Below are 144179 nucleotides of genomic sequence, written 5' to 3'. Positions count from 1 at the left end.
TATGGTGGGGACTCACAGTAATCTTGAAAATGTCACGTGAAAGTATACTATTGGCCTTTGAATGGAAAAGTGAACCAGAATTGACTGTCTGCGTGGAACGGTACAAAAAACAAGGTATTTGCTAAATCCACAATAGAGAGCCATTTACATCCGGTGGAATTTGAGCCAATATAATATAGGGGTTGGGAACATTTGGGGTGTGTGGAACAACAGCGTTCTTGATAAACTGCAGGTCAAGAACAAACCTCCATTCCCCCGATTCACCTGGAATGTTTGCCTTTTTGAACGAAAAAAATGGGTGTTCTCACCAGTGATTATTCACGGGGGATTTTAACTCCAGCCTAGAAGAGAGATTCAAAGACTGGAGTAATTCCTTGCACAGCCTCGGGTTTTAACGGCTCTTTTGCTTTGCAAGGACAATACTCAGACTTCGTGGTTATTCTTAAGGGTTCGTATGAGCCCCACATCGTGTTTGCCTTTTGCCCTAAAATCAGTTGCGACCCCTCTTAATCTTGGGTACGAGACATCTACCATAGGTAAACGCCAGACGACACTCCTGGCGGGGATTACCAGGACTGCCCTGTCTGCCTGAGTTAGCCAATTTAGTTTCTTCCTATACGTCCTTATAACTGCATTGAAGCAGATACCCACACCGACCCTGAAGATACAATCTTTCGTTTTTTGTGCCTGTCGTACCCATGGTCCCAAATTCTGACACCTGTCTCTGGATGCCTTCGCCAATGATCCGTGAGGAAAAGAGCCTGCCACATCAACAAAACAGGGTCTACTTACCGTCACAGATACTTAAAAAGTTTAAAGTGACAGCACATCTGTGATCATTCCAATAAAATTGGCACAATAACAACTGATCTAGTTTAACCAATCTCCTGAACCAATCCTTCTCTTATGATTAGTCAGGACCATCATGGTGTATGTGTGCTGTGCAGTGCAACATTTCTACGGCAAGAAAATCGATGTTAATGGGATTAACATGGCGACTTGTTTCCTGGGTGAGTGAATCGCTTACGGAACCTATCGCTCTCTGACATGCATCAGGGGTCGTGATTCGTATTTTCCAGCCTGCACTGGTAAATCTTCTTTTTGTATTACCTGCAAGCCCGTCGGGGTACTGCGCAAATCCGACCCCAGTCTCACTATGAGATCCCGAGACATCTGATTGAAAGAAAAGAATTCCGATAACAGAAATGTTTCCCCAGTCCTGGTTTCGCACAATAGGGGTGCGGTAAATCTCTCTCGTGTCACGATTCCTGACGCACCCATTAAGTTCAGGAAGCTTCCGTTCATCTTTATTTGCGTCGACTCTCTGAACTGCGTTCATTAATGAACTGAATATGTTGCCCTTGTATCTTCCAAAAAGATAAGAGGTGCACCTTCCACATATAACATAGATGTAAGCATTGACTTATATGCATCATCGTTGTACTGAAAATATAGTTCACGCTTTGCAAACTCAGTGTTCAGTATAGACGTGGGAGGTGTTTCAGTGCCCATAAAGTTAGTAGTAGAGATGAGCATAAGTGAGTATTCGTTGCTAAGCATAAAGCAAAGAGGCTTACCTGTAACTTTGGGGCTGCCCATCTCCACCTCAGCCTTCCTCCATTAGTCACCCTGCTGCCCAGCCTCCAGGGCCGATTGAGGCTGTCTGGGCGTGCACTGCCTCACTCACTGGTCCATTGCTCTGCAAACAAAGCACCCGCCATATTTAACTCTGCCAGCTCTTCTTTTCACGCAGCACCTCCTTCCAACGGCTGGGCGACCATTTGCATCATAGTAAGCTGAGCTTTATGTGTTTGCTGTTCCATGTTTAATGTCCGTTTTTCCTTCTCTTGGGCCAGAAAGTTTTCAGCATGTAGCGTGTTCCATCAAATTCAGGTTTCCCGTGTCCCAGGTAATACATTGTAATGGGCGCCTGATAGCTTTCACATATTCCCTTTAAAGTACAATTCGCTTCTTCTTATGAACACTTCAATGTCAGTGGCCTGAAACATTCGAGTTCCTTTCCAGATAAGGAGTTGTTTTTTTTCTACTTCCTTGGCTGTTGATATGGTAGTTTGCTGGCCTTGTAAGTCTGCTATTAGCTCGGTTTAAATATACATAGATTTTCTTTCTGTCTGCAACACTTGCCCTCTGCAAAGTCAGGCCCTTACTTTTTTGTTTCCCTGTGCTTTTATTGGTTTCAAAAGAAATGTTACTTTTCCATTGCAATGGACATCACATTATTTTCACAGGTCGAGGGCGGAGTGTCTGTACTGCACTGTAACGTTCTATGTTGTAAGATACATGTCCTGCTGGTTTCCGATGTCTCTCCTCACTGTGGAAACTTCCAGGCACATCTTCCAGTGATTTGTCTGCACTTCATTCAATCCAGAAAACTATAGTTCCTGCTGAGAATGTGATCTCTCTGCAATGGAGAGAGGAAAACAGAGTCGGTGACAAAGCTGAGATCACTTACGTTCTGTCCAGAATCAACAAAAGTTACCCCGGTCTTCCAGTGTCCTGTCACTTTAACATTGCATTGTATACCCAAGCCATCATACCAGTCTCTGGTCTGCTGCAGATCTTCAAGGCACAGTGCAAGCTGGAAGATCGGCAACTCATTTTCTCCTGAAAGACCATGCAGATTTCAGGACCCAACATCAATCATTTTGGATCCTATCCGCCCTCTTCCACATTTTTCACCCAGCCACACATCCCATCAGTTCCGAACACGCATCTTTGGACTCGAAGCGTTAACTGTCCTTTCTCATCATAGATGGACAAGAGCTGCTGATTTTGTTCAGACATTTTGGCATTTCTTCAAAGAACATTCCTTTTTCCATTGTAATCACAAGACTGCAGGAACCGTCTGATTGCAGGAGGAGAAGTTCACAGGAGATGAAAATAATGCCAAGGGCTGGACCATTCCCATTATGAAGGTAGATGAGCTAAGCTGGGGCTGTGTAACTAAGCACAGAGAAGGCTGAGTGAGAAACTGATTAACATGCACATATTATGAAGATGATAGATATGTATGACAGGAATAAGGCTTTTCGGGAAGGAATAATAACCAGTGACATAGATGAAAAGCAGGAGAAAAGCGGGAGAGAGGAGATTTTGGAAGAACGCTTTCACCCATAGAATGTTGTTCGTCTGGAATTTCTTATCTGAACGTGTGGTAATGCTAAGTGTTATGAGGATATTTCAGCAGTATGTAGCCGAACAGTTGAAGATTCAGACCACACGTGGATAAGGACCAGATTCTGGAAAGTGTGACGAGTTCAGACAGACGTGAGATGGGCGTCCCGATCGAAATCGTTCTCAGGCAAACTTTAGTGCTGAAAACTGAGTGAGGCCGCGACTCTGTGGTGTAATGGAAAGCGCGTTGAATTTCTACGTCTTTCTTAAGACTGCCATTCAAAAGTTGTGGATGCAAATCTCATCAGAGTCGAGTTTTAGTTTATGGTTTTAAAGGTGTTCAGACCAGACTCGGCTGCTCATCTGCAAACCCTTTAACATCCATGCAGAAACCTACTTGTCTCGAAATGCAGCATTTTCGTCTCAGCGATGAATAACTTCGATGTCTATTTATGGTAGAGATCGATAAATATGTGTTAGCCACTTGGCAACACGATGATATGGATACGCTGGAAAAAGACATAGAACTGCTGTGTGAGCTATGATAGTACAGAATGGCGTGGCGAGGCAGGAGCGGTGTTAAGAATGGCCTACTACTGCTCCTTTCTGCTTGAGTTTTTTTCTGGCCCAGGTTATTAAACAATCACAATGAAAACAATGTGAATCTACAACAATTAATATTTTCTGTCTCAAGTCCACTTCGCTACCCTCCATGCTGGAATAGATAGCTCCTGTTTCATCTTTACGTCAGACAGTGGAGGATTCTCACAAGGTCTCTGTCAGGCTGAACATCTCTTCACATAGGTTTCCACGTGGACACATGGAGCAAGCGATTACATGGGGATTCAGGGACAGATTTCCCTTTTGCTGGGCTAGAATTCTGGCCAAGGTAATGAACATGAATTTCTGACATTTTCAAACTTACTGTGGATTCTTGCGACTTTACTACTTAAACTAAAATTCAATTTGCCCTTGCATAACATGATTAATTTTTCACTATTTATAAAAAAAACCATGCCACGTGCCCTTGGATGTAGTAACGCAGAAGATTGTTGACGTTGTGTACAGTGTGGGTCATTGTGCCATATGAACATTCCAAAGGATGCTGGTGAAGTACCAGTGAATCGAATTCTCTGACGAATTGATACCGATAGAAGGAAAATCCCAGTACAGTGGCTACAGAACATTGCCTGTGATCAACGCAGGAAGTCACGGTAAATTAACACAGAATTCTATTATGCCTATTTTCACCACATTTTACTATGTCATTTTCCAGAACCTGATGCTCCATAATCGATGAACCATCATCAGTATAATCTCCTCTGCGCTGTGTTTCATTTCAGATCTTTAGCAAAAAAGGAGTAATTGGTTTGAGGGTAAGATCGGTAGCCATTGGTCATCAGTGCACGGCTGCTCCAGTGGTGCAATTCGTCAGTTTGATGTAGTTGCACGACAGAATGTAAGTGCATAAGGTTCCAAAGTTGCACATTCGGTTCTCGCCAGGTGTTGGTTTTACTGATAGTGACCAGAGATGATTGCAACTTCAAGCCGAAGAACAGTTCAAACACCGAATATTACACTGCAATAAAGTTCATTTTGGCCCTAGCGTTGCACCGACCTGTGAGACCAATCTGACTACTATTTTACCATCATAATCCGCAAGTTTATACAATGACCATTGCCATGAAAGTTGTTGATTCTACGAGTGTTGAAGGCAAGGCGTTCAGCACCCTTACCACTCACTGATAAAGGAACCAACTCGGTATCTATCACCCTGAATTTACATCGATGTGCCCTTGTGCCAAAATTACCATTTGAAGAAAAATGCCTTCACTGTCCACCTTATGACAACCTCTGATCATCTTCTATGTCTCTCTAAATTCACCCTTCAAACTTCTTGGCGCTATCAAAAACCGTCTCAAGCCCCTCAAAATTTCCTCGTTAGACCATCTGTCCATAGAGGGCAACATCCTTGAAAATGTCCTCTGCACCCTTTCCAATGCTTTCACATCCATCTTATAATGTGGCGACCAGAAATGCACGCAACTCTATGATTGCGGCCACACTAGTTAATTTCTGGAGCTGCAAAGTGATAATTTCACTCTGAAACTGAATCACTCTCCCAAAAAAACTAACACACCGTGCTCCTTGCAAACAAACTTGTCAACGTGGGTGGTAACTTTCCGAGTTTTATATACATGGGCACCGAGATCACTCTGCACATCTACACTTCCAAGAATATTACAATTAGCCAAGAACTCTTTATTCTTGTTGCTCCTTCCGAAGTAAATTATCTCACATTTTTCCACATTAAAATCCATTTGCCACTTCTGAGGTCAGCTCTGCAGATTATCCATGCCTCTCTTTAACCTTCAGCAGATATTGGCACTATTGACAACATCGTTGATCTTAATGTCATCTGCAATTTTACGAATCCATCATTCCATGCCCTAATCCAGGTCATTTATGAAAATGACAAACAACAGCGGACACAAAAAGGAACCTTGTAGTACACCATCAGTTACGGAACTCCAGGATTATCATTTCCCATGAACTGCCACACTCGGTCTTCTTTCAGCGAGCCAATTTCTGATCCAAACCGCTAAACCATCCTCAATCCCATGACTCTGTATTTCATGCAACAGCCGACAGTGCCTTACTGAAAACCACATCCACCACATCAACCTGTTTACTCTCATCCACCTGTTTGCTCACCTTCTCAAAGACCTCAATAAGGTTTGTGAGGAACAACCTCACCGTGTGTGGGTGGCACAGTGGGTAGCACTGCTGCCTCGCAGCGCCAGAGATCCGGGTTCAATTCCCGCCTCAGGCGACTGACTGCGTGGAGTTTGCACATTCTCCCCGTGTCTGCGTGGGTTTCCTCCGGGTGCTCCGGTTTCCTCCCACAAGCCAAAGATGTGCAGGTCAGGTGAATTGGCCATGCTAAATTGCCCATAGTGTTAGGTAAGGGGTAAATGTAGGGGTATGGGTGGTTTGCGCTTCGGCGGGGCGGAGTGGACTTGTTGGACCGAAGGGCCTGTTTCCACACTGTAAAGTAATCTTAAAAAAAAACCCTGCTATTCATAAAATCGTACTTACTATCCCGAATCAACTTCTTCCTTTTTCGATGATCATAAATCCTATCTCTCATAATCTGTTCCAAAAAGTTAGCTGCAAGAAAGCTAAGGATCACTATTCTATAATTACCAGCATTGTCTCTACTCCCCTTCGTGAAGAAGGGGACAATATTTGCTAAACTCAGGTCTTCTAGCACTAATGACATAAACATTGATGAAATAAAGTTTACTGTCAAAAGTTCTGCAATCTCCTCCCACGATTCACAGAGAATCCTCGGATACATCCCATCAAGTCCAGGGGACAAACCTATTTTTAGACTTTCATGAATTGCTAACAACTCCTCTTTATGAATGTTAATTTCGTTTCTTCTAATAGGTTGCATCTCAATAGTCTCTTCGACAACATTGTCTTTTTCATTTTTGATATGATAAAAAAATACATTCAGCGTCTCTGCTGTCCTTGGACTCCGCTGACAACTTCGTAATTCTGTTCTTGACAGGCCATAATCATATGCTAGACATTCTTTTATTCTTGAACTATCAATTGAAAGCTTCAGGATTGTTTCTGCCAGAAAAAGACTTATCATGCCTCCTCTTCGCTCGAAGTAGCTCTCTCTTTAGGCCCTTCCTGGTTAGCTTTTAATTCCCAAGCGTCCTACCTCAGCCTTCATATCTCATGTTTACATACGCCTCCTTCTCCTTCTTCTCAAGAGATTCAACTTCTTCAGTAAACCCAGATCCCTGTGTCGACCTCATATTCCTTGCATGACGCATAAATACTTACCATGGATATGCAGTAGCTTTTCCCTGAACAAGTTCCATATTTCAGGTGTGCACAACCTTGAAGTTACCTTCCATAAGTGGTGTATCTTATCTCTTGCCTAATCGCATCATAATGGCCTTTCTCCCCACGATATCTCATGCTCTGCAATAAATACCTATTCCTATCCATCATTAAATAAACATAACCGAATTGTGGTCACTATGAACAAAGTGCTCACTTACCTCCAAAGGGAACAGCTGGCGGAGTTCATTAACATAAGCAAATCCAATGTGGCTTTGTGTCTTGTTGGCCTGTCGACATGCTGCGTCAGGAAACCCTCCTGCACACATTGGACAAAAACTCTCTCACACACACATTCTCTCTCATACACACATTCTCTCTCACACACACACACACACACATTCTCTCTCTCACACATTCTCTCTCTCACACATTCTCTCTCTCTCTCACACACACACATTCTCTCACTCTCTCACTATGTGTGAGAGAGAAAATGTGTGTGTGTGAGAGAGAATGTGTGTGTGTGTGTGAGAATGTGAGAGAGAGAGAGAGATTGTGTGTGTGAGAGAGAATTTGAGTGTGTGAGAGAGAATACGTGTGTGTGTGAGAGAGAATGCGTGTGTCAGAGAGAATACGTGTGTGAGAGAGAATACGTGTGTGAGAGAAAGAATATGTTTGTGAGAGAGAGAATGTGTGTGTGAGAGAGAATGCGTGTGTACGAGAGACAGAGAATGCGTGTGTGTGAGAGAGAGAATGCGTGTGTGCGAGAGAGTGCGTGTGTACGAGAGAGAGAGAGAGAATGTGTGTGTGAGAGACAGAGAGAATGCGTGTGTGAGAGAGAGTGAGAATGCGTGTGTGTGTGAGAGAGAATGCGTGTGTGTGTGAGAGATAATGCGTGTGTGTGAGAGAGAGAATGTGTGTGTGTGTGAGAGAGAGAATGCGTGTGTGCATGAGAGAGAGAATGCGTGTGTGTGAGAGAGAGAATGCGTGAGTGAGAGAATGGAGAATGCGTTAGTGAGAGTGAGAGAATGTGTGAGTGAGAGAGTGAGAGAATATGTGTGAGAGAGTGAATGTGTGTGAGAAAGAGAATGTGTGAGAGAGAGAATGTGTGTGTGAGAGAGAATGTGTGTGTGTGAGAGAGAAAGTGTGTGTGTGTGAGAGAGAATATGTGTGTGAGAGAGAGAATGTGTGTGTGTGTGAGAGAGAGAATTCGTGTGTGAGAGAGAATGTCTGTGTGCGAGAGTGCGTGCATGAGATAGTGTGCGAGCATGAGAGAGACATTTTGCACATGTGAGTGAGAAAGAGAGTGAGCGTGTGTGAGACATGATGTGCTCATGCATGAGAGTGTGTGAGGGCGAGAAAGAAAGTGTGAAAGTGAGAGAGAGAGGAAGTGTGTGTGTATGTGAAAGAGAGTGAGTGCACAAGTGAGAGAGAGGGCATGTGTGAGAGACTTTGCAAGTGTGTGTGAGAGAGACAGAGTTTTGGAGAGAGAGAGTGAGTGTGTGAAAGTGAGCATATATGAGATGGCGAATGTGAGTGTGTGGGGGTGCGTGTGTCAGAAAGTATGTATGAGAGTGTGTGTAAGAATGTGTGTAACTGAGAGAGTATGTGGAAGCGAGTGTGTGAGAGAAAGAGTGCAGAGAGAGAATGAGTGAATGAAAGTGTGTATGTCAGAGAGACAGAGAGAGAGAGTGTGCGCATGTGTATGTTTGTGTGTGTGTGTGAGAGAGATTATGATAGTGCGTGTGAAAATGTTTGAGTGTGCATTTGTGAGTGACTGCGTGTGCGTGTGCATGTCAGTGTGGATGTCTGCAAGTGTGTGAAAGGACATGTGTGTGAGGGACTGACTGTAGTGTGTGAGGGTGTGTGTGTACACGTGTGAGAGTGTGAGTAAATGAGAGTGAGGGACAGTGTATGGTTTGAGTATCATTACTGGGACAGGGACATAAACACGTGGTTTATACACAGTAACATTATGGTGGGACAGCACTGACACAGAAACTGGGCACTCCGATGGAAGCACACACACGGTCTCTCTCTCACACACACACAGAGGCATGGTCTCTCTCTCACACAGAGGCATGGTCTCTCTCTCTCTCTCTCTCTCTCACACACACACACACACACACTAACACAGAGGCATGGTCTCACTCTCTCTCTCTCACTCTCTCTATCTCTCTCTCTCTCTCTCTCTCTCTCTCACACACACACACAGGCATGGTCTCACTATCTCTCTCACACAGAGACATTTCTGTAATGATACCTGAGCTCAAACCCTCACTGACTCTTCCTCCCCAGACTAAATCTGTGCACAGTGTCCATGCCCTGTGTTGGGGTGTGTCTGTGTGTGTGTATGTCGGTCTGTCCTCTGTATGTGTGTGTGTCTGTCTGTGTCTGTGTCTGTGTGTGTGTCTGTCTGTGTGTGTCTCTATGTGCGTGTGTCTGTGTCTATGTGTGTGTGTCTCTCTGTGTGTATGGGGGGTGGTGAAGGCCGGGGAGCAGTGGGGGTGAAATGTGGGTGTTGAGGGGCAGGCACGTGATTTATGTTTTAAATTCCCAAACTCTGCCAATAATTTTGAGAAAGCGAGAGGAAATAAAAGACTCAAAATCAAGTTAGAAATGGCTGGATGCAGAGCAGGACAGGAAGAGACAGAAAGAGAGAGACACACATACAGGAACAGAAAGAGAGACAGAGAGAGAGGCAGAGACAAAGAGAGGAGAGAGACACAGGGACAGAGAGAGAGAGAGACAAAGAGTGGGACACACACGGACAGAGATAAAGAGAGAGAGACACACACACAGGAACAGAGAGAAAGAGACAGAGAGAGGGACAGAGACAGAGAGAAAGAGAGTGACAGAGAGACACACACACAGAGACAGACAGACGGGGCAGAGACAGAGATTAATTCTAGGAATCACACATACAGCAGGAAAATCCCAAGAAAACTTCAGCAAATATCCCCCTCTCCATTCCCAGCCCTGTGTGTGTGTGTGAGTGTCTCAGGAAGCCTACCGACAGTCAGGCTCTGAGACGCTAGTGTGGGAGTAATCGATAATATTTTCAAACTGCACTGACACAACTAATAAGGCTTCAATAAAAAAAATTGAGTTGTAGCGACTGGGAAAGGTGACACTTTGTTGCCCCCAGAATTAACATCTCAGTGGGCAGCAAGATCCCACAAGGCTCCTGTCCTGGGAATTAACATGTCAATCAGACAGAGCCCTCCCCAGGCAGCAGACTGACAGACGATGCAACGTGTCAGAGAGGGCAGGGGTGGGCTCCACTAACCCCTCACCCAGAATAAATGTGCGCAGGGAATTGATCAGATTCATTCTCCAACCCTGTTCTCTCTCTGTATGGAGAGTGAACAGCCCTCCCTGTCTGGTTGTGACTGTGTGGCAATGTGTGTGTGTGTGTGTGTGTGTGTGTGTGTGTGTGTGTGTGTGTGTGTGTGTGTGTGTGTGTGTGTGTTTAATAATGTTTCCAGCCTCTGGTTAATTGCTTCCTTATGATTTGTTTGTATTTTGATGTTATGAAATGCATTGGGGATGGGGGACGGGAGTGGTGGGATTGTGTTTAAGCTGGGATCTTGCTGTGTAATTTTGCATCACACTGCTCTCGCTCCCCCGGCCCCCCACCAACTCATCTCTTCTTTCTTTTCTCCCGAGGAACTTTTGTTGGGAAAGCAGCAAAGTGAAGATCCAAAATGCCTGGGGGGCCAGGAAAGCCTTGGACAAGAACCACCTCCAGATGGCGGTGAGCTCAGGCCTGAGGCCTGTTGTCCAGGCTGCAGCCCGTGGGGCCCAGGTGAGTGGGGGTCTGTGTCTTCCCCGAGGTTTCATCTCCTCTGGGGTGGGGGGGAGCCTGGTTTGTCGGGGCCTCTGGTTAACTGGGATCTGTCAGATCACGGGTTTGAAGCCTGGGGTTAAAGTAACTGGGGCATTGGTGACACAAACACGTGAACCCTCCCAGGATCTGGGAGACGGGACTCCCTCGGGAGGGAACTCTAACCCAAAATATCTGACCCTCTGGAAAGAATTGTCACACTCTCAGATGAAAGTGGGTCACAGAGAGGGCAGGATGACCGAATTGGACACGGAGAGAAAGAGAGTGAGAGAAAGAAATGGAAAATAGTGAGAGCAAGAGAAACAGGAGAGAGAGAGAGAGAGAGAGAGGCGCAGTGTAAGTTTGCGAAATAGCTGCAATATTGGATTCTGGGGCGACAGGAAATAATTAAACTGGAAATAAAAACCATCAGATTATCGAGCTTCTGCAGCACTGTCACTTGTGGGATCTTGCTGTGCGTCAATTGCCCCAATGCCATCGTTGCAGGCAGTGAGTGGTTTTAATCAGCTAACCCGTCATTTCAAAAACTTTTCAACATGAAACTCAACTCACCACCCGACGTGTTTGTGTTTGGATATTGTTGAGAAATTGTCTGTCTCATTGAGAGGGGAAAAGCTGGGATCTTGCTGTGCTATCTCCCTGTGAAAGATTTTCCTGCTCAGCCTTCCCATTAATGCTGCCTCTTTCCTCCCAAAGGGATCTTCCTGGCCACGTGAGGATTTGAAAAGTGAGTGTTTGGGAGCAGGAAACCTTCAAACAAGAGCTTCCTCCAGAGGGGAAACACAGTCCTGAGGCCTGTTTTGACAGGCTGCAGCCTGTTGGGTCCAGATGAGTTTTGTCTGCGTATTACCCCGAGGTTTAATCTCCTCTCTCTGGGGAGGGTTTTCCTGGGACCTCTGGTTAACCGGATCCTTTCAGATTGCGGTATTGTCGTTTTTGAACAGGTTTGAATCCTGGGGCTAAGGTCACTGGGGCTTTGGGATTTGATACAAATACGTCAACCCTTAACCAGCATCACCCACGATGTGTGTGGGGTTAGATTGCAACTTCTGGGATCTTGCTGTGCGTACATGTTTATTAATGTTTCTAGCCTCTGGTCAACTGCTCTGCGATGATGTCTTTGCATTTCAATGTCGCTGTGATGGTCAGTAATTCATTCATTCTGCAATAATTAAACTGAACCAGTGTCACGTGGGAGATCGTGGAAGGCAGAGAGCTGTGATCTTGCTGTGCTTTTGGTGTCACTGTTGAATTTTATTTCAAATTGATTTGTTTTTACGTTTCAGTGTGTTTCCCCACACCCCCCAACCCTGGGGGTGTGGAGGAGATTGGATCCAGGATCTGAAGCTCGGGACGATGCAGAGACAGAGAGAATTAAATCACTTCTGCTGCGAGGAATCATCAGACACACAGAGAGAGAATAATCAGAAACTGTCCGGTTTCCTTGTCGTTCATTTACATATACACACACACACACATACGGGGTAAAGAATGGTGGGTTTCAGGCTGTCTCTGGGACTTTTAGCACAAGGGTGTGTGTTCTGGTCTGGACTGGGGAGACAAAGGGGTGGGGGGGGAAGATGGAGGAGGAGCTGCTGCACAGTCATCCCACAGATGTCACTGCCTCCCTCTCTCACTCCAGCTCCATGGACAGAGAGAGGGGTGGAGGGAGAATTGGGGTATGGGGGGGGGGGGGGAGTGAGAGCGAGAGACAGACATACAGTGAGTGAGAGAGCAATGACGGTCAAAGTGGAAGGTTCATTGGTTTAAAATGGATTTGAGGGTTGGGGTTAAAGGAACCGGGGCCTTAGGATGGTGACACAAACTGGTTACACCCCCAGGGTCTGGGGGGAAGGACTGCCGGAGGAGGGAATGAATACCTTATCATGAGAAAGTATCTCCAAAGTCCCTTTCTAATGTCAGAGTCACGTGCATAGGCCAGGGGGATAAAATGTGAGAAATCTGAGAGACAGGGAGAAAGATATTCGAGATGGAGACAGCGAGAGAGGGGAACACAGAGGGAGACAGGGGAGGAACAGAGACATCTCGGAGATGGAGAGAGTAAGGTGGGGGGGAGCAGAAAGAGGGAGAGAGAAAGAGATATCTCAGATGGAGAGAGCACAAGACGGAGATCAGAGAGTGCAGGGCACAGAGAAGAAAGGGAGAAATGTTTGGAATTTGTTCAACAGGAGGAGTGCTCCCTCTTGTCCGGGAGACAGAATCAAACCCTTAACCAGCATCAGGGACACACACGATCTGCCCGTGATTACACTACTGCCCGTGAGATCTTGCTGTGTGTGTTTCAAGCAAGCATCTGGTTAAAAGCTCAATGGTGATATTTATGTTTCGATGATGGAGATGATGGTGTTGGACTGGGACAATACTTGGTTATAGTGTAACAGGATTTTCAAAAGCTAGTGTTGTGTGATGTTTACCGTTATATATCGAGAGAGAGAGAATGCTTGTGTGTGTGTGTGAGAGAGAGAGAGAGAGAATGCGCGCGTGTGTGTGAGAGAGATAGAATGCAGCATTAAAAGAGAGGTTTTTTAATCTGTGAATGCGTGGGGGGGGAATGCGTGGGGGACAGAATGCGTGGGGGGGAGAATGCGTATCGGGGAGAATGCGTACGGGGGTAGAATGCGTACGGGGAGAATGCGTAGGGGTGAGAATGCGTAGGAGGGGAGAATGCATGGGGGGGAAATGCGTGGGGGGAGAATGCGTGGGGAAAGAATGCATAGGGGGGAGAATGCATAGCGCGGACAATGCGTAGGGGGGAGAATGCCTGGGGGGGAGAATGCATGGGGGGGGAGAATGCTTGGGGGGAGAATGCATGGGGGGGAGAATGCGTCGGGGGGAGAATGCGTGGGGAGTTAATGCGTAGGGGGAGAATGCGTGGGGGGGAGAATGCGTGGGGGGAGAATGCGTGGGGAGAGATAGACAGAGAGAGACAAAGAGAGGGATAGAGAGAGAGAAAAAAGACAGAGAGAGAGAAAAGACAGAGAGAGAGAAAAGACAGAGAGAGAGAGAAAAGACAGAGAGAGAAAATACAGAGGGAGAAAGAGAAAAGACAGAGACAGAGAGAGAAAGACAGAGAGAGAAAAGACAGAGAGCGAAAAGACAGAGAGAGAGAGAGAAAAGGAGAGAAAAGAGAGAGAGAGAAAAAGAGGACAGCGGGAGAGAGGGAGAGAGAGAAAAAGAGGACAAAGAGAGAGAGAAAGAGGACACAGAGAGAGAATAAATGGAAGAAAGTGAGTTAGAAGGAGAGAACACAAGACAGAAAGGAAGGTGGATGGAGAGACACAGAGACAGAGAGGGAAGGGGGAAAGTGAGGTCGAGAGGAAAGTGAGCCAAGGGGAGACATGGAGAGGGTAAGGACCCCCATACTCACCATCCCCCAGCTGCTCTCGGCTCCATCTCCCCAAGGTCTCTCTCCGTGTCCCATCAGGGACTGAAGCTGGTTCAAGGGTCAACTCTGGGATTGAGATTCAAATACAACGCACACATTCTCTCTCTCTCTCTCTCTGTCACTCACACTCACACAGAGAGACATAGAGACACTAACTCCCCAATACTCACCCCTAGGCACACGACATGTCAAAAGGAATGATGGCTTCCTGAGCCTGGTTTAAATAGCCCCAGGTCTGTCACTCAACCCCATCTCCTCCCAAATCCCAGTTCATCCAGTCAGCTCCCAGCTCCATTACCTGGAACCCACCTCCCCCAGGTATGGAACACACCAACTACCATCTTTGTGAGATTACAGGGGGGTCTGGGAGGAAACAGCAGGTCAATGGCTTAGACCAGAGCTGACCCAGTCTGTTCCTGTATCTGTTCCCCCCTCAAACCAGCCACTCAGCCCAGCCTGGGAATATATACACAGACACAGACACAAAGCTGCAGGTTCAAATCCTAAACAACCCCAGACACACACAACACAAAACCAAACATGTTTCCTCAACAAACTGACACAAGATGTTTGTACAAGTTAACACACATTCTTTGGACAAATTCATCCAACATTTTTGCCTGGCTGAGCACAGGCTAAATGCACAAATTAAGACAAGAGCTTTGTGTAGATTTATACAACAGTTTGGCCCAAATTAACACAAGTTTATTCCACATGTTTACACAGGGTGTTTGCACAGACTGATGCAAATATAATGAACCAGTGAGCCTCTGGGAACTTGCTGAGTTTGAGTTTGATCCGGATGAGAATACATCTTCTCCGGATGAACACATTCCCTTTCCTTTTCTGGGGTAAAGCTTCGGTCCTGTCACATTTGGATGCTCCTGAAAACAAAAATGCTGCCTTACATTAATGTCCAGTTGATGATATCCTCTTTTTAATATGTAATACTCTCCAAAAGCAGTTTGGTTTAGATTGCTACATAATACCTCTTTTCTCCTTGTCATTACAGCGGGCTTTACCAAGATGTAAAATGTTGGGAACTTTATACTGCTTCCTGTCTTCAGTGCATACATTTAATGGAATTTTATTCTGATCTCTGTCCAGAATCTGCCAGACTGCTCCATGGGGAGTTTACAATAGTCTGCCCTCTAGTGGGGTCATAGCACATTGCTGTGATTCTGTCTGACTGCTCCATGGGGAGTTTACAATAGTCTGCCCTCTAGTGGGGTCAGAGCACATTGCTGTGAGTCTGTCTGACTGCCCCATGAGAAGTTTACAATAGTCTGCCCTCTAGTGGGCTCAGACCACATTGCAGTGTGTCTGTTTATCTGCTCCATGGGAAGTTTACAATAATCTGCCCTCTAGTGGGGTCAGAGCACATTGCTATGAGTCTGTCTGACTGCTCCATGGGAAGTTTACAAGAGTCTGCCTCTAGTGGGTTTAGAGCATACTTCAGAATCTTCACTGAAATTCCAGTGAAATTTAAAAAAAATATTCCTTTCTGCTGTTCATTCAATGATTCCTAAACTGCAGTCCCTGTTCCCAGTCCAAACAAATCCATAACAACACTGAAGGGAAACAAGGATGGACATATACACTCCAGGTTATTCTATCTTTCTAACTTTGTACAAAATTTTATTTGATTTGGTTGTACAGTAAAAACATGTCATATCTTTGATTAATCACTTCTTCATGAGATTGAGGAAGGGTTTACATGAAATGTAACTACTCTCTCTGACACACAAGGCAAATGTGCTGTTGTTGATGCTATCAGGGCCCATCGAATTGAGCAAGAGGTATCAAAGGGGCAGATGTTTTGATGCAGAGAGTTGTTGTGGTCTGGGATATAATTCATATCAATTCCTATCCACAACAATATTTATGAAAAAGCATGAACATCTCCAAAACAAAACAGGATTTCAATATAAACATGAGCACTTCCCATCCACAATATTTGTATTTATAAGCAAACAGTTCCCAAACAAAAAAGATTTCTAAATAAACTGAGATAGTTGGATACACAGTAATATTTACATGTAAACAGATCAGCTGCAATGCAAAACAATATTTATGCATAGACAAATAGCTCTAAACAACAATGTATATGGTGTATTGTATGTACTGCATAATACAAAACCTGAAATAGCTCAGTCACTGAATTGTTGATTTGCAGCGTTACCCTCCCCTTCCCTGAGGACCAAGACTTGGGGCTGAGACTGTCTCTCTCCAGCTCAGTTTCTCCAACACAAAGACACACAGCAACATTGGTCACTCTGCGGCTCGGCACACTTTAATGAACATTTTTATTTTTTACAAATGGAAGTGATGGATACAGTCAGTTGGATGGTGCCTTTTCTCTCTGGCTCCTAGGTTGTGAGAAACATTGAAATGTTTCCCTGTAACCCTCCTGTGGGATTAGGATGGACAAACCAGCACTACCCTCAGTCTGTTACCATAGCGATAGGCTGCTCCATCGCTGAAACATTGAACTGAAATGGGAAAATCCCGGATGGATTGATTAATGAGGGAATTTGATGGATGGATGGATTTGGGTGAAGGGATATTTCAGCACATTCTTCAGTTGCTAGCTGAACTTAGTCTGGGTTACGGCATAAATCGCGGTGTTTGTGCAGCAACTGAGGAGCTGCAGCATGAAGCCAATTCCCGCACAAAGGGATGGAGAGACACAGGGTATTCACTTTATACCACATCTGGAACCATATAGAATACAGCATTAACATTGACCATAACAAGATGAATTTGGCCGAGATCACAAACAGTAAAATGATGGATTTTTTTCGGTTTCTCATTTCTGTGTCAGACTGAGCGTCCCCATTGGTGTGAGCACGGAGTCTCCTGCGAGCTCTGCTGGTCACTAAAATGTGTCTGACGGTGAGAACATTGAGCAGCAGAATCAGGAGAAATGGGACACCCGGGGTTAGAATATGGTGGAGGAACTGGATTGTCACCCAGACACTGGACTAACGAACAGCAATTGTTACATAACAAAACCAGGGGTTGCTCACCAGACAATACCGAGCCGTGAGAATAAAATACCAGGAAATATTCTTTAAACAGCTCAGCACAGTCACTGCTCCCAGAACCATAGCCGCCTTTTCTCACTGCAATATTTACTTTTCAGCTTCTGGCAACAAATGGCCACAAACCGATCAAAGGTGAAAGTGACGGTGAACCAGACAGAGCAGTCAGTGGCTGCAGAAAGCAGGACGGCGTGGATATTACACACGGGAACGGAGACCCTCAGGAAATAAAACTGTTCCCGATAAACAATGGGAATGTGTCTCAGTATCAGGTCGAGGATAATGACCAGGAGATCCGGCGCTGCCATGGCCCCCAGGTAACGTCTGACACATGGAGACAATCCACAATCTTTATAAAGCAGGACGTAGATGGTCACTACGTTAACTGTGAGGAAGGAAAACAAACCCATTATCCATCAGCCTGGACGCAAATGGACCCGTTTGATTCGGGACCCAATGAGATTTTCAAATGTGTCCCTGTATTCAGGGATTTATTAAAATAATTGGAGCTGGAAAAACAACTGTAAAGTTCTGAAATACTGACAAAAATATCAGTTGTAGAAAGTCGGGGGCAGAATGCTCCAGGATCTCCTTCAACTGTCCATCACCTTTACCCTCTACCCACCCCCACCAACATGATGTACTGTGCACAGGCTACATATCTGTCCAACAAGGGGAGCTGCACTGACCGCATCATTGCATTATCATTAAACCTCAACCAGATAGTCTGACCAGCACAGCGACCTGAGCAGTGATCACCCGTGAATTCATCTGTAAACCTGGAGCAGTTACCTTCCCGGCATGTAGGACTGTGTACACCACCCCAATGCATTGATTTGTAAACCAGGAGCAGTTACCCTCCCAGCATGTGGGACTGTGTACACCACCCCAGTGAATTGATCTGTAAACCAGGAGCAGTTACCCTTCCCGGCATGTAGGATTGTGTACACCACCCCAGTGCATTGATCTGGAAACCAGGAGCAGTTTACCTTCCTGGCATGTAGGACTGTGTACAGCACCCCAGTGCATTGACCTGTAAACCAGGAACAGTTACCCTCCCAGCATGTTGGATTATGTACACCACCCCAGTGCATTGATCTGTAAATCAGGAGCAGTTACCCTCCCGGCTTGTAGAGCTCTTTACAACAACCCACTGCATTCCTCAGTAACACTGTGTTAGATCCCTGCTCAGAATGGGGAAACTTGCAGCCTATGCTGGAAGTGATAGGATGTACAGCTCCCACCCATTTACAGCTCCGTCTCTCCATTGTACCATGACAAGGATGTGCTGTGGGTGTGAACATCACTGCCAGAGAGTGATGGCGGGGGCACCTGTTTAATTATCACCACATGGGAGGGGTTTGGGAAATAGACAGAGAGGGAGAGACTGAGAGATAGTGTCATGGAAGGATGTGTTCCCAGGTTTCAGAATGCTGAAATGTAGACAGTTCGATAGCATCCTGTAACATGAACCTGTCTTCCCAGGAAAGATGGAAAACGAATATTTGTGTGAGGCCAGATGATCATTTGTTCTGCATCTTTGTTACTGGAATTGCTTTCAACAACATCTATGTCTCATTGGGCAGATTCTAACAATAATTTATCTTTGTTTGATTTTCCTTGACTGTGACAGAGGGATCGTCCGCACGAGGCTGAGCTATTTCCTGGTGCTATCGTATCGGACTCACCTCATTAACTACCCACCCCACCCCATGATGTTTCTCTCATTCAATACCAGCCCGATTCTGCCTCCCATCATGGCGGGTGGTACTCACCATCGCCCGGATGCCCCTGGATATTCCGTGATCCCTGTCACTGGTGCGACCTTTAAAAAGCCAATTGACACACGGTTGTGCTTTCTCAGTTTGGAACTGCCCTGCACAGTTTATCTCGAGCATGGCAGATCATGGGCAATTACACCGCGGTTTGTCGACAGGGGCACGGAAGTGCTGGTGGATAAGCTAGTACAGAATGAGACCATTCACTTTCCAGAGGAGGCCACACCACCAGACCCATCAAGCATGGTCTGAGCTCACCACCTAACTCAGTGCAGTATCTGCAGTCTGAAGAATTGCCCAGCAATACAGGACACGCATCAATAACCTTCCCCGCTCTGTCAGGATAAGGTTCACCGTATTCTCTCTGCTCCCTCACACTCACTAAATATCTGTTATAGCACCGACCCCCGAACCAGGCCCATGCTCCACCACTCTCACTGCTGCATGCAGCACCTTCGCCCCCACTTCCCTCCACTTTACCCCACTTCCCTACACTAATAATGCTGCATGGATACAACACTATGGACTGACTCCCTCCGGACACCTCACCATGACCATGTCCCCCAACTACACCAGCACTAACAGCAGGGACACCCACTCCCACCCTCCCTCCCTCCCTCCCTCCCTTTCTCCCATTCCAGGAGAAACAGCCTGGAATAGGACAGAAAGGGCCAAGCTGGGTGGTGGAGTGCCCGTTATCCGTTCCTTCACCCTCTCCCCCCGCCATGTGGGGAGGACCCTGGAATAAGCCGGAGAGGACCGGGACGCCTCGTGTGGAGATTCCGAAGCATCCACGTCCCACTGACCGAGTAAGGAGCAATGTTCAGTGAACTCACTTTAAACCCACTGGCAGCTCTGTGTCCCGCCATCACAACTTAGAAGCCATGGCCCTGTTGCCATTTCCCTTTTGTGTTGAGCTGGTACAAATGAAATCCCCTCGGTGGGCAGGAGGGTGGGCTCACAACACATCGTCTGCGCCCCCCCCCCCCACCAGGAAGGGAGCACCGAGACTCCTTCCTCCACCTCCTCCTGTAAACAGCTCAGATACTGAAATTAATCTTTGTTAGTTACTGCTCTCCCCACTTGTCATGGCATCTTCAACAATCTGTAATCATATGCACGCAGTGTTCTCTGCTCCTGCACCCCCTTTATAATGGCACAGCCTCTTTTAAACTGTCTTTCATTGTCTTTCCTACCAAAGTCCATCACCTCACACTGCTCTGCATTGTTCCCCATTTGCCATACACCTGAACACTACACCAACGTGTGATTGTACTCTTAGATCCACACTGTCCTCCATAGACTTTACAATTCTTCCAGGTTTGGTGCCATCTACAAACATTGAGATTGTTATAGCGTCACAGTTCCCATGCAACAACTGAAATTCTGCGACAATCACTAGTGTGAGCAAGTGAAATACCGCTATATTCTCACGGACAGAGTCGAATAATGACATGCTGTCAATGGAGCAACAAAAATCCTGAGCCAAACCAGACGGAGTGAATGAAATATTGACATACCATAGAGAAGAGAATTCCAGATTGGCTCCAAGTTTCTGTATTGACATCAGGGTATTAATGTCATGAAGTCGAAAGTGTGTATGTACATTTAAGAGAGAGAGAAAGCTGTTCTGAACTGAGGGCGTCCAAGCACTTGTGATATGAGAGGATGACAGACCCAGAGTGTGAAGGACAACTGAAAATATGTCACATTTGGCTGTGAAATAGATCCCTGAGATGGTTGCTCCTTGGACATCAATTCGAATTTTATGAATCAGTTTAAATTATGCCACAGGATACTAAAACCAAATCAAGTTTGAATGTATTGGTTTTCGGAAGTTGAACCAATGAGATGATCAGACGTTGTGTATATTAAAAATGCAGGCATTTAGAAAATTGCAGACAGAGTAAATGCCATCAACACAGATCCAAGAGATTAGGAAACACTCTCTATCAAAGGTAGCTTTTCATGTGGAACATATTCGAAGCAAAAAGAAAGAAGATGACCCAGGGAGATCTATGGCCACAAGAAGACTCACAAACAACAGCTGCTGTGTGATTTGGAAATTAAATGAGTGCAATTTTAATAAGTGTCTTATTGAAACAATATATCATAATAGAGTTGGAGTGGGGTAATAAGCAGTTAAGAGAAAGGGGGTCTCAGAATTCAGAATGCTTGATGTAAAATGTTCACTTTCAGAGTTAAAAATTGAATTGATGTTATTATATAAACAGTGGAATTTGGGAGTTCTCTTTCACTCATAATCTAACAGCTTACAAGGCAAATTGAGCATTTCTTTATGTTTAGTTTAAGTTACCACATGAGCTTCACGCCGTGTCTCTGTGTGGGGCGGGTCTGGCATTCTCTGTGGTGCTTAGAGTGATGCAATGCAACCCTCTGCTGGCCGCCACACGCCACTGCACAGGCATTGGCAGAGGGTGAAAACCAACAGGGATTCATTCAGAGAGGGGGAGGGAGAGGGCAGCTGCTCACAGCACCATCCAAAATGATGTCTTATCCATGTACTGATCTAAAGTCCTTCAAACATTGTAACTGTCCCTGCTTTCACCACTTGCTCTGGGAGTTCATTCCACACATAAGCCAGATTCTGACTAAAATAATTACCTCTCATGACTTCTGTAAATCTTTTTTCCTCACACCTTAAAATATCCCTCAGTTTTGAATACCCAACTGTAGGGAAAAGACATCAGCTTATCTGAACCCCTCATTATTTTATAAACCTCTGTAAAGTTGCCTCTTAATTTCATACTCTCCATTGAAAAGAGTCCCAGCCTATCCAGCCTCTCCTTATAGCTCACTCCCTCCATTCCCAACAACATCCAGGTTAATGTCTGCTCAACCCTCTCTAGCTTAATAATATCAAGGTCAGTAATATCGAAGTGAATAATCAAGGTATCCTCTATGGGTGGGGAGACCAAAACCAGATGGTACAGGTTTAAGGTGAGGGGGAAACACTTAACAGTGACCTAAGGGGCAGCTTTTTCACCCAGAGGATGGTGTGCCTATGGAATGAGCGGGCAGGATGACCAGACTGGACACAGTATTCCAGAAGGGGTCTCACCAATATCCTGTACAACCACAACATGACGTCCCAATTCCGATACTCAAAGGTCTGACCAATGACGACAAGTGTGTTAAACACCTTCTTAACCACACTATCCATATGATATGCAAATTTTTAAAAATTATACCTGACGGCCTAGGTCTCTGCTTTACAACACTGTCAAAGACCCTGCTTTTATTGTATAGGTCCTGCTCTTGTTTGATATACCAAATCCAATACCTCGCATTAATCCAAACTAAACTCCATCTGCTATCCTTCAGCCCAGTGTGTGATATTACCACCTCCTCACTCTCCCCTTTAAAATTCCCTCCCCCTCTCCAGGAGGCCTGCACACTCCGGCCTTGAGTTTCACAAAGACCCTGAGCTTGGGGTGCCTTGTGTTGTTCGTGGGAGGAGGGACATATTGCAGACTCTGTCAATGGCGAGGAGAGGCTGGACTGTAATCAGCGGCCTGGTGCCATTTCATGGTTTTAGGAAGAGGGCAGATGCACTTTAGAGGTGGGTAATAGTGGTCGGTGTTTTGGGACTAGAAATTATGTTTTTTCGTTGTCTGTGGTGTTTAGTGATAAAAATCTATTCGAGACCCTTCATTGGGCAGACTATGACTGCAGGATTCCTTTCCTTAATATTGTAGATTACAGATAATAGCGATTGAAAACGTTCATAGTTAATTTCGATGGCATAGCACGTGCACTCAATAACCTACAGTTTAGATAAATATCCTGCATTTGTTTAACAATACAAAGTGTTTTGTGTAGTTCAGTAATGGTAACCTGATTATAATAAATCCACACCGAGCTCAAAGCTGGCACTTAACATATGACCCAAGTCTGGGTATGGTAGTGTAGGGGGTAGTGTCCGTGGCTCTGAACGAAAACTCAGGATTTGATTTTAATTCCTGAACTTGCGTGGTAGTATTCCTTGCTCTGGACTAGTAGGATTGGATTCAAGTCCTGCCTGTTGCAGAGATATGTCACAGCATGCCAGAACCGGCTGATGAACAAACACACAGGAGAATAATGTTACAGCTTTATGTGTATTCTCCAGTGATGCTAGTGTCACTACCTCCGAGCACAAAGGTCTCAGTGTAAATCCCACATAAGTGTCTCATGATACATCTGAACAAACTGATTAAACTGGTTGTAGAATTGTGACCTGATGGAGAAAGAAGTGTAAGAATTAAATTTCAGAATTTAGACCCAGGATGACTGAAAGCACAGCTATTCGTGTTGATTGGAGTCACAGCTTGCAGCAGTAGAAGTGTATAAAATCAGAACGGTCATGGATAGGGCGAGTAGTCACGGTTTTCCCCCAGGTTAGGGGCGTTCAAAACTAGAGGTCATTGGATGAAAGTGAGAGGGGAAAGATTTTGAAGAGGCCTAAGAGGAACCTTTTCACGCAGAGGGTGGTGTGCGTATGGAATGAGCTGCCAGAGGAAGTGGTGGAGGCTGGTACAACTGCAGCATGTAAAAAGCATCTGGCTACTGACAGGCCTGCCGAGCTTTACCAGCAATTTCTGTATTTCTTTTAAAAATGCATTCATTTTAACACAGGTATTCGAAATACATTAAATATTTTATTTTTTAATGACGCAGGGGCATATAAACATATTTTCAAATTGACCAAGACCATTTTCTCCTAAGGGTATGGCTCTGTGCGAGATGGCGACAATGATGCATTGACATGGAATAGGAATGTGATGGAGACATAGTTTGGACGTTATACAAGGAGACCTCACATGATCCACTTTGGGAGAGGATGACATTATTGTGTGATTCAACTCAGAGAGGGAGACAATTTAATCTTCCTGAGAAAGACTGGCCTATTACACTCTCTCTCCCTCATTATTCCTCATCACAGCAATGTGTGTGAGCTAAAGAAAAACACCTATACAGTCATCATTAAAGTTCTCATTTTTAAAGAATTCATGCAGTGTGGAAACAGGCCCTTCGGCCCAACAAGTCCATACCAAACTTCGAAACAGTAACCTTGACAGTCACGTTCCCGGAGATTTACTTCTCATTAATGCACCTAACCTAGAAAGCCCTGAATACGACAGACAACTTAGCATGAACAATCCACCTAATGTACACAGTTTGAGATGTGGGAGGGAACTGGAGCACCTATTAGAAGCTCACACAGTCAAAGGAAGAATGTACAAACCCCACACAGATAGTCGCTCGAGGCTGGAATAGAACCCCTGTTCCTACTAGTGTGAGGTAGCAGTGATAACCACTGAGCCACTGTGCTACCTTTTGGGTGATTACTGACCAGAATTCATTGGAAACCTCTCACTGCCTAATGCAAAGGGAATTCAGCCAAATCCAACTGTTGCAGGATGAAATCCCATTGCTAGCAGCGTGTGGGAATAGAATATCTTCAGAAGCCGAATCACATTTTGGACAATCTCTCAATTTTTCCTTTTGTCATAAGTTACACTAATATTTGGACAAAGTTCTTTCAACTTCAAATTGCAGAGATTGTGTGTGTCTGTGTGTGTGTGTCAACATTTTAAACAGGGAAGTGTTGATTATATATTTGCAATACCCCAACAGTTTGCCATTCATTCTTCCATCATAGTTTGAGTAACATTGCTCTGGATCATAAACGTGCTATTTGAGCAGATTAAAGAAACTAGCCTGACTTGTTCCTAAAACTGACCCTGACCCAGTTTGAGACCAACATCATCGGCCATATCATCAACCTAGTTACATTTAACATTTGTTGTCGTTCTGTTCGCCGAGCTGGAATTTTGACTTGCAAACGTTTCGTCCCCTATCTAGGTGACATCATCAGTGCTTGGGAGCCTCCTGTGAAGCACTTCTGTGATGTTTCCTCCGGCATTTATAGTGGCCTGTCTCTGCCGCATCCACTTGTCAGTTTCAGCTCTTCGCTGTAGTGGCCAATATATTGGGTCTAGGTCGATGTGTTTGTTGATAGCGTTTGTGGATGAGTGCCATGCCTCTAGGAATTCCCTGGCTGTTCTCTGTTTGGCTTGCCCTATAATGGTAGTGTTGCCCCAATCGAATTCATGTTGCGTGTCGTCTGCGTGTGTGGCTACTAAGGATAGGTGGTCGTGTCGTTTCGTGGCGAGTTGATGTTCATGGATGCGGATCGTTAGCTGTCTTCCTGTTTGTTCGATGTAGTGTTTTGTGCAGTCCTTGTATGGGATTTTTGTACACTACATTAGTTTTTCTCATGTTGGGAATGGGGTCCTTCGTTCTGGTGAGTTATTGTCTGAGACTGGCTGTTGGTTTGTGTGCTGTTATAAGTCTCGTGGTCGCAGTAGTCTGGCTGTCAGTTCGAAGATGCTCCTGATGTACGGTAGTGTGGGTAGTCCTTTGGGTTGTCTTTCCCTTAGGCATCTGTTGATGAAATTGCGCGGGTATCCGTTTTTGGCGAATACCTTGTTTCGGTGTTCCTCTTCTTCTTTTTGCTGTTCTGGTGTGCTGCAGTGTGTTGTGGCCCTTTTGAATAGTGTCCTGATGCAACGTCGTTTGTGTGTATTGGGGTGGTGGCTTTCATAGTTCAGGACTTGTTCTGTGTGTGTGGCTTTCCTGTATACTTTGGTGTTGAATTTTCCGTTAGGTGTTCTCTGTACCATCACGTCTAGGAATGGGAGTAGATTATCCTTTTCTTCTTCTCTCGTGAATCGGATTCCTGTGAGTGTGGAGTTGATGATCTGGTGTGTTTTCTCTATTTCTGTATTTTTAATGATTACAAATTACCTTTGTAATCATTAAAAATTAGAAAATATATAAAAATACAGAAATAGAGAAAACACACATCAGGAGCACCTCCGAATTGAGAGCCAGACCACTGCGACCACTAGGATTTATAACACTACACAAACCAACAGCCACTCTCAGACAACAACTCACCAGAACGAAGGACCGGATACCCAACATGAGCAAAACTAATGTAGTGTACAAAGTCCCATGCAAGGACTGCACAAAACACTACACAAGACAAACAGGAAGACAGCTAACGATCCGCATCCATGAACATCAACTAGCCACGAAACGACACGAACAGCTATCCTTAGTAGCCACACAAGCATACGACAAGCAACATGAATTCGATTGGGACAACACTACCATTATAGGGCAAGCCAAACAGAGAATAGCCAAGGTATTCCTAGAGGCATGGCACTCATCCACAAACGCTATCAACAAACACATCGACCTAGACCCAATATACTGGCCAATACAGCGAACAGCTGAAACTGACAACCGGAAGCGGCAGAGACAGGCCACTATAAATGCCGGAGGAAACATCACAGAAGCGCTTCACAGGAGGTTCCCAAGAACTGAGAATGTCACCTAGACAGGGGACGAAACGTTTGCAAGACAAATTCCCTGCTCGGCGAACAGAACGACAACAAATTCTAAAGCGTGTGGAAATTGAAAAGTTACCTGGGCTGAATTGGATTTATCCTAGGATTCTCTGGGATTCCAGGAAGGAGATTGCCGAACCCTTGACATTGATTTTTAAATCGTCATTGTCTGCTGGAATACTGCCAGAAGACTGGAGGATAGCAAATGTGGTTCCCCTATTCAAGAAAGGGAAGAGAGACAACTCAGGTATTTATAGACCAGTGAACCTTACTTCAGTTGTTGGTACAGTGTTGCAAAATGTTATAAGAGATAGGATTTATAATCATCTAGAAAAGAATAAGTTGATTAGGGATAGTCAGTAGGGTTTTCTGAAGTGTAGGTCGTGCCTCACAGTTCTTATTGAGTTCTTTCAGAAGGTGACCAAACAGGTCAAACAGAGTAAACCGGTTGATGTGGTGTATATGGATTTCAGCAAGGCATTAGATAAGGTTCCCCACAGTAGGCTATTGTACAAAATGCGGAGGAATGGGATTGTGGGAGATATAGCAGTTTGGATCAGCAATTGGCTTGTTGAAAGAAGACAGAGGGTGGTGGTTTATGGGAGATGTTCATCCTGGAGTCCGGAAACCAGTGGGATACCGCAAGTGTCGGTGTTTGGTCCATTGTTGTTCGTCATTTTTATAAACGATCTGAATGAGGGAGTAGAAGGGTGGCTGAGTAAATTTGCCGACGACACAAAGTTCGGTGAAGTTGTGGATAGTGACGAATGATGTTATAGCTTACAGAGAGATTGGTAAGATTCTTAGTAGTGTAGATGTGCAGATATATCTGGGCGTCGAGGTACAGAGATCCTTGAATGTTGTCTCCCAGGTTGACAGGATTGGTAGGAAGGCATACAGTGTTTTAGCTTTTATTCACAGACGGATCGAGTTCCAGAACCATGACGTTATGCTCCAGTTGGACAAAACTCTTCTATGGCCGCACTTGGAGTATTGTGTCCAGTTCTGGTCATCACATTATAAGAAGGATATGGAAGCTTTGGAAAGGGTGCAGAGGAGATCTACTGGGATGTTTCCTGGTATGGGGGGAAGATCTTACGCGGAAAGGTTGAGGGACCTTTCGTTAGAGAGAAGAAGATTGAGAGGTGTCTTAATAGAGACAGATAAGACAGGGTGGACAGGGAGAGCCTTTTTTCCAAGTATGGTGACGGCGAGCACGAGGGGGCATAGCTTTAAATTGAGGGGTGATAGGTATGGAGCTGAAAATGTGTTGCTGGAAAAGCACAGCAGGTCAGGCAGCATCCAGGGAAAAGGAGAATCGACGTTTCGGGCATAAGCCTTCTTCAGGTGATAGATATAGGCCACATGTCGGAGGGAGTTTCTTTACTCAGAGAGTAGTAAGGATATGGAATGCTTTGCCTGCAATGGTTGTAGATTCGCCAACTTTAAGTACATTGAAGTCGTCATTGGACAAGCATATGGACGTACATGGAATAGTCTAGGTTAGATGGACTTCAGATTGGTATGACAGGTCGACGCAACATCGAGGGCCGAAGGGCCTGTACTGCGCTTTAATGGTCTATGTTCTCTGTTCTGTGGACATTTCGGAGACATTGGTAGAACAGGGACAGAAATGGTTAGTTCAGGGACAGAAATGGTTATTTCAGGTTCCGGGATTTAGAACTTTCAGTAAGAACAGAGAAAATGGTAAGGTGGTATGGGGGGTGGCATTGTTAGTCAAGCACAGTATTACAGTTGTAGAGAACGATTGAGGATTCATCTGCTCAGATAGTCTTCGCTTAGGCGGGAAACAAGAAAGCAGAGGTCACCCCGTGGGAGTTTTCTACAGGCCTCCGAATGGTTACAAAAATGTAGAGGATAGGATAATAAAGATAATCCTCAAAGGGATCGAGAGTGGCAGGGTAGTTGTTATGGGGGACTTTAACTTTCCAAATATTCACTGGCAATACGAAAATTCAAGTGCATTAGATGGGTCAGTTTTTATCCAATGTGTGCATGAGGGTATCCAAACCGTATGTAGACAGTTCAAAAAGGGGCGAGATCATATTAGATTTGGAAATGGATAATGAACCCGGCCATGTGTTGGACTGGATGCGGGCGAGCTCTTTGGTGATAGTTAAATACCGCAGAGCAAGAGTTATAGCTGAAGCAAAGACGATTACAATGTGATTAGGCAGAATTTTTGATGTATAGGATTGGGAAGGAAACTGCAGGGGAGTGGACACATTTCACACATTTCTTCTGTGACACAGCTACTGCGGATCATTAATAGGTATGCACGTGTCAGACAGGGGGGAAGTTGTCGAATACGGGAGCCGTGGTTTACTAAGGAAGAGGAACAAATTGGCTTACGGTCGGACAAGAGGTGATGACTCAGTTAGGGCACTTGAGAGTTACAAGTTACAAGGATATCACTTTCTTTCTGCAATACCTCACATCAGGGATGACCCTCACAATGCCAGGAACCCTCGGATAATCTCATCATACGCCGTGAGAAGAAAGAAAAGAGGCAGCAAGATCATATTAACATCAGGAAAGACCTCAGGAAACATCTCGCTGAATCCACCATATATCTCACGATAGCCCACGTTGCTCAGTTTGCAGAGGATCAGTTTGGCAGGAGCTTCGAAACAGCAGAAGAGACAAATACTAGTGGAAGTTATCTCTCGAAATCAAAACTGCAGGGAAGATTTGTGCATGGCAAAAAGGGAAATTAGGTATTCAAGTAGATGCATTGCTGACTTAACTCAACACGTCTGCAGCGTCTGGAGTACGAAATGAGCAATCACATTTCAAACCTGGAGAATCTTCATCAGAACTGTTTCTTTTTGTTTCAGATCTCCAGCACCTGCAACTCTTTGTTTTCTTTTAGCTCCCTGTTATGACAAAGCAGCAAACTCTCCTGCTAATTAAGCCAAACACACACAAAAGTTCAACTTGCCTCACACTCTGTTAAAGCACGACTGAGAAAGAATTACCCAAGTTCCACTATTTCATAAGGACGATCAATTTCATTCTTTAACTTTGACGTGAACATTAAGCAACTGCCATTTACAACTCCAGGCCTCCTTTCTCTAAACGATTTGATATCTATGTCCCACTCTATGACAATATACTGATACAATAAAGCCCCTATTAAATTTACAGCATCTTAATATTCAAAAACACAGTGACTGTCGTCTCCGTTTATCGATCTTCCTCTGTAGATCTCGGCCTCAGGATTTGGACAAGTTTAGAGAGATACTGATTTGGGGAAAAGATCCCAGAAAATTTAAATACTTGCGGATGAATTTCCTCAGTCAATAAATAAAACATAGATGAGACAAATTGTTTAATTTCGCTTACTTGTTTTTAAAGTAAAGGTTAGAGAAATGGCTCTTAAAATTACTAAAGTGTTTCTGCGGATTGAAGATGATTCCCAAGTTCGCTAAGAACATTTAGATATGAAAGACAGAAAAATAACGAAGAAGGGTAACGAGGAACTTCCACGATCATACTCGATGAAAGATGTGCTTTGATTTTTGGGACTACGCGGATTCTACCGCAAGTTTGTACCAAACCTCAAAAGCTTAAGGGCATCTTTAACAGATGTGCTGAAGAAGAAGATAAGGTTTCAGTGGACTGATCAATGACAGAAGGTATCTGACACTTTAAACGCAGTATTGACCACCGCACTTTATGAAACCCTTCAAAGATGCAATTGATTATCAGGACATAGGAGTTGGAGCTGTACTGAAACAGCAAGATGATGGTGGAATTGAACTGTCAGTTGGTTTATTTTTAAACAAACTCAACATTCAACAGAGGAAATACTCTAAGACCGAAAATAAATTATTGAGTTTGGTACTACCCTTACAACATTGTAATGTCTATGCTCGGAACAGTATGTCTGAGGCTTTTGTGTGGACGGATCAAGAACCTCTTACATTCTTGGAACGATTTAAAGACAAGAATATGCAACTATTTTGTTAGGGTCTTCAGTTACAGACTTTTAATTTACAAATTGCACATGTTGTGGCTCGTCAGAGTGTGATAGCAATTGCGTTATTGTGATTGTAACTGATAAAGTATCACTGCAATCGATCGTTTTGTGTGTGTGTGTGTGTGTGTGTGTGTGTGTGTGTGAACTAGGCTTAATGTCTAATGTATTTCACGGTATAAGCGTTAAGAATTAGATCATATTGAAGCCATATTTTCATTTCTATGGTTCATTACTTTTCTAAAGGAAGAGGTGTTGTGAAGTTGATGGCGTGTACTGTTCCTTTAAGAGAGAATGAGAGCTGGAAGGCACCTGTCATGTGTCAGAGTTAGCTGGAAAATTGAAAGATGCAAAATTTGGCTGTAACCTAGATACCTCACGGTTTGACAGCAGTTCGAATTTAGCTAATCAGTTTAAATTATGCTCCAAGAAATTAAAACCCAACCGAATCCCAATTTTACTGCATTGGTAACATCAAACCAATGTGATGGTTCTTTGTTTTGGAGTATAAAAAACAGGCATTTTGGGTAGTTAGCTAGAAAGAGTAGCAACTGCCATTGAAAGTCGATCATACACAACACTCTGTATTAAAGTTACATTTTCATCTGAAACATCTTTGCGGCAGGAGGCCGATTATGTTCCAGGGAAATCTACAAACAGGAAAAGATCGCCACCAACGATGACAGCCACTGTCTGGTTTTGAAGATTTATTTGCTGTACATTTATTTGGGATTTTATTGGATCAGTCTATTTTTAGACAGTTTGAGGTAGACAACAAATCTTTCAGAGAAAGGAAGCGTAGAGTTGCAAATATTTGTGTTTTAATGTTCAGTTGAGAGTTTAAGGATAAAAATGATATTTATTGTCAAATAGCGAAATTTGTTGAGTACTCTGTCACTTATACTTCAACAGGTTACGAGGCAAGATGAGCTTTTATGCTTGTTTTATTTGGTTACCAGAATGTTCTACCACCATGTAATAAAAATCGACAAGTATTGCGTGGAATGCAGCATTAATCTGGAAGTAGGGGAAGGGGTGCGAGCAGAAGTGCAGGAAATGTGTCAGTTACAGCTGAAGGCTGAATACCCATCAGAGTTTGGGGTAGGATCGAAGGGATGGTGGGTACCGGGAGGGGGATATTTCTCAGGTGTGATTAGGGAGGTCATGTTGCTGGTCACACACTGGAATTCAGCATTTGATGGATTTCAACAGGTTTCAGCATTTCAACAGATATGACGGATCCAGAGAGATTGCGTGTGTTTAGTCTCACTCAGCTGGTCATTTGTTCAAACACAGAGGGAATCCCAGACTGAAAGTTGCAAAGGAGACAAAATTGAAACTGCAGCTCTTCACTGGCATTTTGTCGGAAGCGAGTCGTGAAAATGCACTCATGAGAAGGTCATTTGATAAACAGATGGAAGGCAGGAGGATGGTGTTTAAAATCATGTCAGCCCTAATCAAAAGGCTGAATTGTCTCGCTGACTCGAATGGGTGCATTCACCTCGTGCATCTTATCGACTTAGAGACATTAGAAGACATTTAAGCAAATATTTCAATGGACTGAGAAACCAAAGTCATCAAAAAGCATCTCTGAGAAGATGAACTGCCTCTGGTTCACAAAGACGATCATGAAGTGTATTCAATCACAAATGGAAGCATAAGAAATGGGTGAGGCGACATCTCTGGGTTACAAAGTTATTTTGAAGATGACATATTTGATGTATTGCAGACAAGAGGAGATTTATTTTATGTTCTCGGAGAGTTGCAAATGCTTGGAATGTCCTTGCCCATAGACCAGAGACATTGACTTTTTTTTTAGATTCAGGAAGATACATACATTTTTAACAACAAAGTCAATGGTTATCAGGGAGTGTGTGGGGACGTTGAGCTCAGGACACTGTCTGATCACCTAGAATCATACTGAATGGTCGAGTAGGTGTGAAGAGCTGAAGGCCATTTAATGGACCTTAATTTATCCCTGTACCTGTAAGAAACTGCTTCTCCTCATGGGCCTGTATTCTGACATTGGTTGCTGTTTGGAACAGGTTGGTTCGGTGATGCAGACTTGGGTAGTCTTGACGGACAAAAGAGCCTTTGCCTGTTGCTTTTTACGACGTTGATATATTCTATATCAGACATTCTGCAGGACGTTTTGTAATCGATATTTCTCGGAATATTCTGTTGATGACACTCCCTGAAGCATTCTACACCCGACATTCCATAACTGACATTACCCAGAATGTTTTATACCTAACATTCTCCAGAACATTCTATACCTGACATTCCCGGGAAAATTCTCCACTCGACATTGATCAGAACATTCTATACACGGCACTATCAGGAGCATTCTACACTCAACATTCTCTGGAACATTCGATTCCCCAAATTCTCTGGAAATTTCTATATCCGACATTCTCTGGTGCACTCTATACCCAACATTCTCTGAAACGTTCCTTACCAGTTATTCTCCAGAGCCTTCTATACCTGAAATTCCCCAGAACATTCTACAACTTATCTTTCCTGGAAAGCTCAATTCCCAACATTCTCCATCACTTTCCATACCGGACATTCCCTGAAACTTTCTATACCCGGCATTCTGTGGAACATTTTGGAACCAATATTTTCAGGAACAGTTTGTATCCAAATTCTCAGGTAAAATCAATGTACATAATTCATCAGAACATTTTTTGCATGCCATTCTCCGGCACATTCCGTACTCAAAATTTCCCCGAACATTCAATACCCGACATTCCCCAGAATGCTCATAACTCGACATTCTATGAAACATTCTACCGCAACAATGCCCAGAATATTATGTTACCAACTTTCTCCGGAACATTGTATACCCGGCATTCTTTGGAACATTCGACACCCGAAATTTCAGGAACATTCTATCAACGAAAATCTCTACAACATCCCCGACCTGACATTGCCACGAGCGCTCCCTATCCCTCATTCTCTGTAACGTTCAGACCCAACATTCCCCCGAAATTTCAATACCCAACATCCCAATGGAACGTTCCGTACATGCCATCTTCCAAAAACTTCTCTTCCCTACATTTCTCAAAATGTTCCATGTTCGACATTCTCCAGAACGTTTCACACCCGACATTCGATGTAATATTATATATGTTACATTCCCTGGAACATTCTACCCCTGAAAGTATTGTTAATGACTGGACGTCAGTGAATTGAACAAAAGATAAGACCTCGGGGGAAGAGATCCCTTTCCAGAGAGAAGGAGACACTGTTCTGAAGTCCGCTCAAGCAATTAAAGGGATGAATATGTTTTCCCTGCATATATTTACTTCACGACAGAGATCGACCACAACGTATACGAAAACACAGAAATTTGCAGCCTTCACTTGTCTTCAAGGAACTGGGAGAGTATCCTTCAGGATGGCAATGTTTTCACGCTCCGTATAAGCAACTGGAATGAAGTAACCTGTGTCTGCTATCAAGTCATCGAGAGTGTGAGAATGTTCTGGAAGTCAACTGTTCGTATGGATGTGTCTCTGTGTGTTTGGTGAGGAGGAGGGCTTCTTGTGTCTTGCGACACGTTGTTATCAGTCATTCAGAACTTAGCTTTTTTTTAATGTCAACTCCAATTACAGCGACAATGCTCTGATTATTGTCATGCACTTCAAAATCTCATTGGGTGTCCAGTCAAAGTGGTCACTTTGAATCCAGCCTGATGTACTCTGTGTTTGTTTTTTTGTCCCCCTTGCCGTTAACGTAGTGACGATCTACATCCTGCTTTATAAAGATCGTGGGTTGTCTCCATGTGTCAGACGTTATCTGGTGGCCATGGCAATCGTAGATCTACTGGTCATTACCCTCGACCTGTTACGAAGGCACATTCCCATTGTTTATAAGAAGCAATTCAATTTCCTTCACTACATCCCCGTGTGTAATATCCACGCCGTGTTGCTTTATGAAGCCACTGATTGCTCGGTCTGGTTCACCGTCACTTTCAACTTTGATCAGTTTGTGGCCATTTGTTGTCAGAAGCTGAAAAGTAAATATTGCAGTGAGAAAACGGCGGCTGTGGTTCTGGGAGCAGTGACTGTGCTGAGCTGCTTAAAGAACATTTTCTGGTATTTTATGCTCACCCCTCGATATCGGCTGTGGAACACCCCCTGGTTTTCTCATGGAACACATGCGGTTATGTTCTCCCGTGTATGGATCATAATCGAGTTCCTCCACCACACTCAAAACCCGCTTCTCCCTTTTCTCCTGATCCTGCTGCTCAAGGTTTTCACCATCAGACACATTTTAGTGGCCGGCAGAGCCCGCAAGAGATTCAAGGCTCACATGAATGGGGACGTTCAGACTGATACAAAAACGCAAAACCGAAAAACATCGAGTATTTTACTGTTTGTGATCTCGGCTAATTTAGTTCTCTCATGGTCAGTGATAATGGTGTTTACTATATGGTACAGATTGTGCTTGATTGTAGATCCTCTATGTATCTACATAGTTTTATGCAGGAACTGGGTTTCACGATGCAGCTCCTCAGTTGCTGTACTAACATTGTGATTTATGCCGTGACCCAGACTAAGTTCAGACAGCAGCTGGAGGATGTGCTGAAATATCCCTTAACCAATCAATCACATTCAACCATTAAACAATCCGTCCGGGATTTTCTCATTTAATTTCAATGTTTCAGCATCGTAACAGACTGACGTTAGTGCTGGTTTGTCCAACCACATCCACCTAGGCTTACAGGGACACATTTCAATGTTTCTCACAACTCAGGGACCACTGAGAAAAGGACCCATCCCACTGACTGCACCTACCACTTCAGTTTGTCAACAATAAAAATCTTCATTAAAAAGTGCTGAGTAATACAAATTAATTGCATCGTTGCTTGACTTTGTGTTGAAGAAGCTGACCTGGAGTTAGACACACTCAGCCCCTACACCTGGTATTCAGGGAAAGAAAGGGGATCAGGCATGACCGCAGGAGTTGGGTTAACTTAATCTGGATTAGGGTGGTGCTGGAAATGCACAGCAGTTCAGGCAGCATCCGAGGAGCAGGAAAATCGACGTTTCAGCCAAAAGCCCTTAATCAGGAATAAAGGCAGAGTGCCTGAATGGTGGAGAGATAAATGAGAGGAGGGTGTGGGTGGGGAGAAAGTTTAAGATCATCTGTCCTAGCTCTTATCTATGGGTGCTCCACACTAACCTGGTCTTCGGCAGAATTCATCTATCTACCCTGTTCCACACATCATCACTCAATCGCATCATTCTATTTCACTCTCGCTCATTCATTTCCGTCTTACCCCTCGCCCCAACTCTTGGACTCACCCCTCTTCCTACTCATTTCTCTCCCTCTCTCTCCCTCTCTCTGCACATTCTCTGTTTCTGACCCCCTTTTCCTTTTTATCGATCTCTTCCATCTCTCTCCCACCCCGGGCCTGTCCACCCATCTCCACTTCACTCTCTCTCAATCCCTTTCTCTCTCATTCTCCTGCTGTTTCTGCCTTTCTTCTGCGTTTCTATCTCTCCCCATTTTGCCACTCCTCCCACCCCCACATCTCTCTAAACTCTGCCCATAGCCTCCAGCATCCCAACCATCTCACGTGTCTTTGTCAGAGGATGAAGCAAGAACGAGCAAGAGAGTGTGTGTCAGATCGAAAGGGAGGGAGACAGATTTAGTCAGAGGGAAATTGAGAGGAGGAGAGAGGGAGAGAGAGAAGGGGTGGTAAGTCAGACAGCTGGAGAGAGAGAGAGAGAGAAAGAGAGAAGGAGATGGAGACAGAGAGCGCCAGAGACAGACAAAAGGAGAGGGTGAGAGATGATCAGACAGATGGTGAGAAAGGGAGAGTGTCAAACGGAGGAAAAGAGAGGGTTAGTTTCAGACAGAGGCAGAGGGAGGGAGGGAAAGAAACGAGGAGAGAATTAGACAGAGGGAGGGGTTGAGGGGAGAAGACAGAGAGTCAGGCAGAGGGAAGAGGACGGAGTGAACGAGGTAGGGAGAGATTCGGACAGGAAAATAGGGAATGAGGCAACGAGAAAGTGAAATAAGGAGGGACAGGCAGAGAGAATTGAAGGGGCTGAAGAACCGAAATAGAGAGTTAATAGGCGTGATAGAGAGAGTCAGTGCGAGGGAGGGAGGGTGTTTGTGTGAGACAGAGATGAGCCAGAGACAGTGAGGGGAAGGAATGAGGGAGGGAGACACTTCGAATAAGATTCAGAAATGGTGAGGGAAGGAGCGAGACAGAGTGTCAGACAGAGGGAGAGCTAAAGATGGACTGAGGGTGTGGAGAGAGATAGAGTCAAACAGAGGGAGAGGGAGGGAAGGACTGAAGTAGAGATAGAGTGAACCAGGAAGAGGGAGCGAGAGAGAGTGAGAATGACCGACCGTGGGAGATATTGAATGAGATGGATCGAGAGATAGACAGACCGAGCGAGCATCAGGAAGGGAGCGAAAGAGAGACACCGGCAATGAGAGGGAGAAAACGAACGATCGAGATAGAAGGAATGAGATGGAGACAGACAGGCAGTGGAAGGTATAGAGAGAATAATACTGACCAAAAATTAGAAAACGAGAGTTAGACGACAGAATGTCAGACAAAAGGAAAGGGAGCGATGGACCAAGGCAGACATTTAGACATAGGAACAAGCATAATGGGAGGGAGAGAGAGGCCTTCAGAGGGCAAGAGAGGGAATGAAGGAGTACAAGATAAAGAGTGAGACAGAGGGGAAGAAACAAGTGGAAAGAGTGACAATGAAAATGGGGTAGAGGTAGTGAGGGCGAGGGTTTGGGAGAGTTGGCAGGACAGAAGGAGACAGGTCGAATTCGGCGCCAGGGACTTGGGTTTTACTCCAGCGGCGGGCATCATTTGTGTGGAGATTGCATATTAGATGAGATTACTGACAGTGTGCAAACAGACCCTTCGTCCCAACAAGTCCACACCGACACTCTGAAGAGCAACCCACGTAGACCCATTCCCCTACATTTACCCATTTACCCAACATTACAGGCAATTTAGCGTGGCCAATTCACCGAACATGCATATTTTTTGGACTGTGGGAAGAAACCGGAGCACCCGGAGGAAACCCACACAGCACGGGGAGAATGTGCAATATCCACACAGATAGTTGGCTGTGGCGGAAACTGAACTCGGGTCTCTGGCATTATGAGGCAGCAGTGCTAACCACTGTGCCACCATGCCGCCCACATTCTCCCTGTGTCTGCATAGGATTCGACCGAGTGTACCCATTTCCTCACACAGTCCAAAGTTGTGCAGGTTTGGTGATTGAGTCATACTAAATTGCACATAGCGTTCAATGACGTGTAGGGTAGTGGTAAATGTAGAGAAATAGGGTAGTGGAATGGGTATGGACGGGTTACTCTTCTCAGGGTCGGTTTGTCATAATGGCTGGTTTCCACACTGCAGAGTTTCTGTGTTGGAGGAAGAAACAGACAGGGACAGGGATGAAGGGAGAGACTGGGATTGAGAAAGAAAGAGTGACGGAAGCAGTTCGAATGGGAAGGGAGGGGAACAGAGAGTGGGAAGGGCGGGAAGAGGGAGAAAGTGAAAAGAGAGGGGTGGAGGAGAGTGGGAAGGGGAAGGGGTAGAGAGAGTGAGGAATAGGGACAGGGAGGGGGAAAGGAGGGAGGAGAGAGAGTTGTGAGTTGTGGAGAGAGTGGGATGGGAGGGAGAGAGAAAAAGAGTTACAAGTGAGGAGAAGAGTTGAGACGAGGTAAGAGAGAGAATGGACAGGGAGAGGGATTCAAGAGAGTGGCAATTAAGGGGAGAGAAAGAGACAGTGGAAAAGAGGGAGAGAGGGAGTGTGATGGAGGGGTGGGACTGAGTGAGGGTGGGATCGGAGTTCGGAGACAGCGCGCAGGAAGGGAGTGGGTACAAAGACAATGGGAAGAGATGGGTACAGAGAGAGTGTCATGGTTCTGTTCGCCGAGTTGGGAAGTTGTGTTGCAGACATTTCATCCCCTGACTAAGTGACATCCTCAATGCTTGGGAGCCTTCTGTGAAGCGCTTCTGTGATGTTTCCTCCGCCATTTATCGTGGTTTATCTCTGCCGCTTCCAGTTTACAGTTCCAGCTGTCCTTTGCAGTGGTCGGTTTGCTGCAACAGACTGCTGGAATTGACAACCGGAAGTGGCACAGACAAACCACTATATATGCCGGAGGAAACATCACAGAAGCGCTTCACAGGAGGCTCCCAAGCACTGAGGATGTCACCGAGACAGGGCCGAAATGTCTGCAACACAAATTCCCAGCTCGGCGAACAGAACAACAACAACGAGCACCCCAGTTACAAATATTCTCATAAACTTTGAACAGAGAGAGTGGTAAGGGAGGGAAGGTGAATCAGTGGAAAGGGTAGACGAACAGAGATAATGGGAGAAAGGGGATAGCGCGAATGGGAAGGGAAAGATGAGGGATAGAGTGGGAATGAAGGGAGCGAGACACGGAGTAGGCTGAAGTAGAGAGGAGCAAAGGACGGGGAAGGGTGATCGTGGGGAGTAGGGGAGAGAATGTGACACAATGAGAAAGAGAGAGAGGGAGGGGAGAGTGAGTTCGAAGTGGAGATAGAGAGAGAGTGAGAAGTGAGCACAGAGAGAGAGAGTAGGGGAATGGGACATGGGAATGGCAGTGGGAAGAGAGGAAGGGAGAAAGTGTGACAAGTGAGGGTAAGAGTGAGGGAGGAGGGTGTTCAGAGAGCATGGGAAGTGAGTGGGGAGAACGAAAGGCTGCGAAAGTGGGAGAGAGGGAATGGGAAGTGTGGGGCAAAAGCAAATGGGAAGGGAGTCGGGTATGAGATAGTGGGAAGGGAGAGGGAAGACAGAATGTGGAAAGGAAGGGGAGAGAGTGGAAAGGGAGGTGGAAAAGGAGACGGTACAGAGCGTGTGGGAAGGGAGATGTTATAAATAGAATCGAAAGGGAGGGTAGGAGAGTGAGTGGGAAAGGAGTGAGGAAATGAGAGAGGAAAGGAAGGGAAAAGTGAGAGTGGGAAGTGAGGGGGCAGAGCGACAGTGGAAAGTGAGGTGAAGAGGAAGTGGAAAGTAAGAGCAGAGAGAGATTTGGAAAGGAGATGGGAGAGACGAGGGAGAGAGTGAGAAGGGAGGGGAGACTGGGGAGAGTGAGAAAGGACAGGGGAGAGAGGAGGGAGAGAGTGACAATGGAATGGGAGGGAGAGAGTCAGAAGGGGAGAGAGAGTGTGAAAAATGGAGAGAGTTGGCATAAGATTGAGTGCGGGACAGAGTACGTTGGAGAGAGAAATAGTGGTAGAGCAACAGAGAGAGTGGGAACGAAGCCAGATAGACAGTTGGAAGTGAAGTGGGACAGACGCAGTGGAAACAGAAGGGATGTGATAGAGTGGAAGGAGAAGAGAAGAAAGGGATAAGGACGGAGGAGAGAGAGTGGGAAGGGAGTGAGGAAAGGGAGAGTTGAAACCGAGTGGGGAGAGAGAGAGTAGGTAGGGGAGACAGAGGGGTAAATTGAGAGACGGAGAGTGGAAAGGGAGGGGAAAAAGAGTGAGTGGTGACGGGGAGAGAGATACAGTGTGAAGGGAGGGAGGAATAGGGATGTGGGAAGGGAGGAAGAACGTTGGAAGGGAAGTAGGAGAGGGAGAGTGTGGGAAGAGAGGGAGCAAGAGTAGGAAAGGAACGAGTTAGAGAGTGTGGGAAGGGAGGGAGTGAGGCAGGGTGGGAAGGGAGGGTGAGAGTGGGAAGGGGGTAGACAGAAAGTGCAAATAGGAATAGAGAAAGAGAGTGGGAATGTAGAAATTCAATGGCAAGGTAGTGGGTGAAAGAGCCTGGTGGAGTGAGGGGGTGGAGGATGGAAGGAGAGAGTGTTAACAAGGGAGGGTGAGAGAGAGAGTAAAGGAGGAGAGTCAGCGGAGTTCTGGGGAGAGAGTAAGTGCGAAGTGAGCGAGGCAGTGGGAAGGGTTGAAATGAGAGATAGTGGGAGGGTAGAGAGTTAATGAGAAGGGAGGGAGGAGAGAAAGGGATTGGTGGGAAGACAGTGTGCATTGAACGTGCACATAGAGAATGTAAAGAGAGGGAGGAAAGAGAGTTTGGGAAGGGAGAGGAAGAGAGATGCTAAGAGAAGGGGAGAGACACAGAAAACGGTGATAAGAGAATGAGTGGGAAGGCAGCGAGGGAGTGAGAGAGTAGGTACAGTGGGTGAGAGAGAGCACAAGGGAGTGTGGACGAGAAAGTTGGAAGAGAGGGGATGAGAGAGCGGGAGAGGTGGAGAGGACGTGTGAAGGGAGGGTGAGGGGGGAGTGGTGAACGGGATGATGGAGACAGGGAATAAAGAGAGGGAGAGAGCGGGAAGGCAGGCAGGGATAAGGAGGGAGTGGGAAGGGAATGGCAAAAGAAGGAGTTGGAAGGGAAGTAATGAGTGAGAATAGAAGGAGAGACTGTGGGAATGGAGGGGCAGACAGAGTAGGATCAGAGGAAGAGAGAGGGTGGAATGGGAGTGAGGGAGGGAGAGAGAGAATCGGAATGGAGGGAGAGTGAGTGGGAAGAGCAGAGACACAGCAAAGGGGTAGATAAAGATAATGGGATGGGTAGAGTGAGAATGGCAAGGGAGGGAGAGAGAGTGAGATGTGAAGGAGGGATAGGGAGTGGTAAGGGAGGGGAGATAGACTGATAAGGGAGGGAGAGAGATATGTAAGAGAGGGAGGGTTAGAATGTGGTAAGGGAGGGAGACAGTGGTAAGGGAGACAGGGAGAGTAGTACGGCAGGGAAGAGAGAGAATGTGTGTACGGGCAGTGGTCAGAGAGGGAATGGAAATGGAGGGGTAGAGAGTGATTGTGAAGGGAGAATAGAGAGAATTGGAAGGCAGAGATGAGTGAGTGTGAGAAGCAAGACGGAATAGAGACAGTGGGAACGGAGTGGGTGAGGAAGTTGCATGGAATGGTGGAGAGAAAGTATATTCAGCCGGGGGAAAGAGAGTGTAAAGTGGGTGAGAGTGGAAAGGGCAGAGACAGTGGGAGGGAAGGGGAAGTGAGAGTGTGAATGGAGGAGCGAGGGAGGGCGTGGGGAGTGAATGGTGAAGAGCGAGTGTGGGAAGAGAGGTGTGAGAGAGAGAGATGGAGGAAGAGAGAAAGGAGAGGGAGTGGGAAGGGAGGGAGGAGGGAGAGAGTGGAATGGGGTTGAGATAGCGTGGCAAGTGGGATAGAGTGGAGAGGGTTGAAGAGGGAGAGAGCGAGAAGCAAGATGGAGCAAAGAAGAAAGAACAAAGAAAATGTCCAGCCCAGGAACAGGCCCTTCAACCCGCGGAGCCTGAGCCGATCCAAATATACTGTCTAAACCTGTCGCCCAATTCTTAACATCTTTATACCTCTGCTCCGCACCTTCTCATGCATCTGCCCAGACGCATCTTAAATAAATCTACCGTGCCTGCCTCTACCACCTCTGCTGGCAATGCGTTCCAAATGCCCACCACTGTCTGTGTGAAGTGCTTGCCGCGTGTATCCCCCTTAAACTTTCTACCTCTCACCTTGAAAGCGTGAACACTCGGTACTGAGTCCATCACCCTGGGTAAAAAGCTAGTCTCTCTCCACCCTGTCTATACCCTTCATTATTTTGTAAACCTCAATCAGGTCACCCCAATCGTTTTTTTTCATGTAACCAAACCTAACCTACTCAACCTCCATTCATAGCTTGCACCTTCCATACCAGGTTACATTATCGTAAACCTTCTCTGCACCCTCTCCAAAGCATCCACATCCTTTTGATAATGTGGCGACCAGAAATGGACACAGTATTCTAAATGTGGCCGAACCAACGTCTTGTATAATTTTAAAATGACTTGCCAGCTCTTATACTCAATACACCAACCAATGAAGGGAAGCATAATGTATGCCTTCTTGGTCACTCTATCGACCTTTGCAACAACCTTCAGGGTACAATGGACCTGCACTCCCAGATGCATCAGTTCACATTTGTCTGGATTGAAATCCATCTGCCCAACTCTCCAGTCTATCTATATCCTCCTGTATTCTTTGACAGTCCTTCATGATTATTGCTAATCCACCAATCTTCGTGTCATCTGCAAACTTGTTGATCTTACCAACACTGCCCTCTTGCAGATCATTTATGTTATCACAAACAACAGTGGCCCCGACACTGACCCCTGTGGTACACCACTGGTCACCTTTCTACATTTTGAGAAACACCCTTCAGCTACTGCTTTCTGTCTGCTGTTGTTCTACCAGTTCTTTATCCACCTAGCCAGAACATCCTGCACGCCATGTGACTTCAATTTCTCCATTAGTCTACCATGGAGAACCTCATCAAAACCTTATTGAAGTCCATGTATATGACGCCAACAGCACGTAACGATCTCTAGTAAGTTGGTAAGGCACGAATTCCCCCGCACAAACCCATGTTGCCTATCACTGACAAGCCCACGCTTTTCTGAATATGAATAGACCCCCTCCCTCAGTACCCTCTCCAGTAAATTCCCCACCACCAAAGTCAGACTCACTGGTCTGTAGTTACCTGGAATATCCCGACTACCCTTCTTGTACAGGGGACAACATGAGCAATCCTCCAGTCCACTGGCAACTCACCTGTATTTCAAGATGCCACAAAGATATCTGTTAGGGTCCCAGCTATTTCCTCTCTTGCCTCCCTCAGTAACCTGAGATAGATCCCATCTGGTGGAGGGGATTTGTCCATCGTAATAACCTCGAGCCTGCCCAACACATCTTCCTTACTTATGTAAACGTGAACCAGACTAATCAAAATTCTATTTCCCATTTCAAGATAAACCATGTTTCTCTACTCCGTGAACTGACGCAAAGTAATCATTCAGAATCTCACCAATTCTCTCAAGTTCGATCCACAGACTTCCTTTATTATCCTCTTGTGGACCAATCATTTCCCTTTTAACCTGCTTGCTTCTTATATAAGAAGAAAATGCTTTCAGAGCCTTCTTAATTCTGTTCGATAAAACTATATCATGGCACATTTTAGCCCGCTTGCTTCCTCGTTTAAGACTGGTCCTACTCTTCCGATCGTTGTCTAATGCACGTACTGTTATTAGCTGCCTCGACCTTATGTACGCTTCCCTTTTCCTCTAGGCTAGTCGTACATTTTCTCCTGTTATCCATGGTTCCTATCCTTTGCCTTCAAAGGGAAATGCCGATCCTGCACTATCTTCAACCTATCTTTGAAGCCTCCCACATATTAAATGTGGACTTCCCTTCAAATAGCTATGTCAAATCCACATTTCTGAGCTCCTGCCAGTTTTGATATAACTGGCCTTGGCCCAGTTTAGTACTCTTCCATTCGGACCTCTCTCATCTTTATCAACTAGTATTCGAAAACTTAAAGAATTCTGTTTACTGTTCCCAAAGAAATCTCCTACTGAAACTTCTGCCACCTGTCCTCACTCGTTCCCCAGTACCAGGTCCAATATGGCTCCTTCCCTCGTCGGACTATTGACATACTGCTCTAGAAAACTCTCCTGGACTCTTGTTACAAGTTCTACCCCATCCAGACCTCTGACGCGAAGTGTATCCCAGCCAATGTTAAGAAAATTATAATCTCCCATCACCACAACCCTATCGCCACTACGTCCTTCCATAATCTGTTCACCAGTTTGTCCTTCCACCTCACGCTCGCTTTTGGGAGGCCTGTCATACAATTCCAACAGCGTAAGTGCACCCTGCTTATTTCTCTGCTCCACCCATAATGGATCACTCACCAGGACTTCCATAATGTCCTCATTTAGCACAGTCGTGATATTATCTCTGACCAGCAGTGCAACTCCACGCCCCTTTTTACTTCCCTCCCTGTCCTGTCTGAAGCGTCTATATCTGGAACATTTAGTTGTGAAACATCATGTCCATCCTTGCAACGAAGTCTCTGTGATTGCAATAACGTCATAATCCCAGGCACCAATCAAAACCCTGAGTTCATCTGCCTTACTCCTTGCATTAAATTAGATGCATTTCAAGCCATCAGTTCTTTTGCGTTCATCTGCTCTCTGCCTACTCTTCCTTTTATTAATGCTATCTTCATGGTTCTTGGAGTCTGCAAACTCCACCTCGTTGCCGACTTGTTTTCGCCTCTGGTTCCCAGTCCCCTCCACATTCGTTTAAAACCTCCCCAACAGCAGTAGCAAATACTCCCTCAAAGACATTGGCTACGTTCTGGTTCAGATGTAGACTGTCCTATTTTGTATTAGTCCACCTTCCACAGAACCTGTACAAATGTCCAAAAAATCTGCACCCCTTATTTTGTTTTCATTTCTATGCTGGCTAGCACGTGGCATTGGTAGTAATTCTGAGACCACTACCTTTGAGGTCCTTCTCTTTAACTTCTCTCCCTGAATTTTTCTTTCAGGACTTCGTCTCATTTTCTAATTATATTGTTGATGCATAAATGCACCAAGACAACTGGCTGTTCAGTCTCCCCTTTTAGAATGTTCTGCAGCCAATCAATTACATCCCTGACCTGAACACCTGGGAGGCAACATACTGTCCGGGATTCCCGGTTTCGGCCAGAGAACCACCAACATAGTCCCTTCGATATAGAATCCCCTATGACTATGGCCCTATGAGTCTTTTTCCAGTCCTGCTGAACAGTAGTGCCCGCCACGGTGCCACGATCTTGACAATTGCTGCCGTCTCCTGCTGAGCCAACTCACCCAACAGTCTCCAAAACTTTATAGTTGTTTTGGAGGGAGATGACCACAGGGGACACCTGCACTGCCTTCCTCCTCTTTTTCTGGCATTTGGTCACCCATTCACTGCCTCCCTCAGCAATACTAACCTGCGGTGTAAACGGGCTATCCACGACTTCCTCAGCAAAGCAGATGCTCCACAATGAGTCCATCAGCAGCTCCAGAGGTGTCATGCGGTCTAACAAGAGCTGCAGCTGGATACCCTTCTTGCAAGTGTAAGAGTTAGGAACATCAGACACGTTCCTGAGCTCCCACATCAAGCAAAGGCACATGCCACGGGTCTGAGGTTCCCTGCCATTGTAAGCTTAGCTTTATGTGATAGAGAGGAACAGGAGAGAGAGAGAGAGAGAGAGAGAGAGAGAGAGAGAGAGAGAGAGAGAGAGAGAAAGAGAGAGAGAGAGATGAAAAGGAAGGAGAGAGGTGAGAGAACATAAAATTGAGAACATTACCACAGTACAGGCCCGTTGGCCCTTGGCGTTGCTCTGACCTGTGAAACCAGTCTAAAGCCCAACTTTCCTGCAATATTTGGCATGATCGCTCAATGGTTAACATTGCTGCCTCAAAGCGCGAGGGACCCACGTTTGATTCCAACCTCAGGCGACCATATGTGTGGAATTTGCGCATTCTATGCATGTCTGTGCGAATTTCCTCGCGGTCCTCCGGTTTCCTCCCACAATCTAATGATGTGCAGGTCAATTGCATTGGCCAAGCTGAATTGCCCATAGTATCGGTTGTTAGTCAGGGGTAAGTATAGGGGAATGTGTCTGCGTAGGTTACTCTTCGGAGGGTCAGATGCACCAAAGAGCATGTTTTCACAATTTAGGCATACCATTTCTGGTTGCCTTTTGAAACATGTGTCTATCCAATACCCAGTTGCATACCTTTCATATTGGTGAGTCCACACCTGTTTCAGGCCGGCTGTTCTACGCAGCTACTATTCTCAAAATAAAGAGACTACCTCTGACATCTGTCTAAAATCTATCACCCCTCAAATTTAAAGTTATGTTCCCTCATGACAACCATCACCATCCGAGGATAAAGGTTCTCACTGTCCAACCTATCTCAATCTCTGATTATCTTTATGTCTTAATTTAGTCACCTTTCAACATTCTCTCGAAAGAAAACAACCTCACGTTGTTCAGCCTTTCCTCATAAGACCTGCACTCCATACCACACGACATCCCAGTACATCTTCTCTGAATCTTTTCAAAGTTTTACATCCTTCCTATAATGTGGTGATCAGAACTGCACACAATATTCCAGCCTGGCGGATCAGAGCTTTGCCCAGCTACTGTATGACGTCATGCCTCCAAAAATCCGAATAAAAGGAAACACAACGTCTGGCTTCTGAACAACCCTATCAACCTGGGTGGCAACTTTCAGGGATCAATGTACAGGAACACCGAGATCTCTCTGCTCATCTGCAACGCCAGTGTTCTTATCATTATCACAGCAGCCTTCGTTACTGTTACTCCTTCCAAAGCGAATAAACTCACACTTTTCCGTATTAAACTCCACTTCACTCCTCTCAGCCCAGCTCTTCAGTTCATCTATGTTCCTGTCTAAACTATAACCTCCTAAGGGTCTGCCCACAGCTCTATCCACCTTAGTTTCATTTGCATGATTTTTAACCAATCCTTCTACACCGTCATCAAGGTCATTTGTAAAAATGACAAACAGCATTGGACCCAAAAAGATCCTTGCGGTACACCACTAGTATTTGAATTCCAGGATGAACGTTTTCATCAACCAGCTCCCTCTGTCTGCTTTCAGCCAACCAATTTCTCATTCAACCGCTAAATCACCGTCAGCCCCATGCATCTGTATCTTGTGACATGCAGCACATAGGGAACTGTATCAAGCGCCTTGTTGAAATCCATTTACACCCCAGCAACCGCTTTACCCTCATGCACCTGTTTGGTCAGCTTCTCAACTAACTCAGTAAGATTTGTGAGGCACAACCTACTGATCAGAAAACCATGCTGACAATCCCGATTCAGTTTATTTCTTTCTAGATGATTAAGAATACTATCTCTTACCTTTTCTTTCCAACACTTTACCCACAACCACAGTCAGGCTCACTGATCTATAATTTCCAGGGTAGTCTGTACTTCCCTTCTTGAATAAGGGAATAATATTTGCTCTGCTCCAGTTTTCCGGCACAATTCCATTTGACAATGAAGACAGAAAAAATGAAACTAATGGCTCTGCAGTCTCCTCCCTGACTTCCCAGAGAATCGTCGGATAAATCACATCTTGCCAAGAGGATTTATATTTTTTCAAACTTTTACGAATTGAGAAGTCCTCCTCCTTTTGAACGGCAATCCCATCTAGTCTAATCTCTTCTATATCAGTATTCTGCTCAACAACATTGTCTTTTTCCAGTGTGGAAGCCTGAGGGGTTTCCTTCACCCTATTCGACAATGACTTCTCCCATCACCTCCTGGCTCTTCTTAACTCTCTCGTTAGGTCTCTCTAGGCTCTCTTTTTACTCTCAAATGCCCAAACTGAGCCTTCACGGTTCATCCTAACATAATCCTTCTTCTTCCTCTTGACAAGATCTTCAACTTCTTTAGTAAACCACGGCTCCCTGGGTTTACAACTTCGTCCCTGGATGACAGGTGCATAACTGTTAAGGACATGGAGTAACTGCACATCGAATACGCTTCACATTTCAATTATGCACATCCTATGCAGTTTCCTTCCCCATCCAATGCACCCTAAATCTTGTGTCATCATTGCATTTCCCCCAACAAAAACTTTTCACTTGCGTGATATACACGTGCCTTTCCATCGCTAAATTAAACATAACCGAATTGTAGTCACTATCACCAAAGTCCTCACCTGCCTTCAAATCTAACACCTCGCCGGGTTCATTACCCAGTACCAAATCCAATGTGAGCTCGCCCTTTGTTGGCCTGTCTTCATATTACATATTGTGTCAGGAAAGCCTACTGCACACATTAAACAAAAAGGTAACCCGCCTGAGGTACTTGACCTATCGTATTCCCAGTCAATATTTTGAGAGTTAGCTGTCCTCATAAGAACTCCACTGTCCCTCTCGCTCCTATCGAGAATGACCTTTGCTCTCCTTTCCTCGACATCTCTGGAACTATTTGGACGCCGATATAAAACTTCCAACAGGGTGACCTCTCCTTTCATGTTTAAAACCTCAGCCCATATTGCCTCAGTACGTGAGACCTCAAACGTCATTTCTGCCACCATAATACTGTCCTTGATTAACAATCCCACCCACCCTCTCTTTTACCATGTTCTCTGTTCTTACTGAAACATATAAATTCCGGAACCCTAAACTCCCACTCATGCCTCTGCTAGATCCATGTCTTCAAAATGGCACAATATCTAAATCCAAGGTACCAACCCACTCTGCAAGTTCACTCACTTTTTCCCAAACGCTCCTAGCATTGAAGTAGACACTCTGCAAACCAACGTCTTGCTTGAGGGTGGCCTCTTCCGACCTTGAAATATTATTTCTGACTTCATTACACTCAATCTCCTGTGTAAGTGGAACTACAATTTGTGTTTCCATCCCCACTGCTTCCCGAAGAACATTCATAAAATTCCCCCCGAGGATATCAGTACCCCTCTGGTTCAGTTAAATGCAATTCTGTTTGGAGACGTCTCACCTACTCCCAAAATAGCCCCAGTTATCCTGGAATGCAAAATTATCCCCGTAACTACGTGTTAAAGTCCTCTCTCTCTCTATTCCTCACCTCACCAGCACGTGCATGGGCAACAACCAAGAGATAACAACTCTGTTTTATCCAGCTCCAAGCTTCCATTAAAACTCCATGATTTTTTGCCATAAAATCCTATCTCTCTTTCTGCCTATGTCATTGTTGTCTATGTTTACCATGACTTTTGTATGCTGCCTCTCCCCTTCAAGAAACCTGAAAACAGCTTCGGAGATATCACAAACCTTGGCACCTGTGAGGCAACACACCAACTGTGAGTCTCTTTCATTCTCACAGAACCTCCTATCTGCCAACCTAACTCTGGATTTCCCCAAAGACTAATGCTCTGCCCCTGTTCCCCTTCCCTCTGAGCAACAGGGACAGACTGCGCCAAACACCTGCACTCCGTTGTTTATTCCTGGTAAATCATCACCCCAACAGTCTCTGCCCAATTATATATCATCATTTACCCAGCAGTCCCGTGTCCGCTCCTGCATACAGCGTGGATGTCGCCTTTACACAGTCTTTTTTTCCGGCGGCAGTTACAGTGGGAGGAGGGATAGCGAGGACCAGGTGCCTGATGGGAAGGTAAATTTTAAGTAAGTTTTTGTACTTCAAATTGACCTTCCCATCAGGTACCTGGTCCTCGCCATCCCTCCTCCCACTGTAATTGCCGCCGGAAAAAAAGACTTTGGCGCACACACTTACGAACTAGACCAGACCACTCAAAGCATTGTTAAGCAGGCAGCCCAGATGATAACTTTGCAATTTGTATTGCTTAATATGCAGTGAAAATACACAGAGAAAGTTAGCTCTGTTGACTACCAGGTTTTAAGCAGACAAAAAGATATGCAGAAAATTACACAATTAAACAAAAAGAACAGAATAAAGAACACCTACATAACTCAGTTTATGCAGACTAGATTTAATTTTGCTGATCCGAATATACACCACAGTCGCAATAAGCAAATTCCGTTGAAAAACATAATATTTAGAACATATGTTCACAAGTGAAAGTTAGAAAGGCAGAAAGAGACAGAGAGCTTCACAGCCTCTTTACACACAGCTGAAATCCTCTTTCATGATGCAGGTGTCTTCTAAAAAGTGACCACTTTGGCCTGAAGTCTCACCTGTTTGCATATTATGAAAGACGGCGTGCAATACACATCCTCTCTTTACAAAACCAGTCTAATTAGGAACAAAAGACGTTTACGACTCCTATGAAAGAAAAACAAAGACACAGTATCCTTGAGAAAAGGAACATCTTTTTAGCAATACGGGACCAGCTTTGTTACACCTCCCGCATATCATGAACCATCAATACCAAAACAGTGCTTTATTTGTAAAAGAAAAAGCTTCAAACACAAACTTAGTCTTCTAAAACACACATATACACTACCTAAACTATACACTTGCAATCATGCGAAACCACATTTGAATTTAAGCTGTGGCATTACCACGACAAAACACATCTGTATCTCATTCAAGTCTCGATAATGAATCGGCAATCAAGTTTTTACAAGCGGTCTCATGAACAATTATCCATGTAAATACTGCACACTTCCTGACATCCACCTGCAAATAGCGACACCCTCCCACACCCCACCTGTGATTATCTACACCGTGGAGGGAATCCTCTTGTAAATACTGCCACACACTCTGGGACATGCCCTGTAACCACCAACACTCTCCACAGCACTCCCCATAACTACAGACACACTCCCAGGTACACTTCTGTAAGTACTGATAATCTCTCTAGAACACCAATGCAAATACAATATACTGTCTGGGACCCTGTAAATATCGAAAGAATCCCCTGGAACCCGGAGTAAATACCAACACACTCATTTAGACTCCTCATGTAAATAGCGACATACTTTCCAAAACCACTCTGGAAATACAGTCCCTGGTGTCCCAATGTAAATACCGACACAGTCCCCGGAATCCCAGGGTACATCTTGATAGCCAGAGACTGATTCCCTGGGCAGAAATTCTTAACACAAGGGGCCACAGTTTTAAGCCGTTTGGCGGAAAGTATAGAGGGGATGTCCGAGGCGGGTTCTTTATGCAAAGTTGTGAGAGCATGGAATGCATTGCCAGCAGCAGTTGTAGAAGCGAGGTCATTGGGGATATTTAAGAGACTGCTGGACATGCATATGGTCACAGAAATTTGAGAGTTCGTACATTAGGTTTACCTTACATGATGATCAATGGTCGGCACAACATCGTGAGTTCAAGGGCCTGTTCTGTGCCGTACTGTTCTATGTTCTACGTTCCTGAAAGAACAAATACTCCCAGGACAACCATTTAAATACCGACACTCTCCTTGGGACCATACCGTAATTACAGACACAATCCACGTGACCATCCTGTAAATGTGGACATACTGCTGAGGACCTAACTGAAAATGCCAACACACTCACCGAAAACCTCGTTTTAATCATGGCACACAATCCAGGGCTCCTCTGTAAATATTGACATACTCCATGGATTTCCCTGTAAATACCGCACACTCAATCAGAACCCTAGGTAAATACCAACATTAACCCCAGGACACTCCCTGCAAACACTGACACACTCCCCAGATCACTAGTGTAAATACAGACACTCTCCCAGTGCACATTCACTGTCAATCGTATCACACTCCCTGGGAACATTCGTATGTACAACCACAGTAAACTGGACCAGTCCCCCGTAAACTCTGACACACCATCTATTATTCCACCATAAATACCCGGGGACCACTCTTGTAAATAGCGACACACTCCCCAGATTACAGTACCGATGCACCACAGAGCCACCCACCCCCCTCCCGTAAATATCGACGGTCTTCCTGTGAACAGCCCCTGTAAAAAGCAACCCACTCCACGGGACACCATTGTCAATACAGAATGTCTCCCTGGACCTCCCTGTAAATATCCACACTGTCCCTGGGACCCGCTTATAAATACCAACACTTCACGCGACCCCTGTTAATGCTGACAGCCTCCAGGGGCACCCCTTGGAAATACCGAAACATTCCCAGGTAACTCCCAGAAATGCTGCCATACACCCCAGTATGCCCGGATAAAACCAAAACGCTCGAAAGGATGCCCCCTGTAAATACAAACACTCTCCCAGTACATACAACTGTAAATATTGACAAACTCCTCGGGAACCCTTTAGTTAATAGCAATACACTCCCCAGGGTGCATCTGTGAATACCATGACTCTCTCTCCATGAACACGGAGGAGATAGTGAGGACTGCAGATGCTGGAGATCAGAGCTGAAAAATGTGTTGCTGGAAGAACGCAGCAGGTCAGGCAGCATCCAAAGAGCTTATGCCCGAAACGTTGATTCTCCTGCTCCTTGGATGCTGCCTGACCTGCTGCGCTTTTCCAGCAGCACATTTTTCAGCTCCTCTCTCCATGAACATTCCCTGTGAATAATGACACGCGTCACAGGACCCACATATAAATACTGACACACTGCCCGGAACTCTCTGTAAATAATGACATACTCTCCAGGATTCCCCATAAATATTCACCCACTCCCCAGGGCGTCCATGTACATCTCCCTGCGGCCACCTGAAAATACTGACACAAGCCCAGGGATCCCTCTGTAAATAACTGCAAATTCTCCGGAACCCCCCCGAAATACTGACACAATCACTGGAATACCTCTGCAGGGACCGCCACACTCGCTGATACCCTCTATAAATATCAAAGCAATTGACAGCTCACCGTTGTACATACAAACACACTCCCCCTAAACCCTTGCAACTAGTGACACACTCCACTGGACATCGCCCCTCATCCCCCTGGACATACTGGCACACTTCCCATGACACTGCTCTAAATACCACACACTCCCAGCGATCCCCTCTTTAAAAACTGACATAATACACAGGACCTCCATTCCGTTAATACCGGCACACTCCTCGGAACTCCCTGTGAACACTGAAGCAGTCCCAGGTATACTGATGTAAATAACTATACTCTCCCGGTGACACCCTTGTAAAACCTAACACACTCTCTGGGGCACCTGTGTAAGTGTCACCACACTCGCTGGAATTCTCCTGAAAATATCGACACACCCCTTGAGACCCATCCTTGTTAACTCTGACACACTCCCCAGGAACCACACCTCACCTTAGAAAAGCTGACCCACTCCCCAGGCTACCCCTTGTAAATACTGAAACAATCCCTTCGAACACCCTGCAAATTCCAACACACTCTCCGGGATGATACTGTAAATAACTGCACACTCCGTGGGCCCATGACAAATACTGATATACTCCACAGGTGACCCGTGTGAGTACAATGACAATCCCCAGGGCCGACTCTGTAAAAACCCGCACTCTTACAAGGCATACCCCTGTAAATACTGACACACAACCCATGAAACCCCTATAAATACTCACATCTCTGTAAGTACCGCCCCACTCATTTAGACACCCGTAAATACGGACACTTTCCTCGAGATGCCTCATGTAGGTACCGACACACTCCCCATGACCCCCTCCTGGAAATATTGGCACACACGCTGGGTCATTCCGTGTAAATGCTGAAACAATCTCCGGGAAAACCTGTAAATGCCAACACACTCCATGTGACTCCTTCCCTGCAAATACTGACACACTACCCGAGAACCCGTCTGTATACACCAGCACACTTCCCTGGACCCAATGTAAATACTGACACATTCACTGTCACCATCCAGTAGATACCAACACTCTTCCTGGCAACCTCACCACCTCCCCTTAACTACTGTCCCCGGGACACACTGCAAATACTGACATGATGCCCGGCATCCAACGTAAATACTGACACATTCCCTCGGAATCCGCCTGTACATACTGACCTACTCCCCAGGACAACCATTATAAATACGGACTCTCCCCCGGGATCGTACCCTTGAAAATACTGACCAACTCCCTGGGGCCCCCTTGAAAATACCTTCACACTCCCCGTGACCCCCGAGAACGACTGAAACACTGTTCGGATCACCACTGTAAAAACCACCACACTGTCAGGGACACCCATCCGGTAAAACCAACACTTTCCCAGGCCACACCGCTGTAAATAGCAATACACTACATGTGAAGCATCTGTAAATACCAAAATAGTCCCGGGAAGCCCCGTAAATACCGACACAATGTCCGGAACCCACCCCCATAAATCCTGACACTCTGCCAGAGAGCCACCTGCTAATAATGCCACGCTCTCTGGAACCCCCTTACAATTACCGACACACTCCCTGCAAGCTCCCTGTAAATAGCGTCACTCTCCCGGGGATCCCTCCACCTGTAAATACTGATACTCTCTCCAGGATACCGTGTATTTGGTGACTCGCTCCCCAAGAGACTCCTGTAATTCCAACACATTCCCTGGGACCCCTTCGCAAATACAAGAACTCTCCCCTGATGTCCTGTCAATAACTGCACACGCTCACACACACACTTGTAAATACTAACACACCCCCTTGTAACAACCCCTTAAAAACCAACACTCTCCCCGGTACACCTGTAAATAATAAGACACTTCCTGGAACCCTGCTTTTTACCTGGAAGCATTCCACGGGAATCATTTTTAAATATGAACTCAATCCCTCGTACAAACCATGCAAATAGCAGTCGCTGTGCAGGACCCACCATAAGTACTGATGCACATCTTGGGACACCACTGATAATATCGACACACACCTGTGGACCTCGCATAAATATCATCACCCTCCCTTGACCCCACTGTAAATATTTTCATTCTGCCCAGGGCCCCATGGCAAATACCGACACAATGCCCAGGGTCCCCATGTCAACACTGACACAATCCCTGGTTCCACGCCATTAAATGATGATACTTACATTGGGTTCCCACGTAACTTCCAACACACATCGGGGACTGATCCTGTAAATACTGATACTCTCCCTGGAAATCCCGGGTAAATACAGAAACAAATCCTGTGACCCCCTGTAAATACCAACACACAGCCGTGGACCCCATTATAAATACTGGCACACTTCACAGGGCCACCCCATAAATTCTGGCACACTTTCCACGATAGCCATGCAAATACTGACACATTCCATGGGAATTCATTAAATACTGACACTCTCACTGGGTACCCCTGCAAATATTTTCATGCTCTCCGGGACCCACCTGCAAATAGTTAACACACTGGCCAGGAACCGACTGTACATACAGACACACTCAACAGGATCCGATTTTAATATTTTCTCACTCCATGGGTCCACGTCCAAATATTGACACAATCCCCAGGACCCCTATAAATACTGACACACTCCCCAGACTCCACTGCAAATACTGGTACACTCACCGGGGCACCCTGTAAAATGTGACACACATCCGCAGGATCTCCTGTAACTACTGGCACACTGCTCAGAATGCCCCTTATAATACTGGCACAGTCTGCAGGACAACCTGTAAATAAAGACACATTCCATTGGACCCCCTGAAAATACTGCCACACTCACTGTGACTCCACTGAAAATATTGGTAAACTCGCCGGGCCGCCCCTGAAATTACCAAAACCCTCCCCGGGAAACCTCTGTAAATAGGACCACACATAGGACCATACCCCAGGACCCACACATAACTATTTTAACATCCCTAGGACCATCTGCTACATATAGACACAATCCTCAAATACAGTCACACTCGACGGGATGATCCGGGAAACACTTACACAGTCCCCCGAGCCCTCTGCAAACACTGACACACTCCTGGATAACAGCCGTATAAATATCGACTAACTCTCCAGAACACCCCTGATAATAATGATACACTATGTAGACACCTGCGTAAATACCGAAACAATCCCCAGGACGCCCCTACAATTATGGCCACAATTCCCGGGAACATGATGTAAATACTGACAAAATCCCGGGGAACACCTATGTAAATGAACAAGTACTTCACGGGACCTCATTGTCAATAACAACTCTCATAGCGATACCCCTGTAATCAACAACCGACTTCCCAAGATCCCTTTTGTAACAACCGATAAAACCTTCATGCAAATTCCCTGTTAAAAACTGACATACTCCCTGTGACGACCTGTAATCAATGATATACTCTCCAGAATTCTCCTGCAAAGACGGAGACATTCCCCACGATGCCCACTCTAAATACCAACCCACTCCCTGGGACAGCCCTCTCAATATTCAGTAGGTAAAAACAAGGACTGCAGATGCTGGAAACCAGAGTCGAGAATAGAGAGGTGTTGGAAACGCACAGCATCTGAGGAGCAGGAAAATTGACGTTTCGGAGAAAAGAACTTCATCAGCTTCCCCTCTCAGTTTTGACACTGTCCCCAGGATTCCCCTGTAAATATTGACGCAATTGCAATGACCCCATTGTAAGGACAGAGAAACACACCATGACACCCCTGTAAATACTAACACACACTCTGGGAACCCCCTGTAGATACTGACACACTCACAGGAACACAGTTCCTGGGAGACCAATTGTAAATCCTGATACACTCACCAGACACTCACAGCAAATGCTGACTCATTCCCCGGGACCCCCTATTAACACGCACCCTTAGGCTCTGCTTTAAACACTGACACAGACCTGGGGAGACACTTCAAATATTGACACACAGGTAAAAACAATGACTCCAGATGCTGGAAACCAGATTCTGGATCAGTGGTGCTGGAAGAGCACAGCAATTCAGGCAGCATCCGACGAGCAGCAAAATCAACGTTTAGGGCAAAAGCCCTTCATCAGGGAAGCCCTGATGAATGGCTTTTGCCCGAAACTTCGATTTTGCTGCTCGTCGGATGCTGCCTGAATTGCTATTGAGACACAGTCCCGGACACCGCTATAAATGCTAACACTGCCAGGGACCCATACTGTAAATTCTGACACATGCCTCAGGACCAACCTCTCAATGCTGACTCAGTGCCCTGGACTTCCCTGTAAAAACTGTCACACTCCCTGGGGGACCCCTATATACAGACTCATTACCCGGGAGACTCCTCTAAACACCAACACACTCCAGGGAAACACGTCTGTAAATACCAACATACTACCCCAGCGCCCATTGTAAATAACGACACATTCACTGGGGCTCCCCTGTAAACAACAACAACCCCCCGAGGACCACCACTGTAAATACCGATACACTCCCCAGGCACATCCCTTGTTAATAGCGACACGCATACCAAGCACACCTCCTCTAAATACAGGCACACTCCCCGTAATCATCATGCAAACTCCGACCACTCCTCAGGATCTCCTATCAATAGCCACACACAAACCAGGGCAGCTCTTTAAATGACGACACAGCACCCAGGACCCTCCTGTAAGTATTGATACAGTCCGAGGGACCCCCTGTAAATTCTGACACACTCACTGGGCACCATGGCAAACACAAACTAAGTCCCTAGCTTTCCTGTGAATCCAGAACTACTCTTCGGGAATCCCTGGAATTACTGATACATTCATGGGAAACATGCCTGTAAATATCGGCAAACTCCCTGGGAATCCCTCTGAAAATACTGACGCACTCGTCAGGACCATCCTTATAAATTCTGTCACACTCACTGGGTCCCTCCTGTAAATACTAACACAATCCCCGCCACTCCACTGTAAACAACAACACAATATCTTCCCCCCACCCTCCCACCACCCAACACCCCCCCCCCCCCCCCCCCACCAACCCCCAAAAAATGCCAACACACTTCCGGGAAATCCTTCTCAAAATACAGAGACACTCCACGGGACTATAATTTCCGATATAGTCCCCAGATTCCCCAGTGTAAATACCAACACTCTCCACAGGACACTCCTGTAAATACCAACACACTGCCCAGAACACCCTCTGTAAGTACCAGCACCCTGCCTGGGGCCTTCCTGCAAATACGGACACACTCTCCCCGGGAACCACTCTAAACACTGACACACTCTCCAGCACCTCCCTGAAACACTATCGTGGCACGCCTGTAATTATGGAAACAGTCCGCAGCACATGCCAGCAAATACTGACACACCTCCTGGGACCTCACTGTAAATACCGACACACTCCCTAGAAACACCCTATAAATGACAATACACTCCATATGACCTACCTGTATATATTGAATATCTTCCTGGGATTCACCTGTCGATACTGACACACTCCACAGGTGGCCAATCTACATACCAACACACTCCTGGGTACCCACTAAAAAAAACTGAGACACTCCTCAGGACACACCTTCTAAATATTGGCATACAATCTGGAACCACCCCGGTAAGTATCGATACTCTTCCTGGGGCCTACTTGTAAATACCGACACGTTCACCGTGACGCACATGCAAATACCAACACACTCTTGGGACCACCTCTGTAACAACAACAATCTTCCCGGTACCATCCCTGTAAATACCGATGCACTCGCCCGTAACAAACCCTGTAAATGCGGACACACTCCACAGGCACATTCCCTCTAAATGCTGACACACTCCCTAGATTCATCCAGTAAACGCTGACCACTCGTCAGAGCCCCTGTCAATAGTAACACACATCCTAGGACCATCCTTTAAATAGCGACACGCTTCCCAGAACTTTCCTTAAACACGGGCACATGCCCTGGGAACCCCCCCTTTAAATTCTGGCAAACTCACTGGAAGCCACGGCAAATAAAGACAAATTGTGTGCCCCATGGTGCCCCTGTAAATACATACCCACACCCCGGGAATTCCCGAATTACCAACACACTCCTGGTGAACACCCCTGTAAATACCAGCATACACCCGCGAGCCCACTGTAAATACTGACACACTCCCTGCGAATCCCTGTAAAAATACTGGCACAATCATCGGGACCACCCCTATAAATTCCGACACACTGTCCGGAAACCTCTTGCAAATATTGACACACTCTCCGGGACACCCTGTAAGTTCTGACTCACTCAATGGGAGCCACAGCAAATACTGACAAACTCCCCAGTGCCCACTGTAAATACAAACCTATACTTGCGAATCCCCTGGAATTACGAAAACACTCCTGGGAACGCACCTTTTAGTATCAACATATTCCCCGGCAAACGACTGTAAACAACAACACAATACCACAGTCCCCCGTGTAAATACTGACACTCTTTCCAGCGTCCCCTGTAAGTGCCAACACACTGCCCTGGACAGCACCTGTAAATACTGACACATTCCCCGGGACATCCCTGCCCATAGCGGCATACTCCACGTGACTTCCCTGTAATTACTGACATTCTCCCCAGGACACCTTTACAAATAAGAACACACTCTGCGGCATGACCCTTTTAAGTACTGACATATTCCTCGGCAACCGACTGTTCATTTCAACAGACAGCCCTGGACGCCTCTGTAAACTCCGACCAACTCCCTGGACCATCCTGTAAAGACTGATACTCTCCCCGGGATCCCCGTATCAACACTGATACACTACCCGGTACGCTACATGTAACTCCCAGGGATCCTATTTAGATATCTATACACACCCAGGTCACCCCCTAAACACCCTGGACCCCAAATTACAAAACACTCACCAGAAAACCCCTGTATATCCAGACACACTCCACAGGACTCCCCAGCAAATACTGACATCCTCCCTGGGACACCCCCTGTCAATACCGACACACACCAGGATCCCCTTGTAAATACTGACACATTCCCCAGGACCTCCTGTAAACAATGATACATTCCCTGGAAATCCCCTGTAAATAATGATACACCACCGAGGATCCCCTTATAAATACTGACACACTCTCCGGCACTGCCCTATTGATACCCATATACTCCCCAAGATCCCCGTGTAAATATCAATACACTGTCTACGACGCCTTCCTCCCATAAATACTGACACACGCGCCATGATCCACCTGTAAATATCGACGGTCTCCGTGGGACCCCATGCTCACCCGTGTAAATATTGAGTCACACCCGGGCACACCGGTGTAAATACCAACACTCTAGTCAAGGTCCCCCTGTAAATATTAACACACGGCCCAGGAACCACCTGTAAATACCGAATACTCCCCTGGAAACGCTATTAATACCGACACGCTTCCTGGCACGCCCTCTGTAAAAACTGACACACTCTCAATGAACGCCAATAAATATCTACACACATCCCCTGGTCACTCCATTAAACATCAACACACTCCTCAGGACCTTCCCTGTAAATACTGACACACGAACCAGGACACAGCTGTAAATGCCAACATACTTCCCAGAACACCCTTGTAAATGCCGACACACTACCTGGGACTGCCCTGTAAATAATGACAGACTTCCAGGGAATCCCCTGTAAATCTTGTTATACTCCTCAGCACCTTCTGTCAATAGCGTCCCACAATCCAGGATAGGGATCCTGGCACAATCCCCTCGTCCTCCATGTAAATACGGACAGACCTCAGAGGACTTCCCTCCAAATACAAACATTCGTCCGTGGGACGCTTCCTGAAAATAGTGACCAGCCCCCACAGGAAACCTCGTAAATACCGATGCAGCCCCTGTGACCACCTGTAAATACAGACACCCTCAACTGGATCCCCTCCGTAAATATAGACACCCGCCCCAAGGTCGCCTCTTTCAAGACCGGCACCTTCCCTGGGACCACCCTATAAATACTGACACACTCCCCAGGACCCCCATGTAAATAACTACATGCTCCTGAGGATAATCCTTATCAATATTGACACTACTCAACACAGCACTGTAAATACCGACACACTTCCCTGGACTCCTGTGGAAATGCCAACACACTACCTATGAAACACCTGAAAATATTGAAACCCACCCCGGAACACACCTGTGAATACCAGCATACTCCGCGGGAACCCCACCACCCCCGTGTAAATACTGAGACAGTCCTTGGCCACACCCGTGTACATACCAAAACTTTGGCTGGGCTCCCCTGTAAGTATTGATGTCCTGCTCAGGACCTCCCTGCAAACACCGGAGCACTCCTCGGGACCCTTCGTAACTAAGTACACATTTTCTGGGACCCCACAGTAAATACTGACACATTCCCCAAGGCCCCCCCACCTATAAATACCGTCAAAGACCCCAGCAGATGCCTGCAAATATCGAGTCATTTCACGGGAGCCTCTGGTAAATACCGATGCACTCGCTGGGGCCTCCCCTGTAAATACTGACACACATGTCTCCCAATCTCTCAATCTCTTCTTACCGATCGCTTTTCCTCTGTCTCTCTATCCCCTCTCTGTCTCTCTATCGCTCTCTCTGCCACCTTCTGATTCTCACTTGCTCTCCTCTCCTCCCACTCTCTCTCTATCTTTAAACCCCACTTTTTCTCTCACTCTGTCTCTCGCACTCTCCCTCCTTCTCTCTCACTATACTCCCACCAGGCACTCTCTCCACCCTCTATGACACTTCCATGTCTCTCTCACAATCCCGTTCCACACTCTATCTCGATCCCCTCTAAATCTCTCTCTACCTTCCACCACCCTCCCTCTTCCACTCTCCCTGTCCTTCAAACTTCTCTGTCAATCCCCTCCCACTTTCTATTCTCTCTTCCCTCTGCCCACTCTCTCTCTCAAACCCCCTCCCACGGTCTATCTCTCTAACACCCTTCCACTCTCTCGCTATCCTCCTCTTACCCGGTTTCTGTCTCTCTCTGTTCCCTCCCATTCTCTCTCTCTCCTTGACTCCCTCTCTCCCTCCATTCCCGAATTCTCTGTCTCAACCTGCCTTCTACTCTCACTGTACGTGGTACGCCTCTCTCTCTCTACGCACACCACATTTTTCTCCCCCTCTCTCTCAACATCTCTACTCTCTCTGTCTGTACTCCCCCAATCTCTTCTCTCTACCTCGGACCACTGTCTATTTCAACATCCCGCCCACTTTCTATCTTTCTTGACCGTCACAATCTCTCTGTCTATCTCCCTCCCTCGGTATCTTCCTCCCATTCTGTCTCTCTCCTCAACTCCCTTACCCACACACTCTTTCTCTCTCCCCTCTACCTCCCCCACTCCCACTTTCTCTTTCTCTCCACTCACCTCCCGTGCTCTCTCTACTCTGCTCCCATCTCTCTCTCTTGCTATATCACCCTCTCTCTCTGCCTCCCTCTACCCACCCACACTTTCTCCACCTAATCACTTCCTCCTACTCTGTCTCTCTCTCTGTCCTCTCTCTCTGTCTGTCTCTCACTCCACCCCATCCTAATATCTGTCTCTCTCACTCTCTCTTCCACGCCCCTCTCTCTGTCAATCCATCTATCTGCCTGTCACTGTCTCTCTACCCTCTCACTCCCTCTCTCTGTCTGTCCCTCTGTCTGCTTCTCTCTCCACCCTCTTCCACTCTCTCCTTCTTGTCTCCACCTCTCTCCAGCCTCCAGCCTCATCCATCTACCTCTCTACATCCTTCCCTCTGTCTGTCTCTGTCTCTACTTCTCCATTCTCGCCCCACCTTCTCTCTTTACACTATCCCACACATTCTCTCTAACCCCCTCCCGCAGTCTCTCTCCGGACTCCACCATTCTCTCTTTCTGTCTCTCCCTACCACCCTCCCACTCTCTCTCTCTACCCTCGTCTCACGCTCTCATTCTCTCCCCACTCCCTTTCTGACTATCTCTCTCTTTCCCGTGCCATTCTCTCAATCTACATACTCCCACGCTCCCTCTCTCTGCCAGCGCTCTCTCTCCATTTCTCTTCACCCACTCCCTATCCCACTTTCTATTCCTCTCCGATTCTGTCTCTACCCTATTCCCACACTCAAAGTGCATCCACACTGTGTCTCCCCGCATACTCTAACCCCCTCTCCCTCACCTCTCTCTCCCTCTCTCTCACCCCCTCAACCCCTCTCTTCCCCTATTCCAACCTCTTGCTCTAACCGCCTCCCAATCTCTGTCGTTGCCTCTAACATCTTCTTTCTCTGTCTCTCGCTCCTTGTGTGTGTGTCTTTCTCTACCTTCTCCTAATCTCTCGCTATACGGCTCTCACATTATCTCTCTACACATCCTTCGCACTCTCTGTCTGTAGACCCCTCCCATTCTCTCTCTATTTCAGCTCCTTCTTTTTCTCTCTAAATCGCTCCCACTCTCTCTTTGCACCCACTTACCACCTCGCGCTCTCTCTCATTCTTTCTCGACCACCCTTAACCTCTCTCTCCACTCCCATTCGACTCTCGTTCTCTACCCCCTCACTCTCTCTACTCCACTCTCTCTCTCCAATAGTCTCGCTCTCGCCCACATTCACTTTCTCCCCCACTCCCACTCTCTCAATCTCAACCCTATCCCTCTCTCTCTAACTCACTTGCTTTCTCTCTCTTCCCACTCTCTCTCTGTCTTTCACACGATCACCTTCCCGTCTCGCCCTAGCCTAATCGAACTCTCCCTGTTACTCTTCCACTCTCCCACTTGCAATCTCTTTCTTCCAGCCGCTCTAAAGACAGGGCGTGTGGAGGTAGGAGCGAGAGCGAGGGATGGACAACGAGAGCGCGAGACGTAGGCGATTCAGTGGAGATGGGGCCAATTGGCTTGAGGAATCAATTCTGCTGAGGCTCTGTCGGTGTGACGCACCCACAGGTGAAAACAATTCAGAGTGACTGAAACCCAACTCCTGAGCTCAGGCCCAGGGTCCCTCACCTTCCCTGAGGACCAGGACGTGGGCCTGACTCTGTTTCTCTCCAGCTCAGCTTCTTCAACACAAAGACGATCGACAACGTTGTTCACTCTGCTACTCAACACTTTTTAATGAAAATGATTTTTGTTTACAATTTAAAATGATAGTTACAGTGAATGGGATGGCGTTTTTTTTGACTGGCCCCAGAGTTTACAGAAACATTGAAAAGTCTCCCTCGACACCCACCACCACCCCCATCACCACAACCACTACCTCGTGGGAAACGGTTGGACAAACGAACGCTATTGTAAGTCTGTTGCCACAGCGCACGGTCCTTCACGACTGAAACACTGAACTGAAGTGAGAAATTCCCTGATGAATTGATTAATTAGTTAATTTGATTGATTGATGAATTTGGGTAAAGGGGTATTTCAGCACATTCTTCAGCTGCTGTCTGAACTTAGTCTGGGTCACAGCATAAATCACGGTGTTTGTGCAGCAACTGAGGAGCTGCAGCATGAAGCCCAATTCCCGCACAAAGGAATGGAGAGACACAGACCGATACCCAAAATCATGCATCCGGCTCGAAATAGAAAACACCATTAACGTTGACCATAACAGGATGAAATTGGCCGAGATCACAAACAGTAAAATGATGGATTTTTTTCGGTTTCTCATTTCTGTGTCAGACTGAGCGTCCCCATTGGTGTGAGCGCGGAGTCTCCTGCGAGCTCTGCTGGTCACTACAATGTGTCTGACGGTGAGAACATTGAGCAGCAGAATCAGGAGAAATGGGACACACGGGGTTAGAATGTGGTGGAGGAACTCGATTGTGACCCAGACCAAGGAAAACATAACTGCATTTGGTGTATTACAAAACCAGAGGGTGCTCCCCAGACGATAATGATCTGAGAACATAAAATACCAGAAAATGTTCTTTAAACAGCTCAGAACAGTCACTGCTCCCAGAACCACAGCCGCCGTCTTCTCACTGCAATATTTACTTTTCAGCTTCTGGCAACAAATGGCCACAAACCGATCAAAGGTGAAAGTAACGGTGAACCAGACAGAGCAGTCAGTGGCTGCATAAAGCAGTACGGCGTGAATATTACACACAGGGACGGAGTACAGGAAATAAAAATGCTCCTGATAAACAATGGGAATGTGTCTCAGTATCAGGTCGAGGATAATGACCAGTAGATCCGCCACTGCCATGGCCCCCAGGTAACGTCTGACACATGGAGACAATCCACAATCTTTATAAAGCAGAACGTAGATCGTCACTATGTGAACTGTGAGCAAGGAAAACAAACACATTATCCATCAACCTGGAGGCAAAGTGATCAGTTTGTTGGAGGATGCAGTCGGCTTTTCAAATCAGTCACTGCATCCGGAGATTTATTAAAATAATTGAGCTGAAATACCAAATGAGACCATAAGACCATAAGACATAGGAGCGGAAGTAAGGCCATTCGGCCCATCGAGTCCACTCCGCCATTCAATCATGGCTGATGGGCATTTCAACTCCACTTACCCGCATTCTCCCCATCACCCTTAATTCCCTGTGACATCAAGAATTTATCAATTTCTGCCTTGAAGACATTTAGCGTCACAGCCTCCACTGTACTCTGTGGCAATGAATTCCACAGGCCCACCACTCTCTGGCTGAAGAAATGTCTCCATATTTCTGTTCTGAATTTACCGCCTCTAATTCTAAGGCTGTGTCCACGGGTCATAGTTTCCTCGCCTAACGGAAACAATTTCCTCGCGTCCACCCTCTCCAAGCCATGTGTTATCTTATAAGTTTCATTTAGATCTCCCCTTAATTTTCTAAACTCCAGTGAATACAGTCCCAGGATCCTCAGCCGTTCCTCATATGTTAGACCTACCATTCCAGGGATCATCCGCGTGAATCTCAGCTGGACACGCTCCAGTGCCAGTATGTCCTTCCTGAGGTGTGGGGACCAAAACTGGACACAGTACTCCAAGTGGGGCCTAACCAGAGACGGTCTACATTACTGAGAAACATGTGCCATAAAACTCAAGAAACGTTCATTCCCCAAACACACAGAAACACATACATAAGGACAGATGGTTTCTATAATATTCCCACAGACTCGATCACTCAAGAGCAGATTCTGGATTAGTGGTGCTGGAAGAGCACAGCAGTTCAGGCAGCATCCGAGGAGCAGTAAAATCGAAGTTTCTGGCAAAAGCCCTTCATCAGGAATAAAATCAGAGAGCCTGCAGGGTGGAGAGATCAGCTGGAGGAGGGTGGGGGTGGGGAGAAAGTAGCATAGAGTACAATGGGGTATCCACACTGTCAGTAATCTAATAACTGCGTGATCCCTCGTCGGCCGACCGGCTTAGTCTGAACTAGACTAGCAGTACCAAGGGGTGTGGGGGAGAATGGGGCTGAATGGCCTTCCTTGGTGGGGAGAGCCACGTGCCTTGTATGCGCAAGAGAGCTGGCACAGCTCACGTCTTTCCAGTTCCTGATATCGCGGGGTGAAAACATTGTTCTCCTGGAGGATTCCCTCCCAGTTCGTTGAAGACAAATAGAGGTTGTAAGGTTCTGTCTTTTATTTTAAATTATAGTCGATCCTCTGTCATAAAGAAATGTAAACGCAGTGAAAAAGTATTCACCTCTTTATGCCTGAGGGAACTTCGGGACAGTTTCTCGTTCTCCTTGGAGAGGGATCGCTTCATTCATGATCTTACCTTTTGCTCAGTTCACTCTCGTCCGTCCATTCAAACATATAGTCATGTACAGAATGTTCCAGGAAACATCACTTACAGAATATTTCGGAGCATGTTGGGACAGAATTTTGTAAGATCCTCCTGAATGAAAATGCAGATGTCATCGCTTCTTCAGCTGTTTCCCCCACTTCCTTTTCAAATTTATCTCACACTCCAAGCTTTAAAATGTTCTTGATATTCAGTTCCCAATATGGGTCGCCCTGTAGACTTGTCTCTTTAATACCATTAAATCATATCCATTTCCCTAAATATATATGTTTTAAATTCCTCAGTCTGTTTTGAGAATACAACACACATTTAATTGGAGGAACTTTCATTCAGCTTTCTGACCGACTACTCCCTGCTCTATTGTCCCTTTATTCCTCATATTGACACTATCAATAAACAGTCTGATATCGTCATACTCAGAATCGGACTTGATGGGTCATGTTTCGTGAAGCTCCATTGGCATTCCTGGGGATAACCCGTCCCATCGGCAGGACAGACCCACCAGTGGTGGCTATGCTGTGGGAAATAGTCAGAGAAGGAGTTACCCTGGAATTCCGAAACGTTGATTCCAGAACCCCAGAAATCACATGATAATACGTCAGGGATACCCAAGGAAATCTGATGATGGATATCTATTGGCTTTCACATCACCCCTCGGTGATAACTCAGTTCCCCTCGACGTTGAAAACAAGTCAGAGGAAGCAATGAGGGTGACAAGGGCACAGAACACATCCTGGGTGTAGGACCTCAATGTCCATCACCAAGAATGTCTTCACAGACCCACGAGTGACTGACCAGATAGAGGTCTCAAATGCAAAGCAGCCAGATGGCGGAACCAACAAGAGGGAATCATTCTCAACAAACCCCATGTCACAGATGGATCTGTACAGAACAGTATCTGTAGGAACAGCCTTGCGCCACTTCTCCACGGAACACAGAAGCTTTTAACCTCTGTGTTGCTGGACAAATCTACGCCAGGCTGTCTAAATTTATAAAACTGGGAGCCTTGCTTTGAACAGACCGTACTCTGAGAGATTCTTCTGATGCGGGTCATTAGTTTATTAAAGTAAGGCATTTTATGCAATTCTGTTCATTCTTTTAACCGATCTCGAACTAAGAGGCCCCTTTGGATGTGTCTCGATCTTCAGCACTACCAAGTGTGAAGTAGGACAAACTTCTAAAGGACCAACAAATGGAAACTGGGCATCCATGAGGCATTGTGCTCAAACAGCAGCTGCAGCATCAACGGCCTTCCCTCCACCATAAGGTCAGAAGGAGGCTGTTCTCTGATTGTTTCAATATGTTCAGCAACCTTCACAACCGCACTGACACTGCAACAGGCTATTCAGCCAATTTCAGCAGATCTTTTAATCTCTCATATCTGTTACTCCGGAAATGGAAGGGAACATTCAGCATTTCCAAGCTGCTCCATAAGAATATGGGGAAAACGGGTTTCTGCGCCATGAGCAAGAATAAATTAGGGAACAATCAGTCTTTAGTAATTTACCGAATACAGTGAGCTTGCTGGGGCCTTAACTATTTGCAACCAATGGCAACGTTTTCGAAAGTGCAAAAATATATTTTAACTAAGATAGACAGGAACATCATTTATCTGGAGAAGGTAGAGAATTTCTAACTGGATAGTAATGAACAACAATTTGGCAGCTGGAATATAATGTGGCTAATCAAGAAGCTATGAAATTTTAAGCAAGACAAAAAGGCTGTATATTACATAAATGAAAAGAGATTACAGGACTAAACAACATCGTACTGGAGCGTTCACTCTGACGCATTCAAAAATCAGAAGCGTTGCTCCATCTCTCTGATTATCTACTCCGATGATGTTTGTAGTGCTCTCAGTACACTCGGGATATTTTGATGGGGTTGGTTAGTGTGGGTAGTGCTGAGGTGTGGTGTGGGGCAATGTTTTTATGTGTATGAATGGGACGGCCTTCATCCGAGAGGCCATCCTTTCTTTCTATGTGGATCACCGAAGATGATGGGAATGGCTAACTGCATCTGAGTGACGAGACTGTGGCTGCTGTCAGAAAAGTGGGCATTCACCAACATAGAGTCATAGAGTCATAGAGATGTACAGCATGGAAACAGACCCTTCGGTCCATCCTATCCATGCCGACCAGATATCCCAACCCAATCTATTCCCACCTGCCAGCACCCGGTCCATATCACTCCAAACCCATCCTATTGATATAACCATCCAAATGCCTCTTAAATTTTGCAATTGTACCAGCCTCCACCACATCCTCTGGCAGCTCATTCCATACACGTACCACCTTGTGTGTGAAAAAGTTGCCCTTTACGTCTCTTTAATATCTTTCCCCTCTCATCCGAACCTATGCCCTCTAGTTGTGGACTCCCCGACTCCAGGGAAAAGACTTTGCCTGTTTATCCTATCCATGCCCCTCATAATTTTGTAACCCTCTATAAGTACACCCCACAGCCTCCGACGCTCCAGGGAAAACAGCCCCAGCCTGTTCAGCCTCTCCCTGTAGCTCAGATCCTCCAAACCTGGCAACATCCTTGTAAATCTTTTCTAAACCCTTTCAAGTTTCACAACATTTTTCCGATAGGAAGGTGACCAGATTCGCACGCAATATCCCAACAGTGGCCGAACCAATGTCCCCTACAGCCGCAACATGACCTCACAACTCCTGTACTCAATACTCTGACCAATAAAGGAAAGCATACAAAAGGCCGCATTCACTATCCTATCTGCCTGCGACTCCACTTTCAAGGGGCGATGAATCTGCACTCCAAGGTCTCTTTGTTCAGCAACACTCCCCAGTACCTTACCATTAAGTGTATAAGTCCTGCTAAATTTGCTTTCCCAAAATGCATTTATCTGAATTAAACTTCATCTGCCACTTCTCAGCCCATTGACCCATCTAGTCAAGATCCTATTCCAAAAACAAAAAGTAGAGGGCCCAGGACCGATCCTTGTGGCACTCCACTGGTCTCAGACCTCCAGTCTGAAAAACAACCCTCCAACACCACCCTCTATCTTCTACCTTTGAGCCTGTTCTGTATCCAAATGGCTAGTTCTCCCTGTATTCAATAAGATCTAACCTGGCTAATCAGTCTCCCATGGGGAACCTTGTCGAACGCCTTACTGAAGTGCATACAGATCACATCTACTGCTCTGCCCTCATCAATCCTCTTTGTTACTTCATCAAAAAGCATGATGTACTGTGCATGGTCACACTGCAACATTACTGGAGGGAATGTCAGAGCGTTCAATCATATGAATGAGAATTAAGGCGTTGCCACATTAGAGAAAATAGTTTTCATATCACATTATTAATACACTACAGGGAACCATTAACCAAGAGGACATCTGTGATCAGCGCTGAGAACTGTGTAGATCACGTTCTGTTCGGTCCAACCCAACAATCTGCCGAGTGTGGAAAATTGTCCAGACCATGCCAGTGCATTGATCTATAAACCCGGAGTAGATATCAGTCTACCACGGGGAGCTGCGCAGACCACTGCAGTGCATTCATATATAAACCCGGACTAGATATCCATACAGCACTGGGAGCTAAGCAGACCACAGCAGAGTTGTCATCCGATGAACTTGGACTGGATAACTGTCCAGCATCGTGAGCTATGCAGAGCAAAACAGTGTATTTATCTATAAACCTGGGCTACATATCTGTCCTGCACGGGGAGCTGTGTAGACCACAGAAATGTGTTGATTAATAAACTGTCCAGCACCGGGAGCTATGCAGCACACACATTGCATTGATCTATACACCTAGACTAAATATCTATCCAGCGCAGGGAGTTATGCAGACACAGCAGGACATTGGTCTATAAACTTGGACTGGATATCTGTCCAGTACAGGAAGTTATGGAGACCTCAGCAGTACATTGATCAATTAACACAACCAAAATATCTGTCTAGCACAGGGAGCCATACCGACCACAGCAATGCAATGATGCATTAACCTGGATTTGAAGTCTGTCCAGCACGGGGAGCTATGCAGCATATTGATCTTTTTTTTTAGAAGAAATTAGAAGAATACAGCGCAGTACAGGCCCTTTGGCCCTCGATGTTGCGCCGATCCAAGCCCACCTAACCTATACTAACCCACTATCCTCCATATACCTATCCAATGCCCGCTTAAATGCCCATAAAGAGGGAGAGTCCACCACTGCTACTGGCAGGGCATTCCATGAACTTACGACTCGCTGAGTGAAGAACCTACCCCTAACTTCAGTCCTATATCTACCCCCCCTTAATTTAAAGCTATGCCCCCTTGTAATACCCGACTCCATACGCGGGAAAAGGTTCACACTGTCAACCCTATCTAACCCCCTAATCATCTTGTACACCTCAATCAAGTCACCCCTAAACCTTCTTTTCTCTAATGAAAACAGCCCCAAGTGTCTCAGTCTTTCCTCATACGATCTTCCTTCCATAGCAGGCAACATCCTGGTAAACCTCCTCTGCACGCGTTCCAGTGCCTCCACATCCTTCCTATAGTATGGCGACCAAAACTGCACACAATATTCCAGATGCGGCCGCACCAGAGTCTTATACAACTGCATCATGACCTCAGGACTCCGGAACTCAATTCCTCTACCAATAAAAGCCAGTACGCCATATGCCTTCCTCACCGCACTATTTACCTGGGTGGCAACTTTCAGAGATCTGTGTACATGGACACCAAGATCCCTCTGCTCATCCACACTACCAAGTATCCGACCATTAGCCCAGTACCCCATCTTTTTGTTATTCTTCCCAAAGTGAATCACCTCACACTTAGCTACATTGAATTCCATTTGCCACCTTTCTGCCCAGCTCTGCAGCTTCTCTATATCCTGCTGTAACCTGCCACATCCTTCCTCACTGTCAACAACTCCTCCGACTTTCGTATCATCCGCAAACTTGCGCACCCAACCTTCTAACCCCTCTTCCAGGTCATTTATAAAAATGACAAACAGCAATGGTCCCAAAACAGATCCTTGCGGAACACCGCTAGTGACGGCACTCCATGAAGAAACTTTGCCATCAACTACTACCCTCTGTCTTCTTCCATCCAGCCAATTCCTAATCCAAACCTCCAACTCACCCTCAATGCCATATCTCCGTATTTTCTGCAGTAGCCTACCATGGGGAACCTTATCAAACGCCTTACTAAAATCCATATATACCACATCTACCGCTTTCCCCTCATCAACCTCCTTCGTCACCTTTTCAAAGAATTCAATAAGGTAATTCAATCTCTCAACTTGGAATAGATATCTGCCCCGCACTGTGAGCTATGCAGAGCACTGCCGAATATTTATCTATAAATCCGGACTAGATATTCAGCACAGGGCATAATGCAGACAATAAGACTGTATTGAAGGATAAACCTGGTATAGCTATCTGTTCAGCACACGGAGCAATGCAGACCACAACCGTTGGTTGATCCATAAACTTGGACTTGATATCTCTCCAGCGGGGAGCTAAGCAGACCACTGAGGTGGATTGATCTATAAATCCGAAGCAGATACCTGTCCAGCACTGGCAGCTATAAATGTCAAAGCAGTGCATTGATCTATAAACTCGGACTAGATGTATATCACATCCAGAAATATGCAGGCCACAGCCGTGCATTAATACATATGCCCGGATGAGATGTATGTGCTGGATAGATATTTTAGTCGAGATTTATAGATCAGTGCAATGTGTGTTCTGCATAGCTCCCGGTGCTGGACAGATATCTAGGGCGGGGAGCTATGCAGGGAAAAGCAGTGCATTGATCAATAAAGTCCGACTAGATATCTGTCCAGCACTGAGAGATATAAATACCACAGCAGTGCTTTCATGTATAAACCGTACGAGATACCTGTCCAGCACATGGAGTTATGCAGTCAATAGCAGTGAATTGATCTGTAAATTTGGAAAAGGTAATCATCCAGCACTGGGAGCTATGCAGAGAACAGGACTGCATTGAACTATTAACCCGCACTAGATATATCTCCAGCACAGAGAGAAATGCAGGGCACAGGAGTGGAATAATCTATAAACCCCAACGAAATATCTGACCAGCACGGCGAGCTGTGCAGAACACAGGAGTGTATTAACGTGTAAACCCCGACTAGATAGCTTTCCAGCACTGAGAGCTAGGCAGACCGGATCAGTGCATTTTTCTATAAACCGCAATAAGCATCTGCCCAGCATTGGCAGCTATGCAAATTACAGCAGTGTACTCATCTATAAACCTGGAGTAGATATCTGTCTAGAACCCGGAACGATGCAGACCACCGAAAGTACATTGATCTATAAACCCGTACTAGATACCTGTCCAAAACGGGGTGCAGCGCAGACCACAGCAATACATTGATCTATAAACACGGGGAACTATGCACTCTCCAGCCGTACTTATGTGTCAAGGCCACTCTGATTAAAGCATTTTGGACGAGGTGAGACGATATTTTATTCACTTTCTCTAACTTTTAATGCTTTTTTGATGCACTGTTCAAAATTAGCGTGAGGATTAACTGTAGAGTCCTGAAACAAACCTAATGGCAGCCTAAGTGCCAGCAATGGGTATGTTGTTCTCCTTCGTTAATATATCAAAGACAGCATCACAAAGAATCGTACAAGAATGCTCTGAGTCTCCAAAGTTATTTTTTGAAGAAGGAGAAAAGCCGGGAAATGTCCTTCACATGGCGGCAGGTTTGGAATGCTCTAGCCACAACTCTTCTGCTTCGCCCACTCTTTGGCACTTTTTATTTTTATTCGGTTTTCAGGGTGGCACGCTGGCTCAGTGATTAGCACTATGCCTCACATCGCCAGGGTCCCTCTTTCAATCCCAGTTTCGCACGGTTGTCTGTATGGAGTTTGTACATTCTCCCTGTGCCTGCGTGGTATTCCTCCGGGTGCTCCGATTTCCTTCCACTGTCCAAAAATATGCAGGTCACGTGAATTGGCCATTCTACATTGCACGTAGTGTTAGGTGCATTAGTCAGATGGAAATAGGCCTGGGTGGGTTACTCATCGAATGATTAGTGTGGATGTGTTTGCGTCAAATGGCGGTTTGCACACTGTAGGTAACCTAACCTAGGAGGAGTTTGCTTACCAAAATTTTAGTTTTATAATGTTACAGTGAAAGGAAAGGAAGAGGTGTGTTCCAGACCGGAGGCTGATGCAGGGATGCAAGATTTCGAGATTGTGGTCGACGCACAATTCAGGCTGGAGCCGGGGCGCAGTACGGTCCAGAGATTGGGCATGGTGCAGTCCTGACACAGGGCCAAGTGCAGTCCGGAGACTGAGCCTGGTGCAGTCTGGAGACCGGTTTCAGAGTGGTCTGTCGACTGGGTCTGATGCGGTCGGGAGACTGGGCCCTGTAAACTCTGGAGACTCGGACCGGTGTGGGAAGGAGACTGTGCCAGGTGTGATCTGGTAACTAGGCACAATGCAGCCGCGAGAATATGCCTGATTCAGTGTGAAGACTGGGTCCGGTGCGATCTGGAGGCTGGGTCGGGTGCGGCCTGGAGACTGAGCCTCGTGAAGTCTAGAGACTCAGCATGGTCTGGTCTTATGACTCAGACCGGCGTGGTCTGGAGTCTCTGCCTGATGTAGCCTGGAGAATGGGCCCGGTGCAGTCTGGAAACTTGGCCTGGCATCGTCTGGAGACTGGGCCCTATGTGGTCTTGAGTCTGCCTGGTGCAATATGAAGAAATGGAAGCGGAACGATCTGCAGATTGGACCCACTGCGGTCTGGAGACTGAGCCCTGTGGGGCCTGGAGACAGGGTACGGTGTTGTCTGGAGACGGGACCAAAGAGATCTGGAGACTTGGCCCAGTGCGGCCTGGATACCGTGGCTGCCTGCAGTCTCGAAACTGGAGCTGCTTTGGTATTGAGACTGGGCCCCATGCGGTCTGGAGACTGGAACCAGCAAGTCTAGAATCTCGGCCCGTTGCATTCTGGAGACTCTGCATGTTAGGGTCTGGAGTTTCAACCCGGTGCATTCTGTCGACTGAGCCCAGCGCAATCTGTACACTGGGCCCAATGTGGTCGGGAGACGAGGCCTGCTGCTATCTGGAGATTGGCCCGGAGTGGTCTGGTGACTGGGTCCAGTGGGCCGTGGAGTCTGGTCCCATTGAAGACGGGAGACTGGGCCCACGGCTGTCTGTAGTCTCAGGCTGGTGGTGTCGGGACACTGGTCGCGGTGAGGTGTGGAGATTGGGTCATGTGCTGTCTAGAGTCTGGTCCCATTGTAGACTGGAGACTGGGTCTATGGTGGTCTGTAGTCTCAGGCTGGTGGTGTCTGGAGACTGGTCCCAGTGCGGTCTGGAGACTGGACTTGGTGCGGTCTGGAGACTGGGCCCTGCTCAGATTGGCGACTATGACTGGTTTGGGCTGGAGACTGGACTTGGTGGGGCCTGGGCACTGTGCCTGGTGTGGTCTGGTGACTGAAGTGTAAGGACTGTAAATCGAATCGTTTGTTTTTCCTTTTTCATGTTGTTCCGGACTTTATTTTATTATTCTTTCAAAAATGTACCGAATGTTTACACATGTGTACCGAGGTAGAGAATGCCTCCAGTGTCGAAACAGGCTATGTGGTCCAAGTCTACACCGACACTCTGAATAATGACTACCCAGACCTTTTTTTGCTCTCTCCTGTCACTCTGCATTTACTTGGAGAAAATTTGGAATGCAGATTTCGGAGATCAGTTTCGATAGAGTGATGCTGGAGACATACAGCAGGTCAGATAACATCCAGGTGCAGGATAATCGACTTTTCAGGCAGAAGCACTTCATCAGGATTTCTCCTGCTCCTCAAAAGCTGCCTGATCTGCTGTGTTTTTTCAGCACTACACTCTACACTATATTTACCCCAGAATAATGTATGGAACCGACACATCCCTGTACGCTATTGGAAATTTAGCATGGCCAACTCACTCACACTTGCACACCTATGGATTTTCAGCAAAATGGATCGTCCGGAAGAAACCCGTGCGTTGTGAGCAAACGCCACACAGTCGCCCGAGCGTGGAAGTGAGCCTGCGTCCTTGGCATTGTGAGACAGCAGCGCTAACCACCGAGCCATGCTGCTAACTAAATTACATACCTGACATGGCACAATAAGAAAGCAGATTGCATGCTATTCCCTACAACCATTACAGTGCTCGCAAAAATCAAAGCAATTCAATTCAAATCTGAGCGAGTCACTATCTTTGATTCCTTTTCGAAACGAAGCTACTGCTTGTGTTGTGGCAGAGGGTGTTATTACATCACTTTGAACACACGATGGAGCGACAGAGTGTGAGAGAGTGGGGAGGGACATTGTGATCCCCATTTAAATGGAATCACTCCTTACACAACAGAAACGCAAATGCTCAGAGATGTAGATGCGCAAATACACTCATTAATCCACTAAAACACACACGCAGACATCGGGAAACACAGATACACGAAAACGCATACACACACACACACACACACACACACCTTAGACACACAAACACACGCAGACATTCGCCCCCTCAAGCCTGCCTTACCATTCAATACGGCCAAGGGTGATCTGATCTATGCCTCACCTTTATTTCCACTTTGGAAATAACGCAGGGCAAGTGACTGAGAATTTATAGTGGGAGCCCTTTGGGACCAGTGACCGTAATTCTATTAGATTGAAAATTGTTCTGGGAAATTAGGGCCTGGTCCAAATAAAAATTTAGGGAAAGGCTAATTTTGATGGTATTAGGCAGGAACATTTAAATGAAGTGTGGGGAAAATTGTTCGCAGGTAGAGGTACATCTGGTAAATGGGTGTCTTTCAAAAGTTACATAACGGGAGGTCATGCACAGCATATTTCTGTTAGCGGGAAGGGCAATGCTAGTATCAGTAGGGAAGCGAACTTGACTGAGATAATAAGGCACTGCTTAAGGAAAACGAGGAAGGTATATGTTAGCTACTGGCAACTGGGATCAAGTAAATCCCTCGAGCATACGGAGTGTAGGAGTACACTTAGCAGGGAAATTAGGAGAGCAAAAAGGGAGCGTGAAATAGCGTTGGATGATAAGGTAAAGAAGAATGGAAAAATATTCTGCCAATATATTAAGGGTAAAAAAAGTAGAGTGACACTCGGGCCCCTTAAAAATAAAACTGCCTTCTATGCGTGGAACCAAAGGGTATGAATTAGGTTTATTAGGTTTATTGTCACGTGTATTTACACGAGGACAGCGAAACGTTTACAAGTCGCCACATGTGACACAATCTTAAGTACAAATGTACTCACCCCCATAGGTACAGAATCTTGGTGCAATGTGGAAAAAATAACGAAATCAAAGTTTCCTGTAAAAAGCCCGTTCTGTAAAAGTGAAAAAAAAATGTAACAGTTAAGAGCTCAACGGCACAGTCCTTAAATGTAAGGCCATGTGGCGTTCACACTTCTCACAAGGACTCAAACTTCCACATTCTGCTGCCTTACAGCCAGTTCCTGCTCGATGGGTGAGGTACTAAACAAATATATCACGTCAACATTTACTGTGGTGAAATACATGGAACCTCATGGATATAAATACATGAAACGAGCACACATTACAGAAGCGGACTTCTTGCAGGTCTTGAAATGCATAACCGTTGATCCATACCCAGGATATGTTCCACTGTATCCCAGAGCATTGCAAGAAGCTGGGGAAGAAGGTTTGAGCCACTAGCTGACAGATATGTAATTTCCAAAGATGTGCAGGTTAGGTGAATTGGCCATGCTAAATTGCCCCATAATATTCAGTGATGTGTAGGTTAGGTGTATTTGTCAATGGGTAAACATCGAATAATAAGGTGGAGACCTGGAACATTAACTTTAATTTATGTTCCCTTATGCTGCCAGATGGCTGAGCTTTCCCAGCACCGTATGTCATTGTGTCTGTTTTACAGGATCGACAGTTGTTCAATATTTATTGAAACTTTCATAGCCGAGGATGGGGTGCTGGAGGACTGGAAGGCAGTTAATGTTATGAAATTATCTTGAAAAAAGGCAGCAAAAAATCCAGGGATCTATAAAGCAATGAGTGGGCTGCTTGGTGGCTCAGTGGTTAGCACTTTAGCTTCACTGTGCCCGGGTCTTCGGTTCGATCCAACCTCGGGAAAGGGCCTGTGTGGAGCTTATGCATTTTACCCGTGTCTGTTGCATTTCATTTCTTCAACAAATGTTTGATGTGCATTATGAATAGCTGTGGCCCAAGCAGTGACCCCGGCAACCTCCCGGGCACCTTCCCTTCCAAAAACACATGGTTTTATTTTTGCTCTCTGTTTCCTGTCAACTCTCCCATCCTAAGAAATGTCCATATATTAGCCTCATTCACACAAGATTTTCCCACAGAAGCATAGACTCTATATTATCAGAAATACAACAATGATCTACATTAGCCCCACTTTTCTATGCCATGCCCATAGCCATAAATCTTATGACACTTCAGGTGCTCTCCCAGGGACCTTTCAACAGTTGAGGTTTACGTGACAATTCCACTCTCCGGACGTACATTCGAGACCCCAACACCCGCTGGGTGGAAAACAATTCTCAAATCCTCTCTAAACCTCAAGCCCTTCACTTTTACCTTGATCCTTTGACGAAAACGAACAGTTGCTGTTCATCCACCCTGTCCATGGTCCTGTTTATCTTATATATCTGAACTCAGCTGTATCTGCTTCAAAGCAAACTACCGATCTTATCCAACCTCTCTTCACAACTGATATGTACCATCGCTGGGACCATCCTGGTGAATCGCCTCTGCACACGCTCCAGTGCAATCATATCGTTCCTGTAAAGTGGCACACCGAACTCCACATGATATTTCAGCTTGACCTAATCGAAGTGCGACGTAGCTCTTACAAATGAAAGGCATGTCTAGAATCCTCCGTTAGCCATCTATTAACATTCCCAGTGGCATTCATGGATCTGTGGACAAGCATACTCTGTGATTCCTAGTTGCTGCCATTCCTGGCGTTCTCCCCTTCTGGTTCCTTCTTCCAAAGTGCATCACTCCATATTTATCAGGGTTACGTTCCATCTGCCATCGATCTGCCCATTTGACAGTTCCATTTATATCTTCCTGTAACAGAAGACCTTCCTCCTCACTTCCAACCATCTGGCCAATCTTTGAGCAAGCTTAAATGTACTTACCATACTCCCTCATCAGACAATTTTACTTGCTGAGTGATTTCTCGGGAGAATGCTTATTTCACTTACTCTGTGATCACAATATTCTTCCTTAGATTTTGGATACCAACACTGCACACAATACACCAAATACAGTCTCACCAACACTGTGCAACAATTTCATGGTGGCTCAGCAGCTACATGTGGGAGGTAAGGATCACCACCAGTGTCCCTGCTGACTACATGTGCGGGAATTTCACCCAACTCCAGCTTCTCGAAAACCGCGTCAGGGAACTGGAGATGGAGCTGGATGAACTTCGGATCATTCGGGAGGAAGAGGGGGTTATTGAGATGAGTAACAGGGACGTAGTCACTCCTAAGGTACAAGCAAAAGGCAAATGGGTTGCATTCAGGTGACGGGAAGGGAACAGGGAGGCTGTGCAGGGATCCCCTATGGCCATTCAGCTCAACAATAAGTATACAATTTTGGATACTGTTTTGGGTTGGGGGGGAACGACTTACCAATGGAAAGCAGTGGGGCGCAGGGGTCTGGCACAGATTCTGTTCCTGCTGCTCAGAAGGGCAACGGGAAAAGGAGCAGTGCAGTAGTTATTGTGGACTCCATAGTTAGGGGCAAAGATAGGAGGTTCTGTGGGGAGGAGAGAGACTCACGGTTGGTGTGTTGCCTCTCAGATGCCAGGGTTCGTCATGTCTCTGATCGTGATTTTGGGATTCGTAAGAGAGAGGGGGAGCAGCCTCAAGTCGTGGTCCACATAGGCACCAATGACATGGGTAGGAAGAGAGATGGGGATTTAAGGCAGAAATTCAGGGAGCTAGGATGGAAGCTCAGAGCTAGGACGCTCAGAGTTGTTGTCTCTGGTTTGTTGCCCGTGCCACGTGCTAGTGAGGCAAGGAATAGGGAGAGAGAGGAGTTGAACACGTAACTATAGGGATGGTGCAGGAGGGAGGGTTTTGGATTCTTGGATAATTGGGGTTCGTTCTGGGGTACGTGGCACCTCAACAAGCAGGATGGTCTTCATCTGAACCAGAGGGGTACCAATATCCTGGGGGGAAATTCGCTAAGGCTATTTGTGTGGGTTTAAACTCGTCCAGCAGCCAGATGGGAACGAAAATTGTATTTTGAGAAAAGAAAAGGTTGTGAGTATGGAGGTCCAAAATCAAATTTCAGGGACGCAAGATAGCACCAGCAAGCAAAAAGTTGGTTTGAAATGTGTCTACTTCAACACCAGGAGCGTCTGGAATAAGGTGTGTGAACTTGCAGCATGTGTTGGTACCTGGGACGTCGATGCTATGGCCATTTTTGAGACATGGTTAGAGCAGGGACAGGAATGGTTGCTGCAGGTTCCAGGATTTAGATATTTCGGTAAGAACAGAGAAGATGGTGAAAGGGTGGGAGGTGTAGCATTGTTGGTCAAGAACAGTATTACAGTTGCAGAAAGGATGTTTGGGGACTCGTCAGCTGACATAGTACGGGCTGAGGTGAGAAACAGGAAAGGCGAGCTCACCCTGCTGGGAGTTTTCTGTAGGCTTCTGAATCGTTCGTGAGACGTAGAGGAAAGGATAGTAAAGATGATTCTCGATAGAAGTGAGAGAGACAGGGTAGTTGTCATGGGGGACTACAACTTTCCAAATATTGACTGGGAACACTATAGTACGAGTACTATAGATGAGCCTGTTTTTATCCAGCGTGTGCAGGAGGGCTTCCTGACATGGTATGTAGACAGGCCAACAAGGGCGAAGCCACATTAGATTTGGTTCTGGGTAATGAGCCCAGCCAGGTGTTAGAATTTGATATAGTTGAGCACTTTGGTGAAAGCGATCACAAATTCTGTTATATTAACTTTAGTGATAGAAAGGGATAGCTGCATACCACTGGGCCAGACTTACAGCTGGGGGAAATGCAATTACGATGTGATTAGGCAAGATTTAGGAAGCATAGGATGGGGAAGGAAACTGCAGAGGATAGGCACATTAGAAATGTGGTACATATTCGAGGAAAAACTACTGTGTGTCCGAGATAAGTATGTTCCTGTCAGGCAGAAAGAAAGCTGTAGAGCATGGGAGCCGTGGTTTACAAAGGAAGTGGAATCTCTTGTCAAGAAGAAGAAGGCTGATATTAGGATGAGATGTGAAGGCTCAGTTATGGCGCTTGAGGGTTATAAGATAGCCAGAAAAGCTGTTTACAAATGTAAGCCTGCTTTCTCTTAAAGGTTTGTCATCTACCCTCCACTCTATAACAATATTGCACCAATAAACTCCCCTATGAAAATGATGTGCATTTGAATTTCAAAACCAGGCAGAAGTTGTCGTCTCCTGTGCCTGTATTCCTCTGGCTGAGATCTCCCTGGGTCACCTTCCAATCTTTTTCTGCAAAGATGTTTCAAATCAGAAAGTTACCTTTGTTAGAAGGTATTATTTTCTGATAGACACTATGAAGATGGCAGTTCGTCTCTTGCTCTGACTCTCAAATTGCTAACTTCTTTATATCCCAAATATTGGATCGCCTCAATGGTTCAAGGTTGTGAAAAAACAAAACTCAAATTCGTTTGGGTTTTAGTATGCTGGAGCATATTTTAAACTGATTGGTTAAATTCCAGCTGTTGTGCAAACATAGCAAAAAAGCTCAGGTAATGTTTAACAGTCAAATGTAACATAATTTCGATTTTCCAGTACAATCTGAGACTGCTAGTCGGTCACATGACAGTTGTTTGCAAACTCTCAGCTTTCACTCTCCCGCACATATTCAGAACATGCCTTTAACTTCATAACACTAAATTCCAGTTATCCATAATTACTTCCGGCCTCTGCAGAACGTTCAGGAAATATAAAACACAGTCAGCAACAGTACAATTAACACATCTATTGTTATGTTTTCCTGACATTTTGAAATGAGGTACACCTTGTCACTCAGATTTTGCAGTGCGTAATCTAGCTAAATTTTCAAGTATTACCCTGTTACTTATATGTCTTTACTGCAAAAAGTCTCAGATGATCATTTGGTATTTCTGGGAGATTTTCTCGATCTTCCTCAATGAAGACAGACTCAAGGTGACTTGTTAGTTTCTCCGCCATTTCTCCATTATCCACAATAGTTTTTCCTGCCTCCACAGCTTTTCTTTCTCAATTGATCTTGCCTTTACGTTTTTTTTTTAAATAGTTGGTAAATTTGTCAGTCTTTGTGTTTCCTATTCTTATGTGTCCTCTTCGTCATGTTATTTTCAATTCTAAGGCCCTCTGTTTCAGTGTTGTAAGTTTCTCAGAATTCGCAGGTTTCATTCAGGACTGGAATTGTTTTGAAGCTAATTCCTTTGATTTAATCCAATCTTTAAGTTTTGATGTTAACCATCAAAACCTACCTTTTCTTTGATGTTTGCACCTGAGAGAAATATATGAAGCCGTCAGACGTTGAAATATTTCTAGAGGTAACAACTATTGCTTGTCTACCACAATATTGTGTATTGTACTTTCCCTAGTCTCTGCAAAATACTTGACCCTCGATCCTCTGGGCTTCCATGATGTTTGACCGTACTGTTCATGAATTCTATATTGTATGCAGATACTGTGTAAAATGCAAGAGACTTTTGTCACTATTTCTCAAAAACTGTTTCATGACAATGTTATTAAGCAGCTCTTCTGATCACATAACACGAAATGGCAAATAACCTGCTCTCTGGTTTGATTACAACACACCGGTCAACCTGCCTCAATTAACACTGATTGAAATTAGTTTTCACAGCATTAGTAGTCACTTAGTTAACGCAGTTTACTTGCAACTTGAGATCATCCATTATTATTGCAGTACCCTCGTTTTTGCGCATCTCGTCTCCAGAGCATAATATGCACAAACTTTGAGCGACATTTTTGATTTAGACATGTAACTTACCAATGTTTGCTTCTCTTTTCTATATGTGAGCTCCATCTAAACTGGCTTTGTAGAATCTGATGGCCATGGTCTGTTTAGTGTTAATGACAGGCTTGGCCAAAACATTCAGGGAGGGGCACCTCGATGATCTGAATAAATGTCCAGCAATACAGGACAGCAACAATAACATTCCCCGCTTGATCATGATAAATGTCACTGTATTCTGAGCCACTGAGTACGTATCCCCCACTCCATCCCGACACCACGAAACCCACAGGCTTATACACCAGATGGACAAAAGGAGACGCACAAATACACAGACGCACAAACACATGAACAAACGCACACACGCACAAACACACAGAGACACAGCCACTCGTGTCTGTAAGACGGGAGTAGATTTTTTTTTAAAAAATAAGGCTATCAAGCATTACAGAGAGAAGTCAGGAGAATTATGTTGAGAAAACTCTGAGCTATTTTGAAATGGCATTTCATACTCGATGGGCCGAATCGTCGAATTCATCTCCTAATTTTAATCCCATGTGTTGTCAAAATATCTGGTATTCTCTTCCCGGGATAGGAGCGCGGCTAACTGGACACTTATTTGATTGGAAAGAGTCAGTGGGAACATGGGCTAGGTTTGGAGGGCTGAATGGTTTATGTTTATTCTTAATTATTGTGTCCTTATATCTGAAACGATGTGACGATTTGATGAATGAAGGATGTCCCTTTCACTTTGGTGTTTTGCTGTCTGTGATGCCCTCATCCTCAGGGAGCAGTGTGGACTCGGTAAGTGAAAATACTCAAGGCTGAGGTCGACAGAAATTTGCTGGGCAGGAGAGTCAAAGGTTATTGGGATCAGACGGGAGACGGATGGTCAGACACACTCGGATCTGCCATGAACATTCTGAATGGTGCAACGGAAGGGCGAACTGCTGCTACTCCTCCATGCGTTTGAACCCTCAATCCGCCCTGGAGACTGTTACAGAGGTCATAGTCCACCCCATTCAACCAGTCAGGATTGTTACCATGAGACGGGAGGAAAAATTCCGCCACTTGAAGGAGTTACATAGAAATATCGAATGAAAAGATTTGGTTCTTTGAGTACATTACACAAGAAAGGAGGAGGCCATTAAACCCGGCCCAAGCTGCTACACAGGAAGCTGTCACTAACAGGAAATAGAGAGCAGAGATAAATCTTTATTTACAGGTTACAAAGCTGTAACTTGTGTAGTGCCTCCGATCACTGTGGTGTCATTAATGATCAATAATCTGTGTCAAAGTGCAGGACGAATGCTCCAAAATGGTCACTCAATATTTTGTCAAATAAAGTGAGCGAGTCTGCATTGTGATTTCAGGCAAATGCAGTTCGTGAGCAAACGATCGACAGAAAGAGCATGAGTTATCTATTTTGGCAGGATGAATAACACATTTGTAAACAATTTAAATGGAGGCAGATTGCATAATTCTGTGATACAGATGCAATGTATATTCGTGGTTCATGAATCATATGTAGTTAGTCTGAAGATACAACAAGTGATTTGGAAGATAAAGAGAATGAAGTTGTTTGCGGCAATGGATATCAGGATTAATTAGGTGAATATTTTAATGCATCTGTATCGGGAGACTGTATATGCTTGAGATCGGAATCGAAAAGTGTGCCACTGCAAGAGCCCAGCAGTCAGGTAGCATCCGACGAGCAGGAGAGTCGACTTTTCTGGCATAAGGTCTTCATCAGGAACGTGCACGAAACGTCGACTCTACTGCTCTTTGTATGCTGTCTAACCTGCTGTGCACTTCTGGCATCAGTGTTTTCGACTCTGTATCTGTACCAAATCATTGCTCAGTGACAATCTGACACATTATGTGCAATTGTGATCCCATAAACTAATGAAAAGATATAATTGTTTCAGAAGATTATGTTTACACGTTCCTGGAAAGAAGACCTTTTCTAATGAAGCATTATCAGTTTCGGTCTCAGATAAGAAATATTTTTGAAGCATGCACGATTTTGAGAATAATAAGCTGGATACATATTTTCTCCTGTCAGCGAGACTAAAATTATGGAATAAAGTTTAAGAATAAGATGCATTGAATTTAACTCAGATATTAGGAAGATATCAAAAGATTTTTAAGCATTACACAGATGCGTGAAAACATGTCATCAAATTATAAAGCAGGATTCTTTTTTGCCAATGAATGATATGGTGTAGTACAACAGCAATGTGGCATCGACGTACTGTCCATTATCATCCATTCCAGAGGATGTTCACAAAGAGCGCACATGGCCCATTTTGTTGTCCAGTTGACATTATTTCATGTTTCAATACACAGAAAGATAAAAATGTTACCACCCTAAGAAGGGGCCGCCTATTGCTCTCTTTCTATTCTACTTTCTTCCGCCTGACAACAGGAAAACCATGAATTATCTTCACTACTCGTGAAGATTCCACATGAAAGATTAATTGGCAACTTTACTCTATATGAAGCAAAGGGAATTCGGCCAATTCCAACTGTTCTGGGTTAAAAAATATACATTGCCAGCAATTTGTCTGAGCAGAATAACTTCACATTACAGAATAACACTTGTGACACTCTCCTTTTTTCACTTGTTATGAGTGCAACAAATATAAACTCTCGAAAGCTGTTGTTTTTCTTTCTATTTTCTCTTATTATGTGTGTGTACGTGTGTGCACGTTTGCACGTGTTTTTGTGTATCTCACATTCTCCGCGAAAATGACCAAACTTGGCACTTATATCATTGGCCTTCTCACTAAACTTTGAAATTTGTTGTAACCAATGGAGGTATGGGTTGTAAAAGGCATCAGGGAACGGCTACACTGGTGGGAACACGAATGAAAAATTCTGAAACGGCTGTTCAGGTGGGAATTCGCCAGAACTTTGTGGTGCCTGGGTGTTTGCATTTATTCAATATTGTGTCTGTTAAATCGTTGGCAGGCAATTGAATGAAGGAAAGCTTATGCCTACAGAAACGTCCTGCTGAGACCACAACCAGATCAGTCACGATCATTGTGCCTGGTAGAACAGTGAGAAAGTAGCTAATGACCCATTTCTGTTCCTCATCAATTGTTACTCTGGTTTGTTAAGCCTCTCAAAGCGTCTTCACAGGAGCAGATGAAGGCCACTTCCTGAAAATACCTGGTATGCAGGAACACGGGATATCATTCCGTCCCGCAAGACTGCAATGCACGGCCTTTTGTGGTTTGGAAAATGTGGTCTCAAATGCAGGCTCGGTTGAAAAGATGCCTCTCGTCTCTTTGCAGAGTGTGTCTCCTCTCTCCTCTCTGTGCTTCATTCGTTGATCATGTTATAGACACAGATTCACTGTGAACACAGCCCCTATACATCACCCAGAGGTGATTCACAAAATGTTTTGCTCTCTCGGACTGTAGCATTCAGTAACAGAACTTCCACGAATATTGCAACCATTAACTTTCTAATTACGCAATATGAGAACATAAGGAACTGAATAAGGTAGTTTGGACGGTAAAGCATGCCGTGCAGTCGTATAAGATCATGGATGATCTACGATTGAGATCAACTTCGCTTTAATTCTCAATTCTTCACACCCTGCAACTCCATAACAGGGCAAAACAAATCCATAGATCTCCTGTTCAAATACTTTTCGTGGTAGAACTCTCCGAGCTCTCTCGACCAGATAATTCCTGACAATTACTACCCTCTGTGGGAAGAAAATGCTACCAAACATTCTTCATAACCTATTGATACATTCAAAGGAGGTGAATGCAGGGTCTCAGGGAAGAGTGACAAACTGTGATATCAAGGCAAAAATTGATTCAGGATGGTATGAAGGAACGCTGACAAAATTAAATTTAATCGGAATCAGGCGCAATATCTCCATTGTTTATGGTCATCCAGCGCCCAAAGAATGATGTTCGTGGTTGGTGGACATCAACCTTTTCAGTCCCAGAACAACTTTTTGGGCGATCGTTAGCGTAGCTACCTCAGCAGAAACATCTTTGGCTGCTTCATCAATGTTTTTGCCCCATCATAACATTAGAAGTGGAAATGGTCACTGAAGATCACACAATGTTCAGAACAATCTGACCCCCTCAGTTCCTGAAGCAATCTGTCCATGTGCACCAAAACCTGGACACATTCGGGCTATGCTGTTAAAATATTGCTATCATTCATGTAACAACACTGCCAGATTCTGCACATTTCCACAGTTAAAATTGGAGCTCATACAGCATTTCAAGTTGGTTGCACACGGATATGTGAAAAAGTATTTAACCCATCGAAAATACTGAACAGAAACAGTCACTGCCCTTTCAAACCCCTTGACTGTTACTCAGGAAGATAGGGAACGTGGTCAATGCATCGAACTGTGAATCAGGAACAGGCGGAGCTCAAACAGGCATCTCAGCCGGTTCCAAGGGGACCAAGAAGAGCGTATTCAGCCACTCAAGATCTGATACAGGAACAAAAGGATATCATTGATGCTCCAACAGTTCAAACCAATGGAGCAGAGACTGATAGCTGAATCCATGATGCTAATCGTGGCTCGATTGTTTATTCAACACATGATAATTTAACATGGTTTGCTGGCAGTGAGGAGTTAAGCCAAATGTTTTGTGTCAAGTCTCAAGGACACATGTGCCATCTCCGAGAAGACAGACCGATGTTCTGCATGGAGGTAAGAAACTGGGGGAATAGTTAACTGTTTTAAAATGAAGGTAATGTGGCTGCTGTTGGATTGCAAATAACATGTGCAGGATCATACACCAACTGAACTGTATTAATGTGGGTAGAGTTTAATCAAAGACTGCCCCCCCCTCTCTCTCTCTCAATCGACATGGGGAGTTGGGGTGGATGCCACTTAAACTATCGAGAATCATGTAAACCGATGTAAAAAAAAAACAATGGAATTTATCACCTTCTCGATGTCTGTATATAACAAATCTTAATCCCCCCTCAAGGGTCAATGCAATAAAATCTAATTCTCCCATAGCGCTACAGATTAATCTTCACTCCGTCCTCATGGTATGATCATCTCAGGGATTAGTCTGTTGATACTCCTTTGAACTCTCTCTGTGGAAAGGAGGTCATTCCTTGTAAAGGTGACAAAATCTGTACACAATACCCCAAATACTTAACCAACAACACTGTCAAGTTTGATTATAACAATTCTTGCCGCCCCCTCCCCTCCCCAGCTGTCTCCATTTCTTTCTTATGGCTTAAAACACCCATCCTTCTCAATGCACTACTACTGACGTGGAATTTGCAAGTTCCTGACATCTGTATGTCAGCATCAATAACCAGAGCTGCCTATGGAGACGAACATCACTCTCGGGAAGAATTTCAATGAGGTAGAATACGCCTATAAGAGGGAATGGTCACCTACCTGAATGGAGATGCGCTGTCAGAATACAGAAGAAAGGAGCTATCTTTCCTTTTGTTCTTCCTTCACGAACGTGTGCAGCCCTGGTCAGGCCAGTATGTTATGCCTATCTTGAAGTGAGTGGATGTTTGAACTGTTCCTCAGGACAGTAAAGAATAAAACACATTGCGCTGGGTTTGCAGTCACATGGAGACCTGACCAGGGAAGGATGACCCATTGACTTCTTTGAAGAACAAGAGGAAAGCAATAGGGTTTCCTATAACAAATAATAATGGTTTCTTTTAAATTCCAGCGATTTCTTTCATGAGCTATCAACCGATTGTTATTCTGTGGCTCTAGATAATGAGTCAATGACTTGAGCACCATAAACAGTCTTCTCATCTTTCAGACTCTGTGCAGTGGACAAGTTCAACATCTCAATTGCAATTGTTTCGTAATGAACACATGGTTAGAAGCGACTTGAAATAGTTGCATCCCGATTTAACAAAGGCACAAATTATGATTTATTCAGGAGCTGCACTGAGGCTGAGGACGAGATTGGGATATCATAATGGTGGTAGTGGGCAGGATAGGTGAGCAGGGAGGTTACGGAGATGTAAGTATGTGCAGACCAAAAAGGAGTTTTGAGTTTGAGAACAGTCTGGTTCCTCCTCGCTTATCAGTGAGTAATTTGTAAATAGTAACTTGATAGTTATAAATTATTAGGGAAGAAATTTTTGAATGTCACTGAAGACATTGATTGCACTTTCCAAAATTGACATATCATGTCCAGAAATTCAGTTCAACCATATTTAATAGACAAGCAGAATGCTTCACAAGGAGCACCAAGTGCTGCAAGGATAGGGTAGTAATCACATTGAATACTTCAAAATGCATTTTGGATCCGCGATGCTAATGATATCCAAGCCTAAAAAGCCACTAAGGACCACAGCGAGTGGTGGTTGATGGAAAATATTATGTCCGGAGTCCAGTTACTAGTGGTGTGCCACAAGGACCTGTTTTGGGATCACTGCTGATTGTCATTTTTATAAATGACTTAGGCGCAGTCACTGGTGGATAAATTAATAAATTTTCAGACGATACTAAAGTCGGTGGAGTAGTGGACAGTTTGGAAGAATGATACAGATTGCAGGGCGACTTGAATAAACTGCACAATTGGGCTGAGAAGTGGCAAACGGAATTCAATGCAGTTAACTGTGAGGTGATGCACTTTGGGGAGAATAACAGGAAGGCAGAGTACTGGGTCAATGGAAATATTCTTGGTCGTGTGGATGTGCAGAGCCATCATGGAGTCCATGTACATAGATCTCTGCCACCCAGATGGATAGTGCTGTTAAGAAGGCATACGGTGTGTTAGGTTTCATCTATACAATGATTGAGTTGAGGAACAGCTACATCTTGCGGCAACTATCCAAAACGCTGGTGCAACCACACTTGGAATAATGTGTACAGTTCTGCTTGCCACATTGCAGGAAGGATGTGGAAGCATTGGAAAAGGTGTAGAGGATATTTATTAGGATGTTACATGGTCTGGATGGAAGGTCTTATGAGGAAAGGTTGAGAGACTTGGGTCTGTTCTCATTGGAAAGAAGAAGGCTAAGGGGGAAATAGAGACATACAAGATGATCAGAGGCTTAGATAGGGTAGATATTGAAAAATGTTTTCCTCGTATAATGTCGTCAGTTTGTACGAGAGGGCATAATTACAAATTGAGAGGTGATAGATTTAAGACAGATGTCAGAGACAGGTTCTTTGTACAGAGAGAGGTAAGGGCGTGGAATGTCCGACATGCTAATGTAGTCAACTCAGCCACATTACGAAGATTTAAACAATCCTGAGATGAGCACATTGATGATTTTGAGACAATGTAGGGAGACGAGATGAGAATAGTTCACAGGTCGGAGCAACATCGAGGGCCTAAGGGCCTTTTCTTCGCTGTAATGTTCTATGTTCTATGTTCTAAGCTTCTGAACCCCATTCTCCCGCTTTGTCCCCATAATCCTTGATCCACTTTACAATCAAGAACCTTATCTATCTCAGTCATAAACGCACACAATGACATGGCCTCTACAGCCTTCTGTGGCAACGAATTCCACAGATTAGACACTCTCTAGCTGAAGAATTTTTCATTATCTCCGTTCGGAAAGGAGTCCCTTTTCTCTAAGGATGTGTCCTCTCACCCTCGTCTGAATGTAAACATCATCCCCACATCGACTCTGTCCAGGTCATTCAGGATTCTGCATGTTTTAATTAGATCCGCCCACATTCTTCTAATATCCATCAATCCCAAAACCCTGAAAGTCCTCATATGCATAGCTTTTCATTCCTGGGACAATTCTTGTGAAGCTTACATTTACAAAAGTACACGTCAGACTGTCAGTACCATTTCGATCAGTAACCTCTGCCTGTTTATTGTTGGTCTTATCTGTACTGGTGTTAGTCTCCAACTCTTCCACAGTCACTGCCCCTGTGGACCTTTTTTGTCTGGTTCCCATTCCTCCACCATATTAATTTAAACCTTCCTGAGTTACAATATCAAAACTACCTGCCAGGAGATTGGCGCCAGTACTGGTGCATCTCGTCCTACTTGTGGCGGGGCTACCGACCCATTGATCCACATATCGGAAGCACTACCTCGTCTACGAGCTCTTTGGCCATGTATATGACTGCACTACTCTCCTGTTTTTAACCTCATTGCAATGTGGCATATTCGAGTCTCTCCAAAATCAATATATCTTTTTAGCATAAATCTGACAAGACCCCTTTTTTCAATGGTTAGATTTGATAATATAAATTAAATGTGACCTCAAAACCATGAAAGAAGATTCCATTGAATCATTTAATGACGACAAGATCTGATTATGTCAACTCCACGAAAACTGTTTGACAAGATATATCTATTGAATATCGATTTGCAGATGGACGAGGCAAAAAAAACAGAAGTTAATCCATAAGACCAGAAAATATCAGAGCAGGGATGCCATTCAGCACGTTTCCTCTGCTTTGCTGTTCAATGAGATTTTAGCTATTCTATTAATTTCACTGGCAGGATCTTTATCCAGGATCACTAGCGGGTCAGAAAGTGGCCAGTGACTTTGCGTGCACAGCCCGAAGTAAGGAGCATCCAGTGATAGGCGATGGGTTATGGGGAGGCCTAAGAGTGGCACAAGGCAAGGCTGCATGCAGTGACAAATTGACTGAGGGACTGAGAGAGATGAAGTGGGAGACGATGGACACTGCACTCACCTAAGTGGCTGGGCAAGATTCCCAAACGCCCAAGCCAGCCTGAGCATCAGGACCGCTTTGATAAACGAATGGCATTTGCCGCATTTCTCCATCGACCAAAAGCAATACTACAGCAAATGGCCGAAACCTGAAACACATACAAAGATATACTGTGGAGAGAGTAAAAGAGTTCATGCTTCTAATGGAGGTACGGGAAGAAAGCACGAACTACACACAGGTAGGCACCTGGGAATGGAAATCCAAGCAGGTCCTTGGCGCTATGAGGCAGCAGTGCTGTGTCACCATGCCAGCCCATGACGTTTAACAGGATTCATCTAGTTTCATGCTTGTTTTCGACAGTCAATTCAGTGGAACACTTTCATTCGGTCTGCGTAAGATTGGGAACGTTTTACAAAGCAGCAGATGGCAATTAAAAAAGCAATAAGATGGAGAATATGAAATATGTAAGGTAGTTCACTATAGAAAAGGATATTGCAGGAGTTTGGTTAACTTATATAAAAGAAAGGGGGCAAAAGTGTATATTGGATGACTAGAACATGAGGCTGTCTATGGAGAAACGGAGAACGAACAATGCGTGGATGAACTGAATAGGTACTTTGCATCAGTCTTCAGAATGGAAGACACTAGCTTTATTTCAGAATCTCAAGAGAATCAATGCTACAGATGAGTGTGGTGATCTGCACTGAGAAGAAGGTGCTGGGGAAGCTGGAATGTTCAAAGTCGGGAAAATCATAAACACTGGAAGGATGACAACATAAAGTTCTGAAGGATATATCGGAGGAGATTGTAGAAGTTTTCGTGAATTTTCAGGAATACCTCACCTGGGAGAATCTCTAAGAACTGGAAAATGGGTAATGCAAAATCTCTGAGGAGGTAAGTAAGGAAAAGAAACAAATAATTATAGGTCAGTTCGCCTATCATCGGTCATTACGAGAGTATTGAGTCCATTATTAACGTTGAGATTTCAGATACCTTGAAGATGCATGATAAAATAGGGCTGAATCTGCATGGCTTAGTCACGTAGAGGTCCTGCGTGACAAGTCTGTCAGAATGTTTCAGAAAATAATGAGCAGGTTTGACAATGTAGGGCTGAGATTTGAGTGGCTAATAGAAGGTGTGTTAAATTCTGTGGTAACTGAACATTGTTAATTTGTTCGTTACAACTTGCATAGGTGGTGATACAAAAAAAGTTGAAAATGTAAAAACAATTAAATACAAACCTAATTAAATAAATAAGAATGGAGGGTCAGGTGATGTGTTGCTTCTTTATGATATGGGAGCTGGTGGACCCCATTGTAGTTCCCAGTTAACATATCTGTGGATAGTGTTGGTTGCTGGATGAAATCTGGCTCAGAGTCGTTGGGCTGGAGTCTGAACACCAGAAATTGCGACACAGCAGGAAGGAGAGTGATCTTGATGTTGGTGAAAGGAGACAGTCAAACTCCTGAGATGAACCAAATCAAATTTAGCGAAAAGGAAGGAGTGGCTGTGAATCAGGAAGGGAGAGGGATCCAGGGATAGCGTTGCGGGAGCCAAAACCCCTAATCTTGTTTATGAGGTTTCTCGCTGTTTGGACAGGAATGGGGACGAGCAGGAGAATGAGCTTCCTGACTGCTGCACTGTGGATGCAGTGAGCCAGTCAAGGAGGGGAAGAGAAGAGAAATTTTGTTGTAATCGGGGATAGCATAGTTAGAGGCAGTGACACCTTTCTCTTTGTGCGTTTTGAGAAGATTTGTAGCTCAGATTGAGGTTCTGCATGCAAGTTTGCTCGCTGAACTGGAAGCCTAATTTTCAGACGTTACATCACCATACTAGCGAATATTTTCAGTGAGCCTCCAGACGAAGCTTCATCCGGTGGCTGACTGATGATGTTACCTGGTATGGTGATGAAAGGTCTGAAAATGAACATAGAAACATACAGCGCAGTACAGCCCTTTGGCCCTCGATGTTGCACCGATCCAAGCCCACCTAACCTACACAAACGCGCTATCCTCCATATGCCTATACAATGCCCGTTTAAATGCCCATAAAGAGGGAGAGTCCACCACTGCTACTGGCAGGGCATTCCATGAACTCACGATTCGCTGAGTAAAGAATCTACCCCTAACATCTGTCCTATACCCACCACACCTTAATTTAAAGCTATGCCCCCTCGTAATAGCTGACTCCATATGTGGAAAAAGGTTCTCATGGTCAACCCTATCTAAACCCCTAATCATCTTGTACACCTCTATCAAGTCACCCCTAAACCTTCTTTTCTCCAATGAAAACAGCCCCAAGTGCCTCAGCCTTTCCTCATACGATCTTCCAACCAGACCAGGTAACATTCTGGTAAAACTCCTCTGCACCCTTTCCAGTGCCTCCACATCCTTCCTATAGTATGGCGACCAAAACTGCACACAATATTCCAGATGCGGCCGCACCAGAGTCTTAGACAACTGCAACATGACCTCAGGACTCCGGAACTCAATTCCTCTACCAATAAAAGCCAGGACGCCATATGCCTTCTTCACCGCACTATTTACCTGGATGGCAACATTCAGAGATCCGTGTACATGGACACCAAGATCCCTCTGCTCATCCACACTACCAAGCATCAGAACATTAGCCAGTACCCCATCTTCTTGTTACATTTATCAAAGTGAATCACCTCACACTTACCTACATTGAACTCTATTTGCCACCTTTCTGCCCAGCTCTGCAGCTTATCTATATCCCGCTGTAACCTGACACATCGTTCCTCACTGTCAACAACTCCACCTACTTTCATATCATCCGCAAACTTGCTCACCCAAACTTCTAGCCCCTCCTCCAGCTCATTTATAAAAATGACAAACAGCAGTGGTCCCAAAACAGATCCTTGCGGAACACCGCTAGTAACTGCACTCCAAGACGAACCTTTACTATCAACTACTACCCTCTGTCCTCTTCCAGCCAGCCAATTCCTAATCCAAACTTCCAACTCACCCTCTATGCCATACCTCCGTATTTTTTGCAGTAGCCTACCACGGGGATCATGATCAAATGCCTTACTAAAATCCAAATACATCACATCTATCGCTTTACCCTTGTCCACCTCCTTAGTCACCTTCTCAAAGAATTCAATAAGGTTTGTGAGGCACGACATGCCCTTCACAAAATCATGCTGACTATCCTTGATCACATTATTCCTATCCAGATATTCATAAATCGTATCCCTTACAATTCTCTCTGAGACTTTGCCCACAACAGAAGTGAGACTCACCGGCCTATAGTTACTAGGGTTATCCCTACTCCCCTTCTTGAACAAGAGAACCACATTTGCTGTCCTCCAGTCTTCTGGAACTATTCCTGTAGACAACGAGGACATAAAATTCAAGGCCAATGGCTCTGCAATCTCTTCCCTTGCTTCCCAGAGAATCCTAGGATAAATGCCGTCAGGCCCAGGGAACTTTTCTACTTTCACCCTTTCTAGAATTTCCAACACCTCTTCCCGATAAAACTCAAAGCCATCCATTCTAATTAATTGTGACTCAGTATTCACATCGGCAACAATGTCCTGTTCCTGAGTGAATACTGACGAAAAGTATTCATTCAGTGTCTCCCCAATCTCTTTAGCCTCCACACCAACTTCCCACTGCTATCCTTGACTGGACTTATTCATACCATGGTTACTTTTTTATTCCTTACATACCTATAGAAAGCCTTAGAGTTGTCCCTAATCCTACCAACTAAGCACTTTTCATGTCCCCTCCTTGCTGCTTTTAGCTCTCTCTTCAGATCCTTCCTGGCTACCTTATAACTATCAACCGCCCCAATTGAACCTTAAAGACTCATCTTTACATAGGCCGCCCTCTTCACTTTACCAAGCGATTCCAATTACTTATTAAACCACGGTTCCCTCACACGACCCATTCCTCCATGCCTGACGGGTACATACTTATCAAGGACACTCGATAGTTGCTCCTTGAAAAAGCTCCACATATCAATTGCTCCCTTCCCTTGAAGCCTACGTTTCCAAGCCACACATCCCAAGTCGTGCCTCACGGCATCATAATTTCCCTGCCCCCAGCTATAACTCTCGCCCTGCAGTGCACACTTATCCCTCTCCATCACTAGAGTAAAAGTTACCGAATTGTGGTCACTGTCCCCAAAGTGCTCACCTACCTCCAATTGTAACACCTGTCCTGGTTCGTTACCCATAACCAAATCCAGTATGGCCTCACCTCTTGTTGGCCTGGATACATATTGTGTCAGGAAACCCTCCTGCACACATTGGACAAACACAGACCCATCTAACGAACTCGAGCTATAGCCTTCCCAGTCAATATCTGGAAAGCTAAAGTCCCCCATAACAACCATCCTATTACTTTGACTCTTCTCCTGAATCATCCTCGCAATCCTTTCTTCCACGTCTCTCGCTGAACCTTTCAGCTCAGCGAGCAAACTTACATCCGTACACTTTTTCCTGTTACCATGATCGAGAATGTTGAAGGTTATGTTGCCTGTCTGGTGCTTGGGTTTGGGATATCTCAGAGGGACTTGGAGTGGTCGGGTCCACGTAGACACCAACGACATAGATTAAAACGATGGCAGAGTTTCTGCTGAAGAATATTAACTTCTAGGAGTTAAGTTAAAACCAGAACCAAACATTTAATAACCTGAGCCACGAGCTCGTTTGCACAGTGTCAACAAGAAAAAGCAGATAAATGAGTGGCTCAATAGGTATCATGGAAAAATCGGTTTGAACTCTTGGGATATAGGCACCAATACTGGGGAAAAAGGGTACTGTTACACAGGGATGGTCTTTGTCTTTACCGGGCTGGAACCAGAGCCCAAGTGAATCGCAATGCTAGGGCTGGAAAAAAAAAGCTTTAAACTCACTATGGGGCTTCTCTGTGTGTGTGTGTGTGTGTGAATGATATCAGACATAGGGGAATTTAGGAAACATGAATTAAAGGGTAGGTAAGTGTGCGGAACTCAGGAGAGGTTAATAAAATCTCCAGACAGACACAAAAAAGGACAGAGTGTTTGGAAAGGGTTTGATAATCAAACGTCAAGCACATTTGGTAATTGAATGACAACAAAAAAGGGGGTGGTTAATACAGAACTTAATGTGATACATCTGAAAGCATTCAAGAAAAGGAATTAGGTAAACGCACTTATGTCGCAGGTAGAAGTTGGCAGGTATGACGTGGTTGCAAGGCGATCAGTATTGGGAGCTGAAACTTCGAAGCTATCCAGTCCATCGACAAAATAGGCAGGTGGGCAGACAGGGTGGGTTTGCCTTATTAGCAAAAAATGAAATAGACTCAATAATAGGGAATGAAGGTGGGTCAGATGATATATAATCTGTGAAGATAGAATTGTGGAACTAAATACGTGAAAAGTAAACATAGTTACATTTATGTACAGGCCTCCAAACAGTAGTCAAGAGCTGGGATGCAAGATTCACCAGGAGATAGAAAAGATGTGTTGGAAACACAAAGCTACAGAGATCATGGCATAATTCGGTATGCACGTGGACATTGCAAAATTAGGTTGGTACTGGATTTTAAGAACAGGGATTTGTGGAGTATCGGCTGCAGAGATGTAGATAACTTGTCCCCACATGCAAAGGCATGCACTCACGCCACTCCCGAAACTGTAGAAACCGAGAGAAGTTCAAAAGAGCAGTTGACCAGGGTGTGGATTCTGCAGGCGGAGGAATATGGCGGTGACTTGTTGTGGTTCAGGCCTTTGTTCCAGGAAGTGCCCTGAGACCACTGGGTGGGTGATGGGATTGTACTTGCATGGGAAATAGCAACAAAAACGCTGAAGCTGCTGTCTACTCTCAAGGGAATCACGGATGTACGTGGGCTGGGGCTGGACCAGGCAGAAGATAGTCATGTTAGGAGAAGATGATCTCTGTCTGGCAGGAGCAGGCTAAGGCAATGGGTCCGCTGGGCATTTCTGTCCGTGGGTTTGCTGGGGAAGATGGAAGTGAACTGTTCTGTCAGTGAATCATCAGCCTGTGGGATGATTGTTCGATGGGAAATGACCAATTTGAATGAAGTCAGTTATCGCAGTTGATGCAGTGACCTGATGTGCCATGGTGGAGTCATGATCCAGGGAAAGATCGGAAGAGGTATCTGAGAGCTGGCGCTCAGCCCCTACAATGTAGAGGTCAGTACACCAGACTACAACAGTACCACCCATATTGGCACAGGCTTCAAAGCACAACCAGGCTCGGATCCAAACGCAGAGTGTGGTCTGTACAGAGGGTGATATGTTCGATTGGGAGAAGGGGAAGCAGAAACATTTAGGCAAAAAATGTTCTCAATAAACAGATCGAGTGCAGGTAAAAGCGCAGAGGGAAGGCCCCAGTTGGAGGGAGCGTGTTGGTGCGGGGTGATGTGGCCTGTTAGACGCAGAGAGTACTCTTGTCCAAAGAAGTAGGCACGGGAGAGAAGACAGTGGAAGGAGAATTCAACGTCACGTCGTGCCCTAAATTTATTAATTTGAGGCCGCAAGGGATTAAAATGAGACATTTGCGGGACGTCGAGTCCTGAATGTTCTCAATCTGAGAGTGGAAGGTTAGGAGGGACGGTGAATAGATGACATGAGGTGAGGTTGGGGGAGAGGATGGAGTTCAGGGTATGGTAGGAGAAGGGAGAAAGGCTCCAGAGGGCCATGGGCATCCCAAAGGTGTTGCATATTGTAGGCTTTGATGCTTGAAAGGAAAGGAAAACGGTTTGCAACGTGAATGAGCCAGAGGGTGAAAGAGAATTGCAGATGGTGCAGCATTGAGACAATGGGCCGTGATGCTGTTGGACAGAGAAAAACGTTGAACTCAGTATGACTGACATCGCATGATCTGTCCTCAGCAAGTAACTAACTGAAAACGATCGGGATCGTAATCTTATTGTAATGTCCTGTGTACACTGGGTTAACACCCAACCAGCAAGATCTGACATTCCTGAAACTTCAGACCAAACTGTGAAAACATAATACGTGTGTTGATATTTTACAGGGCAAGTTCAAACATAGTTTTGGAAGGCACGAGCAAGAGAGAATTTATTTGTCATCCCCAATAAGCTCTGGGGAATATGTTGGGGATCTGCCTTCCTGAACCGCCTCTGTTTAAGTGGTGCAGATACATACACAGATTTAAGTTGATTAGAAGAGTTTTAGCAAATGTTAATGAAAGAACAATATATTTGTCCTCATTCAAAATGGCATGTTACTTGGCATGTTGCTTGGAAGACAACTTTTAGATATTGGTTAACCATTGCTCTCTTATGAAATTACCAACATAGAGTTTCCATCCGATTCCTATTGATCATCGTCAAATTGTACTTTAATAATGATGGAAGTTACTTTGGTCCCACCTCAAATGACATTGGAACATCAGTTAAAATAATAGAGCATTAGGGCTGAACACATCTTGTTTGAACAATATGCTCACTGTCCTCACAATGTTTTAAGGAATACTGATGCTTGGACTCCTGATTCTGAGCAGGGGTTGTTCGACTTGTGATGAGGCTGTTTGTTTAAGCGCTGTGACAGACAGAGGGAAAGAAGCTCCACTCTGTGTCACGGGCAACAAAACCACCCCGTTCATGTTGCATCTGACAGTGGCAGACACACACAGATTCAAAGAGAAGACCAAATGACAACTCAGGTCACAGGTTCATGTTTCAACTGTACAAAGCTTTCATGTGGCCGCACTTGGGGTATTGTGTAGATTCTGATTGTCGCATTATAGGAAGAATGAGGAAGGGTCAGAATGGGTTCAGAGAAGATTTGCTAGGATGTTGTCTTATATGGAGGGAAGGTCTTACGATTAAAAGCTGAGGGAACTGAGACTATTTTCATTTGGAAAAATAAGTTGGAAAGGTAACTTATTTGAGACGTATAATGTACATTTTAATTTATTGAGGAGTGGCACGATGGCTTAGTGGTTAGCCCTGCTGCCTCAGAACGCCAGGTACTCGCGTTCGATTCCTGTGTGGAGCTTGAACGTTCTCCCCGTGTCTGCGTGGGTTTCCTTGAGGTGCTCCGGTTTCGGCCATTTCAGGTTATTTGCCCATTAGTGACGGGTAAATATAGGATAGTGTAATGAGTAGAGGTGGTTTACTCTGCGAAGGTACGGTGTGAATTTGTTGTGCTGAAGGGCATGTTTCCACACTGTAGAGAATCTAATCTGATGATTGGATAACGAGAACCTTTTTCTTCAGATGGTGACAACGAGCACGAGGGGTTATAACATGGAATTGAATGGCAATAGCTATAACACAGATGTCAGAGACAGTTCCATAACTCAGACAGGAGTAGAGGCATGGAAAGCCCTGTCTGTAACAGTAGCAAATCCACCAAATTTAAAAGCATTTGTATGGTAATTCGATAACCATACGAACGGATTGGAATAGTGTAGGTTAGATGGCCTTCAGATTTGTTTCACAGGTCGGTGCAACACAGAGGGCCGAAGGGTCTGTACTGTTCTATGTTCTGTATTGTATAATACAAGGTAACAGAGCATTTAAGAAGCAGCTGAATAAGCAATTAAAATGCCTGGGCTCCAGTTCTCGAGGTAAGTGGGATGAATTCAGTTTGTTGGTTATTGGCTGGAATAGGTATGTTGGGCCTATTGTTATGCTATTTGGCTCTATGACCTTCAATGTTAAAATCGAAAGATGTAGTCTCACTATTTCCATCGCTGTTAGCAACACATGTTGAGGAATACAATCTCCATGATCACACAGCATCCTGGTTTTAATCGAGATCATTGTCCCTTCACTGTGACTTGTGCAGAAGCCTGTACTGCTCTTTGAGACATATTTGTTAATGTCCTTGCACCACGAGGATCACCGCGATTCACCAGCATATTCTGAATGGAAATTAGAAAAGGCAATAAATGCTAGTCTAACTGATTGAATTTACAGCACAAAACAAAGGAAAATAATCGGCACAATTAAAGTAATCCATTCGACCTGATCTGATTCCTAAAGCAGTTTTAATAAGGCTTTCACTTTGTCCTAAGTCTCCGACCTTCTGTAACACCATGAAACTTCCACAGATGATTTCCCAGTGCTGTTTAAAATCATATTTCGAAGTTGTGCTCGTCATTCAGATAGGAAGTGTCATTATGGCCAAGAGAATGCTTTCATTATTTATTCGTATCTAACAACAATAGAAACGTAGAAACTAAGATCAGGAGTAAGTGATTCGACAACTTGAACTAAGTCCGCCGAGCAACAATATCTTCGATGATCTGATTGTGATCTTCATCACACATTCCTGCCACGCCTTATAACGTTAGTGCATCATTCTTAGTCAATAAACTGCGTCTGTGGAAAGAATAATCAATGTGTTACCTTCTCTCATTCTCTGGGAAGAGAGTTTCACAAACGCACGACCCTTTGAATAGGTTAAAACAATCACCATCTCCTTCACTGGGACATTCTCCAGTTTCACAGTTCATCCATTTCTGGAAATCTCTTGCACGAATTGAAATATTGTTTCAGCATTCAACTTGAAAATACTGCTTAGAGCATTAGGGATTTCAACGGGATCATGTGCCATTTGCCTGAACTCCAACAGATCCAGGGTTAATCTGGACAAGACTTTATCCTGAGATAAATGCTCCTCACAGGAGTCAGTTGAATGAATATTTTCGAGACAGCTTTTTATGTCATTATGCTCACAGCACTCTCGATGTGGTCCCACTATTTCCCTGCAAACCTGTAGAAAATCTTCCCTACTTGTGAATCTATTCTGTTTCAGAATGTATTAACATTTTCATTACATCGAAAAAACATGACTATCTATTTATCGAGGTGCGGGATGGTGGCTCAATGGTTATCACTGCTGCCTCACAGTGACAGGGACATGGGTTCGATTCCAGCCTCGGGCGACTTTCTGTGTGTTATTTACCCGTTCTCCCGTGTATGCATGGATTTCTTCCCACAATCCAAACATGTGCTGTTTGCGTGAATTGCCCATACTCAATTGCCAATATTGTTAGTGAGGTGCATTTGTCAGAGGTAAGTATAGGATAGTAGAGTAGAGGAATGCATTTAGGTGGGTTACTCCTGGGAGAGTCGGTGTGGCCTTATTGGGCCGAAGGGCATTTTCCAACACTGTAGGGATCCTCTGATTCTAACTCTGACAGTGAACAAATTGCTAACAAACTGAATAATCACTCCGTACTTAAGGACTTATTGTGCAATTAACAAGTTTCTACTGGTATTCTGCTTCAAAAACACAGACTCTACTAATAGCTCCATTGTTAACAAGAGCAATAAATTAAAACTTCGTTTCTCAAAGATAATACAGAATGTATTCTCCTGAAATTTCTGTATCTCCTTCCTCCGTCTTTCAATATCTGAAATGCCTTCTCGCTTGCTTTTTAGTGTCAAGAGTATTTGCTAAGCCTGCGGTGTGCATTTACAGATTGATAATGCCTTTTCGACAGAGCAGGGAGACTTCTTGTGCAAACACAATATTTCTTCCTCCGAAGACATTGTGCTCTCACTGCTTTTTCAGATGGCAGTTAACTCTCCAGATCTATCCAGCTGCCCCTCTCTTATGAATCCCTCGTGGACAGAACAACTTCTCACAATATTATTGATTTCAGATAGTTAACACTAAAATGGATCATTCATCTCCAAGTACTTTTTAAAATTAACTGGCTGAATTGAAACGGTTGTCTGGGTAAAACTGCTGTTTGGACCGAAGAACTGAATGGCTTTCTACATTGTGTCAATTTGGGCACCTAAAAACTGCTTACCCACATACACTTTTTTTTTTTCTCTGTTTTACGCAAAGAAAAGCAATTTACATCTTCAAAGGGCATCACAGTGTTACCCCCAATTTCACAAGTTTGCCATTTTTGCACACCAATTTCGTGACTTTGGACTGATGTCCACTTCTTATCTTCACTTTCTTAAATTTTCAATTTTTATATTCTTCCATAATAGAGCCAGAGTTTGTTTTTGTCAAAAATAAGATATTATGGCCACATTCCAGTGGAAATTACAACATAATATTTTCATCGCAGTGTCCAAACTATCAGTTTGCAGCAATGTTAACATTTTTTTAGCCCCATCATAGACAGTCAGGAGGCCGGAAGAACAAAGCAGGAAATGGAGCTTTAGGAGGTGGACAAATCAATGTTAGGGTGTAACCCAGAAACGTCGATTTCTTCACCTTCTGAAGCTGCCTGACTTCTTACACTCTCTCGTCTGTCTATTTTGGATTCGAGCATTTGCAGTTTTATTGTCTCTTGCAGCCCCAACACCCAGTTCCAAGCCTGCAACTGCAGAAAAGAAACTTTAGATCTCGAACGAACGGTCAACTCTCTTCGCTTCCAACCAAAACAGTCATTGTCCCTTTCAAAGACACGAAACTTTGACATTTTCACCTCCTGTGGTTGCCTGGTTTATCGCATTTTTCCACACTCCTGCCTGTATAACCTTGGCAGCAAAACATGTTAGCATTGCTGCAACCTCACAGTCTGGACACGATGTAAATATCTTGCATTGCCAATTCCATTGGAATGTGGCCACAATATTTCTGAACGTGAGAGTTAAGGACAATCTGTCTGACTGTAACATTTTGATTTTGTTTTCTCTATGCAATGAAACATCAGGAATTGGGATGAGACAAACGGCCATTCCCAGGCTTGGTCTGGCAAAAAAAAGACCTGATTGTGGTCATATCTCCACATGTCTGTCTTATTCCTCATACACCGAGCCATCTTGCACCTCCCTCAACCAAATCCATCGGTTCCCGCTATCCCAACAATTAAGAATGACTAAAACAACATAGAACTGCCGATGGAACAATATTGGAACATGGGAATTATGAGTGGGAGTAGGCAATTATTGTCCACTGCACCATGTCATATGACCATGGCTAATCTTGTCCCGGTCTCAACTGCATTTTTCTCTTTGATCCCGATAACTCTTTACCCTGCTTTTCATCAGAAACATATATATTTCTTTCTTCATTCTGTGGATTGACTCTGCCTCCAGGACACATTTCGGTAATGAATTACATTGATTGATAATCCTCTGAGAGAAGTAGCTTTTCCTTATCTCAGTCTTGAGTAGACCTCCTCTCACTCTATGATTATGACGACATGCTCGAGACTATCCTATAAGGGGACATCTTTTCAATGTCCACCTTCTGTCGGAGTAGTCGATTCTTCTGCTCCTGGGATGCTGCCTGACCGGCTGTGCTTTTCCAGCAGTACACTCTCGACACAAATCTAAGGTAGCCCGTTCTTGGATTTGTTCCATGGTATGTTGCTCTCAGAAATAATCCTTCACATACTATATTAATCGTTCTTCGAGGCTACCCTTGTAATATTGATTAATTGAGGCCCAATGCATGTTCATTCCATGGTTGTGTCCTTGGTCCAATCTCTCATTATTTTCTACATCAGAATTATATTTGGCGGGGTAGGGGGGAGGGACAGAGTAGCTGAAAATTACTCTTCCCAAGTTATTTATTTCCTTGCTTTTTATCTGTACCTCTACTCATTTTCATATTGTTCCCTGATGCCAATATTATTTCTGCGTACAATCTTGATATCACCCTGAACAAATACATGAATTCCACATCCTGTACCTTCATGTCTATCCTTCCGGAAAACTGAGTGCCCATGGACATTTAATTGCCCAGTCCTGATCATCCTGTAATCATGCTTCAATAATCCCTGCCAGGTAATACCCAGTTTTCTCAGTTTGTGCTGTCAGCTCATCAATTGCATTTGAAGTATTGTGTACTTCTGGGTACAAGATTTTTAAAATTGTTTCATTTATTTGTCTTTCCCCTTTAATTATTTGTTGTGCACTAGCTTCTTAATCTCCCAAACCTCACATACTCACATCGCCCACACTATCCATTCTTCTTTGTAAATTCCTGCAAAACTACACCTCACGTCTATCATTTATTCCGACAGAAATCCTTCCCTCACCATAGTAATTAGACTGGCTGTACCTGATCTTCTATTTACCTCTACCTTCCGCTCCGTATCTGACCTGCTACTTTGATTCCCTGGTTTATTAGATTACTCCACTTGACTTGCACTAGCAAATCTTCTGACAAGGATGTTGAATCTCCTCCGGTTAAAGTCCAAACTGTCCTTTTTGTACAGGTCCCACCTGCCCTGGAAAGGATACCAATGGTACACAAACCTGAAATCCTCACCCCTGACTAGCTCTTTAATCTTATCTTAAATTACGCTATTTTCTCAATCCTTAGATCTTTACCATTTGACATGGGAAGTAATCCAGAGACTATAGTGACTTGTACTCTCTCTGTCGCCCTCTCACTCACATATAGATATACTCTCTGTATATCTATCTATCTATCTATCTATCTATCTATCTATCTATCTATCTATCTATCTATCTATCTATCTATCTATCTATCTATCTATCTATCTATCTATCTATCTATCTATCTATCTATCTATCTATCTATCTATCTATCTATCTATCTATCTATCTATCTATCTATCTATCTATCTATCTATCTGTCTGTCTATCTATCTATCTATCTATCTATCTATCTATCATCTATCTATCTATCCATCTATCTATCTATCACACACACACACATACAAACAAATAGATAGACACACAAAGGTAGACACATCACATCGTAGAAGAATGCCAGTAACCTTAAAAATAGTCAGACATGAAGGATTTAGTTAAAGGAGGGACAACGACATTCGATTAATTCATCCTGGAGCAGAATAAAGATATGAACTGATTGTTGTGCTCAAAATTCTGAAAAGCATTTGCAGGAAAAAACAAGAATAGTTTCATTTGGTTGACATTACAGCACCTCCGAGTTCCAGTTTCAAGACTGTCTGGAAAAAGAGCTCAGGGTGAGATAAGGAAACATTTCTTTATTGATACAGGTGTTAGAATGTTGAATGCACTGCTTTGGAGAGTTGCGGATGAATGTTCAAAAGAGAACAGGATATATATTTCCAAGTTTTGAATTTAAACGTCTCGAGGGATTGGGCTGGCAAATGGGAGAGCTTGGGAGACTTTCGGGAAGTGATGCACACACAGTGGCCCAATGACCTCCTCCTGCACATTAAAGATTTATACTCTATCATGTACAGATTCTACTGTTATGAAGATGAAGTCCTGTACTGTACCTTTAAGCCAGTATGAAAGCTGCTTTGCACTGAGAGTTTTCAGACATCTGTCATGTGACTAACTAGTGGTCTCGGAGAGGACTGGATAATTGAAAATATTTAACATTTATCTATGAAAAACTACTTGAGTTTTCGGTGTTATGTCCATCCGAATATAACCAATCAGTTTACATTTTGCCCCAGGACACTAAAACCCAATTGAGTTTGAATTTACTGTTTTAATAACATCAAACCAATGAGAAGCTCTGACCTTTGGGGGACACAGAAGCCGGTATTTTGAGAGTTAGTCAGAGAGCAACCAAGTGTCAACGTCAGGGTATCTGCCAGGATAATACTGTTTTGACTACCATTCGAATTTAGTCAATCAGTTTAAATTATGCCCCAGGATACTATAACCGATTTGAAGAATTTATTGCTTTTGCCAACCTCGAACAAGTGGGACAATTCGATGTTCGGGGTATAAAGAAGCCGGCAGTTTGGCAAATTCGACAGAGACCAATTACCATCTAGAGAGAGAATGCCATTCAAAACAAGCTCTCCCAAAGGTATCTTTTTCTTATGAAACATCATTTTCCCAAGTAAAAAGGGACTTCACTCGCGAGTCCGGCCTCCATTTTCAACAGACCGCCGAGAAGAGTAGGAAGAGAACAGAGCGGGCTGTAGATCTTTTTTTCGCACGTAACAAGTGACTTACATCAAGAGTTGGGCCTCCAGTTTGAATGGAGCAGCGAAGAAAGAGGGCGGAGTGAAGCGAGGGCTGCCGGGTAGGTCAGTTTCTTCCCAGTTTAAAAACAGGATTTAACTCGAGAGTTGAGATTCCATTTCGAATAGACTGGTGAGGAGAGAGGGCGGAGAGAAGCAGGGCCCGCTGGGAACAGGAAGGGTAGAAAATGAGGCGGGGATGATGCATTCCGAATCAGAGATTGCATCACAGCTACACAAGTGAAGGTTGTCGAAAAGTTGTGTCGACTGTCAGTAAGGGTGGAAGTTCGGAACAGCTATGCAGCAGTCACCTATTTGGGGGGTGTCTACAGATACCTAATAGTCATGGGGAGATTGAAGAACGGATAGGTTGGCAGATTTTTGAAAAATACAGATGTAGCAGGGTTGTTGTTAATGGTTGCTTTAACATTCCCCATATTGACTGGATCCACCTTCGTGCAGATGATACAGGTGGAACCATTTCTGTCAGGTATGTTCAGGAGGTCCTCCTTACTCAGTATGTAGACAGGACGCCATGGGGAGAGACCATTTTGGATTTGGTGCTCGGCAATGAGCCAGGTCTGTTGTCAGATGTCACGATGGGAGAACACTTTGGTGACAGTGACCGCAACCGCCTCACATTTGCCTGAGTCTTGGAGAGGGAAAGGAGCAATTTACAACAGAAAATATTTAATTGGGGAAAAGGAAATTATGAGCCTGTCAGACAGAAGTTACGAAGTGCACATTGGGAGCAATTGTTCCACTGAAAGGTCACAACAGACACGTTCAGCTTGTTAAGGGAGCAGTCGTTAGGAGTAATGCACAAATTTGTTCCTCGGAGAGAGGCAAGAAGCAGTAAGATTATGGAGTTTGGATGACGAGAACAGAGGAGGCTCAAAGGGAAGAAGGCTGCTTCGGTAAGGTGGAGCAAGCGAGGGTCTCACACAGCTTTACAGGATTGCAGGCTTACTATAAATGAGCTCAAAAATGGACTGAGGAGAGGCAGAAGGGGACATGAAAAGTCCTTGGCAGGAAGGATTAAGGAGAACTCCAAAGCATTTTACTCATACGTGAGGAATATGAGAATGATCAGGGAGAACTTAGGTCCTGTCAGGGATAGCATAAGGAACATGTCGGTAGAGTCTGAGCAGATAAGCGAAGCCATAAATGAGTTTTTTGTTTCTGTTTTCACAAAGGAAAGGGACCTGCTTGTGAATGAGAACTTTGAGGAGCTGGGAAACTGGCTTGAACAGGTAAAGATTGATGAAGTTGGTCTGCTGGAGGGTTTGCCAAACATTAAGGTTGATAAGTACCAAGGGCCAGGCCAGATTTATCTTAGGTTGCTCCGGGAAGTGAGAAAGGATGTTCCAAGCCGCTGGCAAAGACCTTTGCTTCCTCACTCGCTACGTGATTCGTACCAGAGGATTGGAGGGAGGCGAATGTTGTTCCGCTTTTCAAGAAGAGGAATACGGAAGTTCCTGGCAATTACAGAGCAGTCAGTCTTACGTCTGTGATTTACAAAGCTTTGGGAAAAAAATCTGAGGAGTCGGATTTATGACTGTTTGGAAAAGCATAGCGTGATTGAAGGCAGTGAGCATGGCTTTGTGAGCGGAAGGATCGTGCCTCAAAAATCTTATTGAGTTCTTTGAGGAGGTAACGCACGACAGATTCATGAAGGTCGACAAGTGGATATGGTGAATATGTACTTCAGCAAGACATTTGACAAGCTGCCCCATGGTAGGCTCATTCATAAAGTCAGCAAGAATGGGATACTGGGAGATTTGGCTGCCTTGATTCAGAATTGTTTGGCTACCAGAAGGAAGGGACTGGCTGTAGATGGAAGGTATTCTGCCTGGAGTTGAGTTGTGATTGGTGCCCGTCGAGTTCTGTCCGTGTGTCTCTGTTCTTTGTAGTTTGTTTAAATGACTTCGATGAGGAGGTCGAGGGGTAGTTTAGTAAATTTGATGATGGCACAATGGTTGGAGTTGCCGTTGATAGTATCAAGAGTTATTGCAAGCTCCAGCGTGACATCGACAGGATGTAGAACTGGGCTGAGAAACGGCAGTTGGAGACTTTGGGGAGGGTGCAGAGAACGTTTACCAGGATTTGGCCTTTACTGGAGGCTTGCGTTATGAAGAGAAGTTGACTAAACTCAGACATTTCTCTTTGGAGAGAAGGAGGAAGAAAGGTGATCTGGTCGAGGTACACAAGGTAATGAATGGCATGGATAATGTCAATAACCAGAGACTTTTCCCCGGGACACGAGGGGTCATAGTTTTAAGATATTAGGAGGAAGCGATAGAGGCGAAATCAGAAGCAGGTTCTTTACACAGAGTTGTGAATGCGTGGAATTCATTGCCAGCGATGATGCTGGAAGTAGACTCATTAAGTGATTGCTGGACATGCACATTGACAGTAGTGAATTGGGGAGCGTGTATGTTAGGAATAATCCTCGACACCACATCGTGGGCCGAACAGACGGTTCTGTGCTGTACATTTCTCTGTTCTCTCTTCCAAAAACCCGAATATCACCCATGGAGATCAGCAGCCATGGGATGTCAGACACCAACAACGACAGGCCGCTGTGTGGTTTTGAAATTATGTTGATGCAATTTTAGTACATATTTATTTGGATAGTATGTTGTTATCGAGTTGTAGGCAGGTAATAAGTATTTCAGGGAAAGGGTGCTTAGAGTTGTAAATAGTAAAATTTATGAGTTTTCTGTCTGTCCTACTTTAACGGATTATAAAGCGAGTTGAGCTTTTCTGGGTGTTTGGGTTAAGTAACAGGTTTCACAGCAGTGATCTAACACGACGTAAGGGCATTATCCAATTACTTCCTGTGGTAAATGCTGGTAAATTACCTGATTATATTTGGCAAAACCGTTTAAAATGCAAGTGCTGCAAGGTCAGCTTCATTATGAAGTTAAACAAAAATAGATAACACTATGTTAAAGTTCAGCAGACTTATTTGGAAGCGCCATTGGAGAGCTGCTACTTCATTGGATCTACCTGCGCTCAAAGCCTGTGTTTCCAACTAAACCTGTTGGACTTTAACCTGGTGATGTCAGATTTTTAACTTCGGCCACCCCAGTCCAACATCAACTCTCCCACAACATTATGAATTCTAATTATTACTTAGCACATGAATAAGTTAATTGTTATTATCCTGTCACTAAAACAAACATTTCATTGCTTTGTAATAAAAGTGTTTGAAAAGGCTTGACTTTTCACTCACACGAAAATAAGTTCATCGTTTTTTTTCAATAACTATATTTCACATTTAATATCATTCATTCTAAAAGTGCAAGTTTTCAAATTATTGCTCGCGAGAATTTAAAAAATATAATCAATTATTTAGAGTTAATATTCATGGTGAATGTTGAATTACTGCGATTTCTGCATTGTTCGCAAAAAACTGAAGCTCGTATATTTCAGTGAGAAAGTGAATTGATTGGTCATAGTTAAATGTATAAGGACGTTATTTCTATTTAATCATTCTATTTTTGCTCACTCTGAACACGAAATCATTCAGAGGCCGAGCACTTTCCAAATGTTGGAGGGGCAAGGTTTTCATTTGGTAATGAATACGCGATTATGATCAAAACAATGTTCAGATAGAAAATATTTTATGCAATATAAAAATATGCATTCCTCATTTTTTGTCATAAAATGTTGACAGTTTAGATTTTAGTTCTGTAAATATGGAATCAACCGAACTGTTTTCAGAGATGATGCAATTACTGTTCAGTTGAAAATTATGGTTCACGTCTTGCAGAACTTCGCGGCTTTTAAAATCAATTAGCCTGCTAACGAAAGCCAACACGCCATATATCTTCATAATAACATTATCAACTTGGGTGGCAACATTAAGGGACTTATGCACACGTAACACAAGATCCCACCGATCCTTTACATTGCCAGGAATCCTGCCTTTAATTCTGTTTTCTGCATTCAAATTCGACCTTCCAAAGTGAATGACTTCACACTATTCCTGTTTTAGCACCAACTGCTACTTATCAGCCCAGTTTTGTATTCTGTCAATGTCCCGTTGCAACGTCCAACAGCGTTCCACACTATCCACAACTCCACCAACCTTCGTATCATCGGCAAATTTACTAACACACCCTTCCACTGACTTGTGCAAGTCATTTATGAAACTCACAGAAAGCAGAGCTCCCAGAATAGATCCCTGTGGATTTCCACTGGTCACCGAGCTCCAGGCTGAATACGTTCCATCTGCCACCATACTCTTTCTTCTATGGGCCAGCCAATTGTTTATCCATAAGACAAGGCTTCCGTGTATCCCATGCCTTCTTACTTTCTCAATAAGTCTACCATGGGGAAACTTATCGAAGGCCTTCCAAAAATCCATGCACACCGCATACACTGCTCTGTCTTCATCAATGTGTTTTGTCACATCTCCAAAGAATTCGGAAAAGTTTGTGAATCATGATCTCCTCCTTACAACGCCACGCTGATTATCTCAAATCAAACTGCAGTTTTGTAAGTAATTATAAATCCTTCCATTCAGAAATCTCTCCAAACCTTTGCCCACCACTGATATAAGACTTACCCGACTGCAATTCGCCTGGCTATCCCAATTCCGTTGCATGAACAAGGGAATAACATTGGTTACCTCCAAAATATGGCAGCACTCCAGTGGACCGTGAGGACGCAAATATCTTCGCTATGGACGCAACTGTCTCTTCACTCGCTTCCGAGCGTAATCTCGGGTATATCCCATCTGGCCCAGGGGATTTATCTACCCTTACGTTTGGACTTCAAACAGTTTGTAAATCATCTCCACTTGTCCCTTTCACAATGTCCTGTTCAAACAATGAATTGACTGCTTTCCATTTCACAGATACTCTCCAGGCGGCATTATACACAGTGATGCTCTCTGAGCAACTACAGTTCTCAATATCCTTTGCATCATGGAAGAAATTAATGCTTTCATGATGAAGGACTTAGGCACAAAATGTTGACTCTCCCTCTCCTCGCATGCTGCCTGACCTGCTGTGCTTTTCCAGGATCAGAGCTTTCTCATCTGACTTTCCACCAACTGCAGTCCTCAAATTCTCCATTTCTGAGGGGTGAGTCAAAGTGTGCTGTGCTGAAAAAGCTTAGCTGGTGAGGCAGAATCTGAAGAACAGGAGAATCGACATTTTGAGCATAAGCCCTTCATTCGGAATGAGACATGTGACCCATGGGGGCTGAGAGATAAATGGGAGGGGTGTGGGGCTGGGCTAAGGTATAGTTGGGAATACGATAGGTTGGTGAATGTGATAGGTCGGAGAGGAGGGTGAAGTGCATAGGGAAGAAGGAAGCTGAGCATTTCAAGAGGGCATTGAGGAGATGGAAGTTTGGAAATGAGGAATCTGGTGAAACCTGCAATTATCCCGTGTTGCACGAGAGCCCCAAGGCGGACGTTGAGGCATTTTTCCTCCGGGCATTGCATAGTTAGGGTTTTGAGGTGAAGCAGGCATAGGACTTTCATGTCCTTGGCGGAACGCGAGATGGGGTTTAAAGTGTTCGGTCATGGAGCAGTGCGACTTTTTTCATGTTTATGTCCCCCAGGTGTTCTCTGAAATGTTCTAGAAATTGGCGTCCGATCTTTCCGGGGTAGAGGAAACCACACTGGGAGCAACAGACACTGTTAATGACGTGTGTGGAACGACAGCTGAATCTCTGTCGGATGTGGAAAGATCATTTCGTGGCTTGGATGCAGGTGAGATTAGATTACATTACATTGCAGCGTGGAAACAGGCCCTTCGGCCCAACAAGTCCACACCGATCCGCCGAAGCGCAGCATTTACCCCTTACCTGACTTGCGCATTTTTGGACTGTGGGAGAAAACCGGGGCACCCGGAGGAAACCCACACAGACACGGGGAGAATGTGCAAACTCCACACAGACAGTCGCCTGAGGCGGGAATTGAACCCGGGTGCCTGGCGCTGAGAGGCAGCAGTGCTAACCACTGTGCCACTGTGCCGCCCATGTACCGGGGCGCAAGTTTTGCACTTCCTGCATTGGCCCGCGAAGGTGTCGGGAATGGAGGGTGGTTTGATCGGTGGTGTGGACCGAACTAGGGAGTCGCAGAGGGAATAGTCTCTCTAGAACATAGATAGAGTTGGGGAAGGACAGTAAGGCCCAGATATATAATGATGTTCAATTAAGTAATGCAAAGATGAGATATATTAAAACTAAAGGAAAATTCAAAGAAACGCAAATATTATTTAAACATAAAAGGCCGAGTAGTGGGGTCCGTTTGTAAGTGGCAGAAGTGGTGGAAGACTTTGTAATGACTTCAAAGTTTTTTGGGGTGAAAAATGAGTACCAGTGGAGTTTTATCTTTGTTGCGATTGGGGGGCTAGATTTCAAGCGGAGAGGTGCGGGACGTGAAGAATTGCGTAGAAGTGGATCATCGACCATGTGGGATGGTAACTTGCAGTCTTTAAACAAAGAGGTCACCTGGGATGTTCTGTTGTGGAATTAGTCCTGCTGGGAGCAAGTGCGGCAGAGGCAGTGGAATTGGGAATTATGGATAGAGTTTTCACAGGAGGCAGGATGTGAGGAGATGTAGTCCAGGTGGTTGTGGGAATTGGTGAGTTTGTAGTCCATGAAAATTCGGTCGCTGGAGATGGAGATAAAGAGGGCTGGGAAGGGGAGGGAGGTGTCCAAGATGATCCTGATGAACTCAATTCGGGTGAAAGGTGTTAGTGAAGTTAATGAACTGTTAAATATCATCGTGGGAGCACGGGGCGCTCCCAATACAATCATTGACATAGCGGATGACAAGGTGGGGAATGGTAGCTGTGCAGCTCTGAGCTTCCTCAAAGACAGCAACTGCCCCTCCTCCGCGGTCGATTGTGCCTTTCAGCATATCTCTTCCATTTCCGTCACATCCAGGCTTGAACCCCACCCGTCCAATCACAAGGACAGTAACAGCTTGTCTACACATTCCACCCGAACAACCTCCCCCTCTGCCATTTCCACCAGCTACAAACCGACCCCACCACCAGAGGTATATTTCCCTCCCCAGTCCTTTCTGCGTTCTGCAGGAACCATTCTCTCTGCGCCTCCCTTGTCAGGTCGACATAACCCCATTAAACCATTCTCCATTCCCAGCACATTCCCATGCCAATGCAAGAACTGCAAAACCTGCGCACACACCTCCACACTTACCTCTATCCAAGGCGCTGAAGGAACATTCCTCATTCCAACCACCCACCTCTCCGACCTATCTCCTTCAAAACCACGTTCAACTATGTATTTCATTCCTACTTCCCACACCCCTCTAATGTATGTTACAGCCCCCTTGGGGGACCAGCTGCATTCCTGTTGAAAGCTTTATGCTTGAATGATGGATTCTCTTTTTCCTCGTGTGCTGCCTCACCAGCTGTGCTCTTCCAGCACCACACATTTCGGGTCTGATCTCCAGTCCTCCCTTTCTCCTCCATTTGCGGTGTTTGGCACAGTGGCTCAGTGGTTAGCCCATGGGAGCCGGCTCCGAATTTCAGCCTCCGATAAATGTTTGGAATTTGTATATTGTCCCTGTGTCTGCGAGGGTTTCCTCGTACAATGAAAGATCGGCAGGTTAGGTGGATTGACCATGTTAAAATTGCCGGTATGTTGGGTGCATTAGTCAGGGTAAATATAGAGAAGTAAGGGAGTGGGCCAGGCCGGCTTACTCTTCGGAGGGTTGTTGTGGACTCTCTGGGTCAAAGTACCTGTTTACAGACTATAGCGTTTCTAAGTACGTTTGGCTGTCGCCGCTGCATGCTGAGTGGAGAATTAATCACCAGAAAGTTATGGTATATTGAGGTGATACCTCAGTTCTAGAAAGTTGCATTTGATGAACACGTTGTTTTAAAAAATGAAATTAGATTCAACAAATTTTCATTCAGTCTTAGATTACAGTTTTGGTTCACGGATTGAACATCCTGATAACAAACAGGGAATGTGTGTTGAACTCCGAGGTACAGAGATTCGGTGTGCTAGATGCCCTTCACCTTAATGCCGGGAGTATTATTGGGCAGGCAGATGTGGTAAGGGAATGAGTTTACATGTCAAACTGTGACATTATTGCCAGCACAGAGATGTGGTTGAGGGACGTCAGAGCTAACAACTCTACATTCTGTGGTGCAGGAGCAATTGGCAGGACATGAGACAGTATAAAAGAGAACATGGTGTTGTTTTATTAATTATGGAGTAAGTGACTGTAGTAAGAACGGAAGATGTCTGGGAAGGGTCACAAAATGAGGCTTTGTGGATGGAGTGTAGGATCAATACAGTGACAGACACACTGCTCTGGATACATTATCGAACTCGAGATACAAGAAAATACAGGAGCACACATATAAGCCATTTACAAAGGTGTGCAAAAATAGGATAATTATACTCAGGTTGTTCAATTAGACAGTTGTTGGGGTAGTGATGACTTCCTACGAAGGGACAGAGAGTTTGAAATGTATTCCAAACAGCTTCTTCTTTAACATGTCGAAGATGCAACAAGGGGGGATGGAAAGCTATGCCCTCTTTGTGGCGAATGAAGCCAGGCAGTATTGGGGGAGCATTTTTGGTCCAGTGTCAATGACTCATTCATTTTAATTTTGGTAAGGAAAAGACAAAAACAAAGTTTTGAAAAATAAAATGTTTTGTATCGGGGAGGCAGATTTTATTAAAATTTAGACAGGATCTCACCAAAGTACAGTTCCTTCTCGGTAAAACTGTAGCAAACATCGTGGGTGGGATCACATGATCAAAATGGAAATGATGAGAGTGTCAGCCCAACATGATATGCCGAAGATGATATTTAGGAAAACAAGTCCAGAGAACCTTGGATGTCGACAATTATTCGGAACTGAATTAAAAAGGAAAGAGAAGCTTAACGCAGGTATCGAGTGAGCAGGTCAATAGCGTCCCTTTCAGAGTATAGAATGTGTGGGAATAAAGTTAAAAAAATAATTAGAAGAGCGAAAATGAATGTGATGAAAGATTAGCAAGAATGCAACTATATTTTGTCGGTTTATTAAGGGAAAGAGGATAACAAGGGAAAGCATACTGAATGCTCCAGACCAAGAAGGCAATCTGTGCACGGACTAGACAGTATGTTAAAGACGTACTACATATCGATTTTCACTTTGGATAAGCAGTTCCGGGAGAAAGGGAGAGTGACCCTGTAATCCTTGAGCAGATTGACAGAGAAGTTGAGGACGAATTGTAAATTCATGCTGGAGAAATAGTGGGCAATTCCCAGATCCGGATGAGCTGCATCTTCGGCTGGTGTGGAAGACGAGGGAGAAGTTTACAAGCTCTGAAACATGGTTTCTTAGCGAGCAAACCTATACCCTAAACCTCAACCTGAGTTACAAACCTTCACAATCCTTGCCAAATCATGGTTTATTTTTGTTTTGCCTCTGGCCATAGAGGGTTGCGATAGGACAGGTTAAAATCTAATATACATTCAATTTTCACAAAGAGAGTTAGAAATAAGACAAAGGCATTAAAAACCATCAAATCTCACATTATTAGTAGGGGGACAGTTGTAGGAAATTCTGAAGGCTCTTTCCACTGCATCATTAAATGTCTTGAAGGCTGAGATAGACAGTCTTTTAAACAAGGGTAACGGGGAAATCGCAGACAAAATGGAATAGAGGACTATAAGAATAAAAAAAAAATGATTGAGAGGAAAGGCAGTCTCATTGAGCCGATGGGCATTGTGTTGCTCCCATGTCGTATGGTATTCACTGGAACACCAACCTGTCTCCCTTTGGAGTGAGACACAGAAGTTGGTGGGAATATCTCACTATTTCAGAGTGTGGCTGACGTCAAGTTTTGAACATCGTGGTATTCAGCACAGGGTCACACACATTGAGGCGGTGAAAGTTCATTCAGAGCCTGGAGCTCTGTCGCAACCAACTAGTAGACTCCACAGAGATAAGTAAACTATCATAGAGTCACAGATTCTTACAGAGACAGTCCCTTCATCCCAATCTGGACCATGCAGACCAAAATATTCATCCACTCTAATCCCATTTCCCTGCCCTGAGCCCATGCCATTTTAAACGTTTCCTATCCATATATTTGTCTTAATGTGAAAACATGTAACAAGGGAAAACATGTTATATTTGATGCTATCAATCTTTTCTTTTGGAAATAATGAATGTTGGTCTATAACGCTCAAGTTTTAATGAAATCACCTTTTAGTCTTTTTTAGCAATACGGATTAAACACTCATTTCCTTCACACGCTCCTCATGCTACCATCACCAAAGGGATTAGTTCGGTGAAACTCCTTGACATTGTCTCTCAATTGGAAAGGAGATCATTCCTTAGCAAAGACAGAAGTGATGTACACAGTGCCCCAAGTACTGTCTCAACAACATTCTATCACTACAGGAAGGTGTCTTTACTCCTCTACTCGAATCATTTTGCAATGAAGCACAGTCTGCAATTTACTGTGCCGAGTACTTCTGTCCGTGAATCATGACCAAGGAAATCCAGCTCCATTTCTCAAAGAGCACTTCCCACCATCTCACCTTCTTTTATATATTTGCTCAGTCTTTTCTTTGCTCGTGAACAGCGACACTTCAAGCACAGCCTCACTAACAGCAACGCCAGTATTGCCAGTAGAGATGCGTGGGGAGGTTGTGGAGGCGATGTCCCTGCGGTATTAATCCCGATACCTACGTAATGACTGAGAGCCCGGATTCGAATCCCACCATGACAAACTTTGGAATTTGAGTTCAACAATGTATAATGAATTAAGAATCGAATAAAACTACGAAAAAGTTTTGGATTGTCAGAAAATCCTTCCTGACCCGCATTCTCATGTTCTTCACGGGAAGAAACTGCCATCTTCACCTGGTAGAACTTACAATTGACTCCAGAGCCACAGCAATGTGTTTGACACTCACTTGCCCTTTGAAATGGCCAAGCCAGCCACTCAGTTATATCAGTCACTAAAAAGCCTCAAAGAAATGAAACCAGACAGACATAAGCACTGACTACTGACAGCCCACAGACTGCAGTGGTTTGGGAAGGCAATTCAACAACACCTTCTCAAGGACAATGAGGAAAGGGAATTAAGTGCTGGCCCAGAATCCCATTAAGGAAGAAAAGAAGATCATCACACTCAGGGAAGAAAGATAAAGGTACATAACTCCATTTAAACAGGAACTTTGATGTATACCCGACATAATATTTCAAAATATGGGGACAAGAGAAAAATAAATAACACTAATTCAAAGTTTGTGAGAAGATTTGTAGCTCGGGAGGTCGTTGTTGTGGTTCTGTTCGCCGAGCTGGAAATTTGTCTCGCAAACGTTTCGTCCCCTGTCTAGGTGACATCATCAGTGCTTGGGAGCCTCCTGTGAAGCGCTTCTGTGATGTTTCCTCCGGCATTAATAATGGCCTGTCTCTTCCGTTTCCGGTTGTCAGTTTCAGCTGCTCGCTGCAGTGGCTGGTATATTGGGTCTAGGTCGATGTGTTTGTTGATAGCGTTTGTGTATGAGTCCCATGTCTCTCGGAATTCCCTGGCTGTTCTCTGTTTGGCTTTACCTATAATGGTAGTTTTGTCGCAATCGAATTCATGTTGCTTGTCATGTGCGTGTGTGGCTACTAAGGATAGCTGGTCGTGTCTTTTCGTGGCTAGTTAATGTTCATGGATGCGGATCGTTAGCTGTCTTCCTGTTTGTACGATGTATTGTTTTGTGCAGTCCTTGCATGGGATTTTAAGCACCTCTCCCACAGACAGCTCACAGACACGGAAAGAACAATACTGGCCAAGGGACTCAACTATAACCACAGGGACGCCAAGACAGCAGACATCTTAGCAGCACTAGAATGCACACTCAGGAACAATGGACTGACAGAAGAGACACAACAAACAGTGAGACAAAGTCTCGTACCTCTGATAACAAGAAAAAGACAAAGACACAACCTCAATACCAAGGAGAGGGAAGCACTAAAATCACTAAGAAACGATAAGAACATAATCATACTACCAGCAGACAAAGGCAGAATAACAGTCATCCTGGACAAAGCAGAGTACATCCAAAAATCACAGCAACTACTTGCAGATACCAACACCTACCAAAAGAGGGAGTTTGCCCCCACCCCACAGCTCACCAACAGGATAAAGAACACACTGAGAAATCTACAAAAAACGGACAGATAACCAGGTCTGACCTACAAAGAATGAAACCAGAAAACAACAACACCCCCAAATTCTATGGACTACCTAAAGTGCACTAACCAGACATCCCACTCAGACCCATAGCAACACTACCAGGGACACCATCACACAAACTGGCGAAATAACTACAGCAGAAACTGAAACACCTGATCAGCGGATCCTGACAATCTATACAATCAACACAGGAATTCTTGGACATCATCAGAAATATACACATAGACAAGGAAGAAACTATGGTCTTATTCGATGTAACGGCACTGTTCACCTCTATTGACAAAACCCTAGTCAGAGAAACAATAGCCAACCTGCTGGACATACAGAACAGACAACTGGACGTTGAACCTATCAACAAAGACTGCATAGTTAAACTACTAGACTTGTGCCTCACAACACACTTAACATCCAACAACCAGATATACGAACAAATCAACGGAACACCCATGGGCTCACCGATCTCTGAACTCACAGCAGAAGCAGTAATGCAAAGGTTTGAACAAACAGTCTGACCACAAATTCAACCCAAACTCTGGGTCAGATATATTGATGACACCTTTGTAATCATTAAAAATACAGAAATAGAGAAAACACACCAGATCATCAACGCCACACTCACAGGAATCCAATTCACGAGAGAAGAAGAAAAGGATAATCAACTCCCATTCCTAGACGTGATGGTACAGAGAACATGTAACGGAAAAATCACCACCAAAGTATACAGGAAAGACACAAACATAGACCAAGTCCTGAACTATGAAAGCAACCACCCCAACACACATAAACGAAGTTGCATCAGGACACTATTCAAAAGGGCCACAACATACTGCAGCACACCAGAACTGCAAAAATAGGAAGAGTAACAAGAGGAATACAAGGTATTCGCCAAAAACGGATACCGACGCAATTTCATCAACAGATGCCTAAGGGAAAGACAACGGAACGATGACATGCCACAACCCAAAGGACTAGCCACACTACCGTGCACCAGGAACATCTCCGAACTGACAGCCAGACCACTGCGACCACTAGAACCTTTAACAGTACGCAAACCAACAGCCACTCGCAGACAACAACTCACCGGAACGAAGGACCCGATACCCAACATGAGCAAAACTAATATAGTGTACAAAATCCCATGCACGGACTGCACAAAACACTACATAGGACAAACAGGAAGACAGCTAACGATCCGCATCCATGAACATCAACTAGCCACGAAACCACACGACCAGCGATCCTTAGCAGCCACACACGCAGATGACAAGCAACATGAATTTGATTGGGACAAAACTACCATTATAGGGCAAGCCAAACAGAGAACAGCCAGGGAATTCCTAGAGGCATGGCACTCATCCACAAACGCTATCAACAAACACATCGACCTAGACCCAATATACCAGCCACTACAGCGAGCAGCTGAAACTGACAACCGGAAGTGGCAGAGACAGGCCACTATAAATGCCGGAGGAAACATCACAGAAGCACTTCACAGGAGGCTCCCAAGCACTGAGAATGTCACCTAGACAGGGGACGAAACGTTTGTAAGACAAATTTCCAGCTCGGCGAACAGAACCACAACAAATAACATTAATTTTGTTTTCTATTTCCATTCCACATGATCATCAACAGTCATCTTGTTTTTTTTTTCTATCTTTATCTTTCTCTCTCTGTTCAACTCACGTCTTCTTCCCTCCACAATAGACGTTCCTGTCAACAGCATCAATCTCACTATTCCCCAGCTATGTTCAGTTCTCACGTCTGGACAGTCGACTCGAAATGCCAATAATGTTTCTCTCTCGAGCCGATGTTGCCGAAACTCCTCGGTTTCTCTGGTACTTCCTCATGTTTTTTTTTTAATTTTCGATCTCTAGCATCATTATTTGTTTTACTTTACCTTTGATTTTGCCATTACATAGGATGCCTGGCAAGGATATTCATTTGTCGTGCTCACGAAACGCACATTATTGAGGTCACTCCTTAAAGTAGCACAGAGGAAAGCATATTGTCGTTGTCCTGAAGTCACTCTTAATCCCGACCAGGTAATAATGTTAGATTTCTTTACCCAAGGACATCAGTGAAATAGAAAAACTTATATGCTGTTAGTTTTATCATTGACATTGGAGAAATTCAATTTTATTTCCATTTCCTGTCAATTGAATTTACGTTCTGACATCATCTTTGGTCGCACGTAATGCATGGCCTTTCGTATAATAAGTTTAAAAATGGTTTGAATGGTTCTGAATTATATTTCCGGAAACATTATTACTTTGACACAGTACCCCAATCATGAAAATACTTTCGAGACAAGAATAAGGATAGTGATCGAAATATTTGCAACTGAAAAAGTGCTTAGAAGGGAGTTGGAACCGTAAAGTCTGAATTTTACCAAGGCATAGATAGTCGTTTATTTTGCAACAACACGGACACAGTGGTCGAGATTTGGGGAAATTACGAATCCGGTAGTGGAGAGGTTTGGCAATGGAAGGAGTATCGAGACATCAACCAATTCAGGGCAAAAAGCGATCTCTGGATTGTGAACATTCTTTTTGTCACAAGTTTGTCTGGTGGAGGGGCAGGTCTTAAATATGCAGGTAATGAATGAGTTTGTAATTGAAAGTGAAATCAATAGTTTCCTTCTTTACAAATGCAATGGAAATAGCAATGAGGTTCACCTTGGTTTATTGGATTAATAAATGGATAGCGACAGAGAGACTTACCAGGAACACCAACAATAGCGAGGATGGGATAGTAACCCGCCTGAATAATCAGCAGTAAAAAGTATATTCGCCATGGCAATGTTGCCCAAAGCGCAGAAATCCAGGAAAGACCTAAGGATAAACTCCTGTCCATTGTTGTGAAGCTCCACTCTAATCAGATTTTGAACATTCTTCCACTTGTCTCTGCAGCTGCTGATCCCTGTTAGTTTTGGAGGTGATGCATCTGCTGCGACAATCGGATGACACATTGCAAGAAACCACTTATAAATAAGAGAAGGAAAATCTCCAATGACACAATTGGAATCCATGGAGACTGATGTTGATCACAGTCACGGAACAAACAGTTCCTGCTAACTCCTTCCAGCATGGACTTTCAGTTCACACTAATAACTGGATTGGATTGGATGTTGACATCTCTTGTGATTGGTCTCATCTCCTATCGTCAATTATCTTGTGAATTTAATTGTAAGGGGGAATGATGCATGTTTTCTTACCGCAGGCTAGATTATTGCTCTGTGTCGTCCATGTACAATGCTGTAACACGTCTGAACCCTCCTCACCCCAAAAAATACCAAAATCAAGATGTTCTTACTGTGCTGATCTCTTCTCAGAACAGGCACCCATCAACAGATTACGAGTTGGCATACTTGTCTTGACGTGACAAAGGAAGTATGGATTTATCTGAACATCCCTCTCGCTGTTTTAATAAGGAAATTATGTATCTTCAACACACAATACGCTTCATCAATTTTTATATGAATTTCAAATATGTTAATTCGATTTATTGGCTTTAAAGCAGTGAGACTTCCATTTATTTGACTTCAGTCCAAAGCCAAATGTGATGTTGACGATAACCTGGTTCATTAAAATCCATTGATTAATGACTCGGTAAAAGAATGAATATGACATTGTCTCGGACACAGAAAATAGCGGTGCCAGTGCCTCTGGAGACTTGAGGGGAGAATAGTAATATCTCGCAGTCACGAGTATTCAACTATCACTTGTTCAGATAAACAGAATGAATTCAAATGGAGACCAAAGGAACAGATGACATTTGGGAGATGGATTCTGAGAGGCAATGTGGATGGAATAGGGCAATTGTGTTTTGCACAGACTGTTTAATGACAGGTGATACAAGTTGATAGGTTTGTTTCCATCTGGACAGGATATTCAGAAATAAAAAGAGACGCAGATAAGAAAATGTGTAGGGGTACAAGGAATTACAACACAGTAACCATTGGAATGTAACTCTTTCTGATCTGGTACACAGATGATGGGCTTTGCGACCAACATCTTTGCTGTAATTATTCTGAAAAAAATGTATTAAAAGTTTTCAGAGCCTTAGTGGACAAGCCTATTCAGAAAGGACATAGAGATTTCATCATCAATAGTCCATTCTTGTTGTTTGACAAAGTTTAGCTGTCTCTAAAATGCACCTTAAATCAAAATGAATTTGCTGAGATTCACGTATTTAAGAAGGTATTGGGAAAAATATATTTTTTGAACTTAAAGAAGAAACAGACTCCAGTGTAACACAAAAGTCACCAGTACATGTGATGGCAAGAGGAATGGAGCACATTGTCCAAATATAACCATGTTCAATATCTAGCCCCGTCATGAAAGGCATAATATTAAAGATAATGGAAATTTGAAATGCACGCTCTAAATAGTGAAGACATTCAACAGGTGAGGCAAGATCTGAAGAAAGAAAAACAATGTTAACATATTGAGCCTGATATGAACCTGTTCTGAACAAGTCATATTGGACTCCGAAAAGTTAGTTCCATTCCCCTCTGCTCCGATGCTGTCAGAACTGCCGAGTTCCTCTCCAGTATTTTCAATTGTGCATAGGCAGGAGACAGAGAGTATGCTGGAGTATTGCTTTTCGGTCTGGAGGTCTGTGACCAGACGTGCTCCACAGACATTTTTCCAGGGTTATCAAATAAATGATTTGGATGAGAATATAGAAGAGAGGTAAGTGAGTTTGCCGATGACACCAAAATTGTTGGCACATTGACAGTGAAGAAGATTTTCTAAGATTGCAAAATTCTCTTGATCAAAAGGGTCAATGATCTGATAAATGCAATTTCAAGTTCAATCTCGATAAATACGAGGTACAGTCAATAGGGTGTATTTGACGCTGTCTGATGCAACGGAAAAGGAAGATTTGTTCATCATCTCCTGGTGTGCAACACAAAGATGTCCTCCTTGATCTTTTAGAGATCTTACCCTCTCCTTCGGTGCTCTATTGCTCTTCAATGAGTTGTAGAATCACTTTGGATAATACTTAGCTCTATCTATCAATGTTATCCCATATCCACATTTTGCCTTCCCGATTTCCTTCTTACGAATGGACCAAATTATTTATAATAATGAAGAGATTTAATTGAAACACATTGTCTATATCCAGAATAAGATTCTCTTGTGTTTGAGTAGAAGCTCACTAACTTTATTCATCAATTATTCCTTAATTTGCCAGACTCACCCTTCAGTCTACTACGAAATCTATACCCTCTGAACACTTGTCGGCACACTGTTGAACACATCTACTTGTCAGATTGTTAACTGTCTACTCAACCAAAAGTTGAAAGTCTTCGTCTCATACCATTAAAATTGTTCACCCACATTTACTTCAATCACCAAACCTGTCTATTGCGTAAAGGAAGTTCTAAATTTGCTCCGTCTCTCGTAGGGACAAGCACGCATTGATTTCAAAGAAATTATTTTACACATTTGACAAATGCTTCACTAACCAAACCTTCAACACTATGGTAGTCCAAGTCAATGTTTGAAATATTAAAATTGCACGTTATTCCAATATTTTTATGCTTACAAATATCTGAGAAATCCTGACATAATTTGTTTCTCAATTTCTTTTCAGAATTACCTTTCTTAGTTATAGTTAATTTATTTCTTCATCTAAAATGCAAGGATCCAACCCCATGTCTCATTTTCTACCCTTGCTACAGCACCTAACAATGGAATGCTCGTCTTGAGCATATCTCAACCAAGTTTCTGGAGCAGCCAGGATGTCGCAATCGCATGTTCATAAACATGCTGAGTTCATCAGCTTTCCAAGTAAGACGCATCGCATTGAAATGAATACTATTCAGAATTATTGTATATTCTGTCTCTCTCATCTTTCTTATCTAACTGGTGTGCTCTCATCACATTTATAACCTTTTCCATCCATCCTACCGTTTACACTGCTACTTAGGATACCCCCATTTCCCATCTCAAACAATATAATGTCTCCCTACATCGAGTGAGCAAATCTCCCTGCCTTTCGCTTTAGATTAGACCAGTACTTTGTGGACAGGTATTTTGTATCCAAAACACATTCCAATTTCCCGAAAACCTAAATCTCTGAACAACCCACCAGCTCTTCAGCCATTGATTTTTCTCCTTCAACCTTTTTTTTTTGCTATCCCAGTTGAGTTTTGCATTCAGGAAACAACAGAAATTGCTATTTCTAGTGTTTATTTTTTAATCTTCTGCCTCACCTTTTAAATTCAGTCTGTATTGCTTTAAACCTTTCCCTGGAAATGCCACTCCCGACCAACATTACAATAATTTACAGCTTCTCAATCTCACCTTTTACAACATGCTTGAAATTTTTCGAAATGTTCAGTTCTTAATCCTCGCACGAGAGAAGTCACATCCCAGCCTGAGTTTAACCTCACTGCCACAGAGTCTCCTAGTTATGGCTCTGACAGGAGAGTGCCTGGAGCAATAAGTATACTAAATATTGTCAAATGCTGATTAATATAAGAAGCGTTCCCAGTCCCCAAGAATTGACCACTCTTCCATTTCCTACGGAGACTCCAACCCTTTCAAAAGTTCCAAGAATTGAACATTTGTTTGATTTAGAAATATTCACCTGAGACTTTTGAACTAATTTCTTATCTTTCATGACAGTCACCCATCAATCCGACTGATTTTGCTGGATAATACATTTTTATAAATATTCTAGACTACCCTGTCTAGATATAGCCTTCATAAAGTTATGTATAAAGGCATAACACGATTTGTTGGCTTTCATTACCTACAGAGAATAATGTTCAAATGGAAAAATATGAATACATGTATGTGTATATATCAAACGTATATAATTAAACAAAATCAGGCATTTAGGGAATTAAATGATGAAGAAGATTGCTCTTCAGTAAATAATACAATGAAGAATATTTTCGACAGCGCTGAACACATGTAGGACGCTCCAGAATTAAAGCACAGCTTTCTACGTAAAAAAAGATTGGTTTTCCGAAACTAAAAGCTTTTGCAGTGTCAAGAAAAATAAATCTTTAAAAATATATATACTACAGACTTTTCTAAATTCATTGTAGATCACCCTTCGAAAGCTCGATAAAAAACAAATTATTTGAAAACAAATATCATTTTTTTTTGTTTGAATGGCTTTTTCTGTTCTGTTTCTGCATGTTAATAAAACAACATGGAAAAATAATCTTATATGAATAAACTACAATGACTATATTAACTGTAATAAATACGACTATAATAAATCTTTAACTATGCCTGCTATCTGAGGAGCTGCTGTAAAATCCATAATGGTCTCTGAATACTTTTAATACATCTTCTTATACAATATGGACAACAGTGGGCGTATATTCTCATAATTTGCTTCCAATTCAAGGAAGACTTAATGACATCGATTGATCTCTTATCCTGTGTCTATAATGTAGAATTTAACAGAATCTTTATCCTTGTAACTATAGCTCTTTCAAACAAACTTATAACAATATGTGCATCCCTGCTCACGAAACATTCCGTCAGCTCTAAATATTGCAGGGAGTGTTACAAAGAACTATATTCAGGTTCACGTAAATTTCAAATGTTGCAGTGCAAGGCACCTAAACCTCGTATAATATTAATTGCACACAAGCCATATGAATAAAGCATACCGAAGGGCAAAGAATAAAAAGGGAATTCAGCTCCATGTCCAATATAGAATTTGTGGCTTCCTCAGAAAAAGACCTCAACTGCATCACGCTGTAAATTCACCAACAAATGAAGAACAAGAAACATACATTCTCATTTCTTCTTCTGTGAATAACATCTGAAGCAAAGGAAGAAAATCAAGGCTTATTTATGAGCTTCATAAATGATGATGATGTGAACGTGACAAATGGAGTTTGGGTGTATTGATAAACAATGGTATGGTTGACACAAAGATTCGCTGTGTGGCTCACTGTGAGCTGGCAAGTGCTCAGGAGGGTATAAACTGTTTTTCTTTGGGTGGCCACATCAATGCCTAATTAAATTGAACACTGATAAATGCGAGCTGATGTTTTTGAGAAGTAACAAGACAAGAGAGTGCTCAAACTGAGTAGAAGCTCGATTTGATTTTGAAACAGAGGGGGTTGAGACGGCTTCCTGTTCAAGAGCACGAGGGGCATAGACAGGGGGAACAAAGAGCATCTATTCCGATTACTCGAAGGTTCAATAACAAGGAGATATACTTGTAAAGTGAAAGTGGTCTCATCATCAATCTGTAAAAGTTCGAAATAACTTATCTACTTCGAATTGTATTCGGTTTAAAAATAATTCAACATTTATTTTGCCTCCCAAAAAGCTTGTCATTAATGCAGTTTGCTTTGGTTACCAGGGTGCCCCATTCCTTCTGCCTCAGTTTTGCAATCTATCCATGAAACATTACACTGTTTTTCCATTCAATCCGTCAACGTGCTCCAACACAGACATATTTTCCCAACTTTGATCCAAAGACCCACCTAAACCTCTTTATAGGATCATATCCACTTGGTATTTTCCATTTCTAACCTTTCTGAAGTTTGCATTCTTCCACAACACATTCAAAATATTTTTTCCAAAGATATAGATTATGGCCACATTCCAATTGAATTGATAATGCGATATTTTGTACTCAGTATCAAATCTATCAAGTTGCTACAATGTTGAAGTCTTTAGGAGTCACGTAACCCATTTCCCAGCCTACAGTTGCAGAAAATAATCATTAAATCTCAAAAGAATTGCCAAATGTTTACTTCTTATCAAAACGGTCATTTCTCCCTTTATTATGAAATCAGCATGTTAGTTATGGATTATCTGTCTGACATAGCGTTTCGATTTGATTTAGTCATGGCAACTAAACAGCAGGAATTAAGAACAGGGATAGTCCACCCATTTGCCAGACCTTCTCTGGCAATCAGCAAGGGCTGACTGCGGTCTTTTGTCCACATTAATGTCTTTTCCCCGACACACAGAGCAACCTGCACTTCCGTCAACCAAACCTCTTGGCTCCTGACATCCCAACAAACAATGGTGAATAAAATCCCAAGAAATACATTTGTAAAAACACCAGAACAAAATGAAAAGTAGCAGTGGGAATAGGAAAATCATCTCTTCGACTCACTGCAAAGTTTAATCTGAACATGGCCAATCTTACCCTGGTCTCATTTGTCTGCTTGTGCCCACAGCCCTAACCCTGATCGTCATCAGAAAAATATTTATTTCAATCTTGAATCCAATGATTGATTCTACCTCCACGATACTCTGGTGTAATGAGTTCCACAGATGTACAATACTCTGAGAGTAGTTTCACCTCATCTGACCTTTAAGCCTATCTACTTTCACTTTATATCTATGACTACTTGTTCGAGAACTGCCTCACAAGGGGCACCTGATGAATATCTTTCATACTTTCTTTGTGTCAATCAGATTCTTCCTCAGTGTTCTTCACTCCAGCTAGTACAAGCAGAAGCTAAGTAACTGCTCCTCGTACGACAGACATTTCAATCCTGGAATCAATCGAATGAGCTGCGTCAGATGTTTCTCCAATGCCAGCAAATCCTTCCTGAAGTAAATCGAACAAAACTGGACATAATACTTGAGATGTGGAACGAAGATCTTATCTAATTTTAAAATGTTAAAAATCAGACAACACCAGTTATAGACCAACAGGTTTAGTTTAAGCACAAGCTTTCGGCAGTTTCCTGACAAAGAAGCAGTGCTCCAGAAGCTTGTACTTCGAAATAAGACTGTTGGACGAGAATCTGGTGTTGTGTGATTTTTTAATCTTTATCCGCCCGAATCCAACACTGGTTCATCCACATCATAACATAATATAATTGTAGTAACACTACTTTGAATCCACTTTCTCTTTTGCATAATTGTCAGGCTGTTATTTCCCTTTCTTAATATATATTGCACTTGCGTATCTACTTTCTGCAAGTTTTGCAAAACTATGCCTAGAACCTATATGGCTGACGTACTTTGAATCCGTTTCCTATTTAATTGATCATTTGCACTTTAACGTTTTTTCCCGCCAAAGCAGACAAGCTCGCACTTTTGCAAGTTAATCTTCATCTGTCTGTTGCTGTCCCAAACTCCCAGCCCATCAATATTCATCTGTAACCTCCTTGTCTCCTCATCACAACCTGTTTTAACACCTATTTTAATCGCATCTTCAAATGTTGTTGCTACACTCTGTCTCTCCTTCCAGGTCATTCGTATAGATTGCACATAGCTTAAGTCTGAGAGATGAACCCTGCAGCACCTCACTCGTTTCAGTTCACCAGAGAAGGATCATTTAACCAGATGCTCGGCTTTCTGGAATTCAGCCAATCCTCTCAATCATTCAATACTCTACCCATAACCCTTTGGGATCTAACTTTCCAAATCAGCCTTGTCAAATGCCTTTTGGTTCTATACTAAATCTAGATATACGACTGGATCTTCGTTATCCACTTTGCTGGTTACATTCACAGTGAACTCCAGTAGTTTGCCAAGCATAACCTGTCCATCATGAAACCATGCTGATACTGGTGAATCCATGTTTGTGCTTCCAGGTGTTCAGTTATTTCCTACTTTGGGATTGACAGAAGCGACTTTCCCAGTACAGTGGTCAAACTCACTGGTCTATAGTTACCCACCTTTTAGCTACCTTCTGTTTTGAATAAGAGTGCCAGATTACTAATTTTCCAAAACATTGACAACGTTCCAGAATCCAAGGGTTTTTTTTAATATCCTTACTGACACATCCACTATCTCTGATGTCACGTCCTTTAATACCACATGGCGCAGGCTATCTGGCCAGAGGGCCTTACCTGTTTTTAATCCAATCAGTGTACTTCATACCTTCTTCCTCGGCATCTTACTTCCACGAAGGTCCTTTGCAGTCGCTTAAAATTTTGGGAATAAATTATTTTCCAATGTGAAAAAAGGAAGTACTGGTGATGGCTCTGCCAGTTCGTTCTCTACAAAGCCATTATTGCTTTCACCATTTTTTTTTCATGTTATATACTCGGCACAGCATTTGGTATCAATGTTTATGCTTTCTACTCGTTTTGTTTAACAGCTTTTTTGATTTTGTTTAGGGCAATTCTTTGCTTGCATTCATTCACAGGATAAGGGCATCGCTGGGTTAAACAGCACTTATTGTCCATCCTTGATTGCCCAGAAGGCAGTTAAGCATCATACAAATTGCTGTGGGTCTGGACTCACACGTTGGCCAGACCAGGTCAGGATATGGTTTCCTTCCCTGAAGGACGTTAGGGAATCACATATTTTTTTCCAATAATGAGCAGTGGACTCATTATCAACATTTTGTTCTTAATTCCAGAATTCTGTTAAATTTAATTTCCATCATCAGTCTTGGGGCGGCATTTGAGCCCAGGTCCCCAGAAAATTTCTTGGACACCCGGATTAGCAGTCAGTGATAATACCACCAGGCCATCAGTTTCACGTTATCATTGACTTCCATGTTAAAACATGAATGCCTTTTCACTGTTTAATAATTCGTGTTCCACTCAGGATTATCCTTTAATTGAGGGACTTTTACTATATCCCTCAGTATATGCCACTGTTCTTCAACTGAACTGTCAGTTAATGTTTTTGGTAACCCCTTCCACAGGCCTTTATAATTATCATTACCCAACACTAATACTTGCGTCTTTGACTCCGTCTTCACTCTTTCAACCCGAATGTAAACGTCAGCATGCTGCAGTCACTATTTCCTGTACTGCAATATCATTTATCACTCCTTCTTCATTACATAACACTAAACCTAAAAAAGCCAGTTGCCTGGTTGGTTCCATGACATGTTGCTTTAAGAAACAATCCCCCGTACATTCAATGAATCATTCTTTGAGGCGACCATTCCCAAATCGATGAATCCAGTCACTATGCACGTTCCAGTTACGCATAATTACTTCGGTGCCCTCCTCTCTCAAACCATCAATATCCCGTGGTTCATGCTATTCCCTAGTTAGAAAGCAATTTTGGAGGGGTGGGGAGGGGGTGAGCTGTTGGCTGGAATTACATCGATCAATCGGTTTCTTTCCATGTGCGTTATTTTGTCCCAGGCTGATTAATCATTTTGGTCCCTCGTGTTACAATCATTTCTGACATAGCCTTGATATCATACTTAACCAACATAGCAAGTCCACCTGCTCTTCCTTATTTTCAGAATACTGAGGAACCTTGGATATTTAAATCCCCACTCCTGACCTTCCTGTAACCACGTTTCAATAATTCCTATCAGGCTATCTCTTTTTGTCTCTGTTTGAGCTGTCAGCTCATTAATATTATTCCAAATATTGCATGCATTTAGGTACGCATTATTTAAATACGTTCCCTAGATCTCTCTTTCCATTTTAATACTTTATGTGCACTACACTTTCCACACTCTCCATCATTATTTATCGATCCCCGAAAGTACTGAGCCTCTCATTTACTCCAACTTCCAACTCACATTTTTAAATTGTTATGATTCCTTCCCTCTGAGTGGTCGTTAGAATGGCTGTGCCTGTTTAAACTATCAATCTCTACTTTTTATTCATTTTGTGCCCTGCTGTTTTGTTTCCCAGGCTGCTACTTTATTAGGTTAAATCCACCCAAGTTGCACTATCAACCCTCCCTACCATGATGTTGGTGCCACTCCAGTTAAGGTGAAACCTGTCCTATTTGTACTCGTCCCACCTATCGTGAAAGAGATCTCAATGATCCAAAAATATGAAACTATCTTCACGTACCAGATCTTTAGCCGCATTTTAAACTGTACTGTCTTCCTCTTGTCTCACTTCCACGTGGCATGGGGAGTAATGCAAGATTACAACGCTAGTGATTCTACTTTTCAACTTAGGCCGAGCTCCCTGCACTTTCCTTGCAGGACCTTGTCACTCTTCCTTTCTATGTCATTGTTACTAATGTTAACCACAGCCTCTGACTGACCTCCCTTCATATTCACTGTGCCCTGAGCAAACTTCGTGACATCCGTGAACATTGCACCAAAGACCTTTCTTATGTAGAACTCACAGAATCATAGAAACCTACAGTGTGGAAACAGGCCTTTTGGCCCAACAGGTTCTCACCGATCCTCTGAAGAGTAACCACCCGGACCCATTCCCCTCCTCTATTACTCCGGATTTACCCCAGACTAATGCACCTAACCTATATATTCTTGAACACTATGATCAGAGTAACACACCCAGATGCATTCCACATACCGATTACTCTGCATTTATTCCTGACTAATGCACCTCACCGACGCATCACTGAACACTATGATCAAAGAGTATCCCATTCAGACGCTTTCCCCCAATCTATGACTCTAAATTTACCCCGATTAATGCAGCTAACCTGCACATCCTTGAATACTATCTGTGGACATTTGTTCACTTTCCCAAATGATGAATTAAATAGATTCTTACATTTTTGTTGACATCAAACAGCTTGGAAACGTTGTACATTTTCTGAAAAAATATGGGAATGTAATGACATCTCAATCTTTCATTTCAGTGCAATTACAGGGGATTGTTCACAACACATAAATATACAGTTGCACACCCAAAGTCACAAACAAAAGCACAAATATACAGAATCATAACAACGAAGAATACCAGTAACTTTATAAGTAATTAGAATGATTACTACAATTAAAGATTTAGATTCAGAAGAATGAGAGAAATTGGAAATACTTTTTTCTTGAATGTTCTAACAATACTGGGTTGAAGATCAACGGGTTTATATGGAAACACCAGCTTTCGGAGCGCTGCCCTACATCGGGTAGGTAAGATCATGAGACACAAAATTTATAGCAGAACGTATCATGGCTGGTGCAGTGTCAAGCAACGAAATGATACACTGAATAAACATGGATTGTTAAATATTTGAGTTTGAGAATGGGTTGCAGTTTTCGGTATATTGATATGTAAATCCCAAAACTCTTTTAAGTCACCTTCTCGGATAACTTAATAGTTTATAACCAAAGGTGACACCTCAGCTCAGACAATGTGTTAAAATGTGAGTTTAGAGTCTGTCTGCATCCCATGCTTGACTCAGACTGTTTCTATTTCCAAAGTAGAATTTGCAACTTCTTACATATTGACTGCTTCTTTTGACTGCCTGATTGTGTATTTTTGAGCAAAATAGAACGTATCTGCAAAGATAATTCTGCAAATATAATTATATTTGAACTGATGTGGTGAGTTATGCGGATTTTAAATTCTTCAATGCTTCTTGACAATATACAGTCCAAAGACATTTCGTGTTCTTCTTTATAAACCTGTTGGAGCTGTCACCATGCTACTGAAGTTTGCAACAAACTTCCTGTAGAATCCGTTCTGTACCAAAAAATGTGACACCTATTTCGTCGAGTATGGCCGTGCAAATCCCTCCAGGGCTTTTATCTACACGTTCCTTGGGGTCATCCATCCATTTCCGATGTATGGCCAAAGAACGTCACCTTTTCCTTCACGAATTCTGTTCCCTTTAAGTTTATTTCTAGTTTTGCTTTTACAAATCATTCAAAGACCTTTCCCACGGTAACCTGTGATATTTAAAAGAATAACTAAAGATCACCACATCATCAGGATAAACTACACGATTTCTTAAGCTAACCACCACTCTGTTTGTGAGACTTTCGAATGTGGCTGGTGTGTTCTTCATTCCAACACTTTGACTTGATACAAGCTATTTGTAGTTACAAATGCAGGAAGTTCTTCTACTGCTTCTGATAAAGGTACCTGTGTATACAAATGCAGGAAATCAACCATTGTGATGGAACTAGCTTGTCCAACTTTCTGTATGCAGTGCTACAATGTTAGTATTTGATAGTAGTCCGGATTTGTTACAGTGTTGATGTTCCGATAGTCCACAGAAAATGGTTGAGTCCCATCAAGTTTGGAAATTAACACTGTCTGCGACCTCCACTCAATCTGATTCAGTTCGATGATGTGTCCATTGAGATCACATCCACTTTCATTCTGGGCCTGAGTGAAACGAATAAGACTGTAAGGGCATTGTTTTCTGGAACAGCATTCCCTACTTGAACTTCATGCACAGTAGTATTAGTCTTTCCATTTTATTTCTGCATACGTCCTTATACTGCAGCGTGAAACATTTCAACCTAGTTCTTTGCTCTTAGCCCATTGTTCAAGATATTCCTTGTTATTTAACGTAATTTGAGGCACATCGAAATCCTCGACATCTGGACGTGATTCCTCGTATTTCAGTTTGGAATCTAACACCTGTTTCGATAATTCTCTGTCTCCATAGACAGGTTTTCAAGATATTCACAAGGCATGCCCGATACATTTTCTGTTCCATCCAGCATCTTTGCCAGATAATTTACCTGAATCAACTTTTCTCAATTTGACAGTGATCACTAAACTTACCTTTGAAGGGATCTGCTGTCACTGGTAACAATACTAATATGTCATCCCCATGTGAAAATGTCCGCATTTTAGAGTTTTGATATGGCAAACGATTCTTTCTATGCTGTGCCCTCTTCAGTTGCTGTTTAGCTAATTCATCTCTGATATATATATTCCAAATGCAATATTTCTGATTTCGGTCCTATCAGTTTTTCATGAATTAGTTTCAATGACCCTGTTACTATCTGTCTAAATATTAACCCAAAGGGAGTTAAATGAGTAGATTCATTTGGGGCATCTTTATTGGCAAACGTATGATTAAGCTACCATGATTTGGCTTTGTAACAGACAATTTAATTTTAAAAATCATTTATTAAGATTAATACTCAAAGTGTATTTCGAATTATTGTTGTATCTAAATTATTTGGAAATAGCTAAAACTTGTACATTTCAATGAGAAATTAAGCTGGTTAATTAAATATAAATTCGAAAGAATGCTAACTATTTTATTGTTCAATCGTTTGTCAACTGTGAATATGTAATGGTTTAGAGAATAACAACTTTTGAATTGTTAGAAAGTCAATGTATTCACTTGAATATGTAATTGTGACCACCACGACAATGAGACAACATATTCCCTGTTCGGTATAAGATAACATGTATATGCTTTACTTTTATATCATAGCGTGCTGTCCTGAGTTTATATTTTATTTCCATAAATATAACAACAATCTTGGCAATTATTTTAAATGCCGAACAATTATTGGGGTAGTCATGTGTTTTTAAGAGGGGACAAATATGTTGCATAATATTGCTGAGAGCTTTTTATGTCAATATGTAGAAGATACAACTAGGAACGGTGCAGTGCTGGGCCTCATAATGGGGAATGAAGCCAGACCGGAGTTCCAGGCACGATTGGGATCGCTTTTTAGGACCAGTGACCCTGGCACATACATTTCAATTTGTTAAGTAAAATATAAGAAAAGGTCTTCAACGTAAATGGTTTGTGGGCATGGCAGCCAGAGTTTATTACAAATAAGACATGATCTGACCAAAGTAATCTGTGTACAAAGAACAAAGAATATGGAAAATTTACAGCCCACGAACAGGCCCTTCAGCCCTCCAAGCCCGACCCGGTCCAAATGTACTGTCGAAAACTGTCAGCCAATTCCTAAGCATTTGTATCCCTTTGCTCCACACCTTCATATGCATCTGTCCAAACGCATCTTAAATGAATCTACCGTGCCTGCCTCTACCATCTCTGCTGGCAACGCGTTCCAAACGCCCACCACCCTCTGTGTGAAGTACTTGCCGCCTTTCCACTTCTCACCTTGAAAGCATGAACTCTCGTTATTGAATCCTTCATCCTTGTAAAATGCTTGTCTCTGTCCACCCTGTCTATACCTTTCATGATTTTGTAAATCTCAATCAGATCACCCCTCAATCTCCTTTTTCCTAGTGAAAATAAACCTCACCTACTCATCCTTGCTTCATAGCTAGCACCTTCCATACCAGGCAACATCTTCGTAAATCTTCTCTGCACCCTCTCCAAAGTCTCCACATCTTTTTGGCAATGTGGTGACCAGAATTGTACACAGTATCCTAAATGCGGCAGAACCCAATGTCTTGCACAATTATAACATGACTTGCCAGCTCTCATACTCAATATCCCGTCCAATGAAAACAAGCCTTCCATATGACTTCTTGACCACTCTATCCGTCTGTGCAGCAACCTTCAGGATACAATGGACCTGCACTCCCAGCTCTCCCTGCACATCAACTTTCGCCAAGTCTTTTCCATTCATTGTATAATTCATTCTAGAACTATACTTGCCTAAATTCATAACCTCATATTTGTTTGGATTGAAAGCCATCTGTCACTTTTTCGCCCAACTGTCCAGTCTATCTATATCCTCCTGTATTCTCTGACAGTCCCTTATGCTTTCTTCTAATTCGCCAATCCATGTATCATCTGAAAACTTGCTAACCATACCAACAGTGCCCTCTTCTAGATCATTGATATACATTACAAACAACAGTGGCCCCAATACTGACCTCTGTGAAACATCACTGGTCAACCTTCTGCATTTTGAGAAACTCCCTTCAACTACTACTTTCTGACTCCTGTTGCTCAACTAATTCTTTATCCACATAACTAGAAAGCCCTGCAAACCATGTGACATTAATTTATCCATTAGTCTACCACGGGGAACATTATCAAACGCCTTACTAAAGTATATGACATCAACAGCCCTTCCTTCATCTAACAACTTGCTCACTTCCTCGAAGAACTCTATCAAGTTGGTACATTTACTTCTCGGTAACGTTGTAGGACAACAGTGTGGAATGTGGTGGGGGAGTGGTGCTAATACCCAAAATGGAATTCATGAGCGTATGGGCCCAACATGTTACAATCTCAGATCAAGTTTTGGAAAATAAGCCCAGAGAAACTTCGACGTCTAAAATATTCAGAACGGAATAACAAAGTAAAGAGAAGCTTAAAGCAATATAAAGTAAGTCGATCAATGAAATTCCTCGAAGAGTTCAGGAAGTATAGCGCAGAACTTAAGAAAGTCAGTAGAAAAGCAAAACGGGTCATGAAAAAACATTAGTTGTTGTGATTACTAAGAAGCCCAAGATTTTCTACTGGTATATCAAAAAAGGAGGAGAACATGGGAAATAATGGGGCCTATTAGGTTCCAATGAGACAGTCTGTGCACAGAGACAGAGAATATGCTAAACAGGTACTTTAGATCATTCTTCACTTTGGAGAATCAGTTGCTGTATTCCAAGATCAACAGTGTGATCCGTAAGCAGACTGATACAGAAAGTGAGGACAAATCGAGTAAAGAGTGGACACGTCCCCAGATCTGGATAACCTGTATCTTACCTGATATGGGAGAAGAGGGAGGAAATTATCAGCTATAATATTGTTCTCTTATTTCCTATTGGCCACAGACAAGGTCCAATAGGAGAGGACACAATCGATTGTAGATTCAACAACGTGTGCTAGAAATAAATGAAGATATTGAAGACTACCCAGTCTCAAATCAGTGAGAGGGAAACAATTATGGAAGATTCTGCATGGTAGAGAGCTTGGACCATTCAGTATCTACAAGGCTGAGAGATACCTTTTCAATCAGTCAGTGAATGAAATGCTGCACGGAAAATGCAGTAAAGTAAAGCTGAGGATTATGAGAACAAATATAATTGAACTGAAACATTCTTGAGTTTTATTTACATCTGGATTTTGCAACATTTTATGATTTAAGAAATATACTGCAAATCAATTTCTCCAACAAATTGGATAATTTCACATTTCCGCATGATATGAAATTTTCCCTGATCTTGCTCATGTGGAGGCCTATTCAGTATTCAAAATTTTTTAGATCTAGCTCACAGCACACGCCTCCAAACAAGAATGACGTTTTAAATCCTTCATTCGGTTTACGGTCTTTTCACCAATAATTAATCCATACGAGTACATTCATCGTGATAAAATTGTTCAGGCCCAGAAGTCCCATAGTGGTTTCACTGGTCGTTGAAATGAGCATCATCACCTCCACCCAACATGCTGCCTTTCCTCCGTACTCTCCCTGACTCAATCTGAACACAATCTTCATCTTTTATTTCCTATTTTGAAAACCACTATAACTACCTTGGTTGAAAAACATTCTCGTCTGAGTAAATATTCTCAACAGAATCAAAGGCAATGAACGAAGTACAGTATCTTATACTTCAAATTGGCCCTTGACAGCCTTCTGTACTCAACACTGAATTGATAAGGTTTATGCTGTGAACGCTACATCCATCTTCTTCCCTGTTCTCGTTGATATTGTTTAGTTCCTTGTTTACACATTAATACCTGAGATAGGAACACTTTTGCTAAGAAAAGGTCTTGACATATTCGGGCAGATATACGGACTTAGGCAACAAATCAGCTGCGATATTCTTAAATTTTGGAACAGGCGCAGGGGATTCAACGACCTTGTTCTGTTCTCATGGTTTAGTATTCCATGTTGCAATGGCATGGCAACCATGCGGCCACTTACAAACTCATTTCTGCACATAGTTGTTTAATTAAATTACATGGAGTCATTGATTGCAACAAAATGAAGTTGAATTGCCTTTAAACAAGCTAAGGACATACCTGGCGCATTATGCTGTACAAACATAAGATTAGATTAGATTACTTCCAATGTGGAAACATTCCCTTCGGCCCAACAAGTCCACACCGACCTTCCGAAGAGCAATCCACCCAGACTCATTCCAGAAGGAAGGGTAAACTTGTATAGCAGGTTGTTTGCCATCGCATCCAGAATATTCACTGCTTCCTCCAAAAATCTCAACGGAGATTGTGTGTTCCAGCTCCAAGATACATTGCAGGAATTTATCAATTGTTTTTCGACACCATTTAATTCCCGCCTCAGGCAACTGTCTATGGAGTTTGCACATTCTCCCCGTGCCTGGGTGGATTTCCTCCGCGTGCTCTGGTTTTCTCCCACAGTCTAAAAATGTGCAGGTTAGATGAATTGGCCATGCTACAATGCCCGTATATTAGGTAAAGGGGTAAATGTAGTGGAACGGGTCTGGGTGGGTTGCTGTTCAGAGGGTCGGATTGGACTTGTTGGGCCGAAGGTCCTGTTTCCATACCGTAATTAATCTAATCTAATCTAATCTAATCTAATCTAATCTAATCTAATCTAATCTAATCTAATCTAATCTAATCTAATCTAATCTAGCCCTTTCTAGACCATGACCATCTGGAATGGCAAGGACAACAGAGCCATGCGAACACCATGTCCTGCAGGTCTCACCTAAAGCGATTTGACCATCTTGACAGGGAAATATATCTCTGTTGCATGGGTGTCGCTTGAGTAAAATTCTGGCTTTCAGTCACTCACATTATTATGGGTGGACCTGCACCAAACTCACTGCAACGATTCAAGTAGGCAGCGCACAACCAACTTGTCCAGAAAACTCTATTAGGGTAGTAAATGATGGCCCAGCCAGCAATGCCTGGTGCCTATCAATGAATTTTACTCTGACTTTTCCCTGTTTGGTATTTGGGTTCCCCTTGCTGAGTTAGTGAATAAATTTGGTCTATATCTTTGAGTTTCAGGAAATTGCTAAGTGATTTGATTTAAAAGTAAAAGCTTCTCAGTGGCAAGACCTTCGTAGAGCAGACGCTGGGAAATTTTGTCTGAGTATCTGGGACTCCAAAACAGGATGATAGAATTTCAGGGTAAGGGGCAACTTATTTGGCACTGAGATAATGTCAGAAACTTTCAGTCAATGTATATTAGAGTGTTTATATTCGCCATCCCAAGGAGGATGCACTGTCAATGAATACAGTGAAAATTTACAGAGCTATGCAGGAGCTTAAGGATGGAGGAGCTTACAGTGACAGCGAGGTATTGGTGCAGGAGGGTATTGCAGATTTGGGAAAGCTGCTATCGAACAGAGAAATCACCTCGATAAGGAAAGGTATATGTGCTGAAAGACATTTAAAAAATCGATAATGCTGGAGGAGACGGAATAGTTTACTATGAGAGGGAGGATTAGTGAAGTTTCAGAAGTCTATAGCAACAGGTTGGTAATGTTTGCTAAAGTTTGTTCCAGAGGTAAGGAGGGATATACGCCCGGGAGGCCTCCACAGTGATTTGAAGGGTTGAAGATGCTGAAGGAGATTACAGCAATAGGGAGGAGTGAAGGGTCTGGAGGCGTTTACAGAGCTAGGAGTGGTGTAGTGGCTGGAGGAGTTTAAGGTGATAGGGTCGCTTCCGGGGAGTGGAGGAGGCTACAGTGATAGCGAGGGTTTCAGGGACTGGAGGATGTTACAGAGATAGGGAGGGTCCTAGGGACGGGAGGAGGCTACAGTGATTGGGAAATGCGTAGGTTCTGTGAGAGATTACAAAGATAGCCAGAGATGTATTGGTTGGAATATGTTGCAGAGATAGAGAGAGGAGTAGGGACTGGGGGATGTCTGAGAAATAGGAATGCATTACCTGGAGAAGCTTACAGAGATAGGGAGAGAACAAGAGACTGGAGGAGGTTACAAAGAAAAGAAGTGGTTTCGGGGATACAGAATGTCACAGAGATGGGAGGGGTGCAAGGCCTGGAGCTCGTTGTAGAGGTAGGGCGAGCTGGACAAGCTGGTGGAAGTTACGGAGAGAAGAATCTGTGTCGGAACTGGAGAAATTTATGGATATAGGAATGGGTATAGGTATTGGAGGAAGTTATATGTATTAGGACAGGTATAGCTAGTGGAGGAGGTTACAAGTATAGTTATAGTGTAGGTGGTAAAGACGGCAAACGAGACAGTGATTGATATCGGGGCTCGAAGAGTTTAGAACGTTAGAGGGGGAAATAGAGGCTGGGGATGATTACACCGATAGACAATGATGTAGTTTTTATGTAAGCTGACTAATATAGGGGTGGTATATACTGTGAAAGCTATGACTGATGCAGGAATGAGCGTAGGTGCTGGAGCAAGATATAGAATTAGGAAAGAGTGTATGGACTAAAGAACGTTACAGCACGAGGGAGAGATGGAGATTCTGGAGGACATGACAGAGAGGAGGATGAGAGTATGTTTAGGCAAGAGTCCAGGGATAGGGAGGAGAATGGTATCTGGAGGAGTTTACACCAACATTAAGGGCTGACTGACTGGTGGTGATTAATGGGATAAGAAGGATTGTTGGGGCTGGAAGAAGTTATGGAAGTATAGAACAGTACAGCACAGTATAGGGTCTTCAGCCGTCATTGTTGTGTCTACCTTTTAATCTAATCGAAGATCAAACTGGCCGACATACCCTTACTTTTACTACTATTTTTGTCCCTATCCATGAGGTGCTTAAATATCTCTAATATAGCTCTACCACTGCTGGCAGTGCATTCCACACATGCATCAACCTGTACAACTGACACCTCCCCTAATCCTTTCTACTTGTCATAGACATATCTATCCTGGGAAAAACATTAGCTGGCTTATAGCTCTGTCTATGCCTCCCATCATCATGTACACCTCGATCAAGTCACCTTTCACTCTCCTTCACCCTTCTTCCCTCCAATGAGAAAAGTCATTAGCCTACTCAACCTTTCTTCCGAAGACACGCCCTCCAATCTAGGCAGCATGTAAATGTCCAGTTAACCTCTACTGTGCCCTCGGTAAGGCTTCCACATTCTTCCCATAATGAGGCAACCTAAACTCAAAACTATATTCCAAGTGAGGTCGAACCAGGGCTTTATAGAGCTGCAGCATAATCTCACGGTTCTTAAATTCAATTATCCTTGTAATGTAAGCCAACACAACATACAGCATATTAATGATCCTATCGATTTGGGTTACAACTTTGAGAGATCGAAGTACATGGATTCTAATATCCCTCGGTTCGTACTCGCTGCCAAGAATCCTGCCCTTAAACCTGAATTATGGAATCAAATTCAAACTTCCAAAATAAATCACTTCACGCTTTTCCATTTTGAACTCCATCTGCCACTTATCAGCCCAGTTCTGCATCCTGTCAATGTCCCCTTAGAATCTAAATCTACACTATGCACAACCCTACAAAGCTTCATGTCATCAGTAAACGTACTAGCACGCCCTTCCACTTCCTCATCCAAGTTTATAAAAATGGCAAAGAGAAGAGGTCCCAGCATGGATCCCTTTGGAACACCATTGGAAAATGAGCTCCAGGTTGAATATTTTCCATCTACCATCAACCGATCTGTTCCATGGACAAGCCAATTCTGTATCCTGTCAGCCAAATTTCACTGTATCACATGTTTCCTTACTCTCTAAAAGAACCTGTCATGAAAAAAGTTATCAAGCAATTGCTAAAGCACATCTACACCACATCCACTGCCCGAACTTTTTCAATGTATTTGTCACATCCTCAAATAATTCAATAAAGCGAATGAGGCATAACCTGCACTCACAAAGTCCTGCTGACTATCTCTTATCAAACTATGGTTTTCCAAGTAACTACATATCCTGTGTCTCCGAAAACTCTCCAATAATTTGCACACCACCGACATAAAAATTCAGGTCCGTAATTCCTAGGGTTACCCTGATTCCTCTTCTTGAAGAAGGGCATAAAATTTAGCAATCTCATATCATCACGGCCTTACTCCAGTGGACTGGAACAGTGCAGCAGGTCAGACAGCATCCAGGGAACAGGAGAAATGAGGTTTCGGGCATAATCCCTTCTTCAGGAATCCAGTCGACTGTTAACATGCAATGCATATTGCCAAAGGCGCAGCAATCTCTTCACTCTGTTCCCGCAGTAACCTTGAGTATAATGAATCTGACCAGGGGGAATTATATATCGTCACGTGTTTCAACATTTCCATCGCATCCACCTTCTCCATATCAATCTGTTCGAGCATATCAACCTGTTTCACGTAGTCCTCACAAAGGAAAACTTTTCTCTCACAAGTGAAGACCTCTCAACCTTCTTCTTTCCAACGAAAACAGCCTCAAGTCCCTCAGACCTTCCTCGGAAGACCCTCGCTCCATACCAGGCAGCATTTTTGTAAATCTCCTCTGCACCCTTTGCAAATCTTCTACATCCTCCTTATAATGTGGTGACCAGAACTATACACAATACTCCAAGTGTGGCCGCACCAGGGTTTTGTGCAGCTGTAGCAAAACCTCATGGTTCCAGAACTCGATCCCTCTATTAATAAAAACTAAAACACAGTATGCCTTCTGAACAACCCTGTCAACGTGGGTGGCAACTTTCAAGGATCTGTGAACCTGGACACCCATATTTCTCTGCTTATCTACACTACCAAGAATCTTACCATTAGCCCAGTACTTTGCATTCCGGTTACTCTGACCAAACTGAATCACCTCAGACTTGTCCGTATTAAACTCCATTTGCCACCTCTCAGACCAGCTCTGCAGATTTTCTATGTCTCTCTGTAACCTACAAAGTCCTTCATCACTATCCACAACTCCACCGATTTTAATGCATATGCAAATTTACTAACCCACCCTTCTACGCCCTCATGCAGGTCTTTTATAAAAAGAACGAACGGCAGTGGACTCAACACCGACCCTGCGGTACACCACTGGTAACTGGACTCCAGGATGAACATTTCCCATCAACCATCACCCTCTGTCTTCTTTCAGCAAGCCAATTGCTGATCCAAACTGTTAGATCTCCCACAATCACTTACCTTCGCATTTTGTACAATAGCCTACTGTGGGGAACCTTATCGAATGCCTTATCGAAACCCATAGACACCACATCAACCGGTTTATTCTCATCTACCTGTTTGGTCACCTTCTCAAATAACTCAATAAGGTTTGCGAGGCACTACCTACCCTTCACAAAACTATGCTGACTATCCCGAATCAAATTATTCTTTTCTAGATGATTATAAATCCTATCTCTAATAACCTTTTCCAACACTTTACCAACAACCGAAGTAAGTCTCACTGGTTTATAATTACCAAGGTTGTCTCTACTCCACTTCTTGAACAGGGGAACCACATTTCCTATCTTACAGTCTTCTGGCACTATTCCTGTACACAATGACGATTTAAAGATCAATGCCAAACGCTCAGCAATCTCCTCCCTGGCTTCCCAGAGGATTCTAGGATAAATCCCATCCGGCCCAGGGACCCTACCTATTTTCACACTCTGCAGGATTTCTAATACCTCTTCCTAATGAACCTCAATCCCACCTAGTCTAGTAGCCTGTATCTCAGTATTCTCCTCGACAACATTGTCGTTTTCCAGAGTGAATACTGTTCAAACCTATTCATTTTCTCATCAGAATTTCTTTCACCCTATCTTCCCTTGCTTGCCTCTCTGGGACAAACCTATCTAGCATTCGCAGCGATTGCTTCCCAAATAACCTTCACATGTCAGTTCTGCATTTCCTTGAGAATTTATGCTCCACGTTCCAGCCGAATCACATTGCATTTCTGAGCCCCGATTAAACATTTTCCCATACTAATGTCTCTCCATTAGTAGAAAAGAAGGTTACAAAGTTGTGATCATTATCACTGAAGTGGTCTCCTGTTGAGAGACTTACCAACTGCCATGGTTTGTTGCCAATCACCAAATCCATCATGACCTCCCGTCCAGTCAGCCTATCTGCATATTGAGTCAGGAATCCTTCCTGGGCACACCTAGAAAAATCTGCTCTTTCAAAACTGTGGGGAAGCACTGAGGAATTTCCGGTCAATATTAACGAACTTGAAATCTCCCATGACAACAACCCAGTTACTTGTGCATCTTTCCAAAATTTGCCTCCCAACCTGATCCTTTGTGACACTTTCTCTGACATTGAATCTGCAGAGAAATCCACCTGAACGACCTCCTTTTCTTCATCAATGATATACCCCTGATTCGAAATGCCGCTGCCCCACTTCTTTTGCTTACCTCCCTATTCCTCTTGACACATATAAACGTCGGAACATCCAATAAATGTTCCTGATCCTGTGATATTCAAATCTATGTAATAGCCATAATATCGTATCTCCAAGTATTTTTCCATCACGACTTTCATCGTCCTTATTCCGAACACTTCTAGCATTAAAACAGACACCCTTCAATCTATCACTCATACTGCACCTTCGTCCTATCAATTACATATCCTTGCTCATAGACTCTGTGCACGCAGTATCTGCTTGTTAACCAGCTACCCCACCATATGATCTATCAGTTCGGTTCCCATCCCCCTGTCAAATTCGTTTAAACTCTCCCAAAGCTCTAGCAAACCTCTCGCCCAGGACATTGGTGCCGATCCAGTTCAGGTTCAACCCATCATCCTTGGACAGATTCCATATTTCCCTGAATGTATCCCAATTGTACACATATCTGAAGCCCTCCAACCTGCACGAACTCTGCAGCCATGTGTTCATCTGCACTCACTATCTGTTTGGAGCCTCACTAACATGTGGCACCATTAGCAAACCTGAGGTCACTGACCTGGTCGTCCTGCCTAGTAACTTCCAAAATAATTCCCTACATTTACATTT

At 44.0% G+C, this 144179-nt stretch overlaps 1 protein-coding gene across 1 annotated transcript; it reads right to left on the bottom strand.

Moving 5' to 3' along the window:
- Positions 1-63796: 63796 nt before the first annotated feature.
- Positions 63797-120681, bottom strand: LOC148135617 (putative G protein-coupled receptor 139). The gene is made up of 2 exons (XM_087984609.1): positions 120549-120681; positions 63797-64704 (listed from the first exon to the last, which is right to left on the bottom strand). Exons 1-2 carry the CDS (start codon positions 120679-120681, stop codon positions 63797-63799), a joined length of 1041 nt encoding a protein of 346 aa, XP_087840735.1.
- Between the last annotated feature and the right edge of the window lie 23498 nt (positions 120682-144179).

The sequence above is a fragment of the Chiloscyllium plagiosum genome, unplaced genomic scaffold (assembly GCF_037043375.1).
Source record: "Chiloscyllium plagiosum isolate Xiang-an unplaced genomic scaffold, Cpla_swu_hap1 HiC_scaffold_49, whole genome shotgun sequence".
NCBI lineage: Eukaryota > Metazoa > Chordata > Chondrichthyes > Orectolobiformes > Hemiscylliidae > Chiloscyllium > Chiloscyllium plagiosum.
The sequence above is the reverse complement of the archived record's forward strand: the minus strand, read 5'-3'. Positions and strand labels throughout refer to the sequence as shown.

What these genes read in the sequence shown, in the direction of transcription:
- LOC148135617 (XM_087984609.1), bottom strand. Translation starts at nt 120,681, where the DNA reads ATGGACAGGAGTTTATCCTTAGGTCTTTCCTGGATTTCTGCGCTTTGG. An exon ending in CGCTATTGTTGGTGTTCCTG is followed by an intron (nt 64,705 to 120,548) that starts GTAAGTCTCTCT and finishes CCTTGCTCACAG; the next exon opens with TTCACATAGTGACGATCTAC.